This window comes from Akebia trifoliata, chromosome 11 (genome assembly GCF_017979445.1).
Source record: "Akebia trifoliata isolate Shusen 1 chromosome 11, ASM1797944v1, whole genome shotgun sequence".
Lineage (NCBI taxonomy): Eukaryota > Viridiplantae > Streptophyta > Magnoliopsida > Ranunculales > Lardizabalaceae > Akebia > Akebia trifoliata.
The window spans coordinates 2,458,383-2,589,369 of NC_141385.1; the positions used below are offsets into that span (position 1 = coordinate 2,458,383).

At 33.5% G+C, this 130,987-nt stretch overlaps 7 protein-coding genes, 1 long non-coding RNA gene and 4 pseudogenes across 21 annotated transcripts; 3 read left to right on the forward strand and 9 right to left on the reverse strand.

Annotated features, from left to right (window-relative positions):
- Nucleotides 1-1,246: 1,246 nt before the first annotated feature.
- Nucleotides 1,247-5,593, reverse strand: LOC147390292 (cysteine-rich receptor-like protein kinase 25). Of its 2 annotated transcripts, none has more exons than XM_086458499.1 (6): nucleotides 4,751-5,593; nucleotides 3,406-3,527; nucleotides 3,048-3,303; nucleotides 2,705-2,942; nucleotides 2,306-2,456; nucleotides 1,247-1,687 (listed from the first exon to the last, which is right to left on the reverse strand). In XM_086458499.1, exons 1-6 carry the CDS (start codon nucleotides 5,556-5,558, stop codon nucleotides 1,376-1,378), a joined length of 1,887 nt encoding a protein of 628 aa, XP_086314625.1. In that variant the 5' UTR covers nucleotides 5,559-5,593; the 3' UTR covers nucleotides 1,247-1,375. The 2 variants fall into 2 exon arrangements, with proteins under 2 accessions (XP_086314625.1, XP_086314626.1); XM_086458500.1 differs by having other exon boundaries at nucleotides 3,093-3,303; nucleotides 4,751-5,592.
- Nucleotides 5,594-6,917: 1,324 nt separating this feature from the next.
- LOC147390293 (antimicrobial ginkbilobin-2-like protein) lies at nucleotides 6,918-12,030 on the reverse strand (annotated as a pseudogene).
- Nucleotides 12,031-21,109: 9,079 nt separating this feature from the next.
- Nucleotides 21,110-26,650, reverse strand: LOC147390294 (anaphase-promoting complex subunit 1-like). 6 transcript variants are annotated; one of them, XM_086458502.1, is made up of 9 exons: nucleotides 26,510-26,627; nucleotides 26,243-26,342; nucleotides 25,757-25,867; nucleotides 25,378-25,673; nucleotides 24,864-25,150; nucleotides 22,662-22,712; nucleotides 22,336-22,453; nucleotides 21,510-21,627; nucleotides 21,110-21,390 (listed from the first exon to the last, which is right to left on the reverse strand). In XM_086458502.1, the coding sequence occupies exons 4-7, from the start codon at nucleotides 25,436-25,438 to the stop codon at nucleotides 22,388-22,390; spliced, it is 465 nt and encodes a 154-aa protein (XP_086314628.1). In that variant the 5' UTR covers nucleotides 25,439-25,673; nucleotides 25,757-25,867; nucleotides 26,243-26,342; nucleotides 26,510-26,627; the 3' UTR covers nucleotides 21,110-21,390; nucleotides 21,510-21,627; nucleotides 22,336-22,387. The 6 variants fall into 6 exon arrangements, 4 of the variants coding, with proteins under 4 accessions (XP_086314628.1, XP_086314631.1, XP_086314629.1 ...); XR_015182819.1 differs by having other exon boundaries at nucleotides 22,662-22,779; nucleotides 25,757-26,342; nucleotides 26,510-26,650; XR_015182818.1 differs by having other exon boundaries at nucleotides 22,662-22,834; nucleotides 25,757-26,342; nucleotides 26,510-26,650.
- On the forward strand, nucleotides 26,568-27,994 carry LOC147390295 (uncharacterized). Of its 3 annotated transcripts, XR_015182823.1 has the most exons (4): nucleotides 26,586-26,898; nucleotides 27,174-27,306; nucleotides 27,410-27,463; nucleotides 27,595-27,988. It is a non-coding gene; the product is annotated as an uncharacterized LOC147390295 (long non-coding RNA). The 3 variants fall into 3 exon arrangements; XR_015182825.1 differs by having other exon boundaries at nucleotides 26,568-26,898; nucleotides 27,174-27,731; nucleotides 27,956-27,994; XR_015182822.1 differs by having other exon boundaries at nucleotides 26,591-26,898; nucleotides 27,410-27,988.
- Nucleotides 27,995-33,524: 5,530 nt separating this feature from the next.
- Nucleotides 33,525-34,690, reverse strand: LOC147390296 (cysteine-rich receptor-like protein kinase 10). Its single transcript, XM_086458501.1, has 3 exons — nucleotides 34,458-34,690; nucleotides 34,165-34,315; nucleotides 33,525-34,026 (listed from the first exon to the last, which is right to left on the reverse strand). The coding sequence occupies exons 1-3, from the start codon at nucleotides 34,661-34,663 to the stop codon at nucleotides 33,748-33,750; spliced, it is 636 nt and encodes a 211-aa protein (XP_086314627.1). The 5' UTR covers nucleotides 34,664-34,690; the 3' UTR covers nucleotides 33,525-33,747.
- A 2,407-nt stretch (nucleotides 34,691-37,097) lies between these two features.
- LOC147390297 (uncharacterized) lies at nucleotides 37,098-38,865 on the forward strand. The gene is made up of 2 exons (XM_086457802.1): nucleotides 37,098-38,680; nucleotides 38,835-38,865. The coding sequence occupies exons 1-2, from the start codon at nucleotides 37,098-37,100 to the stop codon at nucleotides 38,863-38,865; spliced, it is 1,614 nt and encodes a 537-aa protein (XP_086313928.1).
- Nucleotides 38,866-41,478: 2,613 nt separating this feature from the next.
- LOC147390298 (ruBisCO large subunit-binding protein subunit beta, chloroplastic-like) lies at nucleotides 41,479-42,956 on the forward strand (annotated as a pseudogene). The gene is made up of 4 exons (XR_015182617.1): nucleotides 41,479-41,542; nucleotides 42,054-42,190; nucleotides 42,282-42,377; nucleotides 42,456-42,956. The product of XR_015182617.1 is annotated as a ruBisCO large subunit-binding protein subunit beta, chloroplastic-like (transcript).
- Nucleotides 42,957-43,637: 681 nt separating this feature from the next.
- Nucleotides 43,638-47,324, reverse strand: LOC147390299 (antimicrobial ginkbilobin-2-like protein pseudogene; annotated as a pseudogene).
- Nucleotides 47,325-56,281: 8,957 nt separating this feature from the next.
- Nucleotides 56,282-65,063, reverse strand: LOC147390300 (cysteine-rich receptor-like protein kinase 25). Of its 2 annotated transcripts, XM_086458497.1 has the most exons (7): nucleotides 64,159-65,063; nucleotides 59,694-59,828; nucleotides 58,153-58,274; nucleotides 57,764-57,974; nucleotides 57,170-57,407; nucleotides 56,902-57,052; nucleotides 56,282-56,792 (listed from the first exon to the last, which is right to left on the reverse strand). In XM_086458497.1, exons 1-7 carry the CDS (start codon nucleotides 64,961-64,963, stop codon nucleotides 56,448-56,450), a joined length of 2,007 nt encoding a protein of 668 aa, XP_086314623.1. In that variant the 5' UTR covers nucleotides 64,964-65,063; the 3' UTR covers nucleotides 56,282-56,447. The 2 variants fall into 2 exon arrangements, with proteins under 2 accessions (XP_086314623.1, XP_086314624.1); XM_086458498.1 differs by lacking the exon at nucleotides 59,694-59,828.
- A 6,100-nt stretch (nucleotides 65,064-71,163) lies between these two features.
- LOC147390301 (cysteine-rich receptor-like protein kinase 10) lies at nucleotides 71,164-82,335 on the reverse strand (annotated as a pseudogene). The gene is made up of 10 exons (XR_015182821.1): nucleotides 81,307-82,335; nucleotides 79,416-79,541; nucleotides 78,458-78,579; nucleotides 77,141-77,967; nucleotides 76,199-76,324; nucleotides 75,204-75,334; nucleotides 74,206-74,416; nucleotides 71,888-72,125; nucleotides 71,600-71,750; nucleotides 71,164-71,466 (listed from the first exon to the last, which is right to left on the reverse strand). The product of XR_015182821.1 is annotated as a cysteine-rich receptor-like protein kinase 10 (transcript).
- An 8,231-nt stretch (nucleotides 82,336-90,566) lies between these two features.
- LOC147390302 (cysteine-rich receptor-like protein kinase 25) lies at nucleotides 90,567-96,197 on the reverse strand. 3 transcript variants are annotated; one of them, XM_086457505.1, is made up of 7 exons: nucleotides 95,354-96,197; nucleotides 93,504-93,629; nucleotides 92,786-92,907; nucleotides 92,428-92,683; nucleotides 92,085-92,322; nucleotides 91,686-91,836; nucleotides 90,567-91,025 (listed from the first exon to the last, which is right to left on the reverse strand). In XM_086457505.1, exons 1-7 carry the CDS (start codon nucleotides 96,159-96,161, stop codon nucleotides 90,714-90,716), a joined length of 2,013 nt encoding a protein of 670 aa, XP_086313631.1. In that variant the 5' UTR covers nucleotides 96,162-96,197; the 3' UTR covers nucleotides 90,567-90,713. The 3 variants fall into 3 exon arrangements, with proteins under 3 accessions (XP_086313631.1, XP_086313632.1, XP_086313633.1); XM_086457506.1 differs by having other exon boundaries at nucleotides 92,473-92,683; nucleotides 95,354-96,196; XM_086457507.1 differs by lacking the exon at nucleotides 93,504-93,629.
- A 16,190-nt stretch (nucleotides 96,198-112,387) lies between these two features.
- Nucleotides 112,388-118,452, reverse strand: LOC147390303 (cysteine-rich receptor-like protein kinase 25). Its single transcript, XM_086457508.1, has 7 exons — nucleotides 117,555-118,452; nucleotides 116,878-117,006; nucleotides 114,320-114,441; nucleotides 113,699-113,909; nucleotides 113,329-113,566; nucleotides 113,036-113,186; nucleotides 112,388-112,897 (listed from the first exon to the last, which is right to left on the reverse strand). Exons 1-7 carry the CDS (start codon nucleotides 118,345-118,347, stop codon nucleotides 112,619-112,621), a joined length of 1,923 nt encoding a protein of 640 aa, XP_086313634.1. The 5' UTR covers nucleotides 118,348-118,452; the 3' UTR covers nucleotides 112,388-112,618.
- Nucleotides 118,453-130,987: the final 12,535 nt, after the last annotated feature.

The following is a 130,987-nucleotide window of genomic DNA, read 5'->3' on the forward strand; positions in this document are numbered from 1 at the left end:
TGAGCTAATGATAGATTTTAATTTTTTAAGAAATCAGATTTCATCCTTCACTTTTTTTTTCTTGATTGATTTTATGTTGGTTACATCATGAGCTTGTACAACCTTGTCATAATTATTTCTCTAAAGTACCCTGTTCCTTCTAAATAAGTTTTAGTTGGCACTCCAGCAACCCATTAGTAAGAAGTTTTGAAATAATGATGCGGCTTCTATTACTTTAGAGTTTACCTATTTGGTGATCCTTCAGAGGAAAAAATAATGATGCGGCTTCAATGACGCACCCATATGATTTTGGAGCTGCTTCATTTTTCATAGCCTCAATTGTGGAAAATACTTCTAACAACAAATTTATGGTATTTTCGATTCCCTCTAACAACAAATTACGATCTGAGAAGTGTGCCAATATTTTTTTTTTTAAAGTTTCAATTCCCTCCTCAATTCTCTCTCATTTTTCTAGTTGAGTTCTGATCAATCTCCTAAAATCACCTCAAAAACCCCAGAGCTAATTCCCCTTTTCTGAGAAGTTGAGAGCGGATGTTCTAAAAAAAAAATTGAAACAATATATATATATATATATATAGGGTCCCGATCAATGGCTAACTTTTTGGCAAAACATTTTTCAAAATATGAGTTAGAAGTTTTGGAATGGGCTGATTTTTGGTGAGGATGATCTCTACGGTGAGGAGATCATCATCACCAAAAATCAGCCCATTCCAAAACTTCTAACCTCATCAAAAATGTTTACAAAAAATGGTCGGTCCACGATTTTTCAACTTGTAAACATGGGTTAGAAGTTTTGGAATGGGCTGATTTTTGGTGAGGATGATCTCCACGGTGGAGATCATCCTTACCAAAAATCAGCCCATTCCAAAACTTCTAACCTATGTTTTGAAAAATGTTTTGCCAAAAAGTTAGCCATTGAACGCTACCCATATAGGGTCCCGTTCAATGGCTAACTTTTAGGCAAACTTTTTGGCAAAACATTTTTCAAAACATGGGTTAAAAGTTTTGGAATGGGCTGATTTTTGGTGAGGACGATCTCCTCTTCCAAAACTTCTAACCCCATGTTTTTACAAGTTGAAAAATCGTGGACCGTCCATTTTTTGTAAATCATTTTTGATGGGGTTAGAAGTTTTGTAGATCATCCTCACCAAAAATCAGCCTATTCCAAAACTTCTAACCCATGTTTTGAAAAATGTTTTGCCAAAATGTTTGGTGTATATATATATATATATATATATATATATAATGAGAATAAAAGGCCACAATTACCTAGCATTGCACATGTTTTCATATAACCTGATTACATTTGGCCATTGCACCTGTTTGATGTCAGTGAAAAGCCATTGTTAATAATTCCGATATAATCCAATATGATTTATCGAGGGTATATCTCGGTATCTGACATCTCATTCACAGACGATGGTGGTGTTAAGTCACTTGTAAGTGTGTTTGAATTCATTCTACCATGCAGGCAAAATGCTGGTCGTGAAGGTACAGCAAGAGTGCCAGAATAATAGCTACCAAGCATAAGAACAATAGTTGCCATGGTTGGTCTGTCAGACACATCTTCTTGGACACATAACAGCCCAATGTGGATGCATCTCATCACTTCACTTGTAGAGAAACTAGACCTCAATGTTGGATCTATCAACTCTAAAGCTGTTCCCTCCTTCCAATGTCTCCATGCCTGTAACAATAATTCAACGTGTATTCATAATTTCAAATCTAAAGTGTTTGCCAATGTACAAACCAAAAGTCAGTTAAGCTGGATCAATTTCAGTGGATGTGGTAGTCTCAACTTGGGACATTTAAACATACCACTCCAAGTTTTGGTAAATATTTAAGATACCCCCGCTGTGTTTTCAAACTAATTGATGGCATATCCCTTTTGTTTTTGGTGGTTAAACCTCAAAGTTGTTTTGCAATGTGTCAAACCAACTGAGCTATGGGTCTAAGCCCAATTAATGGCATGTCCTTTGATCTCAGTCTTCTCTGAGATACTAATAAAAATGACCTAAATGTCCTCGCATCTTCATCTTCTAGTAAAAAAAACTCAGATTTTTCTAGCTGAAATGGTAAATTATTTTTAAGCTACGATGTCTTCAACCTCTTGTACAAAACCCTCAATTTTTAAGCTACAACCTCTTCAATCACTTTTTTAGTTAGGCTCTCAGAGAAGACCAAGGCTAATGGATATGCAATCAATCTGAAAACATAGCATGGCAACTCAAATATTCAACAAAAGTGTATGTTTATATCACACAATTGATTATAAAATAAAAATATATATGACCAAATCACTCACATAGCTTAGAAGGTTTTCAAAATGCTCTAATTCACAGAAACTGTTGTTTTTCTGACCACTTAAAGTCTCCAGAAGCAAAACACCGAAACTATAGACATCGGACTTCACTGAGAATCGCCCATGCATTGCGTACTCTGGGGACATATATCCACTGCATGACATTACCAATAACAAATTTACTTGATATGAAACATGATATCTTGCTTTAATTTTTTTATTTTAATAAACATATTTCTGCTTGCTTGTATTTTTTTTATTTTTTTTCTAAATATCCTGAAAACCTTAACATGGATATGCCTTCCTAAAAACATTTTCGTCCTCCATAGATTTAAAGCAAAGGATAATATACTGAAATTTTATGGAATATTGAACTACATATTGTTGAGGTGTAATACTTACTATGTTCCAACAATTCTGTCAGTAATCCCTTGAGTTTGGTCCACTACAAAAAGCCTTGCCATGCCGAAATCTGAAATTTTGGGGTTCATCTCTGCATCTAACAAAATATTGCTGACTTTGAGGTCTCGATGAATAATCCTATGCCGAGAATCTTCATGAAGATAGAGAAGCCCTCGGGCAATCCCTACTATGATTTTGTAACGCATTACCCAATTCAAAGCAGCACGCTTTTTTGGATCTACATTTTGTCCACATAAAATTTCAAGTTAGGCCAAAAATAATATAGCAAGTATTTATCAAACCATTCATACTTTGCGCTAGTGTGAAGACCATAAAGCAATACTGTTAAATAAGGAATCTCTCAATTGATGGAGCATTGGATCCAAACCAAATATAAATTGATCGAGGCTTTTGTTGGGCACAAACTCATAGATCAGGAGCTTTTCTTCTCCTTCAATGCAGAAACCTAGGAGCTTAACAAGATTCCTATGTTGAAGCTTAGCCACTAATAGAACCTCATTCTTAAATTGTTCTTCCCCTTGTCCCGAATTTCTAGAGAGCCTCTTAACTGCTATCTCTTGTCCATCGGATAGCCTACCCTGAGAAACATATAACAAGAATGTGAATGAATAAAATAAAAAAACAACTTAGATCATATAAAATTCTTCGTTTTTCTAGCATGTTAATCTTTTAATAATTACCTTGTAAACAACACCAAATCCACCTTTACCAAGCTTATTAGCATCACTGAAATTGTCAGTTGCAGCTTCTAAAGTATCAAAGTGGAATCGCAATGATTCCAAACTTGTAATCTGCTCCCCATCTTTTCCAACGTAAGGATAATGGAAAATATGAGACAAACGAGTAAAGAGTAAAGATTATTGATGTTTGAGGTGTAACATTCAACAATTTGGATTACCAAGTACCAGTTTCCTCACCACATTGCGGCAGAAATGTTTAACAAAGCTTATGTATACTCACAGTGTTGAGATCAAAGTTGGTAAATAAGATGGTTACTAATTATTTCTGAAAACGGTAATTTACTATTTTCAGAAATATTTTACTTTACCAAAACTGTAAAAACAGTAATTTTCATATTTTTGATACTGAAAATACCTTTTTTGTTGGAAAGATCTTTTTGACGTTATATAAAATACATTCTGATCTCATGTCAAAATGATCTTTGACACTGTATAAAATACATTATAATTTTATGTCAGAAGGATCTTTCCGACAAAAAAAGATATTTTCGATAGCAAAAATATTGAAGTTATTATTTTTACTATTTTGGTAAAATAAAATATTTTCGAAAACTAAAAATTACCGTTTTCAAAAATAAGATATACAGTTTACTATTTTGGTAAATAATCGATATGACGTGCATGTTTTGGTAAATTTGCCTTAATAAAAACTACTTACTATCTACTTTTTTCCTTTTCCTCCTTCGTGATGAAAAGCGTATGATGATTATATAGAGAAGTACGAATCAGTCCGGTTTTTAAAACAATGCTTTAGCCTTTATGCCTAAAGGGAAACATAGTCGCAAAATTCATGTATTTTTTTCCGAAAATTCATAAAATTCTCAAAATAAGGGATCAGCCTAATAAAGGAAATTTATTGATTAATGGCTGAATATGATAACATTTAAATTTTCATCTTCAAAATTTCATTTTCTAAAACATTCAAATCTCTGTTTTAGTGAGGGTGAAGATGAATCATTCTGTGAAGAAATCCAAAATCATATATCATTGCTACAATTCCCGAAACTTCCCCAATTTTTCTTTTACAAAATTTTCACCAACTTATCCAAATTAATTGAATTGAACCCCACCCGTTCAAATAGTTGCTGAATCCGAACTTGGCCGTGATGAAGGTTCACAATAGCCTTAATAGTATTGATCTCTAGGAAATTTATGTTTTTCAACCAAAATTATTGAAGTGAGGATTTGAAGAATAGAAGACCCTCTACTTTTGGTATCCTTTTTTGAATTTAAAATCCAAATTAAAAACTGTACTAATAAATCTCAGGATAATCCATGTACTTACGAGCTGTATTAGTTATATTTGTGACCGAAATCCCTGGCCGTGTTAGAGGAGGAGGTGGTGCAGGCGCAGCAGCTACTACGGACCCATAAAACGGATATATATCATACCTCAAACAACAACTTGGTTGAATTAGTCGTCCACCTTGTTTCCCACTGCAGCAAACTGGAATCCCATGCACAGCATGTAATAAGCATTTCTTGCAATCACTTTGAGTTAAATCTGGAGTGCACTGTACTAGCCCATATCTCTTGTCCAAGTTCATAAACGAAGCCTCTCCAGTCGCGAATTTAGCTTCCGAAGTTCCATTGGCAGCTTTATTTATAAGGTCATCCATCAATTCCTCCAATATCGCACCAAATCGATCTGGGTTCGAGACATTGTTCACTTTTGATAAGAAGAGACTCGGTTTTTCTTGCAAAGTGGAGAAGATGGATCGATTTGAATACCTCACCATACAAAATTCATGCCATATAATTGATTCTTTCTGGGTTGGACAAAGTTTGATGATATCCTTGATTGCACTCTCCACGCAATTCTTGCAGATCTCGGTGGTAACGTCGCCTCTGCAATGGAAAATTCCATATGCTTTATCTGGAGGATCTCGACCAATGGTGGTGTTGTAAAATTTTTTATTGTTTTTGGTATTAGAAGATAAAGAAGAGAGTAGAAGGTTGAGATTATGATGAAATGGGCTATTAGTAGTGTAATTAGCTCCTTCACAGAAGTGGTGCTCATAGGTGAGTTGTGCAGTTGTGAGACAAGCGTGGATGACACAGAGGAAGAAGCAGAGCAATTGGAAGAAACCCATGGTTTGCTTTTGGCCAACCAATTTTGGATTGAAAGGAAGTAATTTTTTTAATGTTCTAGTTTTATCAATGAAGATGAATTATTGTGGTTGGAATATTGGAATAGTCTTTAGAAGACTTGTTGGAATAGTCAACATTTTTGTCAAGTGATAGTTCAGGGCCGGCTCCATATAATTAAGTTGAGGCCTAAGGCGAAAGCTCCTTTTTAATATTTTGATATATTAATATAACTAATATTAACTAATTATAAATATAATAAAATTTTACTTGAAATCCATTTTTCTCATTTTTTTTAATATGTAAATTATTATAAATAAATAATAAGGCTAATCCGCTTAAAATCATGAAAAGGTTCAAATTAAATCCAAAATAGGATTAAAAAAACATTCCTTTGATGATTAAAAAATAAACTAACAAAAAATAATAATTAAATTAGTTAATTTTGTGAGATTTAATTTAGAACAAATAGATCCATTAAAAAATGATGATGATGAAGAAAGCAAGATTAATTTTATTTTTTGACTAATCCAAATTTTAAATTTATCTTAATATATAAGTATGATGTCCTTTTCCCTTCATGCTTCAAACTAAATTGAATCTCTAACTATATTCTTTAAGGTGTGTAATTAAAGAGAGGTTATGTGTGTGAGAAAGAAGATGGAGGTCATAGGAAGAGAGAAGTGTGTTGAAAATTTTAGTATAAAAAAAAAAGAAATTACATGAAAATAATTATTATTTTTAAACCTCTAAATTGGTGAACTTTTAAAGTTTTATTTTATTTATTTTTTTATGTACAAATTACAACGGTAAAGAGGAGATCTAGGGTGTAAAATTTCCACCCTAAGAATTTTCAACAAAAATTATTTATTTGTGAGAGCTTTTCTCATCTTTTGGGACAAGGGTTTATTGAAAATTAAAAGTTATTTTACTATGATTTCTACCGTGAAAATCGATCCCAAAATGGTGTCTACATATCACCTTTTAGGGAGGAGTTTGAAACACAGCGTATCTTACTATATATTATAAGAACGGGGCACGGTTTTAGATCCCTACCAATCTTAAAATAAATTATTTTATTTTATTAATGTGGGGGTCTTAGGCCATTGCCTAAATAACCTTAAGGTTGAGGTCGCCTAGAGAGGGTTGTGATTGTGAAGCCCAACTTTGAAAGGCCCATTAATTAGTGCTTCTGATGGATACTGAAGGCAAGTTGAGAACTCCTCTCAACCATACATTTGATAGGGGCAGCGATGAGGTGACTAGAGAGAGGATAAGATTACGATTTACGAGTTACAATTACAAGTACTAATGAAAATTTTGGGTGACCTCTGCAGCGTAAACCAAGAGTCGTGATAATCATACTACCCACTTAGCATACTCAATCGACTACCTGACATGGCAAGTTTGGAATTCGTAGATCTGTGCTCTTTGGGAAACATGTTTCCTTCGAGATATACTTTTTTACTGGGAAATTCAGTCATGTATCCCCAAGAGCGTAGATCTACAGTTTCTAAACTTTTCACATCAGGATAGTCGATTGAGTTTGCCATATGAGGTAGTTGATTATCACGATTCTTAACATAAAGCATGGCTGAAATGGGAATATTCCAAGATTTATGAATCCTTAGGAATATACTTCCCACTGTCATTTCAAATTAGTATCCAATAAATTACTTTAGCATTTTTCATTCTATTGAAACATTCACCGGGCACAAAAACTCCTTTATTTTATCAAGTTTGTGTGTGAACAAATCTTGTTTTATGAATCAGATCAGCATGATTTACTAAGTAAAATTTCAAATCTTAGTAAGTGTTGTTGGGCCTACATGAATTATCAAATCGGCAATCCAATGTTATAGTCTTTTAGATTTCTTGAAAAAATTCATATTAAAAAAAAAAAATAAAATCATTTTTAAGTTTGATTAAAATTATTAAAATGAATGACTATCAACTCACAATTTTAACACTAAAATTCAAGATGACTATTAACTATTTTCTATTCTTTTTAAACTTTTAGGAATGTTATCCTTTATAACCTTGTGGCATTAGATCATGTTTTTAGATGTCACAAGTGATGTGGTTAGATCCACTCCACGATATATTAAGTAACAAATTAACTTCATCAAATTGAATTTTATGACGCAGATCCCCAATCCAAGGTTTGTTGGGAGACAAACTTGATAAAGTAAGGTTGGGTTGTAACAAACTCATAACGTATGGTTCACATGGAGTTGTCAAAGCTCCAAGTTTCAAATTTCATAAAGTATGCTCCGAGTTTCAAATTTCACAAAGTATGGTTCACATGGAGTTGTCAAAGCTCCGAGTTTCAAATTTCATAAAGTATGCTCCGAGTTTCAAATTTCACAAAGTAAGGTTCACATGGAGTTGTCAAAGCTCCGAGTTTCACATGGAGTTGTCAAAGCTCCGAGTTTCAAATTTCATAAAGTATGCTCCAGAGTTTCAAATTTCACAAAGTATGGTTCACATGGAGTTGTCAAAGCTCCGAGTTTCAAATTTCATATAGTATGGTTCACATGGAGTTGTCAGAGCTCCGAGTTTTTGTCACAAAAATGCAACAGTTAGTTCTACGGACAAATCTCCAAAGATCTCTTCGCGCGCGCGCACACACTCTCTCTCTCTCTCACCCACCCACCCACCTTAGCCCTCTCATACTAGTGTTTTAACAATCGGATTGGGTTGGACCAGATCCGTTGGTTTCTTCAGGTCTAGTCACTTGAAAAAAACCCAGTTTTATAAAAACACATTGATCCACCCAATTCAACTGGTTGGACCGGTGACCCAGTCAGGTTTGTGAAAGGACTAACTCAATTTTTGAGTAATTTTTAACTTACACTTCCACAATTTGGTTACTATTTGTGATGCCCTTTGTGTTTTGAAATTGGTTACATGCCCCTTTACCTAAGGTCTACTCTTGTAAACTTATGAAAATTAGTATAATTTACTAATATTTTAGTTGTTTGACCAACATGGATTGCTGTATTGGAAAAATAGCATTACAACAATCTAAAATTCATGCCCAATCCAAATTGGAACACATAAAATAAAACTTATAAATATATTTATTTTTCACTTAATTCATGCAAATATCAAATTTCAATTCAAATTTAATAGTGAAAAAGTATCTCTTAAATTTCAAATTCAATACCAATGACAAAATTATCTTTTAAATTCTTAAAATCTACATTCATTTTAAAATAAATAAATAAATAAATAAACCTCTTATAATGTATCCCTACGGCATTGGATCATGTTTTTGAAATAGAGTAACTAAATATTGGAAAAAAACCCAAAAACTAAATTAATATCTCATTTTGAGTCCATCCGGTTTGATCCATCTGTCTGACCAATTTGGACTGACCCAATCAGTCGTACGGGTCGGTTCAGTTTTTAAAACATTGCCTCATACAAAACGTAAGGAATGTATTTTTTTAGTCAGTCTAGCCTGACTAAATTAGTAAGATTTCAAATCTTACTAAGGGTTTTGAGCTCACATGCATCTTGGCATCCAAACACGTAATCAGATTGTAGAGGAAGAAATACTATGAATTTCGAAAAAATATTTCAAAAAGTCATTATTTTTCACCATTGAATTTTAATTTTAAGTTTTGGCAATTCGGTAGTCATTCATTTTCAGCACCTTGGATCAGAGCTTAAAACATAATATTTTCTTTGAATTTTTTGTTTTTTGAATCTAAATATTTTCATGAAACCAAGAAGGTTGTTGTGTTAGATTGTCAATGCAGTATATCAATCCATGTGGGCTCAAAGACCCTTAAAAAGATTTGAAATCTTACTTAGTAAGGAAAGTATTTTTTATTTCAAACATTTGCACAAGGAAGTAACTTGGTTGGTAATTCATAACCATAGATTTTGGAATGACTTGAGTGACAAATTCTGACCAACTTGACAATTCTCAAATCTATGGTAAAGATTTTGGCTGATATTTGGTGTATGTCTGTGAAGGGCTGCACAAGAATTACCAATTGATATTTGATATATATATATATATATCCCCATTTAAACCTAACTAAACTTTTACATAACACCAGTCAAATTATGAAAATGACATTGGGAAAATTTTATTTTGGGGACTCCGCTCTAAGCCCCCACCTTCCGAGGTAAGGCCCCCCTCCCCCCTCCAAGCCCCCAATGAGTTCAGCGCCGAACTAGGTCGGCCTCTCCACTGTGTTAAATGTTGAACAATACTGCTCCCTAATCAGTACCATCGGCTCCACAAACCATAACATACAGGACTGACTTAGTCGTGCTCCCACCCTTACTAAGACTTACTGGGCCCACATGGATTGCCACGCTTGCTAAATAACACCTCATATATCCCTCTAGAGTTTAGTCAAAAATCCACAAAATTGTAACCCACCGTCTTAAATCATGTTGCTTACAAAAATGTCAGTTTTTATACTATCTAATTACGAAAACCCTTTAATTTCTAGATGAATCTTTTGGAGAAAATGAAGAGTATTTTGAGCTTTTTAAATCTTTTTTTCCATGGGACTTTAAGTTGTAAAACTTCACTGTCACGATTATTGAGTTACCACCGAAAATAAAAAATAAAAAAATAGAGGGCATAGCAAGAAAACCTTATACCAGGGTGCATTACGTAATTGTATAAATAAAAAACACAGGTATCTCAAATATGTATTCAACAAAATGTGGAGAACTAGAGGAATATATAAGTTTTAAGAGTCTGGATCTTATGCATAGGGTCGAGGATTGAAACTCTCCTCCTACACCTCAACATGTGCCACATAAGTTATAATCTAAGGAATCAATGTCCAAAATATCGGGATCCACCAATCACATGTACTCACATGCATTGAATGGCATTCCTAATTTACAAAAGTACCTTTGTTAGTTACAAAACTACCCATGTATGCTTGATGTGGCAATCAATGATTAGTCTATGAGTAAAAAACGACTGTTATTCCTGAAGTTCTCTGTAGTGCGGTTAAATGGTTGAGAGAGCTCCACGTGGTCAATACAACAAAATCCCTCTGTTGAAACATCAGAGTTCACAGACCGTTCAATTTCAAGGCCACAAATCAGGCTTTAAAAAGGGGTTTTTTTTTTTTTTTTTTTTTTCAAATCTAATCTAAATCTTGATCATGACATGGTTAATGTGTTCGATTTTAGTTTTCAAGATGGCCTCTCCACTGTTGGAAGAGTACTTTGGGGAACTTAAGGAAAAAAGTCTGTTGTCCAAAATATCTACTTTTTAAAATTTCCTTGAATTGTTTCTTACGTGGCATGTATTGAGGTTTGGGAGGAGGATTTAAATCCTCCACCCTGGGTGCAGACTATCTGGGGCTCATATGTCTAAAGAAAGATACTAGCCTCAAAGGGAGAGGCTATCGATCTCTAGGAAGCTGCATCCTTGGAAAATTCAACTAAGTCCTAGAAAAATAATATTGACCCCGCCTAGGAAAATTATGTGTACAGAACCATAGATCATTTTTCTCAGGATGCACAAGGGAAAAGATTTATGGTTTTGTGCACATGTCAAGTCAAGCGAGTGAATTTCGAGCCAGTTTATCATTAGGCTTTTTTTTTTTTAAGTTAGAATCGAAAAAATTACAATCGTAAATCTCACGATGAGCCAGATAGTGATACTTACGTTTTGTGTTGCCTGGCTGTGTTAGTGGTGGAGAAGCCTTGGGATCATCATAGAAAAGATCTGTCTCGAACCTCAAAAAACAACTTGGTTTAATTATTCTCCCACCTCGTCTTGCACTACAACAATCCGGAATCTAAGCCACAGTAGCTCTTAAGCATGTGTTGCAATCAAATTGAGATAAATCTGATGTGCACTGCACCATCCCATATAATTCCTCAAGGTTTGCTTGTCCAATTGCAAATTTAAGTGTAGAAGATCCATTATCAGCAACTCTTCTTACAAGCTCATCCATCAACTTGTTCAAACTCATATTAAATTGAATTGGGTTTGAGAAAATACTGTTCTCGTTCGCTCCATAGACAGTCAGCCTAAGCTTCATAGTGGAGAAGATAGATCTATTGGAGTACCTTAACATGCACTCATCATACCATATAATTGATTCTTTTTGTGTTGGACAACGTTGGGTGATATTTTTGCTTGCTGTCTCCACACAATTCTTGCAGACTACGGCAGAAACGTCGCCTCTACAAAGGAAAAGGCCATATGCTTTATCATCATCAAGAGGATTTTGGCCTATGGTGGTGTTGAAAAATCCGATACCAGGTGTGGCATTAGATGATAAAGAAGAGAGTAGGAGATTGACATTAACAGGAAATTGGCTATTATTGGTGTAATTCGCTCCTTCACAGAAGTGGTATGCATAGATAGGTTGGGATTGGGCATTGGTGAGACCACAATGAATGAGGATGGAAGAAACAAAACAGAGGAATTGGAAGAAAACCATTGTTTGTTTTTTAGCCAATTTGGATTGAAAAGAAGTAATTAATTATGAAGTTATGGTAGTTATGGGTTAGATGAAGATGAATTATTGATAAGAGTTGGACTAATCAACATTTTGAAAAATCTAAGTCTTCAGATGTTTTAATTATCATTGTGGAAAGAGTCTCGATTTTCTAATTCCCCCCCCCCCCCCCCCAAACTCCCCTGACGTGACTGTGCATAGAACCATAGTTTTTTTCTCGGGATACACAACACACATCAAGGGGAGTTTGTAGAGGGGGGATTCTAGACTCAACCCCATTGACATGACCATTGGGATGTTAGGATTCCGGAGAAAAATGTATTCCTTGAAAAAAGAGTATTAATCCCTAGAAATATCAGAACTGATCTCTAGGAAATCTTCGCTTAATTTCTTCAAATCCTTATCTCATGGTGATGAGGTGGTTAAAAAAGTCCATAATAGAAAAGAGTCTACAGAAATGAAGACAAGCAGTGGTGCACAAACTTCCTACAACACCGTGTTCACTGAGATCCAATGATGTTTTTCCTCGAGTGTACAACACTTGTATCTCGATGAAAAACATCTGTGGTTCTATGCACACTACCACATCAGCGCAGTGTTGTAGGAAGTCACTTTAGAATTAAGATACTTAAACAGGATGGGAGTGAAACTGTGAAGGTTCATTAATACATTGGAAAATGCTAAGCTCACAATGTGTTGACGCTCTCCATTAACATGACAGTTGGGATGGTAGGGATTCGCAAGAAAAATGTATCCCTAAGAAAAAGTGGATTAATCCCTAGAAAAATTGTAAATGATCTTGAGGAAATCTTTGTTTTTCTACAAATCCCAATGGTCATCTGGTGGACTCTCAAGGATAACTTGGACGTGTCACGTAGATATTGGTGATGAAAAAGTCAAGAGGATGGAAAACTATGAACAAAGATTTGGTGTTATAAATTTTCTATGCTAAGTTGATGATTCCATGGCATGACATCACTGTAGTGTAAATAGAAGTGATCGGTTAATACAGAGAAAATTGAGGAGAAAAATTAATTAATTAATAACAGGAAATCTCTGTTCAAAAAGAGAATAGTTCAGAGAAAAAGAAAAAGAAAAAGGAAAAAAGAGGCAGAGCCTCGAGTCTTACTCTTAAACAGTATGTGAATGAAGTTGCCCGGGTTTTAGTGAAGAATCGTGATAATCTGACTACCCCACGTGGCAAACTCAATCGATTACATGACAAGTTTAAGAACCAAAGATCTGCACTCCTTGGGATACACAGCTGCACTTCCCCATAAAAAATTATATCTCGAAGGAACCGTGTATCCCAAGGAGCGCAGATCTACAGTTCTCAAAGTTCTCACGTCAGGTAGTCAACTGCATATGCCGCGTGGGGTAGTCAGATTATCACGACTCTTTAGTGAATATTTGAGATGGACTTCCGTCCTTTTTTATAGATTATCCCCTCCAAACTGCAATATTAGGTTTACCCCCATCGATCGAAAGGTAACATCAACTTTTGTTGATGAATTAAGGAAGAAATTTGTGATAGTGGCTGTTGTTCTAATTCCATGCTCTCTTAGTACAGACCACGGTTGAGAGATGAAAGAACTCAGAGCATACTCAGTTTTTCTTTACTTCCTCCTTAAGATGAGGGATCAAGTTTGTGGTGTCTAACATTTGGAATCCCACCAACAAGGAATTAGGATCCAAACGTGTGTCTGACTATGATAATAGTTCTTTTCATTCCCTCATACATTGTAAAAAACCTTGGTGGCAAAATAGAAAATCAATGGAGGTAATGAATCATTCTGACTCTGATATGGTCAGAAGTTAAGAGTTTGTCCAAAGATGCATTCCAAACCAATATAAATACTATTGAAGGAATTTTAGGAGCCCAAAGCACAGAAGCAAGGAAAGTATGGTCACTACCCCTCGAGAGCGGAATAAAGAGATTTGTTAGAAAACTTCCCACCTTGAAACAAATGTGCTTGCTAAACTTTGAAGACACCTCCAAATACCCTTCCAAACATTGCACCCATAATCATTGTTTATATACATTTTTTTTTTTCTTTTGAGCCCTCTTTTTCTAAGACTTGACAAGTGAATTCTTATTGACCATTTTTCTTCATTCAATAAACAACACAATCTTTGATTCTAGGTCCTCTAAACCGTAGATAACTAACTAAACTCCTTTTATTCAAGCAATATAAAGAACACTTCACACACACGTGCACACACAAATCCAACAAAAACAAAGAAGAACTGAACAACCACAAAATTACTTATACAACACACTAACCAAAAAAAGGAAGTAAATCTCCTTTCTCATGTATTTCCTTTCTCACTAACTATTGCACTCAGTGTTACACCTCTCTCCCTTTAATGGTTGCCCCCGTAGAGAACCAACAACAATAATAGCAAGAATACAAAAATATTTAAAGAGATCCAAACACGAAACCCTCTTGTCTTCTAATTCAATCCCACAAATCTCTCAGTTCTTTCGGTCCACTTTTGTAAATCCACAATTTTTCACTATTTATCTCCACTTTCACAACCACAACAAGAGGTTTTTTTTTTTTTTTTTTGAATATAATTTCATTAATAAAAAAAGAGGTTAAAATGACATACCTCAACAACTAGCTCCTCTTTTGCCACAGGTGAATGTAAATCATTAACAGACAAACTTGACTGGATAAGCCTCCTCAGAACCTATAAGAAATTCAACTTTCTTAAGTTATCAAATCGAGCAACATATAATAGATGTAGACTCAGATGGCTTGCACAAACTACAAGCATTATCACGAAAGAATACCATGGATTGTTAATTAATAAACACAAGTTTGGTTCAAGCTCATAAATGTCACAATCCCTCAAAAGAACATGTTTTCAAATTTTTATGCTTTTCTCAATTGTAGCCATTTTTTTTTTCATATTCTTGAGGTCTGTTGTCTATATTTACGTACGCAAGTATACGTATCGAAACAAGTAATAAAGTGATAAGAAAGTATCGTTCCCATGGAGACTAAATACCAATCTATTGCTAATTACCAATTTATCTCACTCTAATTTTATCCAAACAAAAGTAAAAATAGGAATTAAAACTAAACAAGAAAACTAACGGAGAAAATAAATTTGCAGATTTAAAATCAATGAGTGATAAAATCTAGGTTTATAATTTTCCCCAAACAATCCACTTGATTAGATTATCTTTTCTTCTATGATAAATTAATCCACTATAATTGCCACCCAAGAATACTAAATTCTCTACAAGCTTCTGTCGATGATCATGTAAAAATATCTTTCTAAACTAACTCCCTATATGTAGGGGTGTCAATAGATAGTCGAAATCCGAATTCGAATTCGAAAAATCGGATATTATCCGAAATTTTCGGATATCTGATTCGGATTCCGATGTCATTTAAACATTCGAATGAGTTTCGGATACGAATTCGGATATTGCGATATTCGAATTCGATAATATCCGCTCCGATAACAATACACATATTATGTATTTATGTTTTACAACAAAACTGTATATATGTAAATATATGGTGTTAGGTATTGCTGTTATACAACAAAACTTAATTTCATCACTTTATCTTCTCAAACCCGGCAGCACTAAAACACCAGACGGGAATGGAGGTTTCCGTTTCGATCGAAAATGAGGGCATTACTCCGGTCGGAAACTCTCTCTTTCTCTCTCTCTTTCTCTCCCTCCGATCTGAACCAATCAGAGTAATTTTTTCAAAGAAATACGTGGGTTTCCACTTTCAACTGTGCGAACTCCGACACATCTATTCCGGCCGGCAAGCATCCAGGTATATATTCTCTCTCTCTCTCTCTCTCTCTCTCTCTCTCTCTCTATGACCTGAACTCGCCGGAGTAATTTTTCAGATGTAATCTGTGGGTTTTGACTGTGCGAACTCCGATCGAATCGGATATTATCGGATATCCGATATATTTTTCGGATTCGAATTCGAATGTTTATTAGGGATATCCGATTAGATTCGAATTCGAATTCGGATAGTAGTATTTTTTTTCGGATTCGAATTCGAATATAGCAGTATCTGATCGGATACCTATCCGTTGACAGCCCTACCTATATGTCTATGAGAATTAAATCAAGAAGAATTCATTAAGAATAAGCTCTCATAAGGGATGCACACGCAACTTGAGTATATGTCTATCTCAAATTAGCGTATGTTATTCTATCTAGGTCATGAACACAAAACAACTCTGTCGATATTATTAAGGTTCACCGATTCAATTCAATCAATGATCAATTAATTAAATCGCATTAAACATAGGATAGAATAAACAATCACAGAGAAGAAAGAAATAAAACTAATAAAATATCATGAATAGGTTCCATTATAACCCTAGAATAGAAATTAGTTCATCATTGAAAATAAAACAAAATCACAAAAGTATTCAGCCATTCTTAGATATTACAAATATCAAGAGAAGAGATAAAGTTCAAAAAGATAAAACTCAAAAATTGAATCTCCAGCTCTTGTTCTCCTTTTCGATCTTGTGCCTCTAAGAAAACCCTAAAACTTCTGTCCCCAAATAAGGGTTAAACTTTCCTATTTATAAATATGGAGTCATTAGGATTTAAGAATCCCAAAATCCGTCTCTAATTCGGTCACCACAAATTAACGTGTAAAGCTGGAAACGTAAGCAGGCCATGGCCTCCCAATATATCATGCCGCGGCTTGTATTTTTATATTTCTGTTATTCCATTCTTGAATTCCCGTCGCGGCCTCGTTTTCTTTCAAGTTGCGGCTTGAAGACTTCCTAGCTTGTATACTTAGCTTCCTTCATTCGAGAGTGAATAAATTTGAGTCCAGAATTTCTCCTACACGTATGCAAACATCCCAATGTTCCATATTATTCCTAAATTGTAAAATAAACATAAAAATCAAATAAAAATATAGAATCACATAAAAAGTATAAAACAAACTAAACTTAACTAAAAACAACTAAAAGACTCTAAAATTAATAAAATATTATATCTAAAAATAGTTAATTTATAGGTATAAAACCTACTCATCAAGGTCAATAGAAAAAGCGTAGATGAGATAAAGATGTCGAGATGAGTGAAAGGTAGATTGATATCGATTGGACATGTACAACATAGACCAATGACAGAAACATAAAAAAGCTTTGGTGCATATTCAAGGCTCTAAACTGTGAGAGTAATCCAGGGAATGATGTGGATCATATTTATGTTTAAGATTTGAAGTGTTGATATGTGGGACAAGCACCTTCCAAAATCATTTGTTTTTGTGATGCAAAGAACTGAAAATTCAAAAACCAACTTACATGAAAAAGTTGAGATGGATGAATGGTTAAACCAGGGGAAAATTAGAATAAAACATAATAAAGTTAGTTAAGATAGGTCTGATCATATGCAAAGAAGACTAATAATATCAATGAGAAGCCTTTTAGTGCAAGAAATTCTCTAAAGGAAGGTTGAGAATGATGTGGATGGCGATAATAAGAAAAGTTATGAACACACATGCCTTACAATCAGGAACTTATTCGAAAGATGTGAAAAATAAATTTTCAACTCTTAAATTACTTCAAGAACTTGAAAAATTCTAACACTAAACAGCAAAACAGACATAAATAAGTTTAAGTAGAATTGAAATCAAAAGCATCGGAAATAACATATATTAGAATTATAATGCTTTACATTGGTTTACAAGCTAGAAAGGTGAATCTACTATTTCGATAAATGACAATGAACTATCAAATTTAAGTAAATAGATTTACTATAAACAAAAAATAATAAAAAGCAACTGCACATTGCTTATTGGGAAAGTAAAAAATAAAAATAAAAAATTTAACCATAAACTCACCTGAAATCTGATTTCGTCCAAAAAGTGATTGAAATCAGATGTGAAGTACAATCAATAAAATCTTTAAAAACCTGTCTTTCGGTGCTGAAGCTCAACTGAGTTGATCCCCTCTCGATGTTAAAAACCTAGAAAATGAAATCAAGAGTTTAGGGTTCGATTGCTACATCGTAATCAAAAGTACCACTTTCTATGATTAAAATCTTAGCTATAAAAATGAGAAATTAGGGTTTTGGTTTGAAACTGAATTAAAAATTAAATTAAAATTATAGAAATTGGGATTTTGGTTTGCAATCGAACCAAAATTTGAATCAACACTATAGAAATTATGATTGTATAAACAGAGAGAGAGAGAGACAAAGACAGAGAGAGAGAGCTCAACATATAGAGATCAGCAAGGAGTTTGAGATGAGAGAGAGATCGAGAGATCAGCATCATAGAGAGATCAGCATCGATGTCGAGTTTGAGATGAGAGAGAGATCGAGAGATCAGCGTCACAGAGAGATCAGCATGGATGTCGAGTTTGAGGATGAGAGAGAGATCGAGAGATCAGAGTCACAATGAGATCAGCGTCAATGTTGAGTTTGAGGATGAGAGTTGGAGAGATCAGCGTCGACTTTGAGGGTGAGAGTGAGAGACGGAGACATCAGCGTTGATGTCAAGGGTGAGAGACAGAGTGTTTTCGTCTGACACGAGGGTGAGTGGGTGGGTTGGGTTTTAGATGTCTCTACAACGACGGTCAAAATATGGCCGTCACTAAGAGTCGTCCCTATAGCTAATTTGTCCTGTAGTGATATTAATTGATTGGAAAGGTTTGGCTAAAATTATAATCTCAACATTACAAAACGTTATATCACTAATTAAAACAATTTTAGAAGTTGACTACAATTATGATTAGCCATATATACGATCACTAAAGAAAAAACTAGCCAGAAAAGGGAGAGAGAGAGAGAGAGAATTCATATTGGCAGCCCAACTTTTAATTATTCTCAATCAGTTATTTATTATTATCTTTTTTAATTGGAGTGTATTAAGTAAAGTTGAGGTGCCAATAGCAGCTCTCTTTTTTAGGATGCAAGAAACCATGACTGTTTTTTAGTAGTACTTTTTTTGTTTTTTATTTTATTTGTTTGAAAAAATGAAATCAAATTTAATAATAATAGTAACTGATTTAACAAGTTTAGTGTCATTGATTTTAGGGCTGTCAACGGATAGGTATCTGATCGGATACTGCTATATCTGAATTTGTATCCGAAAAAAAATATACTATCCGAATTCAAATCCGATCGGATATCCCTAACAAACATTCGAATTCGAATTCGAAAATTATATCGGATATCCGATAATATCCGATCCGATCGAAGTTCGCACAGTCGAAACCCACAAATTTCATATGAAAACTCCGGCGGGTTCATATCGTAGAGAGAGAGAATATATACCTGGATGCTCGCTGGCCGGAGTAGACATGTCGGAGTTTGCATAGTTGAAACCCACATATTTCTTTCAAAAAATCACTCCGATTGATTAGATCGGAGAGAGAGAGAATATACCTGATGCTCGCCGACCGAAGAAAATCGTGGTCACGGAGTTTGATCGAAATGGAAACCCATCATTAAGGTTGTCTGTTGTTTTAGCGTTAAAGGTGGGTTTAAGAAAATAAAGATTTGAAAATAAATTTTGCTGTATGACACGAATATATAACACTATATATTTGCATATATAAAGTTTTGTTGTAAAACATAAATACATAATATATGTATTATTATCAGAGCAGGTATTATCGAATCGGATATCGCAGTATCCGAATTCGTATCCGAAACTCATTCGAATGTTAAAATGACATCCGAATCCGACATCTGACATCCGAAAATTTCGGATAATATCTAATTTTTCAAATTCGAATTCGAATTTGAATTTAGATTTCGACTATCCATTGACACCCCTAATAGATTTTGTAATCTATTTTGTTGCGTTAAATTGGTATTAATGATTGAGGTTATTTTTGAAATAACAAAATAACTGTGTCACCCCAGCATTAGTCATGAGAAAACAGTGGTTAAATGCTCCATGCCACATGAACCAATGGGTATGCGGGGTCTCTAAAGTGAGGGTCAACAAAGTCGCACTCTAAACTTAGGACTTTTCTAACCTCAAACATGGTTTAACGCACGGTATCTAACACATGACTGAGATGAGATGAAAAAAAATATACAAATTTCCCAGAGTAATTTTGTCTTTCTAAGGTTAAGAGGACTGAAAAGTAATTTCCAAGGTGAGTTTGGTGTGTGAATCATGTCAGTGTCGAGGCCGAGTTTGATGTGAAATTCACGCATTATTGAAGTTTAACTTTGCTTTTTTTTTTTTTTTCTTTCAAAGTCATGATTTTCGGATTCAGTTATTTCACTCGATTTGTACTCGGTTGACGTGGCAAGGGCAGATAATCATAGATCGCTTCTTCGAGATACACAAGGAAAGGATCTATGGCTCTGCAACCTTGCCACGTCACCTGAGTACAAAAATCGAGTGAAATCATTAGCCTTTTCTTTCTTGGGTAAAAAGTTGAGTTGTGATAATCTGTCTGCTCCATACTCGATCGACTCCCCTAACATGACATGTGCGAGAACTATAGAACTGTACTCCTTAGGATACACAACTGCACTTTCCCAACGAAAGTGCAATTGTGTATGCCAAGAAGTACATATCTACAATTCTAGCACATGTCACGTCATGGGGAGTCGATTGAGTATGCCGTGTGGGGTAGTTAGATTATCATGATTCTAAAAAGTTTTTGGGAACCTATTCAAAATGTCAACTTTACTGGTGCCTAATAGTAATAAACTTGGTTATTTTTTAACATTTCATCTACCACTACAGTAAAATTGGGTTATAGCGACGGTCTCGACCGTCGCTATAGGTACATAATACCGTCGCAATAACATCTAGCGACAGCCAGGGAGGCCGTCGATAGTCGTCGCTAATTGTCCCATCGCTAAATGTTGTGTCGACGGCCAACAATTGATGGAAACGTCGTTAAGTACAAGACTTGTAGCGACAGCCGCTATTGGCCGTCGCTATAGGGTAGTTTTTTAAAAAAAAAAAAAAAAATTATTCTTCAGCTTGAGCTACGGTTTTGGCTGTCGCTATAAAAGCTTTTGAAAAAAAAAATTTAATTTTAAACCAGCCCCCTCATGTATTGTTGAATATTGGAGATACCCCTATATTTTGAAATTGATGACCTATCCCAACTATCAATATGAAAAGACCTAAATGCCCTCTCTATTATATCTCATTGTGCTACTATTACACAGACTGATACAAATTCTCACATAATCCAACTCACACACATAATAAAATGGTCACCGGAATCCAACTCACGCACAGGCACGTACACACACATACACTCCAACTCACACACATACACACAAGTGTGTACACATACACACACACGCGCGCAAAGATACACACACGAGCACACACACACACACACATAAAGGTTCAAGAAAGGAGAAGCAGTCATCCACATCTTCATCACCCTGGAAAGCTTAAAACAAACATTGATCAGCATAAAACTCTAGAGGATACAGTATAAATTGCTCTAAGAAACATAAGAAGAATGTAAAATATCATTTATCAATGAATTAAGCACACTCACATTACTCAAGTTCGCTTCCATCTCAAGATATTGAAGTCCCTTTTGTACAAATGTAATAAGAGCACCAAGGGGGACTAAATTACCATCAATTGGACATTTAGTGATCCCTGCCTCATATCTGAAAGCAAATGCTAAATGCGTGAAACCTGAGAAAGAGCATATTCGAAACCCACCTAAACAATTTATGACACATGGAATAAAAGAAGAATAATCATGCTAATAATCTGAAGAAAAAAAAAAGGATCTAGAATAATGCAAGAGTTTTCAGATCATCCAATCTTCCCTTGTTCTTAAATCATATAAGAAAAATAAATTTGAATTCAAGGATAATATGCCAAGCTAATGTCAAATGAAAGAAGGACAAGGAACCAAACAAGGACTGGCCAAGAGTGCCTAATAAGCAGGTAATCAAAATCAGTTAGGAAATGCAATATGCAACTTAGACTATAAGTTAAATGGGACAGTTTTAATGAGTAGCGTTTCATGAGGTCACTTTACTCAAAGCAGAAAAATAAAATAAAATAAATGGAAAAAATACACATTATTTAAAGATTAAAAAAATTCTAGACCACTAACTGCAGCATTTTCTTGAAGATAGTGATATAACAAAATAACAATATTGCTTGAAGCAATAGCTGGACTAGTGTTTCTAATGTTTTGTTTTACTTTAGCAGGTCTTTTCGACCTCCTTGGATTTTACTAGTTCTTCCTTGCTCTTTATAATTTATGATTACCAATATATGTATATATATTATATCGCATGTTTAAACAGTTCTGACCATTACTAGAAAACGAGATATTTTCCTTAACAAGAATTCAAACTAACCTTCCGCAACTTATCCAGTGCACCACTGGTATCAAAAGTTTCATTGCCCTGTTCATCCATCGTAACAGCAGCAAGCTTTGCTAATGTAACTCCAGAAGAAAATGAATGTCCCGGATTGCTGTGAAACATATAACTTCCATCAAGAATTTTCATCGAGTCATATCAAAAGTTGGTCACATACCAAAAAAGAATCCCATACATCAAAAGAAGCAGAAAGCATGTGTCAAACAAGAGTTTGTATGATACAAATATGAGTGACTATTTTATAAGATAGACAATTGTATTTCCAACAAAAGGGAAGATAGATAGGGGAAAAAAAGGCTTACATTTCCCATCTTAGATCTAGCCTTTGCTTCAAGGGTTGCTGATTTTGCCTCCTGTGTGCCCAAAGAAATCAAGAAATTTGAAAGAGGAATGAACTAAATAGCATTAGAAATTTCCTTCCTGCTTCCATTTTCGAGATGTTTACAAGTATGGAACCAACATATTCAAAGGGATCCTCCGCCACACATGCAACAAAAGAAAGAAGTAAGGCTAAAGTAACAAAACTTGGATTTTTTTTTTCTCGTATAAAAAAAAAAAGGTGAAATTGCCAAAGCCACTAACTTTTAATGCAACAAAAATTGTGGATAAAATTTACACCCCTTTAATCTAATATGCATGTGAAGAGTATCATAAAGACTAAATTTATTAGGTCAGTGGTATAGGAGCACAAACAAGGAATAAGGAAGTAAAATATACCACTTTTTTCACTTGATGATCTACAAAATGATCTCACAAGCTTCATAACATACAATGCCAACAAGTCAGAATGATGCCACTGAGCAAGTTTCCCAATGTGAATCGGTTTCCTCATTCAACAAGATTTTGACATGGAATAAGGTCAAATGACTTGGATGCCACTGAGCAAGCAAAAATTGACTTAATTCATCAATTTTTTTTGAAAATTCAGTCACAATGTTGATAGTTAAGAACTGTGTTTGGTGAATGGTCCAATCATAATTTGAGGATTTGGGGGCATACACTTTACTTTAAAAGACTCAATGGTGAAAATATTTCATTGCTAATTTCTCTCCCCAACCTCAACTAATGCTGGCTGAGCACAGAATGGGAGGAGATCGGATTCATATAGGATGAAGGAAATTAGAAAGAAGAGGCAAGATGATGTGCAAGCGCAACATAATTTGCTTCCCTAAATGAGATATTGGATCAGTTTCCTCCAGTGATTCCTTGAAAATGACTCATGTAGAAACAAATGATCCCAGCTGTGAAAAACATCCCAATTCAATTGGAATTTTTTCTCTAGACTATAGATACATGAATATCCAATATGTATTACCGTGAAACACATTAATAATTCTAGGAGCCTTTGTACTGCGGGTTCATAGGGTAGTTAGTGATCATGCTAGCGCCACGCTCCTATTCACCGCTCCTACTTACGAGAGAGAGTGAGAGTGAGTCAATGAAAGAGTGAGCCTGAGTGAGGATAAATATGACTCTATACATTTGACCGTCCCTTAAATTTGTTGCTATAGCCCTCTTTTCCTGTAGTGAAAATTCATATTATTGTCCAAGGAGTCATTGTACAAATAATATTATTTTCCCTACCCTTGGTGATGGGATCCTTTTTCCCATCTCTCTTCCTTCCTTTGTAAATTTATAAACTTCTTCGTTAATTTTCCTCAAGCATTCATCAATATATCAATTTAACAGAGTTAGTGAACATGCACCTTACTAGCAGAAGACTGGGCACCTAAACTCCTCAGTATACATAAAATAAAATGGTAAAACGTATGATTTTCTATTGATGATGATTGTTATAAAGAATTAAGTTTATATTAATTAATGGAGTATTCTCCTCTCAAAAATTATATATGGTGTTTAACTTGAAAAAAGAGGTAAATTTGATGTTTTGGATGATTGCCATTTGGTATGTAACTTGATCTTCAAAAAGATTTTGCCTATAGTTTTGACGGAGAACTTGTTACTTAATTTTTGAAAGTTTGTTATGTTTTTTTGACGGTCAAAGACAACGATCATTCAATGTGTCCATGACTGATTTGTTTTCTTCAAGCTTTATATTTTATCAAGGAGATTTATTTCTATAGAAGGGTATAATTTAACAAATTTGTTTAATGTTGATTTGTGTTGACATACCCTTCCCTAATCATAATAATATTAGTGGGTGGCATCAGCAATTCCATATGAATTACAAAAATGAGTATTTATGGCTAGTTAGAATTATCATTATAACTAATTTAAGAGATTATTTTAAAATAGATAATCTAGCTTCACAATGTGTTGTATTCATTTTTAGTGTAACACAAAGGAGTTGAAATTTTAAAAATTAATGATGTGGATTTGAGTAAATAATACTCCCTATTCTCTCATTATAGCAACAAAGATAGATTATATTACAGAATAATACCAACATAAGCATACAAAGCTACAAATTTAAGTTGATGGCTTAAGGATAAATGTTACAGGAAAAGAACAATCACATATGGAAATCAAACAATGAAGCATACCTGGGGTTCTTCCAATGGATCTCTCAAAATCAAATGTGAGGACATCTTAGCTATGTCCCCCTTGACAATATGATCAAATGAATTGAGTGCATTGAGATTGTGTTGTGGATTGTACCCAAGTTCTCTTTTTGGCCAGGATAAATCACGTATATTTAATAATGGGCTTGAAGTTGAAAAGGGCACATAGGTTGGATGATTTCCCTCGGCTGCCTTTTGGAGGAGTAAACCAAATGGAAGAGGCCAGATTGATGTGACACAATGAGGGAGCGGAATACATACTACTTCACCTAGAAAAAATTAAATGTATTAATAAATAATTTTGAAAAAAAAAAAACTGATTCAAGCTTCGAAGTACATGATCGACAACAATGGTTACAAGACTTAGTTGATACACTGAAAGTTGTTCTTTTAATGTTAATAAACATTAAAATGGGATTCAAATATGATCTTCAGACTTAATGTACCAACTAATAAACTAAAAGAGAGATGAGAGATTAATTACAAGTCTACTCACCAGACATGTTGTATATGGTCAAAGTGTCAACTTGTAAAACACAAAGAAGCGGTTCTGACATGGTACCCAGACGACACCAGCACGCCTAAAATTTAAATTTCAGTATTCATCAGAACAATCCACAAATTTCATAATTAGATCCATATATTTCTCAAAACGCATAATCTGGAAATTTCGCTACAGAATTCAAATGCAGTGAAAAATTGTTCTGTATTATATGAAATAAAGATATCATAGTGACTGAAGACAGTGACGTGTATCGCTTAAGAACTCGTGTGCCAGCACTCCATGTTATCCTGTTACAAAGAATTGAGAGTATTAAATTAGAAGATGATCCGTAACCAATACCAAAAACAAATTTTGGCTATTATGAAAATACCATTATAGCTCAACTGGAATGGAAATTTAATTATGGAGACAATCCAAGCAATTAGCCATGGACCCATTATTTCATTAATTTTATCTCAATCCGAGTGGAGATCACCTGAAACTGTTTTACACAATAATGAAGATTAATCCTTGTTAGCTTACATGATTAAGGACCCAAGGCCACAAAGATTAACGATTATTACCACAAAAAATTGTCCAAAAGGGGTTTTTGCAGAAACACCTCCAAATCTTCTAATGAAATCAGAAAGGTTCATTTGTTTGAATTCGATTGGAAGAGATCCAAGTTCAAAAAATTCAATGGAAATTTGTCCAAAAATCACCAGATGAAGTTTGTAAATGGCAGGAGATCAGAGTTTACAAATATTTAATACTTTAATTGGTGTTTTCTGCATCTACATTTGTTTCTTGATCTGCGAGGAGAAAGAAATATAGTTTTCAAGAACTCACACAGATCCTTGCAAATAAGAACTCTTACCTTTCGATCACGAACAGTCTGCAGTGAACTTTCCATATTTTGCTCAAGATCGCGCAGTTCATGTATGGTCAAATCGTTCAGATCTTCCCCAATCCCCTGCCTATCAAATAATACCTAATTAACTCATCAATACTACAAAAACCCTGCTTAGTTAACCTCATCAAGACTACAGAAACCCTAATTAAAACCATCAAAACTATATATATATAAAAAAATCCCCAATTTTATCTTTTTTTATACGATTTGTGAAAAAAGCCTTCGGATTACCTAATTTCTCTCCGGAGTTTATTATTAATCTCCTTTTGAATTATATCATCTGAGCAAATATACATCTGTTTTTGTATTTGATAGGAAGCGTCTTTACTCAACATAACAGATCAAACTTGTGGAATTTTTACCTCTGCTGAGGTAATTCTGGTTTGAAAAATTAATTAATTAATGTTGGAGCTTATATTTCAAAAGCAAAAAAGAATCTGTTGGAATTAATTAATTAATGTTGGAGCTTATATTTCAGACGGCATACACATATTCTCGTCGTTAATCATATTGCTGATCTCTTGACTGTTTGGCTTTAAAATGGTTGTTTTTTGTTTTTGTGAATTTGCATGCCGAAGTAAACACATGTCAACAAGGACTTCAGGACCACTTAAGTAAAGGTGATAACCATTGTCATTTTTCGTTGCATCTCTTTGTTTTTTTCCTTGATAAGTAAGAAATTGAATTTTGAATATAAATACCACACACACCCCCATGGCAAGTTTGATGGAGTGGGTTACAACTCCCTTTACTATGCGCTTGGGTATTAGGAAGGAAAGAAGTGATCAGATTTTCTATGTGAATTTATGGTTTACGATTCGTTGGTTTTTAGAAAAATGATGTTGTTTTGTTTATCTTCTTTGTATGTTCATTTATGGATTTACTTCAATGATAGGGAAGAAGAGAGGGTGGTGGGTGTGGTTGACCCAAATCACATACAGATAGGCAGTAGAAACTACTATAGATACATTGGCTTTCTCAGAACTCCTCCTCGCAATGAAAGTGTTGTTTGGACCATTGTTCAAAAGGTCTACTCTCTCTAACTAACCTAAGGAAAACACTACTATCACCTGCACATTATCCATCTTTTAAGGTCTTCTAATCCAAATTATTTTGACTTTAATTTAATAGGTGGGGACGGTTTAAAAAGAGCAAATCAGATTACTAAGGGCTGCTGTTGACTATGTGAGTTGCTACGCTTAATTTCAGTTACATACGTTCATATTGTGATAGATACGTGGTGATTGATTCATGTGGAACAAGTTCTTCACATGAATTGAGTTTCCTTCTAAATGATTTACATTATATGTTTACAGAGAACAGTGATAGCCAAAGTGAAACCCATAGTAGAAGAGACCATACTAAATCTATCCTGCTCCACAGGTCATGTAGTAGCAATTATGACTGAGGTCATACCAATACTAATGTAATTTAGTTGGCAAAGTTTATGGAGGTAAAGTTGCAGTGGGGCAGACATTTGTTTTAATTTGCTTAATCTAATGATGAATAATCATATTAATTATAAGAAGAAAACCCAAATTCTTATGTACCTCATTAATCACAGATCACCTATTTATTATAAAAGGTAGCTAATTTGCAACACCCTCTTCAAATTCCAGTCTTTCTGAAGCTTAAGCTTTAATAATTTTTTTGTTTCTTTGCCCCTACAACTTGCAGATGAACTCATTGGCAACGCTGCCTACATTGGCAACGCTGCCTACATTGGCAACCCTGGAAAGGGTATCCTTGTTGCTGATGAATCAACAAGCACAATTGCCAAACACTTAGCCAGCGTTGACGTAGAAAACATCGAGTCTAATAGACGTGCCCTTCGTGAACTTCTCTTCTGCGGAGAGCGTTGGAGGAGCCCATAGGTCATATAGCAGCAATTATGATTGAGGTCTTGGTGACTGCTGAATGTAATGGTGTCATTAATGCAGTTCAAAAGAATTTACTTCTCCATTGTTTTGTGCCCTATTTTTTTGACCAATAACAGCTATTTTGGTCTCGGCAAAATGAAAATTATTTCATTGTCGGTAATAGGTGTGTAGAAAAAAAAATTAAAAGTTAAAATTAATTTTTTTTTAAACTTTAGATATCGGTTTATGACCACTGTAGATATTGGTTTGTAACCGATGTATAAAGTCACAGACTTAGGATAGACATCAGATTTAAATAGATGTCTCAAGGTTTTTTTTTTTTGTTTAAATGAATGCAGATTTGGAACGGTTTTGAACCGTTCTACAATCTGAGTTTTGGAACGGTTGTTATTCGCTCCAGATCTTGAGATCTAGAACGGCTTTTAGCCGTTTAAATTCATTAACGACGCCTCGATTAAAGACGGTCCATCAACCGTTTCATACTTTCTTAGGAACGGTTATAAACCGTTCCTAATTTCCATATTTTTTGTAGTGTGCATTCTCTGCAAATCCACAGAGAAACTCATTCTTAGATCAAAGACGATCAAATTGAGGGAAAATAGAGAGAGAGAGAGAGAGAGAGAGACCCCGTAATGAGTTTGCCACATATTGATCCCATCGAAAATAAACACTCCATAGCGACGGTCAAACTTTGACCGTCACTAGAAGTTGTTGCTGTAGCCAATTTTTCCTGTAGTGTACATTGAATTTGATTATTTTTAGGTAGCATCTAACTAAACTATTTTAGGGAACGGATCTTCTGTAGCGCCATTTCCCTGTAGCATCTTGTAGCTCTTCTTCTACAGCCCACAAAACATCATTTTTTTTTTTTTTTAATAACAACTCAGATCAATTTCTTGTACTTATGGTTTGGATCAGATTTGGAACAAAAATGAAAAAAAATTAAAAAATCATTTTAACATGATCCATGACAATGAAAATGAACAGTCACGGGAACCTCCAATTTTCAAACACTTTTTACTGTGGTAGATTAAGTATGTAGGTTGACGTGGTACTCACTTAACCGTCTAATGCAATACAAGTAAAGAGCGCTACAGAGGATCTGCTCCCACTATTTTTTGTGTTTTTTGTTCTCTCGATGGGAATGGAAAGAGAGAATATGGTGGGGGTTCTTACCCACTTAGACATCTAGACATTATTTGGTAACCTCTGTCACATAGAGGGTTAGCTGGTCATGGGGGAACAACTAATAGCTATTAGTTGGCCCAATACAGCGGATTGAAATAGGCCTCTTACAACCTATGCTTGGATTTTAATTTGTAGAAAAAATTCATATAAAAATAATTCCTAGTGGTCTATTTTAGGTATTAAACCACACCCAATAAGATAATGTAGTAGCCCATAATTCAGTCAACAAATTAACCTATCCAAAATGGGTTGGTTCCATTATAGAATAGCTTGGTAATTGGCATTACTCCAAAAAAAAACAAAAATGGGTGAGGCCAACCAAAAATTCATAAAATAACCAAAATTGGAATTATGACTAATTTATCCTTGACCAATTATAAATAAAGTCTATTACACTAGGGACATAGTTGAAAAAGTTAATTTACCTTGACGTATATGACTACCAAAGTCTAAGCCATTTAAAAAGATCTTGAATTATTTTACCTAGGATGACAAGCGCTTTCTTCAGATAACGATGACCAGGGCCTAGAAAATCATTTCTAAGGCCCAATTTTTAGAGATTTTAAGACAGCTTATGCAATAATTCCCCTAATTTGATGCAATGCATTCATTGTCCTTATTTAATTATTCTTTTCGTATTTATTGTGATTTGGGCTTAATTTCGGTTATTTATTTGTTATATGTCAATGACACGAGCAGCAACGGAGCAAATCTAGAGGTTTGGATGCGTCCACTACACTCTAGAATCCACAACAGACCCAGCCCAAAGTGTATGTCCATCTGGCCCACAATCACCGCAGCACGGTGAAGGGACCCTGCAGTGCTGCAAAGGTGGTGTCATACATGCAAAGGCAGTGTTGATTTTTTTTGTTACGCAAAAGATCACACAATCGACTAGGTTTCGTTTCCAGGGATATTACGAAGATCTTAAAATTAGAGATAACCCCCATTGATCTCTATAGATGAAGGCCAGATTAAGCCAGAATGGATATCTCTTATCAATTTTAGCTTAGTTTTATTTCCTTTATTTCTTTGTAAATTTCTTTTCCAAGCATTATAATTAGAAGGAGCAACAACTACTCAAATCAAAATCAATAAAAGAAGACACTTTCTCCCCTCTTTTATCTTATTCTCTTTTCTTTATTATTCTTGCCATGATCGATGGCTAGACCCTCCATTAGAGAGGTCGAGGAAGCCAAAACAAGATGATCATGTGTATATGATATGTGTTTTTTGTCAATTGTGCTTAACGTTTTACATGTGATCTACTTTTAGCCGATAGTCAACAAAGATTATTTTTGCTTACCTTAGGTTTGACAATTTAAACTTAGATTAGGTCAAGTTAAATCATGCTCGGTAATTGGTAGTTTGAGATAATTTTTATTATTTTATCTTTCTAAAAATTAATCACATCTTTCAAATTTATTTGGTGTTTTTATAGACTAATCTTCCAATCTAACAACATTAGATTGTTGGTTAGATCGAGATAAAATGGACAAACATAGACAATCTTTCCAAATTGATTGTTTTTGGTAGATTTGACCGATTTAAGCTTTTTTACATTATGATTTCAACTTTTGTTGTTTTTATTGTTTTTGATTAGTTTAATCTTCATAAATCAGTTTTTAATTGATTACTCTATAACTAGTTGTTTTAAGTTAGAATCTGGATCAATGTTGTCTCTATGGATCGACCCCCTTGCTTGCCAAGGTTTATTTTATTTGTTCTATGCTATTTTCTATTCAATAATCTACTTAGTTAAGGGGGTTTGGACTTACGACGTGGGAACAACACTCCATGCATCTTACCACTTAGCTAAGTTGGAATTTCAAGTGCGTTAAGCATTTTTGTTAATGAGAATAACAAAAGAACCTTAGAAACATACTTATCATTGACCAAAAATACTTTTAGATAGATCATTAATGCATTTGAAATAATTAAACTATAATCATAAAAAATAAAATTGCTTAAAAAAAATTGACCACCAATAAAATGTGCTACATTTTGTGGACGATTTACATTAGTATGGCGTTACCAATTTAAATTAAAGAATTTGTAGTAGGTGTTCCATGGCAGTCCCATCTCTAGAGAATTTTCATGTCAAGGTCCAGCTAATCTTATCCCGACCAGTCGAGTTTAGAAGCTCAAGTTAGGGTTGAGAAGGGTTGATGAGCTCAACGTCAGCTTGGGTTGAGGGCTCCTCCACTTGAATTGAGCCTAGGTCTATCCTCCAATCCATACTATCCACCTAGGTTGTAGCTCTATTTAGTGGTCAATAATTAGCAACTGAAGTCTGTATCAAACATGCACACACTCTTTGACCAAGCACCTTTTACGTAGTTGTAAACACCCAAATTTGATCGGGCCCTCGATGCAAAATGCCTTAAAAATTGGAATGGGCCCTAAGGCCCAAACCTTCAAGAATCGTCTTTTTCTTTCAATAAATGACTTAAGGCCCTTCTCACATAGCCCATGGATCAAAATCCCAACCTACCACCTAAGTCCATTGACTTCTCAATCCAACACGATACCCATTCAACTCACCACCTAACTATCTTACCCAAATCCAACCATTCCACCCAAGCCTTAAAATCACAACCAATCACTCATGATCATCAAAGTGGGACACATATCACCACCTCAACTCACCTCCCTCATTCAACTACCTACCCCCATCACTTTTCTCTAAAAAATCATCTACACATACCTTTTTCTAACTTACCATCATCATTTCTTACAAATTTATTCTCACAAGTTAAACCCACACCCTTCCTCTCCAATCAAACACTCATTCTCTTTAAGTCAACTTATTTAAACATTTCACTCTCACACTTTTGAACACATGTCACCACCTTCTTCACCCTCCCAAAACCTAATCAACTAATCCTTACACAACCCATTCTTCTAACTTAAACCCATTCCATTCAACTTACCTAACACTCAACTAACAAATCAATCTCTTATACTCTCATTCTCTCAACTAAACATTACTCATTTCACTCCCACCAAACACTCAATCCAAACATATGAGATTTATATCATTATAAATCTTTGTCCACATAATTATAAATCTATAATTAACCAAGATCAAAAATCATTCATGCATCTCAAGAAACTTAGTTTTGTTCCTAAAGAGCAAAAGTTTAGGGTACTTATCTTGTGCCATAAGTTAAATCAATGCTCCAAGATATAGTTGGAGATGTGCCTTTCATAATCCACGTGCCAATGATTCGATGTGAGCAAATCCCTAATTCATGAATCTTCTTCCTTGTGTTCTTTAACTTTTCAAACTCACCTTCTTTTTCCTCTCTATGTTGGATTGGCTAGGGCTCTAGTGATTGATGGAGATCACCAAGATTCAAAACCCTATATCTTCTTATGTTTTATCGCGTCTATCATGAGGAGCCGGTCCACTTAAATAGATGAAAATAAAGGCCTTTAAGATCCTCTTTTAATAGGATTCCTATCCTTCAAAGTTTCCTTCAAAAACTTAAAAGAGTACTTTCTATTTCCAATTTAAATGGGATTTCCGTTAATTATTGATGTCTTTACTTTGTATAGAATGTTGTGCAAGTCAAAAAGTAAAAACCGTGTAGGTCAATTGGGCCACACGATTATTGGGTTCTAACAGTTCATTGAATATATTATAATGTAGATTTCAATTTGTAAGTTCTTCAAAAATTAATTCCTTTTAGGAAGTGAAAAGGGCTACAATAACATTGGAAATAGGGTAAATGACCATTTCTTGCACTAAACATGGAGAAATTCATCCTATTCCAGTACACTATACATTTTAATTCCCATAACATGTTTTTTTTAGTGCTATTGTTACCTGTATAACATTAGTGAGATCGTCACTTTTAGAATAAATAGCAGCGATCTCGCTACCATTTAATGAGATCATAACTTTTATAAACCAGTGAGATTTTCACTTTAATTCTGAATAAATATCAGCGATCTAACTACCTTTTATCAACAAGATTGTCACTGGAAAAGCCTTGCGATCTTGATCGCTAGGCATGAGCTTTCAAAATTAAAATGAACAATGTACTGGAACAAGTATTTTGAAAAAAGTTGCCCATGTATTCCGAATTTTCTCTTACACATAATCATCTAAAAGGTATGTAGAACTACACATAGATAATAAAAATTTAAAGTAAATTATTTCAAGGGTCGAATATACAAGTTTCTGAAAAAAACTTGGTTGCACTGGCTGCTTCAGTTCAAACATTCTGCCAAAAATAAATAAGAACTCGAGGTTACTTAATTACCAACATAAAAGGATGTGAAAAATCCATTCTATCAGAGTCTAAATGCACAATTGAAGTTGTTTGTTAATTGTGAATATGTACTTGTGTATCATACCAATATTCCACTACGGACGGGGATATAGCTTGGTAACTAACACTTCATAGATGGTGTGGAGTTACTAATCATAGGCATGTCGGACACCATCCTACTATGAGCAAAAAATGCAGGTCGTGAAGGTAATGCAAGAGTGACAGAATAGCTACTAAGCATAAGAACCACAGATGCCAACGTTGGTCGATCTGCAGCATTTTCTTGAACACACAATAGCCCAATGTGGATGCATCTAATCACTTGGCTTGTCGAAAAGGAATCCTTCAATGTTGGATCTATCAATTCTAAAGCTGATCCTTCTTTCCAAAGTCTCCATACCTGGAATAACTCAACATGTATTTAAGTTTAATTAAAGTTAAATCCAAGTTCATGAAGCCGAGAATTACTAAATTAGTATGGATCCTGAATTAATCAACAATATGAAAATGAAAACTGCAACCAAATAATCATACTCACATAGCTTGGAAGGTTTTCGGCTTGCTCAGATTGATAAAAACTATTGATTTTCTGCCCACTCACCATCTCTAGAAGCAATACACCAAAACTATAAACATCTGATTTTACTGAGAACTGCCCATCTATGACATACTCTGGTGGCATATACCCACTGCATCCAATAACCAAAAAATTAATTGAGATTAGAGACAATTTAATTTTAAGCTTTTTAAGAGTTTATAAAAGTAACGTCGATTGTTATCTCGATATCATGAAAATTTTGATTGATATTAGAGATGAAGTTTAGTACTTACCATGTTCCGAAGACTCTGCTGGAATTTCCTTGAGTCTGGTCCACCACAAAAAGCCTTGCCATACCGAAATCTGAAATCTTGGGGTTCATCGCCCCATCTAGCAAAATATTGCTGGCTTTAAGATCTCGATGAATAATCCTTTGTCGAGAATCTTCGTGAAGATATAGAAGCCCTCGAGCAATCCCTTCTATGATTTGATAACGCATTTCCCATTTCAAATATGCACGTTTTGTTGGATCTACAATTCAAATAAAGAATATTTTTAGGAAAAATAGATCCCTTATGCAGATCAATAGTAATCAGGATTCCCTTCTTTCCCAATACCCCCCAAATTGGTTTTCTAGGTACTTCGTCTTATGCTTGCTCTAAGTTAATAAAAACTGTATGAATGCTCTTTCTCTTTTTCTATACTTCTCTACCATTTCTCTAAGTAGAAAGATTGCCTCGATGGTTGATCTACCCAACAAAAAATCAAAGTTATTTTATGATATATTTGTTTTTGTCTAAATAGTTGTTACTATTTCCTCCATTCATCTGACAATTTTTAGTCTTTAAAATATTATTGAATAGCTTAGTTAGCCAGGATATTCTAAAACTTCTATGCATTTTCATGCTTCTATAGGAATACCATCCGGTCCTAAGACTATTTGTTTTCGTCATTGCTATATATATTAAAGGGGAACCATAATAAGCCATTGTATTATCTTTAAATTATTTATTTCTTATTTATAGAGCCTTGTTTTTTAGTGAAATGTATAAAATGGCCACTGTATTAGGCATGAAATGGGTTACTTTATGAAATTATTTATTTCTTATGAAATGTATAAAATGGCATGAAATGTATAATGCCTTTTAGATTCAAATCATATAGGAAAAATAAGTAAAATTTCTCTCTTATGAATTTAGTCTCATTCATTTTTAGGAAATTTTATTTAAATAAGTCTGTTTAGATCATGCTAAAAATAACCCTCTGATCTTGGGGTTTACATTGATTCTCTTCAATTAATGAAACAATTGGATTGATTCGATTGATGAAGCCCCATTCAACTGATGGTTGGGGAATAAATGCCTGTGGTCAATAGTTGCTGATGTTGCTAGTATAGTATGGCAAAGTAACAGTGTTGGTCAGTAAGAATCTACCAAGAAAGTGAAGATAACTTCTTATCATTTATGCAACGTAGGATTAATATTTTGCAAAATTATTGAGAGGGATTACTAAAAATAAAGTTAAATTATACATATGATATTTAATAATATGAGTGGCAAATCTTAACCTACAACTAGACCAGCCCAAGCTGGATTTGGGTTAAGTATTTTAAAGCTTGGTTTGGATTTGGTTTAGTTCCAACTTCCAACCATACCCACCCACCAAAATTTGCACCCCTCATCCTGCATATACTACTCACCTCTGTCTAATAATGAGACTTGAACCCATAGATGGTGCAAGTAGATGTGATTAGGTATCAAATTAGGTACATTATTATCCTAATTTACATGTGGGGTTTGTTTATGTGAATTTAAAGGCACCAAGGGGGAGAGATACAGCCCCACAAAAGGGCTAATAGGTTGATGGATACAACAGTTTTGTGAGATTTTATTAAGTCACATTAGACACACACTGCATGTAAGCCACTATCATATGGAAACCATGCAACCAAATAATCCAGCAAAATGCCATAGATGAAATCAAGGTTTGAAGGGGACCATTATAACAGTGTAAGATTCCTTGCATTACCGTTGCAACCGTTAAAACAGTAATGTTATGTCTTTATGATATAAGAGTTGGACCCATAGATGATACTAAATAACACCCCATATAGTTGTATTCTTTGCTTGCATCAAACTCGGATTCATTTAGTTCATTACTTCCTATATTATAGCTTCTTATTTCATTATAATTTTTATTGTCATCTATTTCTTAACCATTCTCTTAATTGATTGCTTATTCTCTTAATTGAATATTGAAGAAGATGATACTAATGATTTATTCATTGATCCACCAATGTACCGAATAGTCCCTTATTTGTGAGTTTTCCACACACACAAACACAAAGTTTCCAGAGGTCAGAAAAAAGACTCTTCAAAGGAAATGTTTCATATAGTCCGAAAGTCCAAACAATTGCATAAATCACTCAGAACTTGGACAATGCAAAACAGTAAGAGAAAATTCACAAACAACACTACAAGGACTACAACAATAACCCTTAATCCATTGGGATACGTAGTACCACATGATAGATAGTTAATGATGTTCTAATGTTCACTTTTCTGTCTCTAAAAACTTGGGATATATTGTACCACACTATTTTAATTATGATAATGATGGAAGTTGAAGGCTCACACACTCGAATAGTGATGAGGAGGTTAAACATCATTTTGTTCATTCTTTTTGGGACTGCTTTATCATGAAAAAGGCAACAAGCTTTTTAGATATGCATGCCTAAACCTAAAGAATGATGATGATAATACACTGGTGTGGTGCAGTGTGGCGTGGGATTGTCCTCTCTTTTCCACTCCCCTCGTCCAACTTTTTTCCCATCTTAATAAATCCATATTTCATTCACATTTTACCTTTATTTTCGCTTTTTATTCACTTTTTTTCATCAATAATAATTTCATTTGTATTTTCATTCGTAGAAAATGTCTTCCTCGTCTACGCCCCCAAGCAAAGAATGGATGACAGCACCAAGACTATCTGTTGAATACTTAGAAGGAGTTAATTCGTTTTTTAGATTTATAAAAGAGAATACACATAAACTGGGGAGTGATGATTGGTATTGTTGTCCTTGTGTTAAATGTCATAATCTTGTAGGAGGAAAGAAAACACTTAAAGATATTCATACACATTTAATATGTGATGGTATAGATACTTCCTACACGACATGGATCTATCACGGAGAAATCCCCATAAGTGATGTCAATATCGGTATTGGTTCTTCTACTAGTAATCGTAATGAAGATGCTCAAGATCATATAGGGGCTGGTACTCCTGCATATGTGGATGAAGTTAATGACGAAGAAGATGTTCAAGTTCATGATGATTCACAAGAGGATATTCAATATAAGAAATTGATAGAGGATTCGATGCAACCTTTATATCCATCTTGTCGAATTGAGAATACCAAATTATCCGTGACAATTGATTTGTTGAGCATGAAGGCTAGACATCAATGGTCTAATAAGAGTTTCTCAGAGTTGCTACAATTAATTAAAAAGATTTTACCCGATGAGAACACTTTGCCAGATAATACTTTCACTGCTAAGAAGATGGTCAAATCTTTGCGTATGAAGTGCGAGATTATCCATGCATGTCGTAACGATTGCATATTATACTGGAGAGAACATGAAAATAAGGATAGTTGTCCTACGTGTGGTGAAAGTAGATGGAAACCGATAAACGATTTGAAACCGAGAAGTTCACGTTTACCGTGGAAAAAATTAAGATATTTTCCATTAACACCAAGACTACAAAGAATGTACAATATACCGTGGATTGCCAAGAATATGACATGGCATGAAGATGTGGGTTCAGTACCGAATGAATTAAGTATGCGTCATCCAAGGGATTCTTCCTGTTGGCAACAAGTAAATCGTAAGTGGGAGACATTTGCTGCTGAAGCACGTAATGTTCGATTAGGACTTGCAACAGATGGATTCAATCCTTTTGGGAACAATAATAATTCTTATAGTTGTTGGCCTGTTATGATTGTTCCGTACAATCTTCCTCCATCCTTATGTATGCGAAAGGAGTTTACAATGTTAACATTATTGATTCCTGGAAAAAAAGGTCCTGGGTACGATATTGACGTTTACTTACAGCCATTGATTGCAGAGTTAAATGAATTGTGGTCTAGTGGAACAATAATATATGACTCTCATAAAAAGAGTAATTTTACAATGAAAGCCATTTTATTATGGGCAATACATGATTTTCCTGCATATGGTCATTTGTCGGGTTGTCGGACTGCAAGAAAGTATGGTTGTCCTGTTTGTAGCGAAGGGACAGAGGCATTGTGGCTAAAATATGGAAAAAAATTTGCTTATATGGGACATAGAAGATTTCTAACAAATTCAAGACATATTTTCAGGAGTCAAAAATCACAATTTAATGGAAATGAAGAACATAGAAAACATCCTCGGCGTTTGAGTGGTTTTGAGGTATTAAGAAATATGGAAAATATCCAAACAAAATTTGGAAAAGTACCAGGCAATAAGCGAAAAAGGTTTGTAGATGAAAATGAATCATCTGCATGGTCTAAGAGATCGATATTTTTTTATTTACCATATTGGAAGGTACGTTATAATTTTTTTAAAATATTAATGATTTATACTATATAATGATTGTTGCAACTAACATATATTATTTCATTCTCATAGGATCTACCTATTCGTCATAATTTGGATGTAATGCACGTAGAGAAAAATGTGACAGAAAATCTCTTTGCAACAATTATGAACACGAAAGATAAGACTAAGGATGGTCTTCAAGCTCGTCAAGATCTTAAGGATATGAGAATAAGAAAAAAATTATGTTGGAGGATTCTCTTGCGAGTAAGCTCAAATGCAAGAATCATCAAGTAAAGACATCCCTCTGAAGGTATTTGTTTTGTTCCTATTCAATAAATTCTGAATTTGTTTATTTATATATATTTTTTGTAATATTTCTCTTGTTTGTTTATTTATAATTGATTGATTTTGTTGATCATAAACACTATGTTCTTTATAGGGACACTGTTGTTGTGCTGGTTCTCGCATGTTTCTGGGTGTCACCCCTATTTTTTAAATACAAAGCTGGAGAATTACCAAGGGGAGGTTCCGCTTTCTAATGTGAGTAGACTTCGTTTTTTTCGACGGTATAAGACCGTTGTTTTTTCCGACTTTTATCTCCAGTCACAATTTAAACGCGACTCCTTTTTAGATCTTTTAATTTGGATGTTCTTTTCTCAATTTAATATTTCGGCTTGGATTGTTTATCCCAATAGAGGACAGACTGCCCAAGACACTTCAATTTCTCCACATTGATTATTGTCCGTCTAGCAAACAGTGCAAAGAAGAGTGTGGCGAAGATTGGCCCGAGATATCGCACATTCCCAACATATGAGTTTGTGATTAATATTCAACAACAGGTATCTTTCTTTACCTTTTGTTCTGATTTTATACATTTACTTATTATTTATTGGAATTTGGGAATGATGTCGAAACCCATTTAATTATATTTGTAGTGGTGATAGTCCAGTGTTGTGTTGTGTGTGTCTACATGTATTTGAAGGTGTGAGGAGGTGAGTGAGTTGCTTTGTAAGCATTTCTTCCACAAGGGTTGCTAGGAGAAGTGGTTGGATCATAGACACACGACTTACCCTCTTTGTAGATCCTCTCTTTAATAGAGCTAAAATTGTTGTATTTTTTTAGTGTTGAAGATGATGGAATTTGCATGAACAAGATAAGTTCAAACATACCCATCCACATTTTGGTGAATATTTCATATAGCAGGTCCTCTATTATTCACCCTCACCTCCTTTAGTAGGTCTTATGAACCATGGAGTGACGAGAATTATCTTCTTTGGCACACAAGATTATAGATACACCATTAGTGCAGATTTTATTTATTTTAAAGTAGGAAATATTGAATATCCATTAATGTATATCAGACAGATTTCGGATTCGAATTCAGATATCGAACACAATTATTGGATTTGAATTCGGATATACCCATATCCAATGTTATTACACTATGTTTGGATTGAGAGAAGAGAAGAGAAATTTTGTGAGTTTCTCTCCATTTCTTTCGCTTGGATTGTTAAGTTGGGAGAGAAGAGAAAATAAAGAAATGGAGAGAATTTTGGCTGAGTTTTATTTCTCTCCAAAAGTTGGAGAGATTTGGAGAGAAAAGAGTTTAATGTATTTTACCATTCCAAAATTTTCCTTGACCATATTCGAAAATTTGAAAGAGAACTATTATTGGCAGTCCAACTTTTATTACTTACATCCCAATTTTTGAACTTGGCAGACTGTAATTCTTTTTCTTTAAATAGGGTCATAGGGCTACATAAGGCACCTTGATTCTGCTAGTTTAGAAACTAAGTATATAGGGTTCACTGGTTTGGTACTCAAGCTGCTGGAACACTAACTGGTGTTGGTTGGATGTGCTGCCACAACTGGATCTCTGTGGTGCTGTCCAAGGTTTTACATCGCGTCCAATCAAAATCAGACGCTGTCGACAGCTTGAATTTGAAGAATCTGAACCAAAAAACAATAATTGAATCTGAACAGTTCATTTAAACCATAGTTTTAGATCATTTGGTTGAGAATGACTCCATGTATGGCTGGATCTTCCAAAATTTATCCATGAGTCCCACTAGTGGGGTTATAAATAGGTAGTAAGTATAGATTGACACATCTTTCAAAGCTTAAAAAAGATACTATCACCATGGTCTTTATTCAAACATTACAAAACATACTACATTCTGAAATGATTCTAGTCAAACCTTTAGCCTAATTATTTTTGTTATGTCATGTACGATGACAACATTCACTCTTGGTTTATGATCAAACTTATTAAAATTTAACTCCTTGTGCAAAACTGGGTCAAAATTTCTACATTTTCTCTTTCCTAAACAGGTCCAAATCAGATATAATTTTAATTAGAAGTTCCTAATATTGGCAGAGTTATCTTAGTGATGCCATGTTGATCTTTTTATGACTAATACCATGTATAAACTAGTTACCTGTGCTTACTATGTCAATGCTTGCTTTGAGTGACATTTTTCCTTCTATTATGAACTGCAGCTCCTTGAAATTGCTCAGGTTCCTGATGAACATGTAAGCTACGATTCAGAAAAACTTAATCGTTTTGATTCTTAATCTTTGGTTGATGGATGCAACAGTTTTTTTACAGTGTTCTGATTTTACATATGATTTGAGGTGGCGTTAACAAAAGTTTGTATTTTAGTTGTGTGTGTGTGGGTTGACAAGAAGATCTGATGAAATACTTGTTGTTGGGGTGGTGGGTGGGGAAACCTTAATGCAGATGATCAACAGAGACCGGAAGGCAATCTATTCTGAGGTTGCAGCAACTGAGTTCTCTAGTAGTTTATTTAGCATATTGCATGCATGTTCATGGGGGCAGACTATATTAGTATCATTTTCATAGATAGATAGATAGATAGTTGTTGCTTGTTTGTTAGAACATTGTAAAATTAAGATAAATTGACTTTGCATTTTTATAATTTAATTCATCCCTTTGTTTAATTAGTTTATACATTGGTCAAAAATCCTCTCGATGAACAACATAACGGACATGGCTAAGCACATAGCGACAACATGAGGTGAGTATACCTTTGTAATAGACTTGATTGTTTTGTTTTTTCCCTTTTATTTATACTCTAATCTCTTAATAAAAAGGCAGATAGTTACTTAATTCATTGTCTCCAGGTTCAGCCCAGCAAATGATGGAACTCAACCTTGGTGGATGGCAAGTGTGTATTTATTTTTATTATCTGCTTTCATTCATTGGATCATCTTTATCATGTTTATTATAAAATTCAAGATCATATTTATTATAAAATTGTAAAGAAATCGAGCAAGCTGGCTAATGAGACAAGTTAGAGGACCCTGTTAAGAATATTTGTGCTAAGTTGGTGAGACAAGCTGCTGCAAAGACAAATGACTTGGCTGGGGATGGTACAACAACCTCTGTTGTTCTTGCACAAGGTCTGATTGCTGAAGGTGTTAAGGTTTGCATTCCTCACCTGATTTGCTATAAGAATTATAAAAAGTATCTTTCCTTGACAAAATGTATCACTAATGGGGAGGTAATTCATCCAGGTGGTAGCAGCTGGTGCGAACCCTGTTCAAATTACTTGAGGTATCGAGAAGACAACCAAAGCTTTAGTTGCTGAGCTTAAGCTAATGTCGAAAGAGGTAACTTTTAATGGTCTCCAATGAGTTTCATTGCTCTGACCCTGCAATAGTTACCTCAAATAATATTTGGTGTTACAGGTTGAAGACAGTGAACTAGCAGATGTAGGAAATATGATAGCTGAAGCCATGAGAAAAGTGGGCAGAAAGGGTGTGGTGACACTTTAAGAAGGAAAAAGCTCTGAGAACAGTCTTTATGTTGTGGAAGGGATGCAATTTGATCGTGGTTATATCTCCCCGTACTTTGTCACGGACAGCGAGAAAATGACAGTTGAGTACGAGAACTACAGAAATGAACACTGAAAGCTAATCAATTGTTTCAAATCTTCAAATGGGTACAAATTCTTTTGAAGATTAAGAACCATCTACTTCAGTTGGACCAATTGATCTTGATTGTATTTGGAATTATTGAAAAATTCTATAAAAGTAGAAGAAGAAGAAAACAAGAGCTTCAGTTACTATTAATTTCTAAAATAGATGGTGTATATAATTTTTATGGATTGAAATATGATCAAATTAAGTACTTAATCTTACATCTCGAGGAAAAAATCTATGGCCCACTGCCACGTCAGCATAGAGTTGAGAGCAGTGTGGAACGAAGTCAGTTTAGAACAATTTTATTCTCAAATTATGAAATCAGAAAATTCATTTTTTTTTAATTGTAAATTCGTAAAAACGACTGCCTAGAACCGTCGTTTGTTTTCGACGGCTGTTTTAACGGACGAAAGCCATCGTTTTTGTCGACGGCTTTTTAACGGTCTAAAGCCGTCGTTGTTTTCGACGGCTGTTTTAACGGTCAACAGCCGTCGGTTGTTTCGACGGCTGTGTCAACGGTCGAAAGCCGTCGTTTTTACCGACTTTCTTCAACAGTCGCATTCTAATCGCGACTCCTTTTTAAACGACTGCAAGGGCAGTCGTTTTGTCAAAAACGACTGTTCAAAACAGTCGTTTATCCCGCAATATGACGTAGTGTAAGAGAACGACGATAAGTTAAAATAATAATGAAGAATTATAAAAAAAAAAAAATTATAATTGTAAAGGGAATTATTATTCATACAAATTTTATATATAAAGATAATATTGGCAAGAATTGAAGTTATAATCCTATTAATTAAAAAAGGAAAGTTGAACAATCTTTTCATTTGTAGTCTTTTTAGGTTCGACAATTAACAAATCTTTCTTGGATGATTTGGTAAAGAGTACACCCACGAAAATTTAGTGGAAATAAAATTGAAAGTAATCCAGCTTTAGTAATAAATAAATTATATCCCTAATTAATCAAATAGCAAGATCAAGTGTACACTTGTTACCTTTTGTGCTGGTTGTATTTGTTAATGGCGTAAGTGGTGGTAGCGATGGCGAAGGTGAGGCATCAGGTCCATAGAAAGGATAAATCTCGTATCTAGAATAACAACTTGGTTGAAGAGCTCTTGCACCTTGTTTCCCATCACAACAACTCGGAAACTGATTCACAGTATCTATTAAGCATGTGTTGCAATCAGATTGAGATAAATCTGGTGTGCACTGCACCATCCCATATAATTTCTGAGAGTTATTAACGTTTTCTTCTCCAGTTGCAAATTTAAGAGTAGAAGACCCATTTGCAGCTATTCTTACAAGTTCATCCATCAACTTGTTCAATCCCGTATTAAATTGATTTGGGTTTGAGACAGTCTGCGGATTCGACATATAGAGAGCTGGCCTTCTGTTTGATTTGAGTACCGTAACATGCACTCATCATATAATACAATTGACTCCTTCTGTTTTGGACAAAGTCGGATGATATCTTTGGTTGCTGTCTCCACACAATTCTTGCACACATCATCTGTAACGTCGCCTCTACAAAGGAAAAGGCCATATGCTTTATCAGGAGGATTTTGGCCTATGGTGGTGTTGTAAAATTTGTTTGTGGGTGTGGCATTAGAAGATAAAGAAGAGAGTAGTGGATTGAGATTAATACGAAATTGGCTACTATTAGTGTAATTAGCTCCTTGACAGAAGTTGTGTAGAAAGTTAGGTGGGAAGGTTTTAGTAGTATGGATTGATGAAGATGAATCAATGGGTGTGAAATTATCTTGAGAAGACCAGGAAGATTCAACATTTAGAAGAATCAAAGATAAGCTCTCTCTCTCTCTCTCTCTAGAAATGATGAAAAAGAGATTGGGACACAAGTGAAATATTGAAATAAAATGCTCAAGGTGTCAAGGGTTGGTTGGACTTTGAATATATCTGGTGGACTTCGAAGGATTGGTTGGATGTACGTGTCAGTTTTGTTCAGGTGATTAAAGTTATGAGTATGGAAACAACTCAAGAGCACTGGTAAACATATGAAGGACGTTGGATCCATGATGATGGCTTCTTCACCGTCACCATAACTTAAAAGTGATCAATTTTTGATGAATTTACTGTTCTGACTCACTGTTCATTTTAATTGTCACTTTAAACCTGTGAAATGGGCATTTTAAAACAGTCGAATTGCTTATGTGCTGAATTTTTTTCAAACAAAAAGGTCATCAGTCACGTTTTTGATAATTAAAATGATCAATTAGTCCCGTTTTGTACGAGAGTACAATGATAATGATAGAAATAAACCCCCTTCCCCCTTTCTCTTTCAAATCTTCAATGATGACGTGATGACCTTACTTTTAGTCATATTCATTGATTGATGTGACAATAACAAATCTTTAAAATATCTGGTGGACTCTGAATACGTGTCAGCTTGATACTGGAGTTAAAGTTATGTGGCTGGAAACAATTGCTGGACGGAACCTCCGCTCTCGAGTCGTAAACGTGTGAAGACGTTGTGCACCTAAGTGGGCCCGTGCATGGCTTCTTCACCAAACCAAATCCTCAGATTAGTAGAAAATGACTGAAATACCCTCATCTTCAATTTCCCATCTCATAGTCACAGCTCATAATGACATATTCTCACAACTAACCCTTTCCCCAAAGTTAAAACAATTTTTTTTTTTGTATTAAGTCCACAAATTTTACTTATTACACCTTAATTATTTAAATTATTTATCAAGTCTCAGTTAAAAATTACACATAACATTTAAAAAAGGAATTGGCATTTCCACATCAAAATTTTCTTCATAATAACAAAATAAGAAAAACTCAAATAATCACCATCAACAATGACCCATAAAAAACCAACAAGTTGACATCAAAGATGATTGTTTACTACAAAACCTAGATGTTCATATTGTGCTCTTCACTCTTTGATATCTCTCCATAAAACCTTCCAAAATCAAAAAAAATCTCTCCACCAAAGAAAAGACTGTTTCCAGGCCTAACTTTCTTTCCTAAAGTGAGAGGATGATATTCTCACCCTATTATTTATTTTTAACTTAGTTTAGGGGCTAATAGAATTTATTAACTAAAATCAGGTTTTTTTTTTTTTTTTTTTTTTTTTACATTTTTCTACTTCCAATCAAATGGTGAAATTAATTTTTTCAATGAACATATTTATCATGATTATTTCTCAAAAAATTCATATCTATTTTAAAACAATTTTGCTGATTTTTTATTTTTTCAAAAAATACGTCATTTTCAACCTTTGATTTATTTTGAAAAGTCCCATAGGCTAAATATGGGCAATATTGTCACCGAATCTAAAATTGAAGTTAAAGAATTTTTATGAGAAATCAAAATTTTCTAACTAGAGGTTTAAGGTGTGAGTATTTCAATCATGCTTATACTAGTTTCTCATAAAAGGAGAAGGTCAAATGTTTGCCATAAGTTTGAAAACTTAAAGGGGATAAGACTGAGTTCTCATTTTTGTTAGGACGATCTTCTCAAGTTTGATATAATCTTCACCAAAAAAATATAATTAATTCTAAAGTTCTTAATCCTAAAAAAAATGATCAAAAATGTCTTAGACTCGTGAGGGGGTTTTGGATTACAAGGTCAACCTTATTAAACATTAATTTTACTTTCATTGGGGACCAATATGATATTTAAGGGCAACCATGACAATTTCGGACCAATAAGTGGTTGATGCTCATAGGTTGTAAGTTTGATACCCAATATGAACATTAATTCCTTAGGGGCCACCTGCGAGGGTGCACCCTCACTTACCTAGTGCATGTGATATGCAAGTATTGCACGTGCCCCGAGATTAGTCCTTGGACAAGACCATGGTTTATGGATTGGGCAAATTCCATATACAGGCCAAGTCCGCTATTTATAGAGATACCCGATTATAATAATAAAAAAATAAAAATAAATAGATAAATAAATAAAGAGGGTGTTTTAAAAATGGTATCCCTCTATTAGATTACTAAATCAAAATTTCACTGTTAAATCATGAAGAAAAGTTGAGTTATCATCAAGGAAGTAAACCTAATCTTTCATTTTTACAAGAGGGTAAACATATTATCACTATTTTATTTTATTTTATTTTATTTTATATTATGAAGGGGTATCCAAACTTACGTTTGACTAATGGGATCGAAAGAGCCAGAGCTAGAGGTTGGACAAGGCGTGTAGGTCCCTTCCCTGGACACATACAACGCCTGCACATCACATGCATTAGGTAAGTGATGGTGTAACCTTGCAAGTGGCCTTGAGGAATTAATGCTCATACTGGGTATCGAACTCACAACCTACCGAATTTTATTGTCACTAATTTAACAGAGGGGTGTTTCTAAAATACCCTAAAAAGAATACATTTGTAATTATTAAATGTGAACCATCTTTAATTAATTGTTTGTTTTTTATTTTTAAAATAAATCTTTCACAGAGATCTACCAAGATTATCAGTTTTAGAGGTGTGAAAGGAAGCCAGCAGATCCAAAACCTGACCCAGACTAATTGTTCAGTTCCCAAGACTGGCCCAACTCTAGACCTGGCCAGGAATCCAGTCATTTCCTGCCTCGATCCTGGCCCTTCAGGTTTGGCCTGATTTGGACCCCAGTCTACGTAGGCCCAAGCCCAGACCAATAACATGATTATGAAGCTCTGAAAAAAATTAAGAGTTTACAAACAAAACATGATTTTAAGGATTTAAAATGAGTAAAGGAGAATCTTCCCTTGAGTTGTGTCAAATTACATATTAGAGGATGTCTTTATCAAACATCTAGAGCTATGAGGAGTGAAGACCACTTGTGCAAACATCAAAAACTATGGATACTTTTAAGTAGTATCGGACCAAACAAAGGGTGTTTTGATGGAGATTCCTCTAATTGCCCAAAAGAATAAAAATAAAAATAAAAGGTTGGAAGTAAAATTTTCAAGTGGTTGTTTTACGAAATTGCCGAGTATTTTGCAAAAAAAATCATACTAAATGAGCCATGTATATTTTATATTTATGAAAATAGTCATATATTAGATTTTTATAATTTCTTAATTTATCTTGTTATCAAAATTATTATATATTGCATTATCAAATTTTCTATTTACTTATTTACCTTTCCTATAAACCTATATTAACTTGAAGAGCATAGAGGTAAATTCATCAAACTATCCTTATCGTCACTTCGCATTAAATAACCCTTTTTTTTTAAAGAAATAATTATGAAATAGAGACTTTTATCATTTTTTGTAAATATTACAAAAACATGTTGGTTTAGTTATTTTGCTACAATACTTAGCTAATTTGGTAATTTCCTCTTTCAACTTCAATTATTATTATTATTTTGAAAAGGTCTTAACTAACTTGGGAAATAGAGGGATCTGAAATGTATACAAACTAGAGTTTGTAGGCGGCATCCTCTTTGATGTTTAGGTGGGTGAAGAGGAAAAATAATAGATTTGGAAATGTATTATTGAAAACTAAAAAATGAAATATCACTATAAAAAATTGTATAGTAAAAACAATAAAGTTGGGGGTTCTTGGGAAGAGGAAGAAGAGAGAAGATGGAGGGGAGACAACGGTCTTAGAAATACATTATTTGTAGGTAAAAAACTTGGAGCAAAAGAGTGGACCCACTGTAGTATTTTATTATATAGATATCCTTACTATTATAAGAGAGAAGGTGGACTAGAAGTGGTTCGACTCCAAATTTTGACCCCGCAAATGTTCCTTCCTTTATATTTAAACTTAATATAATTAGGATCCTTTTGATCAACAACAAAGAAAATTGCAGTCCATCCCGACCCATTGTAGATATACAAAACTGAAAATATAAACTATTTCAAGTGTTGAACATGCATGTTTCTCAAGAACTTGGTTGCATTGGCTGCTTCAGCTAACCATCTTAATTCAATTCAAACATTCTGTCAAATTAATATAAATAATTCAAGCTCAATTCAAAGTTGATATCTTATCTTGTATTGTTTCTTTAAGATTCGTTTCAAGCTTAAAAGAGTCTATATGAGCTTTTTAACGGTTGTGATAGTGCACGCTTTGATAAAAGTCCCTCTTTGCATGCTCAGATTTCTTCTCTCGTTCTTCTTTGTAGCGTCCGCAACTCTGACCATTGATACTTGATCATGTGTGCCCTCGGCCAGTTGCTCTACCAAACAACCAACTGCACGAAGGCAAATAAATTTAATGTAAAATTTCAATGGTAGCATTACCTTGTAAGGCTTTTGGAGTGCTATAATTCTTGTTGTCGCATGTTACCTTAAATCCGATATTCCTATAACATCCTTCACCGTTGCCAAATGGGTAAGGAATATTTAAGTCTCCACAATTTTGTTGGCAATGAGGCATTAAGGTTTGGGATGCCACCTTTACCGATAACATGACAAAATGAAATAGGAGAAGTTGTGTGAACATTGCTTCCCCTCTTTGTTTCAATTTTTTTCTTAAGTTACAGAGAGCGATGGAGCTGCTCAAGGTGGAGGGGGGATATTAGAGGCCAATAGAACTAATAAAGACATAAAACAAATATTTATTAGATCCAATAAAAAAATAAAAGGTTAATTTGCTTTTTAAGTTTTTTTTGTGTTAAATTGGTTGTAAGTTGAATTTATATTTTGTACTTTAGAGAGATTATGGAATTTAAGATTTTATCACTTAAAATAGAATAGTCCCGCATTGAAAAAAATAGAACACTCTCTTTAAGGTTATATAAGATCTCTCAAATAACTAATTTAGCTATTTGTTTAAGAGGTTACTAAATGGCAGCTTAACACCACGTTTGCACACTTGAAAAAAGGCAATTGTGCGTTTAGGGCGATTTAATTAGAGACACACTTTGCACTTCGCATCCTCATGAAGAGTTTGAGGAGCATTTTCTATTTGCTAGATCTAACAATGAGATTTGATCTCGACCATTGGATGATCATAGTGGATGTAAGACTTTGTTTGATGAACCGGATGGGCTTGACAAACATTATGTAAATTGGTCAATGGATTTGACCACAAAAATGTCTATTGGATTGTTGGTTAAACAACTTAACAGTTAGTTAGTCACTGGGGTTCATGTTTGTTTGACCACGCTCCAATGAGTGTTTCCTTGGTTCATGAAGAGTCACAACTCTTCAAAAAACACCATAAAAGAGTCTTTTTACCCTGTGACAAACAATCATGATTATTGAGACAAACAATCATGATGGCTGTTTGAAAAATCACTTTAATTCTATATAAAGAGATCGATAGACACAGATTAAAACACAATTCTAAAACTTCTCCAAAATACAAAATTCTTTAGTTCCTTTTTCATACTTCTGTTTTATAGGGAAGTTCCTGTTATTGATCAAGCCACCCAAAGAGGGAAAAGATTGAATAGAGCTAAGGTTTGTGTCCTCGATCTTTTGAAGGATAGACCAAAAAGGGTTTGGATTGAAGTGGCGCCTTCGGGCTACTGACAAAGGATTAACTACGATTTGATTCCCCATTTTTGCACTTGCTATCATAAATTGAGCATCGCACTACATACAAAAAGGAGGCAGTAGAGACAGAAAGGCAGCCCAAATTGGCAAAAATAATAATAAGAATCTTGATAAAATGACTCCCCCACGTGGCATACTCAATCGACTCCCCTTATGTGACATGTTATTAGAATATTAGTCATGTTGTTATGTATTAAAATACATTGAGATGCACTAAATCATGTTTAAATATGTGGTTAGGGTAGTAATGTAATTTCTTATACCTATCTTCTCTATTTAATAAGAAACTTGTACCAAAGATTAAAGACCTGATTTTTTCATTTAATTTAGTTTGTTTTCATGGTATTAGAGCCATGGCCAATTTTGATCCTGCAATCTAGCCGACCATGATCTTGCTTTCATTTTTTCTTTAAACCTAATCTCCATCTCCACCTCAACCCATTCTCTTTTGTGTTTTGTTCTCATAATCTACAACCTCAACGACCCATATCTTCATCATTTTCCATTTTATTACCTTTATTCTTGAAGAGAAATCTCATTATCAATAAATCTCTAAATGCAAGTAGTGGTACCATTAGATTTGAACAAGCACGTTAGTGGCTCTTGTCCTCTTACATCTTGATCATATTTCTTTTATTTTCCTTGATTGTATTTGCCTTCGGTTGCATACTTGCATGCCTTGAGACCTTGTACAATGTGAAAAACCCAAATTTGACAGTTTTGGGCCGTAAAATTTCATAAAATTCGACAGCCCAAGAGGTCGAATTAGAGTCGAATTTTTCATTGTCAAAATTTGTTTTTTGACAGGCCAAATCTGTCAAATTAATGAAGGATGAGAGAAATTCAATAGCTCTTAGCCGTCAAATTTGGGAACATCAAGAATTTCGACGGTCCTAGATCGTCAAAATTCAGTTTCTAAAATTCGTGGGCCTTGGCCTGTAAATTTTTTCTGTAGAATTTTCCAGTTTTCACATAGTGTTGTCAATCTCATCATCTTCAAATCAAACTCAAATAATTACACATATCAAGTATTCTTCAACATGTCTTCTTTAATCACGAAGACCCATTCCTTATTTTCTAACATTGCTGTCCATAGAAAGAATCAATTTAAATAGATGGCTGAGTACTTTCGCCTTACAAAATAATCAATTCAATTGGCTTACATGCTTGTCCATTGACCCACCCAAACTCTAGCAAATAGGGATTTATCTCATGCCTCTTCTATGGAACAGACTGAAAACAAGGCAACACATGAGCATGCATATCTCTCTCTCTCTCTCTCTCACACACACACACACCCACCCCCACACATCATTGTTACCTAAGAAACCTTGTTGACAAAACTCCTTACTTATCTTAATCTAAAATTTAATGGATTTTCCTCATCTTTACTTTATTTTATCACTCCTTGCCTCTCTCTTATGAGTTCCTCTCTTCTTCCATGTGATGCCCCTTCTCTTCTATTAGTTTCTTGTCCTTTATGACCTTATTTACATTCTCCTTATCTCTATTCTCCTCTAATACTCTCATATTAACTCACAAATATAATTAGTAATGATTTGTCAACATACAAGTGATGATCTTCAATAAGGACGATCATACATTTTCAATCATCAATCAACAATTTAATCACTTTCTCAAAGGATACTCATATTAAATGTAATTAATCACATGTTCCTTATTCAAAGGAACATGCAATTGTAGGACAATATTAGAATATTAGTTATGTATTAAGATACATTGAGATGCATCAAATCATATTTAAATATGTGGATAGGGTAGTTATTTAACTACTTGTAACTCATTATCTATTTAATAAGCTTTCAATCGGAGATCAAAGAAATCCGAGAATTTCAATTTTATGTAACTTCTTGTACCCATCTTCTCTATTTAATAAGAAATTTGCACCAAAGATCAAAGATCTACGTTTTTCATTTAATCTTTTTTGTTGTCACATGTGATGGAATTATAGATCTATACTTCTCGGGATCCACAATAAAAGTGAAATTGTGTATCCTGAGGAGTACATATCTACAGTCTAACTATAGCAAATGTCACATCAGGGGAGCCGATTGAGTATGCCACGCAGGGGAGTCATTTTATCATTACTCAAAAGATAATGATCTTTAGAGGATTGTAAGAAGAGTCATGATAATATGACTCATCACTCGTCAGCTGGCATACTCAATCGACTCCCTAACATAACAAGTTTGGGAGCCGTAGATCTATACACCTCGGGATACATGATTGCATTTCCCCATAAAAAGGTGTATCCCAAGGAGCACTCAATGATTGTTTCCTATGTCGTGCATCCATCATCTAGAATATCAGACAGAGGTCGTGAATTTCTCATCTCAAGTAAGACTTAAGAATCTTAAAAAGTTGTCAAGGAGAAGTTTAAACCTTCAGAAGTTGAGTAAGAAATTCAAAGCAAAGGTTGTTTTTTTCTAGTGATTGTCGGTCGATATAGGGTATGGTGGTTCGTAGATCAAGCCAAGATTAATTTAATTCATGGGGGTTCTTAGGTTTTTGCTTGTCGTAGTGGAGATTCAGAATGTTAAGGTCAAGGTTTGCATAATCAAAGCATCGTGTTTTATCGCGGAGAGGAGGGATCTTTGGGATTACTTGAAATTAATGAGAGGGTATCTCCACTCTCCAGTCGTCCATGTTTTCTTTTTTGATACATGGAATTTCAAACGCTTTCTTCCCAGCTTCTCGGGGTCTAAGACATTTATCTCCGGGTTTATTTATCCTTGCAGAAGAATCTCTCTCCTTGGGTATGAATAATTTGATTCAATCGGGTAAAATGGAAAGGTTTAATATCTCAAGGAGAGGCAAAGCTCCAAAGCCATTTTTTGATTTGCAAAGGCTTCCAAGAAGTCTCTAAGAGCTGTTAAAGATTTCCCTCAAACTTATGAAAAAGGCGTCTGGGCAACAAGTTAGTATAGCAAAGATTAATAAATTCTTTATTTCTAATTCAGTATATAAAAATAGAATTGCGTAGGGTTCTCAAATCTTGGATTTTCCAAGAGGTACTCTTCCTAAAAATTATCTAAGAGTTCTTTTATTTTCAGGAAGAGTAACGAGAGAGACGTGGGGTCTGTTTTTTACAGAAGCTAGCTCCAACTCCAGAAACTGGCTTCTAGAAGAAGTAGAAATCCAGAGCCTGAAAAGTCACATCCAGCAAAAGCTTGTTCGTTACAGAAGCACATAAGCCAGAAATTGATGTTCGTTTGACAGTTTTTTATTGCTGGATTCTTATAAAATGACCAGAATACTCTTAATGTTGATAATGCACCTATAATGCACAAAAAATGAGTAGAATATCTTAATAAATATATAATTACACTATATATATATATATATATATATTAAAAAATTATAAAAATAATTATTTTCAATTTAAGAAATTTATAAATTTTATAATTCTATTAAAAATTCGATAGTACCTCCTCTTAAAAATGAACATATGATAAAGAAAATACCTGCATAATATACAATCTAACATCTACATAAAGATGAATGGTGTTTTGATAATAAAGTAGTAATGATGAATTGCTTTTGATTTTTGTAGTAAAGATAAAGAGTATTTTGGTAAACATGAAGGGTATTTTGATAATTTTGTTTTATTGTTTAAGGTTAAGTTTGATTGAAAATTTGATTAAAGATGAAGGATATTTTGATAAAGATGAAAGGTATTTTGGTAATTCCTTTTTATTTCTTAAGGTTAAGTTTGGTTGGAGATTTAATTAAAGATGAAGGGTATTTTGGAAGATGAAAGGTATTTTGGAAGACGAAGGGTATTTTGATAATTAGTAAAAATGAAGGGTATTTTGATAATTCTTTTTTATTTTTAAGGTTAAGTTTAGTTGAAAATTTGATTAAAAATTAAAGGTATTTTGATAATTGGTAAAAATGAAGGGTATTTTGGTAATATCATTTTATTTTTTAAGGTTAAGTTTAGTTGAAAATTTGATTAAAGATGAAGGGTATTTTGGTAATTCCCTTTTATTTTTTAAGGTTAAGTTTGGTTGAAAATTTAATTAAAGATAAAAGGTATTTTCGTAAAGTCGAAGGGTATTTTGATAATTCATTTTTGTTTTTAAAGGTAAAGTTTGGTTGAAATTTTGATTAAAAATGAAGGGTATTTTGGTAAATATGAAAGGTATTTTAACAATCTCATTTCATTTTTTAAGGTTAAGTTTAGTTGGAAATTTGATTAAAGATGAAGGGTATTTTGATAACTACACTTGAACAGTTTTACGTTTTCAGCTTCCAACAAAAATCATTTGAAAAGGTCCCCCTTGGGCGACTTCCTTTAGAAACTACTTTTGGGCTTCAATTGAAATCTACAGGAGCCAAAAAAGCTCAAACGAACATCATTCATCTGGCTTTTTTTGCTTAAAAGCTAAAAAAACTGACTCCTGAAGTTGAAAAGAACAGGGCCGTGGTCTCCAAAATTTCTATAAAAAAATGGAAGGGCGGAAAAAAAAATGTTTTGTCAGAAGGAGACCATCACCAAAATTTCCATTCTACCCCTCCCAAAGTTCGTTACATCTCAATTTGACTCTTTTTCACAAGGGTTTTTTTGGGTTATGTTGGTGATAGATAGAAAGAAGCACCGTTCGGTTGGATGGAAGAAAATTTGTAAGCCTAAAAAGGAGGGAGGTCTAGACATTAGACCTTTGGAGGAGGTTCATAAGTCCGTATGATGAAGATTTGTTGGTATATCTTAAATGAGAAGGTTTCTGTAATGTGGTATGTTCTCTAGGTCCTGATTTTGAATCTTTATATTCCCTTGCAGAGCAACGTGATTACTTAAATAGTATCACATGTCAGGGTGTTAGATAAGGAGTGATACTCAGGGATTAATTCTGATAGATAAGATTGTCTCATGAGTTGGATAAAGCCCAATGGACCATGATCAGCCTATTGGACTCAGAGATACCCTGTTCCAAAAACAAACAAAAAAAAAATTGCCAATGATGGGGATTGGTTGTCTTCGGTGTCAAAATGAGGAGGTTCGAGAAGCTGGAGAAGTATCAAAAAAGCTATGCTCGTTACTATAAAAATCTCTAAGGTGATAGTGAACAAAGGTGCTGGAATCTCAGTTCTGTTGTCTAATTGGCAGGGTGATGAGCCCTCTTACAGGTGATTTCCAGAATGAAGACATAAGGGTTACAATGGAAGAGATATAGAGAGATGGAGAATGGATTGCTGATGAAGTCAGAAAACGATTTTCTGATCCAAATATGATTGATTTAATTTTACAATCGACTCTCCTTAGTAGTTCGGTTGAAAAATGAACTTAGAAGGATTCTGCTTTGGGTAATTTCTCTTCAAAAATGGCTTGGAGTGAGATCAGATTGAGAGGCTTAGAGGAGATAAAATGGAAAGTTTTATGGAGAGCTCCAATTCCTACTAAATTGAAGAATTTCGGCTGGAAATTGCTCCACGGAGCTTTGCCCTGTCGACTCAGTGAGGAAGTGGTGGGGGCAGTGCTTTGCTTCTATGTGTGTGCTTTGTGAGGAATTGATCCCTCATTTATTTTTCCAATGTGCATTAGCGAAATTAGTTTTGAGGTTTTAGGTGTTTATCTTCTAGACCGTGCTAGCCACTAGAGTTCCAAACTTGTCAATTTTTATCTCAAATTTCCAAGTCTTCTTCCTCTCAGTACTATGGGGCGTTGGTTCTTAGGTTCAGGGTCAAATAACTGGGCGTAAGTTAAGGCACTTTGTGATTCTTCGAAGTCATTCAACTTGGAAAATCTGATGGTAGTCATTGAGTCGGACTTTGGGCTGCTGGTGAGCACTTTAAAAGGGAATCCTATTCCCTGGCAATTGGAGACTTGGCTCCATAGAATTCGGTCAACACTCTCAAGGGTCACATGGGAAATCCAGCACTCTTGGAGAGAAGGGAATGCCACAACAGATACGTTGGCAAATTTTGCGATTCAATCCTCGTCGTCAACTCTTTTCCATGAGGTCTCCGACCTCCCGTTAATTGTAAAAAAAGTGATATTGTAGAGATAGGTTTGATCTTCCGTATTTCAGAATTGTAAATTAGACTTTTGTAATTTTTCCTTATCAATTTTTTGCACTTAGAAAAAAAAATTTTCGGGATAGTAAAGAATAATTACAAACTTGCATTGTCTGCTTAAGTTAAAACATTCTCCCAATACAAATAACTCAAGCTCATTTATCAGCATAAATGACCATGACCTAAGTAATGACTTAAAAAACACAAGATGTTTTTAAAGTTATGACCATCTATATATACTTCTGTTTGCGATTATCGGGGATATACCTCAGTAATTGACACTTCATTCACAGAAGGTGTTGAATTACTTGTATGTTGGTTGGGCTGAGTTGATCGTGATTCAAACTCTTTCAAAGTCACATCGGACACCATTCTACTATGTGCGAAAAATGCAGGTGATGAAGGTAATGCGAGAGTGATTGAACAGCTACTAAGCATAAGAACCACACTTGCCATAGTAGGTCTGTCTGCAACATCATCTTGAACACATAATAGCGCAATGTGGATGCATCTAATCACTTCGCTTCTTGAAAAAGAATCCTTCAAAGTTGGATCCATTAACTCTAAAGCTGTTCCTTCATTCCAATGTCTCCATGCCTACAATAACTCAACATATATACATTAAAGATAAATTCAAGTTCTTTAATTCAAGACTCTTCTTTTACTTAGTATGGAAAATTACAACCAAATAGCTAGTCATACTCACATGGCTTAGAAGGTCCTCAGCGCACTCTGATTGATAAAAACTACTGTTTTTCTGGCCAGTTACAATCTCAAGAAGCAATATACCAAAACTATAAACATCAGACTTCACTGAGAACTGCCCATGCATCGCATACTCTGGTGACATATACCCACTGTATTACCAATAAAATCAATTGAGATAGTAAGCTTTATGTTTTTGTTTAAATAGTTTCATTTGTTCCATATCAGGATTCACTTAATTGAGCTTAGAGAAGAAATTTAGTACTTACTATGTTCCGACAATTCTACTGGTATTGCCTTGAGTTTGGTCCACTACAAAAAGCCTTGCCATGCCAAAATCTGAAATTTTTGGGTTCATCTCCAAATCTAACAAAATATTGCTGGCTTTGAGATCTCGATGAATAATCCTATGTCGAGAATCTTCATGAAGATAGAGAAGCCCTCGAGCAATCCCTTCTATGATTTTGTAACGTGTTTCCCACTTCAAGTATTCACTTTTTATTGGGTCTATGTTTCATCAAAACAAAATACCAAGTTAGGTCTAAAAGTACATAGTAATTATCTGGTTTAAGCAATCTCCAATACCTTGATTTTCAAAAGATATGAAGCAACAATTTTTCTTGTCATTGTATGATGATTTTTAGAAATAGTTTTTTGAGACTATCATCCTTACTAAACTTTCATCATACAATGATAACAAAGTCATTGTTTACCACTAAAAGACAATAGAAGGATTGGTTTTTGGGGATTTTTATGAAAAATCACTGTATGGGAGGTTGTAAAAAAAACGTTGTCACAGGGACTTCGTCCCTCTTTCTCATGCTCGCACAAAGTTCAAAATAGATGGAGCTTTAGAGATGAACCAAAAAGAAAGTGATCGAGGCTTCTGTTGGGCACAAACTCGTAGATCAGTAGCTTCTCTTCTTCTTTGATGCAGAATCCTAAGAGCCTAACAAGATTTCTGTGTTGAAGCTTGGCCACTAACACGATCTCATTCTTAAATTGTTCTTCACCTTGTCCAGAGTTTCTAGAGAGTCTCTTCACAGCCATTTCTTGTCCATTAGATAGCCTTCCCTGAGAACGTATTGCAATAATCGGAATAAAATGGAATAAAAGTTGATAATTTGCTTCAAATGATATTTACAACTTCCTTTAAGATATTCTAAGATTTGAATCCAACGTATTTGAGGTTTATGCAAAACTATTAACATTTTTTTTTGGTGGGTGGGGGTGGGGGGTTCATAATAGTTACCTTGTAAACCACACCGAATCCACCTTCACCAAGCTTATTATCATCAGAGAAGTTGCCTGTAGCTACTTCTATTGTATCAAAGCCATATTGCAAAGATTCTGCATTTGTAATCTCCTCCGCATCTTGCCAAGGTAATTAACAAGGGTAGAAATGTGAATCAAATGAGTAAAGAATTCACAAAAACCAATTAGTAAATCTATGAAAGTAGATGTGTTCTTCCATCATTTGAAACTTGGGGAGTTAGATTGAACTCAAGGTGACTTTGTATACAAACTCGAACGGAGTTAATGTTGCAAAAATCGACAAGAGAATAAGCACACGATTCAAAATAAAGAAGAAAATACATACACACACAGGAACACACAAATTTACGAGGTACACCCTTTTCTAGGTTACGTTAGTGGAGGGGATCAATCTTGTTCACTATATGAAGTAAATGTTACAAAGGAAAACCCCTTCTCTGACTCCTGTCTTTCAGATCTGCTTTCTTTCTCAATTATATAAGAAATTATATATTTATACTTTAGTGTTGCCACGAGGTAAGCTTATTTTTAATTAGATTAGTAACTCGAGTGAAGGTGGGTTTTAAGCCTAGCTAGGTCCATAAGTATCAACATGTGCATACTTTACCAATTAAAAGCAAACTGGCACATTCAAAATTTGTGTTGTCATTGGATAAGCCTGTTTTTAATGACATTAACAAGCCAGGTGAAGATGTTTTTTTAACCCAGGTCTATGATATGATCAAAATCAACAAATATATTTTACTAACTAACCAAGCTGGCACTTTCTGAATGAACATATCTAGACATGATTTGGTAGGTGACTAAAATTTCAATAGTTTATTCCTTCTCACGTCTACATGATTGCTAGTTAGTGCATGATGGACACCTTTTTTTTTCCCTCATACTATTAGAGGTGATGGTAAGAGATGGTAACGTGTTGCTTGTAATTTTTCTTTTAATCCAAGATGGTATCAACATTCCACAAGCCTTGCCAACTTTGTTAAGTAGTTGGCATCTTCATGTTTGCTTGTTCTTATTATAGTTCTTTTATAGTTACTTGGTGCAGGTATGGCACCCAACCCAGGCTTGCCCATCAATTTTATTTTATTTTATTTTTTATTGTAAATAAAAAAGGGGAAAAAAAAAAAAGGCTTGTTGTAGGGTCTGCATGATTTTGCAACTAAAAAGGTGGAAAATGGATTTTTGGGAAAAATGCAGCTCATCGTGCATTTGATTGAAGTTTTCTCAAGAAAGCCATTTTCCCATGAAGGTTGAAAATATTGTGCGTCTGACTGCACATTTTCATATGTACAGTCAAAAAAAGAGACATCCTCTTTGAAAATTCATTTCACTAGAACCAATTCCTTGAGAAAATGAATTTTCAAGACAATGTTTTATTGGCAATCATACATGCCTGGATGGTCTAATTTGATGATCAACTTGTTTATGCCTCGATAATTCCCTGGAGACAAATAGTTGCATCAAGTTTCGAAATCAATGTTCTCCCATTGGATTAGATGAAAAACAGATACTTACAATCAACTTTTTCCTTTGACGGGGGCGTTCTCTTTCGTGAACAAAATAATATGACGATGATGGCGAGAAGTACTAGTGGAACGGATACAGAAACAACTATAATCACAATAGTTCGGGATGAAACCTTTCCCTTACCTGCACAACGAAGATCAGTTTTTGTTAAGTAACCCACAATGTTGAATGTCAAATTTTGTACCTAGAAAAAACTTGCTTTTCGACCAAAATAACCTGATTATATTAAGTTAAAGGCAGGGCATTTGTGAGATTCAAATTTTAGTGTCAAACTACTTCTTTTCGACCTTCTCCTTCTCTCATTATAGTAGTAAATATAAGAGAGCAACTCCTTGCACAAGACATATCACTAAAAAGATTCACCTAACATTTCATTATCTTTTCCAAAGTTCATAGAATGTTGTCCTTTACAACCCTAATGCATTGGATCATGTTTTAGGATGTCATAAGGTGAGTCCAAGGACCCTTAGTAAGGATTAAATCCTTACCAACTTAAGTAAGGCTAGTCAAACTTGATTAATAATTTTAAGGGAAAATTACATAAAAGACCCTAGCCGAGGGATTTTTCTCTAAATAATACCTAAGTTTTGGGCAGTCTCTTAATAATCCATTTAGTAAACTTCTATTTTCTTAATAATTATTGGACTTTTCTTTTCTTAATAACCCTAGGACCTCATCTCGCGTTGTAATATTTTTTTGAAATATTCGAACTACCCTTTATCTCATCTTCACATAATTAGATTTTCTAATGATAATTGTGATCATTTTCCATGATTTTTATTGTGAATGACGAATGGAGAATGATATATTCTTAGTTTTAAACATTTAGATTTTTTTTTTTTTTTTTTTTTTGACATTTTATAAAAAAATGAAGACTGAGAAGTTAAAAATTCTAAAATTTTAGATTCAAGCATTTATTTCGAAAGTATGATCTATGAATTTTAGATATTTTGAGAAAATTTACCAAGTATTGAAGTTGAAAAAACGAAAAAATTAAAATTAAAATTAAAATCTCAATAACATTTATAGTGTCGAGTTCACCATTTTTTTATTGTTGAGTTCAATATTTTTATTGTTGAACTCACCACTTAGTGTCGAGTTCACTACTTTTTATTATTGAGTTTACCACTTTTTAATTAGTATCGAACTCGATGATATTTATTGATGAATTTGGCACTTTCAAACGATGTTTAATGACCATTCATCCCAACAATAAAAAAAGTGATGAACCCAACAATAAAATGTGGTGAGCTCGACACTAAGTTATGAACTCAACACTGGAAATGTGATCCTTTTATTGATTCATTCTTTTCAACAACAATATTATTTAAATCTTCTAGAAATACCATAACATACACATATATCAAAGTGTCGAAATGGACACACAAATCAAAGGTAACAACTTAAAAAAATTTAGAATTTGAATATTTTTTTTTAAATAAATCATTAAAAAAACACCTAAATGTTTAAAATTAGAAGTATATCATTTTTCATTTGTCATTCACAATAAAAATTTGTTGAAAATGATTGCAATCACTAATAGAAAATATAGTTTTGTGAAGAAGATGAAAAGAGGGTACTTCAGGTACTTCAAAATTATTACAACATGAGATTAGGTTCATGGCTATTAAGAAAAGAAGAGTTTACTAAGTTGACAGTTAAGAGGCCACCTACAACTTAGGGACTATTTAGAAATAAACCCTCTATCAGATCTTTTAAATAATTTTCCCTGATTCAAAAGATAATTTTTTTTTTTTACCAATACAGCCGACTGTCACCTTCGTGACATTATTTAAGGACCCTTGCTGGAAAGAGTTCTGTCACTGTCAGCCAACTAATTTATTGTTTTTTCATGTCAAATGAGTCAAATAGTCAGACGAGTGCATTTATATTTCCCTTGAAAGTTGAAATATCACTCGTAATTTAATCAGACTTTTGAGCTATGCACCCAAGATTTTTTTTATAAACACACCCCAAGAATTCAATAAATTTCAATCATATTCATTAACCATCAGCAAAAAAATTTAACTACCCTAATTCTATAAGAAACTTCTTTTTTAAATCTTATATCAATACTCAATTAGGTTCTTATTTTTTAAAAACATAATTTGGATCAACCACATTTTATTATTGGATGAGATAGGATTCGAAACATACTATGTGTGGGGGATAATTTTCGTTGGATACCAAGAGACGGCACATGGTACCTAGAGATTCGTGTTAAGCATGGAAATCTTAAGGTAAACTCGATAATTCGATCGCAAATCAATCATGAACTCAAATCCCGATTTATTATAAGAATATCGGATCAAGACTACGTGACAAAATGACTTAATCAATCCAAATTCTAATTAATTCAAGATTTGACAAATTAAACGTAATTGAAATTTTTCTTAAAGGAAAATCTTAAAAATGAAAGATTGAACAAGGAATGAATATTGATTAGGAACATTCATAATCAATATCCATTTACTAAAATGGAGAAGGATAAAATTAAAAAGATGATCAAAAGAGATTCTAGGATTTCACATCTATAATTACATAAACAAAGACACTAAAAGGTATGCAATTCTCCCCTCTAAACTTTGCACTAATCTTTATATTAAAATTGTATGTTGTAAACACACTGAAAAACACACACAAGAAGTGAAGATTGCAAAACATCGTCATAAATTTCAAGGTATTACAATTTTTTTACATATACACCATGCATGTTTTATTGTAGTAGATTCATAATTAAATGTGGTTGATCAAAGTAGATCTTGATAAGAATTTGATTGAGACCAATTCATTACCAATCCGATCTGAGCCTGATCCATTGACACTCCTAATCCACCCATTTAAATTTTGGTTTTAATATTTGTTGCTAACTTAATCATGTAAAGTAAATGTTGACGTAACAAAAAAAAATGTAAAGTAAATCAATAAATTATCTCGTTGATTTGACCAGGGGAGCAATCAGGCTAATCAAATTCTAATGTTCTACTTTTAGAAAAGTAAGAGAAAGACCTGACGGAAGATAAGTTAAAATAATAAAAGTAGAAGTACCCAATTTTTTAAGAATGAAAGTATGCATAAGGATTATATGATGTTAAAGGGAAGAGTCGTGCTCGGGGGATTTTGTTTTAGTTGGTTTATTAGTTAAACAAATCTTACATATAAAAATAACGTTGGCAAGAAATAAAGTTATAATCTTTCTAATTAAAAAGAGTTACTTGAACCATCTTTTTCAAAAGTAGTTTTTATTTTAAGAATTTTAGAAAAATTATCAAAACCCGTTCTCGCATCTAGAATTAACTTTTTTTTCTCTCCAAATCAACAACTTGAAACTCCTTCATCATAGTCTTCTCTTATAGACTGATGAAAAATGATCTTAAATGCTCTCGTCTTTGGTCGTTGAAAGAGAGAGAATTTTATGGTGGAAGAGGACGGTAAAATTATCTTTTAAAAATGGCATTTTCAATTTATTGTTTTCAACTTTGCCGCATGTTAGAAAAATTATGATCGCCTTAATACCATATTAGAAAAATTAGGGTAGAAATCTTATAAAATTATTAATTTTTTTTAAAAAATAATATAAGAAATCTAGATGGCTTTTGAATAAGACTCCTTGGCTACTTCTGACTCTTGCGGGGAGTTAGAAGTCGTTTGAATAATTTAGATAAACAACTCTTTCGAAGAATTACTCCGCGCAAGAGCAAAAAATTACTCTTTATGAAAAAGTCGCTAAAACCTACTTCTCAATTTCGCATCTTGCGGGGGGTAATATTCTAACTGCTCATTTTACCGAAATACCCTAACTTTATTAATTTTCATCGAAATACCCCTAATTTCACCGAAATACCCCGTTTTATTAATTTTCTATGAAAATACCCCCATTTTAAACACATTATATTAATATTTAATATTTAAAATATTATATTATATTAATATTTATTATAATCTTATATTATATTAATATTTATAGTTAAAATGTCAAAAACAATATAATTTGAAAGCATATTATGATACTAAAAAATAAAAAACAGTAACTAGTATAATATAAGGGTATTCTGGTCTTTTTTTTAGAAGTCATGAGAAGTCAGTATGGTTCCCAAACAGACTTCCAGCACAAAAGTACTTCTGTTAGTACTTCACAGAATTGATTGTCAAACGCCCTCTCTGCACAGAATTATGTTTCCAGCTCCTCTACAGAGTACTCCAGCTCCTGCTCTTTGGAACAGTAATTCTGCTCTTGGTATCCAAACACGTCCTAGTAGTTTTTTTTTTTTTTTTTTTGGGTTCCGTAATTAACTAATGTTCATGCATGATTTAGTGAAATACCCTTACAATTTAGTGAAAATCAAATGAAAATGAATCTAGCATTTATAATAAAAACAAGATGTATACTAAAGAAAAAAAAAAAAAAATTGTATGCCTAATTAAGTAGCAAGATCAAGTACTGCACACTTACCTGTTGTCATAGTCGTATTGATTAATGGCGAAGTTGGTGGTGGTGGCAGTGGCGGAGGTGGTGGAGATTGATAGAAAAGACTAATCTCGTACCTCAAATAACAACTTGGTTGAATAACTCTCCCACCTATTTTTCCATAACAACAACCAGGAATCTTACTCACAGCAACTCTTAAGCATCTGTCGCAATCATATTGAGATAAATCTGGTGTGCACTGTACTAGCCCATATATTTTTTGAAAGTTTGTATAATTTTCTTCTCCAGTTGCAAATTTGAGAGTAGAAGATCCATTTGCAGCTCTTCTTACAAGCCCATCCATCAACTTGTTCAATCCCGTATTAAATGGATTTGGGTTTGAGATATTGTTCACATTCCACATAAAGAGAGTTGGATTTTCCTGAAAAGAGGAGAAGATGGATCGATTGGAGTACCTTAACATGCACTCATCATACCCTACAATTGGCTCTGTCTGTGTTGGACATTGTTTGGTGATTTCTCTGCTTGCTGTGTCCACACAATTCTTACACATATCAGCTGTAACATCTCCTCTACAAAGGAAAAGGCCATATGCTTTATCAGGAGGTTGGCCTATGCTAGTGTTGTAAAATTGGTTAGTTGGTGTGGCATTAGAAGATAAAGAAGAGAGTAGTGGGTTGAGATTAAAACGAAATTGGCTATTATTAGTGTAATTAGCTCCTTCACAGAACTTGTATAGAAAGGTGGGTGGGGTTTGGGCAATGGTTAGACCACCATGAATGAAGATGGAACAAACAAAGAAGAGAAATTTGTAGAAGAAGAAGCCCATTGTTTGTTTCTGATTCTGGGCCAATTTGGGATTGAAAATATATAATTCCGAAGATTTTGATAGTATAGATTGATGAGGATGAATTAATAATTGGTTTGGAATTTTCTTTTAAAAGATTCAACATTTAGAAGAATCAAAGTCAAGGAGTCTCTCTCTTTCGAAATGATGAAAAAGAGATTGGGACGGAAGTGCAACGTCGTCGGCTAATTAATTAATTAATTAATGCATTTGGTGGACTTTAAAGAATAGTTTGGAATTGGTAAGATAGAGTCTTGATAAGCTGATTCTACCAACTAGCATACTAAAATACTCTCTTGACGTGGCATGAGTTAGAATCAAAATTTTATGTCTCGAGATACACAATGCATAATTTCATAAATACGTGCAGTTGTATATCTCGATCTCGACGAGAAAAGTTCTATGGTTATAGCACATGACATTGAAACAAGTGGTAGACTGAGCCCTCTACTTTCTAGTCGTGAACGTGTGAAGGACGTGTCCACAGTGGACCCATGGATAAATTCAACGGATCTACCTCGAGATCCGTGAAAGATAATCGCAAATGATTTTATTGATTTTTGATGAAATGTGGATACAGATCTCAGTATTTCCTCTGATTAACAGTCAAGTACAAAAATAGTGATGATGACGTATGTAACTTTTCTTCTCTCCGAGCTTCGCGCTTTATCGGCTGAGGAGGATGCTTTGACGTTGGCTTTTTCTTTGTGCTTGATCTTCTGTAGATTTTCTTCTCTCCGGGCTTCGTGCTTTATCGGTTGAGAAGGTTTCTTGACTTCCAGAGAAGGGCTTTTGTGCTTGATCTTCTCTTTAGTCGGAGTCCGGATCTCTGAAGAACCTTGCTTTGTCTCTGGAGGAGGGCTTGAGGGCTTCTTCTTCTCTAGAGGGAGAGCTTCTGTCTTCTGAGAGAAAGTGATCCAGATCCCCTCTCAATGAGAGAGGCTCTTGTATTTATAGGCTTAAAAGTAATTTAGCTTTCCAATTATACCCCCAATTTAAAGAAGTCTAATTGATTTATTTAAAAGGCTAAATTTGTCCAAATCCAATTTTAAGGATTTAATGGATCATTATCGGGCCAAACTTATTTATTTAGATGTAAGGCTCAATATTTAATGTGGATCACTTGAATTTGTTGGCTCATGGGTTTTATCTGCGAAAACCCAAACCCAAACTATATGAGGCCCTGTCCCTCAATTTACATTTGTGGGCCAAATTTTGATTTGGTGGGCTTTTTGTTAACTTAGAAAGATTTAGGGGCCCGTTTAAATTTTGATGCCTACAGATGGCATCTTCAGAACCATATCCTCTTCTCCTTGCAAACTGACGACATACCCCATGTCAGCGGTCTGGTACGAGAAATTAATATAAAATGACTGAAATACCCTGATTTTCAATTTCCCAATTTTTTTTTTTTTTTTTTTTTTTTAAGGTTTAATTTCCCATCTCAGAACATTATATTCCCACAGTCAATCCTAGCCCCAAACTCAGTTTTTTTTTTTTTTTTTTGACATTTTTGTATTTGAAATCAAAGAGGGAAAATCTTTTTAATACCTGTTTAAAAGAAATTCCTGACTTTTTTTCTTTAAAAAAAAAAAAAAAAATCATCATTTTCAACCTTTGATTTGTTTGAAAAAATCCTTGTCACCAAACCTAAAGTTCAAGATAAAGGGTTTTGATGAGAAATCAAAATGTTCTGAGAGTGACAATGGTATTTTATTCATAATGCTAGTTTCTTTAAAAAGATCAAAGTCAAGATGTCTGTCCTAAGTTCGGAAACTTAAAAGGATAATAGAAGAGTCTAAGGTGGTGTTTATTTGTATTATTTTTCAGCGCTTATTGTTGAAAAAAAAAAATTAACACTTTTTGTTAAAATAACACGTTTATTTATTTCATATTTTCAACGCTTATTACTGAAAATAAGTGAAAAAAATTCAGTACTATTTTAATGTTGAAAAAAAGTGTTGAAACGGTAAGCACTTCACTTTTTTCAGCATGGACAAGTATATATTTCATTTTTTGGGCATGGACAAGTATGCCCTTATAAATAAAAGGATATTACCTCTTATATCCCATGGATAAGTATAAAAACACCCCACAAATTAATAAACCCACAACATGGCCAAATTGTTTTGTCTTATATGGATTAAAAGAATTGAAATGAGTTGATTTTTCGTGAGGATGATCTCTACAATAAGAAGATCATCCTCACCAAAAATCAACCTATCACAAAACTTCTAATTCCATCAAAACAAGTTCAAGAATCGTAAATTATCCATTTTTTTTATAAATTAATTTTGATGTGGTTAGAAATTTTGGAATGGGCTGATTTTTGGTGAGTATGATCTCTAGACCATATAGATCATCCTCACCAAAACTTAGTTCATTCTAAAAACTTAAATTCAGGGTAAAAAAGACAATTTACCAATTTTAGTAATGTGTAACAAACACGATTCTGCATCTAAATAAACAACTTTTTCAGTACTTAAATTCAGCACTTTTTTTTTTTCAATTTAACAAACAACACCTAAAGCTGATTTTTCTTTTTTGTTGGAACGATCTTCCCAAGTTGGGATGTCATTTTCACAACGAAAAAATAATAATAATAATAATTAATTAATTCTAAAAATTTATAATCCTATAAAATATATAAAAATGTCATGTAAGGCCTGATTTACACATGACATACTCAAAATACAGGGTGTTAGAATCATACATTTTTTGCCTCCTCACATCCCATAAATGTATGATTTTGTAAATCTAAGGTAAAAAGATATATGATTCTAACACATGCCACATCAAGAGAGTATTTTGAATATGACATCGTGGGAGAGTCAAGAAATCAATACCAAAAAAAAAAAAAAAATTCGCGATAATATGACTCGCCAGGTAGCATACCCAATCGACCTTCTGAAGTCACAAGTTCGAGCATCATAGATCTATACGTCTCGAGATACACGATTGCACTTTCCATAAAAAAGTGTATCCCAAGACATACATATCTATGATTCCCAAACTTGCCCACGTCACATAGTCGTTTGAGTATGTCACCTAGAGACTCATATTATCAAGAATATAGTAAAAATTCTTTTTTTTTTTCAAGGAATATGTTTATCATGATTAATTCATATCTCTTTTAAAACAAATGTCAAGGAATTTTTTTTTTCAATTTTTTCCTTAAAAAACACCATAATTTTCTACATTGAATTTACTGGTAAAAACTATTGTGTATTCCAACGAAAAAAAATCTATGGTTATATGCCTTTACCATGTCAGCCACGTACCAAAACAGTGTGCATTCATCACGATTATTTTACCAAAATACTTTTAGATTCTAATTTTCAAAGTGTATTTATGGCACTTTAAAGTGTGCCCTAACAAGACCGCTAAATAAATGCACTTTCAACACTGTGTCAAACATCATTTTCTCTGTAGATCATCAAGACATTATCTCTTATCTCAGCCATTCATTTGATAAAAGAGCTCATACTTCCATTGACGACATGTATTTTCTATTCCTCAACAACAACGTGTCAGATGGGGGTATCTACTATGGTAAGGTTAAAAGTTAATTTATTATGTGTGCTCCATGTCGTCAGTGTGTGAATCTATGTGTCGAGCCAGATTTTGACACCATCTGATTTAAATTTGCTATTTTCTTTTGAGTAGTTATAATCTAACTACCTCATGTGGCATACGAAATCCACCTCCTAACATGACAAGTTCAAAATTCATAGATCTAATCTCTTCGGGATACACGTTTCCATTGAGACACATTTTTATGGGGAAGCGCAGCCGTGTATCCAGAGTAGAGCAAATCTATGATTACTTAATTTGTCATGTTAAGGTAATCAATTGAGTTTGCCACGTAGGGTAGTTAGATTATCACAATTCATTTCTTTTGAGAGATGGAACGGACCTACTTTATCTAGTTTGTCACTGAACAAACTCCCTCCACCAGAGTCCTTTAACTAATTTTATTTTTTTTAAATAAGGGTATTTTTATATCAAAGTAGTAGTAGACTAATAATAATTTTAAGGATATACAGGACTAATGGGGTTGTAAGGATATAAGATTAATGGGATTGTAAATTTGGCAAAAATAATTTTTAATATTATTAAATTTAAATGTAAAGATGGAGAACTTTTAAGATTTAAATTTTTTAAAATTTCACTTACAAAGTGATTTTTAGGGATTCAGGATTGTGATTTTGGTGTGCAATTGTCTGCATTGCCTTTCCAATCAAAATGTTCCACAATATAACACTTTAGTTATCTTAATTCTTCTTATTATATTAGTGATGTGACCTCAACATTAAACAATAAAAAGATAAACGAAACCTATTTATTTTTTGGAAAGTGTTGAATTAACATTGAAATTGAAATTGTTTCAGACATTGTTGATAAAGATGTTTACAGGACCATATATATTTTTCATTGAGATACCTGTGAGAAGCATTATTGCACACCAATGTTTGATGCAATGTCCATTTCAACGTTACATGGAAGCGTAACCACCACCGAAGTTTAGGAAAAAGGGAAATTTGGACATACCCCCTTCAAATTTTTACAAGTATTTGATATAACCGATATGTTTTCCAGATAATGACATGCAGAGTTTGACTTCGGTCTTCACTCAAAGAAAATTCTTTCATGACTTTCCCTCTTCCAAGACATCAATACTAAAATATGAAATTACCCTCCTTCATTTTAAAAATCACTAAAATGTCTCTTTATATCAGTTAACGTGGATTAATATTGTACATTTCACACCAATGGGATTATCAACTTAGATCTTTCTACTAATTTAAGAGAGTTACTATTATCATCCCAACTTTTACTTATTACACCCCAATTAAAAATAAAAGAAATAAGTGAATGGATGAGGATAAGTAAAAGTTGGGGCGTGAATAGAAACTCTCTTATTTAAAGAGTCATGATAAACATACTTTAAAAAAACATACTCAACTAACAAGGCATGTGCACAAAACCATAGATTTTTTCTTTGTGATACACAAGGAAAAATATCTATGGTTCTTTGCATATTCCGCATATATTTGAGTATTTTTTAAATCAATTTATAATTATTCTTATTAAAATCAATTATTAGTTTAAGGAATGTATTTAAATATATTTTCATCATAAGAAATATTTAAATTCGTAAAAACTATTAGACATTAGATTTACAGATAAACAATTAAGATCTATCTATTTTCCTAAAATATTTTGAGAATTCTTAATTCTATTTTAATTAGGCAACAATAAAGATTGAGTTGACTCATTCAAGTCATCTCCGCTTCGATGGTCAAATTATTAAATTAGAATAAATTTTTATAAATATATATTAGTTACACTAGATAACTAAAACTGTAAATATAATTAGGGTTAGGATCCATTGACTCCTAAGAATGATTCCTGAAAAAAAAAATTAACATGATCCCAACCCTTTCAATGCAAAATCCAATGGTTGAGATTTATCTTTAGGATAACTATCTTCCTAAAATATTTTGAGAATTCTTAATTCTATTTTGATTAGGCAACAATAAAGATTGAGTTGACTCATTCAAGTCATCTCTACTTCGATTGGTCATATTATTAAATTAGAATAAATTTTTATAAATATATATTAATTACACTAGATAATTAAAACTGTAAATATAATTAGGGTCAGGATCCATTGACTCCTAAGAATGATTCCTGAAAAAAAAAATAAACATGATCCCAATCCTTTCAATGCAAAATCCAATGGTTGAGATTTATCTTTGGGATAAGTATCTCCGAGATTTGTGTTATCAAGATACTCATAAATATCAACCATCCAATAGTTAAGACTTATCCTTAGACAAGTATCTCCGAGATTTGTGTTATCAAGATACTCATAAATCTCAACCATTAGATTTTGTGTTTAAAGGGTTGGGATCATGTGTTTTTTTCATGAGTCATTCGTAAGAGTCAACGGATCCCAATCCAATTAATTAAACTATTTGAAGGGTAAAACATTCATGTTTATGAAGAACTCTGTTGCATTAATTGGCTACTTCAGTTCAAACATTCTGGCTAATATAAATAACTCAAGTTGATTTATTGACGTAAATGGTTGTCAAAAACCCTAGTTAATGTCTTAAAGTACGAGCTATTTTTAATTGTGAATACATATACTTGAGCGTGATACCAAGAATCCACGATCATCGGGGATATAACTCGGTAATTGACACTTCATTCACAGTTGCTCTGGAGTTATTAGTAGGCAAATCAGAGACCATCGTACTACGAGCCAAAAATGCAGGTCGTGAAGGTAATGCAAGAGTGACAGAATAGCTACTAAGCATAAGAACCACAGATGCCATGGTTGGTCTGTCTGCAGCATTTTCTTGAACACACAATAGCCCAATGTGGATACATCTAATCACTTGGCTTGTCGAAAAGGAATCCTTCAATGCTGGATCTATCAATTCTAAAGGTGTTCCTTCTTCCCATAGTCTCCATGCCTGCAATAAGTCAAAATTTATCTATTAAAGTTAAATCCAAGTTCTGAACTCAAGAAGGTCTCTTTTACTTACTATGGATTCAAACTTAATCAATAATATAAAAAAAAATTTGCAACCAAAAAGTCGTACTCACATAGCTTAGAAGAGTCTCATCATACTCAGATTGATAAAAACTTCTAATTTCTTGACCATTCACCATCTCTAGAAGTAATACACCAAAGCTATAAACATCTGATTTTACTGAGAACCGCCCATCGAATGCATACTCTGGTGGCATATATCCACTTCATCCCATAACCAATAAAATCAATTGAGATGAAAGATATTAAAAAGCTTTAAGAATTTATATAAATGATATAATATCGATATCTCGATATCGTGACTAACTTATTTGAACTTAAAGATGATGTTTAGCACTTACTATGTTCCGCAAACTCGGCTAGCATTGCCGTGAGTCTGGTCCATTCCAAAAAGCCTTGCCATGCCAAAATCTGAAATTTTTGGGTTCATCTCCGCATCTAACAAAACATTGCTAGCTTTGAGATCTCGATGAATAATCCTATGTTGAGAATCTTCATGAAGATAGAGAAGCCCTCGAGCAGTCCCTTCTATTATTTTGTAACGCGTTTCCCATTTGATATTGGCACGATTTATTGGACCTACAATTCATCCAAACAAAAATAAAGTTAGGCCTAAAATAATATAGTAAACATTAGGGACTTTTTTTTTAATATAAGGATATAGAATTTATATATTTGTTATGTTTTATGGAACTTGATGGTACTGGTCAACAAGAAGTTGTTAATCAATCCATAGGCCAAATGGGTAAAACCTTACTTTTATGATAGTAGGTTGCTAACCCTAATTTATTAGGGGTAATTATAGTATTTTCTATGGGACAAACATTGAAAAACTTTTTTTGCCTTTTAAGCATCATGAAATTAGTATTATGGCTCAATAGTTTTTATTGGATTTATGATTTTCCATGTAAATCCATTTCTTGTGATTGATTTCTTGGTTATTGTTTTCTTGTTCGTTCTTTTCAATTTATTTTGTATCCCAAAATTATACATTCAAGATTTTTTCAACAATATTATCAAAAGGAGAAATAATATGTTTAGAAAACCTACCCTAAAGAAAAAAAAAACAATTATACGAAGAAAAGACAAAGCAGTGGGACAATCCAATCAAACACACTACAAAACAAAGTCAATGCACTCATCTACAATCTTTTGATATAAATCCTTTCATAATTGAATATGTAAACCACAAATATAAACCACCATAGATTGCTTGCACTCACTAAAAGTAGATACATGAACTCAAGAATAGTCATAATGGTCTTGTTTAACGAATGCTCCGTCCCTTTAGAAAGCATGATAATTATATTCCTTCCAAAGGGTCTAGAAAATGGCAAAAGGAATCATAAACCAAAGTGTATCCTCTTTCTACTTAAAAAGACTGTACGGTGCCAAGACTGAAAAATATAAATGGCAAACATAGGGAAGACCGAATACATATGTAAGAGGGAAGTGAAATAAGACCAAATGACTGAGTCCGAATCCTCTTCACAACATGACATTTGGCCTTTGTGTTTATTTCACGTCCTACTTTGTTGAGTGTATATTTTCCTCCACTCTCGAGTGTGTCATATCCCAATTATGCCCCATAACCCTAGTATATTAATAGTTCTCCCACTCTCCAACAGATCGATAAGTCTTTTGGCGTAGTTCAGAGCACTAGGTTCATATAGGTCATAGATTCGAATCTTTCCACCCTTATAGTGAGGCGGAGTGTTGAGTGTATATTTTCCTCCACTCTAGGGAGTATCATATCCCAGTCAAGTCCCATCACCCTCTTATATTAATAGTTCTCCCCCTTTCTAACAAATCAGTCTTTTGGAATAGTTGGTTGATTAACGTGATATAAGAGCACTAGGTTTGCATAGGGCATGGGTTCAAATATTTCCACTCTTATAGGTGAGGGGGTGTTGAGTGTATATTTTCCCACACTCTTTTGTGTGTCGTATCCTTGTTAAGCGCCATGACCCGAACTTTTGGAGTAGTTGGTTGGTTAACATACTTCTTGCTTAATATTTGGGATACCTCATTGGAAGCACCATGTGTAATCTAAAGGGTAGGGTTATTAAATTTTTTTAACAGGGATGTGGGCTTCAAAGTTTTTTCCCCAATTGGCCTAAGGGAAAGTGCAATCAATGAGAAAGTGCTTGATCAATTCCCTGATTACTTACACATGAAACAAAAATAAATAATGATGATAGCCCGAGAGATAATTAATATGACCAATAATCAAGATCCTATCTAATGTTTCTACTAAAAAATTGAAAGCCACCTTGGATAGAACCCGACAACCCAAAATTGTAGAAGCTCGACAGGTAGGAATTGGAAAATAGAGTTTGGAAGAAAGATTTGATTGAAAAGATTCCATCCCAATTTCTCATCCACTACTTCAAGTTGAAGAATGGAAGAGAAAAAAATATATTAAGAACACTAGCACTCGACCCAAACTCATATTAATTATTGAAATTCCTTCTAAAACTAAGCCCTGAAGAATGCTTTCCTATTAGGATTAGATGAAGAAAAAGAATGATGTTTACTTTTAAGGATTTGTAAGAAGAATCAAGGGATTTGATTTGGCTAATAATAATATTAATCTCTCTCACTCACTCATGCACACATACACACAAGTAAAAAAAGAGATGGAGTAGAGAGGACAAACCAAATAGAATGTGATCAAGGCTTGTGTTGGGCATAAACTCGTAAATCAATAGCTTCTCTTGTCCTTCGATGCAAAAACCTAAGAGTCTAACAAGATTCCTGTGTTGAAGCTTGGCCATCAAGACAACCTCATTCTTAAATTGTTCTTCATCTTGCCCGGAGTTTCTTGAGAGCCTCTTCACAGCTATTTCTTGTCCGTTGGATAGCTTCCCCTGAGAATACATTAGGATCATATGAATAAAATATTTTTTAAATTTCATAAAAATGATTCACGGCATCCTTCAAGAATTTCTAAGACCTTCTCCAACCAGCCCTTCAAAATAGCATCTTTCCATCATTGTTGTAGTGGATTGATTTAAAATTTTCACTTTTATCAAAGGACATAAAAGAAATTTGAAATAAGTTATAGGATTGTTTTGAAAATTCAAAGGATGCACTGCGCGAAAACTGAAAAATGACAAGAAAGTTTGATGGGCCAAGGACCACAAATCAAATTTTGATGGCCCAAGGCAGTTGATATTTTTATGTTCCTCAAACTCAACAGCTTAGAGCCATCAAATTTCTTCCATTCTCCGTTAATTTTACGATTTGGGTTCATTGAAAGAAAAAATTCGTCACCTTTAAAGAAAGAAAGAATAGAATAGTGATTTTTTTAAATGGTCGTGGGCTGTCAAATATGGACTTTTTTCATGTTGTTATAGAGACGGCATTTATAAATGATGAATGAAAAGAAAATGTCAAAAATGAAAATTAGAGAAAGTGAATAGTGATATAGAGAGGCCTTTATAAATTCCTCGCCCAATTTGATTGAGTGAATAGTGATATGCAGGACCCCCTCCCCCCTTGCAAATTTGAAGACCGGTTGAGGTTGGATTAATCAAAACATTCTCTATGTTTGAAGATGTAGAGAGTGGTTTGAGATGCTCTAAGATATGAATCAAAGACACTTGAAGTTCATATAAAATTACAGATTTTTTGCATGATAAACTTTTGAATTACCTTGTAAACAGCACCAAATCCACCTTGACCAAGTTTATTAGCGTCAGAGAAGTTATCTGTAGCTGCTTCTATTGTATCAAAGCCAAATTGCAAGGATTCCACACTTATAATCTCTCCCACATCTTCTTCAACTGTGAATCAAATATGAGTAAAAACTTCACAAACAAGAGTAAATCTATGAAAATATGTGTACTTCCATCATTTGAGACAATAAAAATAAAGGCCGTTTATGGGGTCTTTGGAGAGTTAGATCCATTATGAGAAACATTAGCAAAGAAGCACATCTCTTATAATACAAGCACTTGTGGAAGGAAGCAAAACAAATCTGTTGATCTCCTTTTTTCACTTCTAAATATGCTTATGACTCAATTTCTTTTATTTTATTTGTTAACTATTGTGTTTGATGGTAATCTCTTTGATGCTATATAGTAATACTCCTTTTTTGTAGTAATGTGGTAGGGTTCCATCTAATTAATCCAGGCTTCTCCATAAGAAAATAATAAAAGAAAATTAAAAACAAAATAAAGATAAAATTAATAAAGCTTATCCTTGGTTTGTATGATTACCCAAGTAAATGAACGAAAATCGGTTTTACTAGAAAAATACAGTTCACATGCATTTGATTGCATATCTTAGTAGAAAAAACATTTATAGGTCAGGGTGGGAAAATATTTGTAGAAAATTTCCTGGGGCAAATGATTTTGTAATCAGTATTCCGGACATGTTTTTTTTTCTCATGATTGCCCCAACCCCAACATCAAAAGCTAAAATTCACCTCCAATGTTTTCCTATGTGTAATCAAGCACATGTAGCTCGGCCTGAGAAATAATTCTTTTTGACAAAAACCAATTTTGTGTGAAATTTATTTTCTCGAGAAAATGATTAGTAGAAAATCATACATTCCTTGAGTGGCTTCCTTGATGATATATCAACTTGTTTAGGTCAAAATATAAATAGTGGCATAACAGATTCTACAATTAAAAATAGCTACTTACTAGCAACTTTTTCCTTTGCCCTTCTCTTTCGAGAACAATAGTATGCAGTGATGGTGGAGAGAAGTGCTATTGCAATGATTGAAGGAACAACTATAACCACGACAATTGGGAATGAGTTTTCCTTCGCTGCGAAAGTAAGTTCAATTTTCTTTTGTAAGTCAAAATAGATGAATTGATCTGGTTTCAATGGAATACCAGATAGAAGAATTTCATTAGTATTTACAGTAGTTTACACGATAGAGAGAATTTCAAACTAACAAAATAGAAAGATTACATAAATATCTACATAACAGACTTATCAGATAAGCAGTTCAAAGATCTATTCAAACTATTATTGTTACAACAGACTTGTCCTTCAATATCTGACTATTGAGTATCATGCACGGGGATGGACTCTGTTCTGTTACTTATCTGTTTAACTATTTTTAATATTAAGATTGATTGATTGATCCTTTTACTATAGTTAAAGTTCTTATAATCTAATTAAAGAGAATATATAAAATCTATTTTCATATTTCTTTGATTGTGACTTTATGAAGAACTATGATTTTTAATTTTTAGCTGAAAACAAATCTTTGTGATAAGGCTTTGACAATGATAAATATATAATAAAAATATATATTTTAAACACTATTAAAAACAAGTTTTGTTTTCAATTTTCTAAAAAAATTATATTAGATGTAGGTATCCTTGTCTTGTACATCGACTCACCTTAAAATGCCACCAAGTCGATTTGATTCACCCGAATCTTGATGTGACTCACCAAGTTCTAAAATTATAACTGAACCATCTATAAAGAAGTAATTTCTAACTTTCAAATTATGTTCACGTGTCATAAACAAAGAGCCAAAATCAAAATGTGATTAATTAATGTATCAAAGAAATTGGGATTAAAAAAAAAATGTATCCATAAATATACAGCAAGATCAAGTGTATACTTACAATTTGTGATAGTTGGAGGTGGTGGTGGTGGTGGAGACGGCAGTTGAGGAGAAGCGAGGGGAAGTGAAGGAGGTACAATGAAAGGATCACTCTCATACCTCAAATTACAACTTGGTACAACAACTCTTCCACCTTGTTTTCCACCGGAACATTTTGGAATCTGAGCCACAGCACCTATTAAGCATCTTTCGCAATCAAGTCCTGTTAAATCTGGTGTGCATTGCACAAGCCCATATATTTTCCGAAAGTCTATAAAGTTTGCTTCATCAGTTGCAAATTTATCATTAGAAGGTCCATAAGCAGCACTTTTTACAAGGCGATCCATCAACTCGTTTAATATCTTATTAAACTGTTCTGGATTTGAGATATTGTTATCATTCTTCATACACTCAGTCGGGTAACTCCGCATAGTAGAGAAGATGGATTGATTAGCGTACCTTAACATACACTCATCATACCCTACAAATAGCTCTGTTTGGGTTGGACAACGTTGGATGATAATTTTGCTTGCATTCTCCACACAATTCTTGCATGTTTCGGGCGGAACGTCTCCTCTACAAAGGTAAAGACCATACACTTTATCGGGAGGATTTTGGCCGATGGTGGCGTTGTAGAATTTGTTATTGGGTGTGGCAGATGATAAAGAAGAGAATAGGAGGTTGACATTAACAGGAAATAAGCTATTACTAGAATTAACACCGTCACAAAAGATGTAATTCGGTGCTTTGATCTGGGCTGTGATAAGATCACAATGTATGAGGATGATACAAAGAAAGATAAGCAATTGGCCTCTTCACAGCTATTTCTTGTCCGTTGGATAGTTTACCCTGGGAATATATTACCATCATATGAATAAAATAAAATAAATTATTTTTGAATTTTTATAAAATTATTCACTACGTCCTTCAAGAATTTCTAAGATCTCCTCCAGCCAGACCCTTCAAAAAAGCATCTTTCCATCATTGTTGGTGTGGATTGATTTAAAATTTTCACTTTTATCAAAAGGACCCAAAAGAAATTTGAAATAAGTTATAGGATAGTTTCGAAAACGTGAAAGGATAGAGACCACATTTAAAAAAGATGAATGAAGGAAAAGTACAAAAATGAAAATTAGAGAGAAAGTGAATGGTGATATAAAGGGGTCTTTATAAATCCACCCCCTGCAAATTTGAAGACCGGTTAAATTGAATTACGCAAAACATTCTCTATATATGAAGAATAGAGACTGGTGGTTTGAGATGCTATAAGATTTGAGTCAAAGACACTTAAGGTTCATATAAAATTACAGATTTTTTGCTTGATAAAATTTTGAATTACCTTGTAAACAGCACCAAATCCACCTTGACCAAGTTTATTAGCGTCAGAGAAGTTATCTGTAGCAGCTTCTATTATATCAAAGCCAAATTGCAAGGATTCCACGCTTATAATCTCCTCCACATCTTCTCCAAATGTGAATCAAATATGAGTAAAAACTTCACAAACAAGAGTAAATCTATGAAAATAGGTGTTGTTCCATCATTTGTGACAATTAAAATAAAGGCCATTTATGGGGTCTTTGGAGAGTTAGATCCATTATGAGAAACATTAGCAAAGAAGCACAACTCTTCTCATTCAAGCACTTGTGGAGGGAAGCAAAAAAAATCTGTTGATCTCCTTTTTTTTTACTTCTAAATATGCTTATGTCACAAGTTTTTATTTTTTTTTATTTTTATTTTTGTTAACTATTGTGTTTGATGGTAATCTCTTTGATAATATTGAAAATTAAAGGTTTTGCTGGTGCAGTAATTCTCATTTTGTGTAGTAATGTGGTAGGGTTCAATCTAATTAATCCAGGTTTCTCCATAAGAAAATTATACAGTTCACATGCATTTGATTGCATATTTTAGTAGAGAACACATTTACAGTTCAGGGTGGGAAAATATTTGTAGAAAATTTCCAGGGGAAAATGATTTTGTCATGAGTGTGGAAAAACTCCGACATGTTTTTTCTCATGATTGCCCCAACCCCAACCATAGAGGATAATTTACCTTCAATGTTTTCCTATGTGTAATCAAGCACATGGAGGTTGACTTGAGAAATTCTTTTTCACAATAATCAAAAAAAAAATTTCTTTTTTTTGAAATTTATTTTCCTGAGAAAATATTTGGTAGAAAATCATACACTTCCTTCGTGGCTTCCTTGATGACCAAATTGTTTAGGCCGAACACATAAATAGTGGCATCAACTTAGATTAATGTTGTCAAACTTTATTAGATGATAAAAAATAACTACTTACCATCAACTTTTTCCTCTGCCCTTCTCTTTCGGAAACAGTAGTATGCAGTGATGGTGGAGAGAAGTGCTATTGCAATGATTGAAGGAACAACTATAACCACGACAATTGGGAATGAGTTTTCCTTCGCTGCGAAAGTAAGTTCAATTTTCTTTTGTAAGTAACCCAAATTGTTGGACATCAAAATTTTAAACTAAAGTTGTTAGAAAACTTCCTGCAATGATAATCCAATCAATTGAAGGTGGTTCATATAGGAATGGAAAAAATAAACTCTAACATTCAATAATTAGCCTCATATTTACAATGTTCTCATAACATATGTCTATGAAAAAAAATAAGACTCTAAGTGGAGCCAGGATTTTGTGCATTTGGAGGCAACCAAGAGTAGACTAAGAGTAAAAATAAATAAAAAATTATGCGGGCAATAGTGGTAGATATTTTTTATCCGCAGCTAAAATATGTCACAATAACTCACCAATCGATAGAGTTTGAAAATTTGTGTGGGGGAAAGTATCCCCACTGTAAATCCACCCCTGATTCGAAAGTCTAGCTAAAGTGAGCACCGGCCTAAAGTAATTTAAGATTTTGAAGAAAGTGGTCTGGAGTTCAAATCACACCATTAGTGATTTGCTTGTAAAAAAAAAAAAAAAAAAAAAAAAAAAAAAAAAAAAAAAAAAACATTGATAAGCTAGGGTAAGGGTCCCCACACCAAGGAGGTGAAACTGACTAATTACATGCGAAAGAAATTACATGTGCAGTCATTCAACAAAATATTTGCTAGCTGAGGGTAAAGAATCCAATAATTTTCAAAAATTGTAAACTCATGTGAAGAAGAACCTAGCCTAGAAAAAAAAATTCGCCATTCATTCACTTCTCTCCTAAAGAATTCAAATTGGCAAGAGTGGAACTGAAGAGAAATTTATTTAATACTCTAGACAAACTAAAAATACCTTTACTAGTTCAAAATATTTTTCTTAAAAGATGGAAAACTTTCATAAGCTTCTACTTAACACATTAAGGTCTCGCGTTATTCAAAGATCTTCAGGGTTACCAAGAGTCTTATATCAAGAGAGTTGTTTTTGGCACCCAAACTTTTACTTATTACACAAAATTAAAATAAAGAAAATAAGTGAATGATTGATAATAAGTAAAAGTTGGGTTGCCAATAGAAGTTCTCTAATTTTTTTAATTTTTTTTTCTAGATTTCTATTTCTTGGGGTTTATGATTTTATATGAACCTAATTATAATTGCAAATAATTACTGAAATTGTAGTGTTATAACGTTTTGTAATTTTGATATTATAATATGAGTCAAACCTTTGTAATGTTTGAAGGATGTGTTTTAATCTTTAATTGGGATGTGATAACTAATTTAAGAAGTTAGGGTGTAATAAGTAAAAGTTTGGATGCAAATACCGGCTCTTTATATCAATCTGAACAACGGTTCGAACTTAAAAGGAAGGTTGTACTGAGTAAGAATCATAATGAAGCTTTGGCTCATCCAACGAGTGGACTCAGGGTTACCTCGAGTCTTAATCTATGTTATTGAGTTCTAAAATTACAATTGAATTATTTCCATAAGCGGTATTTAATTTAAGAATAATGCAGTAAATCACGGTTTGTACGTGACTGATATGATGTACCTTTCCGTGTGAAAGAAGTCAGTGTGGTATTTTACAATTTAAAAATTAGAGAGCTTTCTATTAGAACACCAAATTTTACTTATAACACATGTATCCTTATGTAAACAACTGATTAATTTCCAAAGTAAACCAATGCAAATAGCCATCAAATTGAAATTAATGTAGCTATGGTTTTCGAATCAAAAACCCAAAAAGGAAAAAGAAAATGGATAATTTGTGTCCATAAATACTAAGATCAAGCGCATACTTACCTTTTCTGGCAGTCTTATTTGGTAATGGTGGTGGTGGTGGTGAGGGTGATGGCGGCAGTGGTGGCAAAGGAGTAATTGGTGCGGAATCCATTGATTCATCGTAGAAAAGAAATGTCTCGAACCCCAAATTACAACTTGGTTGAAGAACTCTCCCACCTTCTTTCCCATTGCAACAAATTGAAATCCGATTCACAGCACCTACTAAACATGTGTTGCACTCAATTCGAGATAAATCTGGTGTGCATTGAACTATCCCATATATTTTCTGAGAGTTTGTAAATTGTTTCTCTCCAGTTGCAAATTTAAGAGTAGAAGATCCATCAGCAGCTGTTCGTACAAGCACACCCATCAAATCCACCAATATCCGATTAAACTCATTTGGGTTTGAGTTATTGTTTGGATTATATACAAATTTAGTTGGTTTATCCTGCATAGTGGAGAAGAAGGATTGATCGGAATACCTTAACATGCACTTCTCATCCCATATAATTGCTTCTTTCTTGTTTGGACAACGTTGGGTGATATTTTTGCTCGCGATCTCTACACAATTTTTGCAGATTTCGATGGAAACGTCGCCTCTACAAAGGAAAAGGCCATAAGCTTTATCATCAGGAGAATTTTGGCCTATTGTGGTGTTGAAAAATCCGAGTGTGGTATTAGAAGATAAAGAAGAGAGTAGGATGTTGAGATTAGCATGAAATGGGCTATTGTAATTGTAATAAGCACCTCCACATAAATTTGTTTGGGCAGTGATAAGGTCATAGTGATGAATGAGGATGACACAAAGGAAGAAGAGCCATTGGAAGAAATCCATCGGTTGTTTTGGATTGGAAAATCTTTTAGAATTTTGCATTTTGGATTGATGAAGATGAAGATGAATTATTGGACTTCGGATTCTCTTTTAAAGACTTGGAATAGTCAACAGTCAACAGTCAACCCTTTGGAAAATCATGGAAATCATGATATCTCTATCTTGGGAGCGATTCTGGCGACCACCACTTTAGAGAATCCGGGAGTGGATCCTTTGTAGTACTTTTTTTCCTACACTTGTGAAAGACAATTTAATTTTAAGCTTTTTAAGAGTTTATAAAAGTAATATCGATTGTTATCTCGATATCATGAAAATTTTGATTGGCATTAGAGATGAAGTTTAGTACTTACTATGTTCCGAAGACTTTGCTGGAATTTCCTTGAGTCTGGTCCACTACAAAAAGCCTTGCCATACCGAAATCTGAAATCTTGGGCTTAATCTCCCCATCTAGCAAAATTGCTGGCTTTAAGATCTCGATGAATAATCCTATGTCGAGAATCTTTATGAAGATATAGAAACCCTCAAGCAATCCTTTCTATGATTTTATAACGCATTTCCTGTTTCAAATATGCACATTTTGTTGGATCTACAATTCAAATAAAGAATATTTTAGGAAAAATCAAGGTATTTAGCAATAATCTCTCTCTCTCTCTCTCTCTCTCTCTCTCTCTCTCTATCACACACACAATTCAAAAATACATGGAGTAGTGGAGACAAACCAAATAGAATGTGATCCAAGCTTGTGTTGGGCACAAACTCTTAGATCAATAGCTTCTCTTCTCCTTTGATGCAAAAACCTAGGAGCCTAACAAGATTCTGGTGGTGAAGATTGGCCATCAAGAAAACCTCATTCTTAAATTGTTCTTCACCTTGCCCAGAGTTTCTAGAGAGCCTCTTCATAGCTATTTCTTCTCCATTGGATAGCCTACCCTGAAAACATATTACAACAATATGAATGAAATACAATATAAAGAACGTGTGAATTCGCGTAAAACTGTGTATGTCCTTCAAGAACTTCTTAGATCTTAGACGTTTGAGGTGCATGTATAATTATAGTTTGAGTTAATAATATGACTAGCCAGGTGGCATACTCAAATGACTCCATAATGTGACAAGTTAGGGAACTGTAGACCTGTATGCCTCGGGATACATGGTTACCGTGACATACACTTTTTTATGGGGAAGTGCAATCGTGTATCTCAAGGCGTACAGATTTATCGTTCCCGAACTTGTCCACCTCAAGGAGTCATTTGAGTATGCCACCTTGCGATCCATATTATCAGGACTCTTATTGTTTTTTTTGCATGATAAATTTTTAAATAGTCAATTACCTTGTAAACAACGCCAAATCCACCTTGACCAAGCTTATCAGCATAAGAGAAATTGTTTGTAGCAACTTCTATTGTATCAAAGCCAAATTGAAAACAGTCCACACTTGTAATTACCTCCACATATTTTTGAAAAGTGATACAAATATTAGTAAAGACTTCACAAACAACAACAAATCTATGATTTTTTGGGAGTTCATTACTAAAAAGGGGATTATGTAATATTTTCTTTTAGATATTTTATACTTTGAATATTTCTATTTTTGGGGGGATAGACACGTTTTAGAAACTCTGATTTTATAAATAAAGATCTCTACAATTGTAAAAATTGTTGTGTATGTGAACAGTCTTGTGAAACTCACTTAGTAATTGGTTAAACACCTGTTGGGTACTTAACAAAACACCTTATATGCTACACCTTCCAAGACCTTATTTGATAATGACAATAAAGGGTAATTCAACTAATAGTAGCAAATACAAAGAAGATTAACAATCACACAAAAAAAGAGTAAGAACATAATACTTACAACATGAGATTTTATGTTCACTTAAAACTTATGTCCACAAAGGTATGAGCTTGGAGCTCGATTTCACTATAAAGAAAACGGGGCAAATTGATGCAAGAACTCCCTTTATCACTTAGATTCACCTTCTTCTAGATCTCAATCTTCCCAAACCTTTTAGCCTCTCCTCTCCTAGGTTTTTTTTCTTTCTCTACTCTTCTTTAAAAAAGACTTAGATTTAGAGTTAGAATTCTTACAACAAAAGAACAAAACCATTTTTATAAGTATCACATAAGTAGGCCACTTACATAAGTTACAAGTCTAACCCAAATTACCTTAGACCGACCGAACAATGCACACACTTAGATCGAGCATAATTGATTTTTGAGCTATATTTCAACAAAAATCACATAAAAAAGATTTTCTTATTCTAGGGTTTGACAAGGAAAAGAAGAGGGTTGCAACTTGGCCAGGCTAACCTGAACTTAACCTGGGCTCAACCCGATTGATGGGCGAGCCTGGGTTGAGTTCTATGAAAAATGAGTTGAGCCTGTATAAGGGTTTTAGGGCTTGGGTTGGGATAAAAACCTTGAGTGTTTTTCTAGTACTATTCTCCTTTGATTTTTAAGTGAAGAAGATTGGTTCTGATTCATTAACGTAGACACATTTTAAATCTTTGTGCATTTTATGCATTTTTTGTTCTCTTTATTACATCATATTTTTGAATGTTCTAGATTTTTTGTCTATAAAGTATTTTATTGAGGTTGAAATAATATTTTATTGAGGAAAGCAAATTAAAGAATGTGGATGAGTAAATACAATGAAAAATGGAATTTTTTATTGAATTATAAAAGTTAGAGGACAAAAGAAATTTAACGAGTTCAATAAAATAATTGGCTAACGTTTTTAGGTTGAAAAAATCAAAATAATGAACAGGAAGAGGGTTGAGTAGAATTTTAAGAAGTTGAAAGTGTTAGTAGAAATTTGAGCAAGGATAAGCTCACAATGCATTAAGATTACACAAATAAAGAAGAGAAATTGAAAGAAAGCAATTGCTTGTTTTTGATCGGTTTGGACTTGCCAGGGATCAATGTCTTAGTAATATTTGGATTGATGAAGATGAATAATGGGCTTGCGATTCTACTTATAAGACTTGGAAGTAGTCAACATTTTTAATAATCAAAGTCATTATTATATCTGTGTCTATGTGGAATAATCAAAATCATAATTTCTCAGTCGGTTGGTCATATATATTTTTATTTTTAAATTAATTGTGTGACTTAAATATACCCTTTTGTTCAATATTTGAGTTGACTTAAACATCCCTTAGCCTTGGTCTTCTGGTGCTTTTAAAAGGTGTTTTGTTTTCTTTTGTTTTAAATTTAACTCTAACTCTAAGTCTAAGTCTTTTCTAAATAATAGAATAGAGAAAAAAGAAACTTGAAAGAGGAGAGATTGAGATGTTTGGGAAGATTGAGATCTAGAAGAAGGTGAAGGTAAGTGATAAAGGTGACTCTTTATATTGATTTGTTCAATTTTCTTTATAGTGAAATCGAGCTCTAACACTCATACCTCCATAGATCAAGCTAAAAAAAAAATATTATCTTTATATATTTTACTTTCGAATCTGAATTTTCCATGATATCTAAAAGACTATTGTGTTGGATTGCCAATGTGGCAATCCATGTGGCCCAATAACTCTTGTGTAATTTGAAATATTATTAAGTTAATAGGGAAAATGTTTTTTTTTTTTTTTTCAAATCAGCCTCTTTTTCTAGGTTTTATATATATAGAAATCTTAAGGGTGGAATCCCTAAATCATTAATTTCTTAAAAGAATAAAAAATCTTCTTAAATTAGAAGTCAAAAATCATTTTCGTTAGCGTAAAGTAAAGTACATTAATTTATTTTAAGAGTTTTACCTAAAGTAATGTTTTCAACATTTTTCATGGACAGCAAACATAAACTTAAACATTAACTTTTCTAATATTTATTGGATTTTTGTATGTTAGTTTATAATCAAATTATCAATTTTTTTATTAATTTATTATATTTTAATTTTCAGATTATATATATGAAAATTATTTAATAAATAGAAAACGTCTGACCAAATTAGACCCCAATTCAACCAAGTAAGAAAAATTTAGGTTGGATCATCGGTTCAATTTTTTAAACATTGTGGTGGAGAGTCTTCTAAAATTATTTAAAAGGAACAGGGTATCTTAGAGAAATAATTATGACAATGTTGTATTAGCTCATGATGTAACCAACATAAAATCAAGAAAAATGTGAAGGATGAAATCTAACTTCTAAAACCTTAAAATCTATCATTAGCTCATTGTCAATCAACAATATTAACTTTTGTCGAGGAACAAAACCAACCTTCAACCATTAATTACTGACCACTAACCTCACTTTCATAACAAAATAAAAATGTCTAGTTTGATACGAGTTATTTGCATGAAAGAAATTCAAGATTAGTTGCACAAAAATTTCCTTAAATTAAAGGAAAATAAACTCTATGTCCCATGCTGATGATGTATACTTGGACCATCTCTCTTTTGACCTATAAACAAAATAAGTAATATAACAATAATAATAATTTAACTAGTGACATGTAGATGGTATATTATAAGAGTATTACATGGGATGAATCATTCCAAATTTAGAATGTAATCTATTTTAATCATCATCATGGTTTAAATCAATCATTTAGTTATTCAAATCTAATTCTAAATAATACGGTATATCACAATACACCTTATTATATTATATCTTATGCAATACTCTAATATATATAAAGTCTACGCATGAAGATGACACAAACAAAGAAGAGAAATTGAAGAAAACCATCGCTCAATTTTGGTCAGTTTGGATTGGCATGAGATTAATGTTTTAGTAATACTTGGATTGATGAAGATGAATAATGGGCTTGTGATTCTACTAATAAGACTTGGAAGTAGTCAACATTTTTGATAAACAAAGTCATAATATCTGTGTCCATGTGGAATATTAAAGATTCATTAGAAAGGTAAGAGAGATTGGGGTGAGTGACAAGTTATTTGGTCCTTAGCGTTGAGGCAACGCTGCATGTGACCAACACGCCAACAATGGATTAAATATGCTAAAAGTTTGACGTCCTAGACTTGAAATGTCTTCTGGTACACTTAATGGGACCCGCTCACCCTAGAAGGTATCTTTCGGTCGACCTTAACATTAGCGGTCAACTTTATTTGTAACTTTTACTATTAAATTAGATATTTATTATAGGGGAAATTATCAAAAAAAAAAATCAAAAATAATAAATATTTATTAAAAAAATCTTAAATTTAACGAAATTCGTTTTGAGAACCTTATTCGACCCTTAAAGGGCCGAAATTTTCTCTCTCCTATTAATTTCAAATTAAATTCGAATATTTTAAAACTTATTATTAATTTTAAATATTAAATATAAAATAAAAAATTTGAATTTAATATTTTAAAAATCATTATTAATTTTTTATTTTATATTTAATATTTAAAATTAATAATGATTTTTTTAATATTCGAATTTAATTTGAAATTATTAATATTTTAATAAAATTAATAATGATTTTTATTAAAATATTATTTAATATTTAAAATTAATAACGATTTTTAAAATATTTGAATTTAATATTTTAAAAATCATTATTAATTTTTTATTTTATATTTAATATTTAAAATTAATAACGATTTTTAAAATATTAGAATTTAATTTGAAATTAATAGGAGAGAGAAAATTTCGACCATTAAAGGGCTGAAATTTTCTCTCTCCTATTTTTAATAATTTTAAAAATTATTTTTTAAATGATCTAGAGGAGAGAAAAATTATTTAGCCCTTTAAGGGTCGAACTAGGTTCCAAAAACGAATTTCATTAAATTTAATTTAGGATTTTTTTAATAAATATTTTTTATTTTTTATTTTTTTTTAATAATTTTCCCTTTATTATAAATCATTGAATAGATTATGTTTGGATGTTGTAGGCATCAAAATATCAAAGGACCCTATAGCTTTTCAAATTATAAAGAAGACCATAAAAATTAAAATTGTGCTTACATAAATTTGGGTCATTGATTGGGGTAGGTCTATTATAGTATGGGCTTCGACGAATAGAGTCCATGATCAAAATAAAGTTAAGTGATCCGCATTAAGTATTGAGCCCATACACCCAAATACAAATGGGTTAGTCCATGGTTAAATCCAAAACCCACTAAAATGGGTTGGATCAATAACCAAATACCAATTAAATTAATTATGTAAAATCTGATTAAGTTGGAGTCATATTTGAAAATATCTTTTTACCTTATATCTATAAATACCAAAGCCTCTCTAATTTGAAAGGGGAAGGGGATCATTTTCTCTTAAAAGACAGAAGTTTTCCAGCCCTCCTCACGAGATGAAGTAAAATTCTTCAAGAAAGATTTTGATTTTGATTAAAGAGAAGATCAAGCTTAAAAGTCATTCTTCAGAAATCAAAAAATCATTTTCAGACAATAAAGTGTGAAGTTCAAGAAAGAAAATCTACATAAACTTCTACATAAGATAAAACTCAAAATCTCTTATTCAGAAGTTAAGAAATTCTTCTCAGCAGATAAAACATAAAGTCCGAAGAGAAGAAAATCTACAAAAGTTTTTACAGAAAATTAAACACAAACAAAACTACTGTCAAAATAATCTTCTTAGCTAATCACACGTAAAGTCAAAAGAGAATAAAGCTACACACATCATTTTTATTTTTGTATTTAACTATTAATCAGAGAAAAACATTGAGATTTGTATTCTTATTTTTATCAAAATCAATAAATTCTTTTGCGATTTTATTTCACAAATCTCGAGGTAGGTCTGTGAAATTTATTGTCAACAGATGTTAATTTTCCTTTCTTCTAGTCTTTATATATGTTAGAGTATTGCATAGGATGCAATGTAATAAGGTGTATCGTGCTACACCATATCATTTAGGATTAGATTTGAATAACTAAAAGATTGATTTAGATCATGATGATGATTAGGATAGATTATATTTTAGATTTGGAATGATTCATCTTATGTAATACTCTAACAATATATCTTTTATGTAGTATGTATCAGTAATTAAATTATTATTACTTATTTTTTTTATAGGTGGTACAAGTATCACTAGCATAGGGCATTGAGTTTATTTTCCTTTAATTTAATGAAATTTTTGTGCATCTAATCTTGAGTTACTTTCAAGCAAATAACTCTTATCAAGCTGGACTTTTTTATTTTGCTATGATAGCAAGGTTAGTGGTCAGTAATCAATGGTTGAAGGCTAGTTTTGTTCCTCGACGAAAGTTAACATTGTTGATTGACAATGAGCTAATGATAGATTTTAATTTTTTAAGAAATCAGATTTCATCCTTCACTTTTTTTTTCTTGATTGATTTTATGTTGGTTACATCATGAGCTTGTACAACCTTGTCATAATTATTTCTCTAAAGTACCCTGTTCCTTCTAAATAAGTTTTAGTTGGCACTCCAGCAACCCATTAGTAAGAAGTTTTGAAATAATGATGCGGCTTCTATTACTTTAGAGTTTACCTATTTGGTGATCCTTCAGAGGAAAAAATAATGATGCGGCTTCAATGACGCACCCATATGATTTTGGAGCTGCTTCATTTTTCATAGCCTCAATTGTGGAAAATACTTCTAACAACAAATTTATGGTATTTTCGATTCCCTCTAACAACAAATTACGATCTGAGAAGTGTGCCGATATTTTTTTTTAAAAAGTTTCAATTCCCTCCTCAATTCTCTCTCATTTTTCTAGTCGAGTTCTGATCAATCTCCTAAAATCACCTCAAAAACCCCAGAGCTAATTCCCCTTTTCTGAGAAGTTGAGAGCGGATGTTCTAAAAAAAAAATTGAAACAATATATATATATATAGGGTCCCGATCAATGGCTAACTTTTTGGCAAAACATTTTTCAAAATATGAGTTAGAAGTTTTGGAATGGGCTGATTTTTGGTGAGGATGATCTCTACGGTGAGGAGATCATCATCACCAAAAATCAGCCCATTCCAAAACTTCTAACCTCATCAAAAATGTTTACAAAAAATGGACGGTCCACGATTTTTCAACTTGTAAACATGGGTTAGAAGTTTTGGAATGGGCTGATTTTTGGTGAGGATGATCTCCACGGTCTGGAGATCATCCTCACCAAAAATCAGCCCATTCCAACCGTGGAGATCATCGTCACCAAAAATCAGCCCATTCCAAAACTTATAACCTATGTTTTGAAAAATGTTTTGCCAAAAAGTTAGCCATTGAACGTTACCCATATAGGGTCCCGTTCAATGGCTAACTTTTAGGCAAAACATTTTTCAAAACATGGGTTAAAAGTTTTGGAATGGGCTGATTTTTGGTGAGGACGATCTCCTCTTCCAAAACTTCTAACCCCATGTTTTTACAAGTTGAAAAATCGTGGACCGTCCATTTTTTGTAAATCATTTTTGATAGGGTTAGAAGTTTTGTAGATCATCCTCACCAAAAATCAGCCTATTCCAAAACTTCTAACCCATGTTTTGAAAAATGTTTTACTAAAATGTTTGGTGTATATATATATATATGTATATATATATAATGAGAATAAAAGGCCACAATTACCTAGCATTGCACATGTTTTCATATAACCTGATTACATTTGGCTAGTTAACTCAAACTTACTTGGTGCCATAGATGTCCGTGAAAAGCCATTGTTAATAATTCCGATATAATCCAATATGATTTATCGAGGGTATATCTCGGTATCTGACATCTCATTCACAGACGATGGTGGTGTTAAGTCACTTGTAAGCGTGTTCGAATTCATTCTACCATGCAGGCAAAATGCTGGTCGTGAAGGTACAGCAAGAGTGCCAGAATAATAGCTACCAAGCATAAGAACAACAGTTGCCATGGTTGGTCTGTCAGACACATCTTCTTGAACACATAACAGCCCAATGTGGATGCATCTCATCACTTCACTTGTAGAGAAACTAGACCTCAATGTTGGATCTATCAACTCTAAAGCTGTTCCCTCCTTCCAATGTCTCCATGCCTGTAACAATAATTCAACGTTTATTCAGAATTTCAAATCTAAAGTGTTTGCCAATATACAAACCAAAGTCAGTTAAGCTGGATCAATTTCAGTGGATGTGGTAGTCTCAACTTGGGACTTTTAAACATACCACTCCAAGTTTTGGTAAATATTTAAGATACCCCCGCTGTGTTTTCAAACTAATTGATGGCATATCCCTTTTGTTTTTGGTGGTTAAAAATATATTTTTTTTAATGGGTAAGCTGGACTTGAACCCACGACCTCAAAGTTGTTTTGCAATGTGTCAAACCAACTGAGCTATGGGTCTAAGCCCAATTAATGGCATGTCCTTTGATCTCAGTCTTCTCTGAGATACTAATAAAAATGACCTAAATGTCCTCGCATCTTCATCTTCTAGTAAAAAAAAACTCAGATTTTTCTAGCTGAAATGGTAAATTATTTTTAAGCTACGATGTCTTCAACCTCTTGTACAAAACCCTCAATTTTTAAGCTACAACCTCTTCAATCACTTTTTTAGTTAGGCTCTCAGAGAAGACCAAGGCTAATGGATATGCAATCAATCTGGAAACATAGCATGGCAACTCAAATATTCAACAAAAGCGTATGTTTATATCACACAATTGATTATAAAATAAAAATATATATGACCAAATCACTCACATAGCTTAGAAGGTTTTCAAAATGCTCTAATTCACAGAAACTGTTGTTTTTCTGACCACTTAAAGTCTCCAGAAGCAAAACACCGAAGCTATAGACATCGGACTTCACTGAGAATCGCCCATGCATTGCGTACTCTGGGGACATATATCCACTGCATGACATTACCAATAACAAATTTACTTGATATGAAACATGATATCTTGCTTTAATTTTTTTATTTTAATAAACATATTTCTGCTTGCTTGTATTTTTTTTATTTTTTTTCTAAATATCCTGAAAACCTTAACATGGATATGCCTTCCTAAAAACATTTTCGTCCTCCATAGATTGAAAGCAACGGATAATATACTGAAATTTTATGGAATATTGAACTACATATTGTTGAGGTGTAATACTTACTATGTTCCAACAATTCTGTCAGTAATCCCTTGAGTTTGGTCCACTACAAAAAGCCTTGCCATGCCGAAATCTGAAATTTTGGGGTTCATCTCTGCATCTAACAAAATATTGCTGACTTTGAGGTCTCGATGAATAATCCTATGCCGAGAATCTTCATGAAGATAGAGAAGCCCTCGGGCAATCCCTACTATGATTTTGTAACGCATTACCCAATTCAAAGAAGCACGCTTTTTTGGATCTACATTTTGTCCACATAAAATTTCAAGTTAGGCCTAAAATAATATAGCAAGTATTTATCAAACCATTCATACTTTGCGCTAGTGTGAAGACCATAAAGCAATACTGTTAAATAAGGAATCTCTCAATTGATGGAGCATTGGATCCAAACCAAATATAAATTGATCGAGGCTTTTGTTGGACACAAACTCATAGATCAGGAGCTTTTCTTCTCCTTCAATGCAGAAACCTAGGAGCTTAACAAGATTCCTATGTTGAAGCTTAGCCACTAATAGAACCTCATTCTTAAATTGTTCTTCCCCTTGTCCCGAATTTCTAGAGAGCCTCTTAACTGCTATCTCTTGTCCATCGGATAGCCTACCCTGAGAAACATATAACAAGAATGTGAATGAATAAAATAAATAAACAACTTAGATCATATAAAATTCTTCGTTTTTCTAGCATGTTAATCTTTTAATAATTACCTTGTAAACAACACCAAATCCACCTTTACCAAGCTTATTAGCATCACTGAAATTGTCAGTTGCAGCTTCTAAAGTATCAAAGTGGAATCGCAATGATTCCAAACTTGTAATCTGCTCCCCATCTTTTCCAACGTAAGGATAATGGAAAATATGAGACAAACGAGTAAAGAGTAAAGATTATTGATGTTTGAGGTGTAACATTCAACAATTTGGATTACCAAGTACCAGTTTCCTCACCACATTGCGGCAGAAATGTTTAACAAAGCTTATGTATACTCACAGTGTTGAGATCAAAGTTGGTAAATAAGATGGTTACTAATTATTTCTGAAAATGGTAATTTACTATTTTCAGAAATATTTTACTTTACCAAAACTGTAAAAACAGTAATTTTCATATTTTTGATACTGAAAATATCTTTTTTGTTGGAAAGATCTTTTTGACGTTATATAAAATACATTCTGATCTCATGTCAAAATGATCTTTGACACTGTATAAAATACATTATAATCTTATGTCAGAAGGATCTTTCCGACAAAAAAAGATATTTTCGATAGCAAAAATATTGAAGTTATTATTTTTACTATTTTGGTAAAATAAAATATTTTCGAAAACTAAAAATTACCGTTTTCAAAAATAAGATATACAGTTTACTATTTTGGTAAATAATCGATATGACGTGCATGTTTTGGTAAATTTGCCTTAATAAAAACTACTTACTATCTACTTTTTTCCTTTTCCTCCTTCGTGATGAAAAGCGTATGATGATTATATAGAGAAGTACGAATCCAATGAAGGAAGGAACAACTATGATAACAATAATAGAAGATGATTTCTTTGCATTTCCTGCACAAACAAGATCAATTTTTCATAAGCAACCCACACTCTTGAACAATGAAAGAAATATGTTATTGAATTAACATAACGTTGTGATGTAAGCAGTGAGATAAATTCTTGTACAAGATAGAACTTTGATTACAATGTCAAGATATTCAGAAGAAAAATCTTGAAAAAATTTCACGTTAAGTGCTGTTGTGTATCATGGGTTGGATAAAGCCCATGACTAAGGTTATATTATTTGGCCCGTAAAGAATGAAAAGTGTTTTGTGAGGAGATTCGTTTGTTATTAAAGCTAAAAAGAGGTAACCCTTATTTTTCTTTAATTTATTGTAATACCCTAAGCTTTGGATAAGAGCTTGGGAAGATAACCTTTGTACCATTATCTTTTGAATGGTGAAGATTGTTTGGCGTTGTTCCGTGATTTTTCTCTCACACATTGAGATGGTTTTATAAGTAAAACATTGGTGGTGTGTGATTTGTCTTCTATGCACTTGATTAATTGCCTCTTTCATTTCTTTCCTTGATTATTTCGTTAGTTGGCTTGGTAATTGAGTTTTCCCTATTTAGTTGATTATCTCTTTGCTACACATAATCGGGAAGGTTCTCATCGTTCACCAACAAGTGCTAATCCTATCAACCCAACGAACTCACGTCTAAAGAGATGAAATTAAAAATAAATAAATAAATAAATAAAACACCTAAAGATAATGTCATACACCGATCAAAATTCTTATTGATGTAAAATTTACTCTTAAGAAAATAAGACTCTAGTACTGATCCGAAAAAAAAACTCAAGACAAAAGTCGAATATCTATTTAGAAATCAAATTTTCTACAACCTAGCAAGATTTTTTAAATCTGCACCTCTGGTTTTGGCACGTCCATTGTGGTTTGAAATGACTCTTAATCTTTGATTATCATCAAAATGATTTAAAATGCCTACCACTTTAGATTTCATGAATTTAACACCAGGAGAATATAATATTATATTTGAGATGTGAACTTGAAAATGTACTTGAGAGGTTGAGGTTTGCAGAGGTTATGGTCTTCCTTAGTCTACGGTGAAGCTGTGGCTCTATAAGTATAAACTGCAATGAGAGTAAGAGTAATAGTAAGGCTAGTTGGGGCCATATGGATTGCTGCCACCTATCGAACCAGTTGGATGACCGGTTCAGTCCGGTTTTTAAAACAATGCTTTAGCCTTTATGCCTAAAGGGAAACATAGTCGCAAAATTCATGTATTTTTTTCCGAAAATTCATAAAATTCTCAAAATAAGGGATCAGCCTAATAAAGGAAATTTATTGATTAATGGCTGAATATGATAACATTTAAATTTTCATCTTCAAAATTTCATTTTCTAAAACATTCAAATCTCTGTTTTAGTGAGGGTGAAGATGAATCATTCTGTGAAGAAATCCAAAATCATATATCATTGCTACAATTCCCGAAACTTCCCCAATTTTTCTTTTACAAAATTTTCACCAACTTATCCAAATTAATTGAATTGAACCCCACCCGTTCAAATAGTTGCTGAATCCGAACTTGGCCGTGATGAAGGTTCACAATAGCCTTAATAGTATTGATCTCTAGGAAATTTATGTTTTTCAACCAAAATTATTGAAGTGAGGATTTGAAGAATAGAAGACCCTCTACTTTTGGTATCCTTTTTTGAATTTAAAATCCAAATTAAAAACTGTACTAATAAATCTCAGGATAATCCATGTACTTACGAGCTGTATTAGTTATATTTGTGACCGAAATCCCTGGCCGTGTTAGAGGAGGAGGTGGTGCAGGCGCAGCAGCTACTACGGACCCATAAAACGGATATATATCATACCTCAAACAACAACTTGGTTGAATTAGTCGTCCACCTTGTTTCCCACTGCAGCAAACTGGAATCCCATGCACAGCATGTAATAAGCATTTCTTGCAATCACTTTGAGTTAAATCTGGAGTGCACTGTACTAGCCCATATCTCTTGTCCAAGTTCATAAACGAAGCCTCTCCAGTCGCGAATTTAGCTTCCGAAGTTCCATTGGCAGCTTTATTTATAAGGTCATCCATCAATTCCTCCAATATCGCACCAAATCGATCTGGGTTCGAGACATTGTTCACTTTTGATAAGAAGAGACTCGGTTTTTCTTGCAAAGTGGAGAAGATGGATCGATTTGAATACCTCACCATACAAAATTCATGCCATATAATTGATTCTTTCTGGGTTGGACAAAGTTTGATGATATCCTTGATTGCACTCTCCACGCAATTCTTGCAGATCTCGGTGGTAACGTCGCCTCTGCAATGGAAAATTCCATATGCTTTATCTGGAGGATCTCGACCAATGGTGGTGTTGTAAAATTTTTTATTGTTTTTGGTATTAGAAGATAAAGAAGAGAGTAGAAGGTTGAGATTATGATGAAATGGGCTATTAGTAGTGTAATTCGCTCCTTCACAGAAGTGGTGCTCATAGGTGAGTTGTGCAGTTGTGAGACAAGCGTGGATGACACAGAGGAAGAAGCAAAGCAATTGGAAGAAACCCATGGTTTGCTTTTGGCCAACCAATTTTGGATTGAAAGGAAGTAATTTTTTTAATGTTCTAGTTTTATCAATGAAGATGAATTATTGTGGTTGGAATATTGGAATAGTCTTTAGAAGACTTGTTGGAATAGTCAACATTTTTGTCAAGTGATAGTTCAGGGCCGGCTCCATATAATTAAGTTGAGGCCTAAGGCGAAAGCTCCTTTTTAATATTTTGATATATTAATATAACTAATATTAACTAATTATAAATATAATAAAATTTTACTTGAAATCCATTTTTCTCATTTTTTTAATATGTAAATTATTATAAATAAATAATAAGGCTAATCCGCTTAAAATCATGAAAAGGTTCAAATTAAATCCAAAATAGGATTAAAAAAACATTCCTTTGATGATTAAAAAATAAACTAACAAAAAATAATAATTAAATTAGTTAATTTTGTGAGATTTAATTTAGAACAAATAGATCCATTAAAAAATGATGATTATGAAGAAAGCAAGATTAATTTTATTTTTTGACTAATCCAAATTTCAAATTTATCTTAATATATAAGTATGATGTCCTTTTCCCTTCATGCTTCAAACTAAATTGAATCTCTAACTATATTCTTTAAGGTGTATGTAATTAAAGAGAGGTTATGTGTGTGAGAAAGAAGATGGAGGTCATAGGAAGAGAGAAGTGTGTTGAAAATTTTAGTATAAAAAAAAAAGAAATTACATGAAAATAATTATTATTTTTAAACCTCTAAATTGGTGAACTTTTAAAGTTTTATTTTATTTATTTTTTTATGTACAAATTACAACGGTAAAGAGGAGATCTAGGGTGTAAAATTTCCACCCTAAGAATTTTCAACAAAAATTATTTATTTGTGAGAGCTTTTCTCATCTTTTGGGACAAGGGTTTATTGAAAATTAAAAGTTATTTTACTATGATTTCTACCGTGACAGTCGATCCCAAAATGGTGTCTACATATCACCTTTTAGGGAGGAGTTTGAAACACAGCGTATCTTACTATATATTATAAGAACGGGGCACGGTTTTAGATCCCTACCAATCTTAAAATAAATTATTTTATTTTATTAATGTGGGGGTCTTAGGCCATTGCCTAAATAACCTTGAGGTTGAGGTCGCCTAGAGAGGGTTGTGATTGTGAAGCCCAACTTTGAAAGGCCCATTAATTAGTGCTTCTGATGGATACTGAAGGCAAGTTGAGAACTCCTCTCAACCATACATTTGATGGGGGCAGCGATGAGGTGACTAGAGAGAGGATAAGATTACGATTTACGAGTTACAATTACAAGTAGTAATGAAAATTTTGGGTGACCTCTGCAGCGGAAACCAAGAGTCGTGATAATCATACTACCCACTTAGCATACTCAATCGACTACCTGACATGGCAAGTTTGGAATTCGTAGATCTGTGCTCTTTGGGAAACATGTTTCCTTCGAGATATACTTTTTTACTGGGAAATTCAGTCATGTATCCCCAAGAGCGTAGATCTACAGTTTCTAAACTTTTCACATCAGGATAGTCGATTGAATTTGCCATATGAGGTAGTTGATTAGCACGAATCTTAACATAAAGCATGGCTGAAATGGGAATATTCCAAGATTTATGAATCCTTAAGAATATACTTCCCACTGTCATTTCAAATTAGTATCCAATAAATTACTTTAGCATTTTTCATTCTATTGAAACATTCACCGGGCACAAAAACTCCTTTATTTTATCAAGTTTGTGTGTGAACAAATCTTGTTTTATGAATCAGATCAGCATGATTTACTTAGTAAAATTTCAAATCTTAGTAAGAGTTGTTGGGCCTACATGAATTATCAAATCGGCAATCCAATGTTATAGTCTTTTAGATTTCTTGAAAAAATTCATATTAAAAAAAAAAAAAAAAATCATTTTTAAGTTTGATCAAAATTATTAAAATGAATGGCTATCAACTCACAATTTTAACACTAAAATTCAAGATGACTATTAACTATTTTCTATTCTTTTTAAACTTTTAGGAATGTTATCCTTTATAACCTTGTGGCATTAGATCATGTTTTTAGATGTCACAAGTGATGTGGTTAGATCCACTCCACGATATATTAAGTAACAAATTAACTTCATCAAATTGAATTTTATGACGCAGATCCCCAATCCAAGGTTTGTTGGGAGACAAACTTGATAAAGTAAGGTTGAGTTGTAACAAACTCATAACGTATGGTTCACATGGAGTTGTCAAAGCTCCAAGTTTCAAATTTCATAAAGTATGCTCCGAGTTTCAAATTTCACAAAGTATGGTTCACATGGAGTTGTCAAAGCTCCGAGTTTCAAATTTCATAAAGTATGCTCCGAGTTTCAAATTTCACAAAGTAAGGTTCACATGGAGTTGTCAAAGCTCCGAGTTTCACATGGAGTTGTCAAAGCTCCGAGTTTCAAATTTCATAAAGTATGCTCCAGAGTTTCAAATTTCACAAAGTATGGTTCACATGGAGTTGTCAAAGCTCCGAGTTTCAAATTTCATAAAGTATGGTTCACATGGAGTTGTCAGAGCTCCGAGTTTTTGTCACAAAAATGCAACAGTTAGTTCTACGGACAAATCTCCAAAGATCTCTTCGCGCGCGCGCACACACTCTCTCTCTCTCTCACCCACCCACCCACCTTAGCCCTCTCATACTAGTGTTTTAACAATCGGATTGGGTTGGACCAGATCCGTTGGTTTCTTCAGGTCAAGTCACTTGAAAAAAACCCAGTTTTATAAAAACACATTGATCCACCCAATTCAACTGGTTGGACCGGTGACCCAGTCAGGTTTGTGAAAGGACTAACTCAATTTTTGAGTAATTTTTAACTTACACTTCCACAATTTGGTTACTATTTGTGATGCCCTTTGTGTTTTGAAATTGGTTACATGCCCCTTTACCTAAGGTCTACTCTTGTAAACTTATGAAAATTAGTATAATTTACTAATATTTTAGTTGTTTGACCAACATGGATTGCTGTATTGGAAAAATAGCATTACAACAATCTAAAATTCAAGCCCAATCCAAATTGGAACACATAAAATAAAACTTATAAATATATTTATTTTTCACTTAATTCATGCAAATATCAAATTTCAATTCAAATTTAATAGTGAAAAAGTATCTCTTAAATTTCAAATTCAATACCAATGACAAAATTATCTTTTAAATTCTTAAAATCTACATTCATTTTAAAATAAATAAATAAATAAATAAACCTCTTATAATGTATCCCTACGGCATTGGATCATGTTTTTGAAATAGAGTAACTAAATATTGGAAAAAAACCCAAAAACTAAATTAATATCTCATTTTGGGTCCATCCGGTTTGATCCATCTGTCTGACCAATTTGGACTGACCCAATCAGTTGTACGGGTCGGTTCGGTTTTTAAAACATTGCCTCATACAAAACGTAAGGAATGTATTTTTTTAGTCAGTCTAGCCTGACTAAATTAGTAAGATTTCAAATCTTACTAAGGGTTTTGAGCTCACATGCATCTTGGCATCCAAACACGTAATCAGATTGTAGAGGAAGAAATACTATGAATTTCGAAAAAATATTTCAAAAAGTCATTATTTTTCACCATTGAATTTTAATTTTAAGTTTTGGCAATTCGGTAGTCATTCATTTTCAGCACCTTGGATCAGAGCTTAAAACATAATATTTTCTTTGAATTTTTTGTTTTTTGAATCTAAATATTTTCATGAAACCAAGAAGGTTGTTGAGTTAGATTGTCAATGCAGTATATCAATCCATGTGGGCTCAAAGACCCTTAAAAAGATTTGAAATCTTACTTAGTAAGGAAAGTATTTTTTATTTCAAACATTTGCACAAGGAAGTAACTTGGTTGGTAATTCATAACCATAGATTTTGGAATGACTTGAGTGACAAATTCTGACCAACTTGACAATTCTCAAATCTATGGTAAAGAATTACCAATTGAAGCACAAGAATTACCAATTGATGAAGAATCGTGATAATCTGACTACCCCACGTGAATGAAGTTGCCCGGGTTTTAGTGAAGAATCGTGATAATCTGACTACCCCACGTGGCAAACTCAATCGATTACATGACAAGTTTAAGAACCAAAGATCTGCACTCCTTGGGATACACAGCTGCACTTCCCCATAAAAAATTATATCTCGAAGGAACCGTGTATCCCAAGGAGCGCAGATCTACAGTTCTCAAAGTTCTCACGTCAGGTAGTCAACTGCATATGCCGCGTGGGGTAGTCAGATTATCACGACTCTTTAGTGAATATTTGAGATGGACTTCCGTCCTTTTTTATAAATTATCCCCTCCAAACTGCAAGATTAGGTTTACCCCCATCGATCGAAAGGTAACATCAACTTTTGTTGATGAATTAAGGAAGAAATTTGTGATAGTGGCTGTTGTTCTAATTCCATGCTCTCTTAGTACAGACCACGGTTGAGAGATGAAAGAACTCAGAGCATACTCAGTTTTTCTTTACTTCCTCCTTAAGATGAGGGATCAAGTTTGTGGTGTCTAACATTTGGAATCCCACCAACAAGGAATTAGGATCCAAACGTGTGTCTGACTATGATAATAGTTCTTTTCATTCCCTCATACATTGTAAAAAACCTTGGTGGCAAAATAGAAAATCAATGGAGGTAATGAATCATTCTGACTCTGATATGGTCAGAAGTTAAGAGTTTGTCCAAAGATGCATTCCAAACCAATATAAATACTATTGAAGGAATTTTAGGAGCCCAAAGCACAGAAGCAAGGAAAGTATGGTCACTACCCCTCGAGAGCGGAATAAAGAGATTTGTTAGAAAACTTCCCACCTTGAAACAAATGTGCTTGCTAAACTTTGAAGACACCTCCAAATACCCTTCCAAACATTGCACCCATAATCATTATTTATATACATTTTTTTTTTCTTTTGAGCCCTCTTTTTCTAAGACTTGACAAGTGAATTCTTATTGACCATTTTTCTTCATTCAATAAACAACACAATCTTTGATTCTAGGTCCTCTAAACCGTAGATAACTAACTAAACTCCTTTTATTCAAGCAATATAAAGAACACTTCACACACACGTGCACACACAAATCCAACAAAAACAAAGAAGAACTGAACAACCACAAAATTACTTATACAACACACTAACCAAAAAAAGGAAGTAAATCTCCTTTCTCATGTATTTCCTTTCTCACTAACTATTGCACTCAGTGTTACACCTCTCTCCCTTTAATGGTTGCCCCCGTAGAGAACCAACAACAATAATAGCAAGAATACAAAAAAATTTAAAGAGATCCAAACACGAAACCCTCTTGTCTTCTAATTCAATCCCACAAATCTCTCAGTTCTTTCGGTCTACTTTTGTAAATCCACAATTTTTCACTATTTATCTCCACTTTCACAACCACAACAAGAGGTTTTTTTTTTTTTTTTGAATATAATTTCATTAATAAAAAAAGAGGTTAAAATGACATACCTCAACAACTAGCTCCTCTTTTGCCACAGGTGAATGTAAATCATTAACAGACAAACTTGACTGGATAAGCCTCCTCAGAACCTATAAGAAATTCAACTTTCTTAAGTTATCAAATCGAGCAACATATAATAGATGTAGACTCAGATGGCTTGCACAAACTACAAGCATTATCACGAAAGAATACCATGGATTGTTAATTAATAAACACAAGTTTGGTTCAAGCTCATAAATGTCACAATCCCTCAAAAGAACATGTTTTCAAATTTTTATGCTTTTCTCAATTGTAGCCATTTTTTTTTTCATATTCTTGAGGTCTGTTGTTTATATTTACGCACGCAAGTATACGTATCGAAACAAGTAATAAAGTGATAAGAAAGTATCGTTCCCATGGAGACTAAATACCAATCTATTGCTAATTACCAATTTATCTCACTCTAATTTTATCCAAACAAAAGTAAAAATAGGAATTAAAACTAAACAAGAAAACTAACGGAGAAAATAAATTTGCAGATTTAAAATCAATGAGTGATAAAATCTAGGTTTATAATTTCCCCCAAACAATCCACTTGATTAGATTATCTTTTCTTCTATGATAAATTAATCCACTATAATTGCCACCCAAGAACACTAAATTCTCTACAAGCTTCTGTCGATGATCATGTAAAAATATCCTTCTAAACTAACTCCCTATATGTAGGGGTGTCAATAGATAGTCGAAATCCGAATTCGAATTCGAATTCGAATTCGAAAAATCGGATACTATCCGAAATTTTCGGATATTATCCGAAATTTTCGGATATCTGATTCGGATTCCGATGTCATTTAAACATTCAAATGAGTTTCGGATACGAATTCGGATATTGCGATATTCGAATTCGATAATATCCGCTCCGATAACAATACACATATTATGTATTTATGTTTTACAACAAAACTGTATATATGTAAATATATGGTGTTAGGTATTGCTGTTATACAACAAAACTTAATTTCATCACTTTATCTTCTCAAACCCGCTAGCACTAAAACACCAGACGGGAATGGAGGTTTCCATTTCGATCGAAAATGAGGGCATTACTCCGGCCGGAAACTCTCTCTCTCTCTCTTTCTCTCCCTCCGATCTGAACCAATCAGAGTAATTTTTTCAAGGAAATACGTGGGTTTCAACTTTCAACTGTGCGAACTCCGACACATCTACTCCGCCCGGCAAGCATCCAGGTATATATTCTCTCTCTCTCTCTCTCTCTATGACCTGAACTCGCCGGAGTAATTTTTCAGATGTAATCTGTGGGTTTTGACTGTGCGAACTCCGATCGAATCGGATATTATCGGATATCCGATATATTTTTCGGATTCGAATTCGAATGTTTATTAGGGATATCCGATTAGATTCGAATTCGAATTCGGATAGTAGTATTTTTTTTCGGATTCGAATTCGAATATAGCAGTATCCGATCGGATACCTATCCGTTGACAGCCCTACCTATATGTCTATGAGAATTAAATCAAGAAGAATTCATTAAGAATAAGCTCTCATAAGGGATGCACACGCAACTTGAGTATATGTCTATCTCAAATTAGCGTATGTTATTCTATCTAGATCATGAACACAAAACAACTCTGTCGATATTATTAAGGTTCACCGATTCAATTCAATCAATGGTCAATTAATTAAATCGCATTAAACATAGGATAGAATAAACAATCACATGTGGAATCAGAAAAGAAAGAAATAAAACTAATAAAATATCATGAATGGGTTCCATCATAACTCTAGAATAGAAATTAGTTCATCATTGAAAATAAAACAAAATCACAAAAGTATTCAGCCATTCTTAGATATTACAAATATCAAGAGAAGAGATAAAGTTCAAAAAGATAAAACTCAAAAGTTGAATCTCCAGCTCTTGTTCTCCTTTTCGATCTTGTGCCTCTAAGAAAACCCCAAAACTTCTGTCCCCAAATAAGGGTTAAACTTTCCTATTTATAAATATGGAGTCATTAGGATTTAAGAATCCCAAAATCCGTCTCTAATTCGGTCACCACAAATTAACGTGTAAAGCTGGAAACGTAAGCAGGCCATGGCCTCCCAATATATCATGCCGCGGCTTGTATTTTTATATTTCTGTTATGCCATTCTTGAATTCCCGTCGCGGCCTTTTTTTCTATTAAGCTGCTGCTTGAAGACTTCCTAGCTTGTATACTTAGCTTCCTTCATTCGAGAGTGAATAAATTTGAGTCCAGAATTTCTCCTACACGTATGCAAACATCCCAATGTTCCATATTATTCCTAAATTGTAAAATAAACATAAAAATCAAATAAAAATATAGAATCACATAAAAAGTATAAAACAAACTAAACTTAACTAAAAACAACTAAAAGACTCTAGAATTAACAAAATATTATATCTAAAAGTAGTTAATTTATAGGTATAAAACCTACTCATCAAGGTCAATAGAAAAAGCGTAGATGAGATAAAGATGTCGAGATGAGTGAAAGGTAGATTGATATCGATTGGACATGTACAACACAGACCAATGACAGAAACATAAAAAAGCTTTGGTGCATATTCAAGGCTCTAAACTGTGAGAGTAATCCAGGGAATGATGTGGATCATATTTATGTTTAAGATTTGAAGTGTTGATATGTGGGACAAGCACCTTCCAAAATCATTTGTTTTTGTGATGCAAAGAACTGAAAATTCAAAAACCAACTTACATGAAAAAGTTGAGATGGATGAATGGTTAAACCAGGGGAAAATTAGAATAAAACATAATAAAGTTAGTTAAGATAGGTCTGATCATATGCAAAGAAGACTAATAATATCAATGAGAAGCCTTTTAGTGCAAGAAATTCTCTAAAGGAAGGTTGAGAATGATGTGGATGGCGATAATAAGAAAAGTTATGAACACACATGCCTTACAATCAGGAACTTATTCGAAAGATGTGAAAAATAAATTTTCAACTCTTAAATTACTTCAAGAACTTGAAAAATTCTAACACTAAACAGCAAAACAGACATAAATAAGTTTAAGTAGAATTGAAATCAAAAGCATCGAAAATAACAGATATTAGAATTATAATGCTTTACATTGGTTTACAAGCTAGAAAGGTGAATCTACTATTTCGATAAATGACAATGAACTATCAAATTTAAGTAAATAGATTTACTATAAACAAAAAATAATAAAAAGCAACTGCACATTGCTTATTAGGAAAGTAAAAAATAAAAATAAAAAATTTAACCATAAACTCACCTGAAATCTGATTTCGTCCAAAAAGTGATTGAAATCAGATGTGAAGTACAATCAATAAAATCTTTAAAAACCTGTCTTTCGGTGCTGAAGCTCAACTGAGTTGATCCCCTCTCGATGTTAAAAACCTAGAAAATGAAATCAAGAGTTTAGGGTTCGATTGCTACATCGTAATCAAAAGTACCACTTTCTATGATTAAAATCTTAGCTATAAAAATGAGAAATTGGGGTTTTGGTTTGAAACTGAATTAAAAATTAAATTAAAATTATAGAAATTGGGATTTTGGTTTGCAATCGAACCAAAATTTGAATCAACACTATAGAAATTATGATTGTATAAACAGAGAGAGAGAGAGACAGAGAGAGAGAGCTCAACATATAGAGATCAGCAAGGAGTTTGAGATGAGAGAGAGATCGAGAGATCAGCATCATAGAGAGATCAGCATCGATGTCGAGTTTGAGATGAGAGAGAGATCGAGAGATCAGCGTCACAGAGAGATCAACATGGATGTCGAGTTTGAGGATGAGAGAGAGATCGAGATATCAGAGTCACAATGAGATCAGCGTCAATGTTGAGTTTGAGGATGAGAGTTGGAGAGATCAGCGTCGACTTTGAGGGTGAGAGTGAGAGACGGAGACATCAGCGTTGATGTCAAGGGTGAGAGACAGAGTGTTTTCGTCTGACACGAGGGTGAGTGGGTGGATTGGGTTTTAGATGTCTCTACAACGACGGTCAAAATATGGCCGTCACTAAGAGTCGTCCCTATAGCTAATTTGTCCTATAGTGATATTAATTGATTGCAAAGGTTTGGCTAAAATTATAATCTCAACATTACAAAACGTTATATCACTAATTAAAACAATTTTAGAAGTTGACTACAATTATGATTAGCCATATATACGATCACTAAAGAAAAAACTAGCCAGAAAAGGGAGAGAGAGAGAGAGAGAATTCATATTGGCAGCCCAACTTTTAATTATTCTCAATCAGTTATTTATTATTATCTTTTTAATTGGAGTGTATTAAGTAAAGTTGAGGTGCCAATAGCAGCTCTCTTTTTTAGGATGCAAGAAACCATGACTGTTTTTTAGTAGTACTTTTTTTGTTTTTTATTTTATTTGTTTGAAAAAATGAAATCAAATTTAATAATAATAGTAACTGATTTAACAAGTTTAGTGTCATAGATTTTAGGGCTGTCAACGGATAGGTATCTGATCGGATACTGCTATATCTGAATTTGTATCAAAAAAAAAAATATACTATCCGAATTCAAATCCGATCGGATATCCCTAACAAACATTCGAATTCGAATTCGAAAATTATATCGGATATCCGATAATATCCGATTCGATCGAAGTTCGCACAGTCGAAACCCACAAATTTCATATGAAAACTCCGGCGGGTTCAGATCGTAGAGAGAGAGAATATATACCTGGATGCTCGCTGGCCGGAGTAGACATGTCGGAGTTTGCATAGTTGAAACCCACATATTTCTTTCAAAAAATCACTCCGATTGATTAGATCGGAGAGAGAGAGAATATACCTGATGCTCGCCGACCGAAGAAAATCGTGGTCACGGAGTTTGATCGAAATGGAAACCCATCATTAAGGTTGTCTGTTGTTTTAGCGTTAAAGGTGGGTTTAAGAAAATAAAGATTTGAAAATAAATTTTGCTGTATGACACGAATATATAACACTATATATTTGCATATATAAAGTTTTGTTGTAAAACATAAATACATAATATATGTATTATTATCAGAGCAGGTATTATCGAATCGGATATCGCAGTATCCGAATTCGTATCCGAAACTCATTCGAATGTTAAAATGACATCCGAATCCGACATCTGACATCCGAAAATTTCGGATAATATCTAATTTTTCAAATTCGAATTCGAATTTGAATTTAGATTTCGACTATCCATTGACACCCCTAATAGATTTTGTAATCTATTTTGTTGCGTTAAATTGGTATTAATGATTGAGGTTATTTTTTAAATAACAAAATAACTGTGTCACCCCAGCATTACTCATGAGAAAACAGTGGTTAAATGCTCCATGCCACATGAACCAATGGGTATGCGGGGTCTCTAAAGTGAGGGTCAACAAAGTCGCACTCTAAACTTAGGACTTTTCTAACCTCAAACATGGTTTAACGCACGGTATCTAACACATGACTGAGATGAGATGAAAAAAAATATACAAATTTCCCAGAGTAATTTTGTCTTTCTAAGGTTAAGAGGACTGAAAAGTAATTTCCAGGGTGAGTTTGGTGTGTGAATCATGTCAGTGTCGAGGCCGAGTTTGATGTGAAATTCACGCGTTATTGAAGTTTAACTTTGCTTTTTTTTTTTTTTTCTTTCAAAGTCATGATTTTCGGATTCAGTTATTTCACTCGATTTGTACTCGGTTGACGTGGCAAGGGCAGATAATCATAGATCGCTTCTTCGAGATACACAAGGAAAGGATCTATGGCTCTGCAACCTTGCCACGTCACCTAAGTACAAAAATCGAGTGAAATCATTAGCCTTTTCTTTCTTGGGTAAAAAGTTGAGTTGTGATAATCTGTCTGCTCCATGTCGCATACTCGATCGACTCCCCTGACATGACATGTGCGAGAACTATAGAACTGTACTCCTTAGGATACACAACTGCACTTTCCCAACAAAAGTGCAATTGTGTATGCCAAGAAGTACATATCTACAATTCTAGCACATGTCACGTCATGGGAAGTCGATTGAGTATGCCGTGTGGGGTAGTTAGATTATCATGATTCTAAAAAGTTTTTGGGGACCTATTCAAAATGTCAACTTTACTGGTGCCTAATAGTAATAAACTTGGTTATTTTTTAACATTTCATCTACATTGAATTTGATTATTTTTAGGTAGCATCTAACTAAACTATTTTAGGGAACGGATCTTCTGTAGCGCCATTTCCCTGTACGTAGCATCTTGTAGCTCTTCTTCTACAGCCCACAAAACATCATTTTTTTTTTTTTTTAATAACAACTCAGATCAATTTCTTGTACTTATGGTTTGGATCAGATTTGGAACAAAAATGAAAAAAAAATAAAAAATCATTTTAACATGATCCATGACAATGAAAATGAACAGTCACGGGAACCTCCAATTTTCAAACACTTTTTACTGTGGTAGATTAAGTATGTAGGTTGACGTGGTACTCACTTAACCGTCTAATGCAATACAAGTAAAGAGCGCTACAGAGGATCTGCTCCCACTATTTTTTGTGTTTTTTGTTCTCTCGATGGGAATGGAAAGAGAGAATATGGTGGGGGTTCTTACCCACTTAGACATCTAGACATTATTTGGTAACCTCTGTCACATAGAGGGTTAGCTGGTCATGGGGGAACAACTAATAGCTATTAGTTGGCCCAATACAGCGGATTGAAATAGGCCTCTTACAACCTATGCTTGGATTTTAATTTGTAGAAAAAATTCATATAAAAATAATTCCTAGTGGTCTATTTTAGGTATTAAACCACACCCAATAAGATAATGTAGTAGCCCATAATTCAGTCAACAAATTAACCTATCCAAAATGGGTTGGTTCCATTATAGAATAGCTTGGTAATTGGCATTACTCCAAAAAAAAAACAAAAATGGGTGAGGCCAACCAAAAATTCATAAAATAACCAAAATTGGAATTATGACTAATTTATCCTTGACCAATTATAAATAAAGTCTATTACACTAGGGACATAGTTGAAAAAGTTAATTTACCTTGACGTATATGACTACCAAAGTCTAAGCCATTTAAAAAGATCTTGAATTATTTTACCTAGGATGACAAGCGCTTTCTTCAGATAACGATGACCAGGGCCTAGAAAATCATTTCTAAGGCCCAATTTTTAGAGATTTTAAGACAGCTTATGCAATAATTCCCCTAATTTGATGCAATGCATTCATTGTCCTTATTTAATTATTCTTTTCGTATTTATTGTGATTTGGGCTTAATTTCGGTTATTTATTTGTTATATGTCAATGACACGAGCAGCAACGGAGCAAATCTAGAGGTTTGGATGCGTCCACTACACTCTAGAATCCACAACAGACCCAGCCCAAAGTGTATGTCCATCTGGCCCACAATCACCGCAGCACGGTGAAGGGACCCTGCAGTGCTGCAAAGGTGGTGTCATACATGCAAAGGCAGTGTTGATTTTTTTTGTTACGCAAAAGATCACACAATCGACTAGGTTTCGTTTCCAGGGATATTACGAAGATCTTAAAATTAGAGATAACCCCCATTGATCTCTATAGATGAAGGCCAGATTAAGCCAGAATGGATATCTCTTATCAATTTTAGCTTAGTTTTATTTCCTTTATTTCTTTGTAAATTTCTTTTCCAAGCATTATAATCAGAAGGAGCAACAACTACTCAAATCAAAATCAATAAAAGAAGACTCTTTCTCCCCTCTTTTATCTTATTCTCTTTTCTTTATTATTCTTGCCATGATCGATGGCTAGACCCTCCATTAGAGAGGTCGAGGAAGCCAGAACAAGATGATCATGTGTATATGATATGTGTTTTTTGTCAATTGTGCTTAACGTTTTACATGTGATCTACTTTTAGCCGATAGTCAACAAAGATTATTTTTGCTTACCTTAGGTTTGACAATTTAAACTTAGATTAGGTCAAGTTAAATCATGCTCGGTAATTGGTAGTTTGAGATAATTTTTATTATTTTATCTTTCTAAAAATTAATCACATCTTTCAAATTTATTTGGTGTTTTTATAGACTAATCTTCCAATCTAACAACATTAGATTGTTGGTTAGATCGAGATAAAATGGACAAACATAGACAATCTTTCCAAATTGATTGTTTTTGGTAGATTTGACCGATTTAAGCTTTTTTACATTATGATTTCAACTTTTGTTGTTTTTATTGTTTTTGATTAGTTTAATCTTCATAAATCAGTTTTTAATTGATTACTCTATAACTAGTTGTTTTAAGTTAGAATCTGGATCAATGTTGTCTCTATGGATCGACCCCCTTGCTTGCCAAGGTTTATTTTATTTGTTCTATGCTATTTTCTATTCAATAATCTACTTAGTTAAGGGGGTTTGGACTTACGACGTGGGAACAACACTCCATTCATCTTACCACTTAGCTAAGTTGGAATTTCAAGTGTGTTAAGCATTTTTGTTAATGAGAATAACAAAAGAACCTTAGAAACATACTTATCATTGACCAAAAATACTTTTAGATAGATCATTAATGCATTTGAAATAATTAAACTATAATCATAAAAAATAAAATTGCTTAAAAAAAATTGACCACCAATAAAATGTGCTACATTTTGTGGACGATTTACATTAGTATGGCATTACCAATTTAAATTAAAGAATTTGTAGTAGGTGTTCCATGGCAGTCCCATCTCTAGAGAATTTTCATGTCAAGGTCCAGCTAATCTTGTCCCGACCAATCGAGTTTAGAAGCTCAAGTTAGGGTTGAGAAGGGTTGATGAGCTCAACGTCAGCTTGGGTTGAGGGCTCCTCCACTTGAATTGAGCCTAGGTCTATCCTCCAATCCATACTATCCACCTAGGTTGTAGCTCTATTTAGTGGTCAATAATTAGCAACTGAAGTCTGTATCAAACATGCACACACTCTTTGACCAAGCACCTTTTACGTAGTTGTAAACACCCAAATTTGATCGGGCCCTCGATGCAAAATGCCTTAAAAATTGGAATGGGCCTTAAGGCCCAAACCTTCAAGAATCGTCTTTTTCTTTCAATAAATGACCTAAGGCCCTTCCCACATAGCCCATGGATCAAAATCCCAACCTACCACCTAAGTCCATTGACTTCTCAATCCAACACGATACCCATTCAACTCACCACCTAACTATCTTACCCAAATCCAACCATTCCACCCAAGCCTTAAAATCACAACCAATCACTCATGATTATCAAAGTGGGACACATATCACCACCTCAACTCACCTCCCTCATTCAACTACCTACCCCCATCACTTTTCTCTAAAAAAACATCTACACATACCTTTTTCTAACTTACCATCATCATTTCTTACAAATTTATTCTCACAAGTTAAACCCACACCCTTCCTCTCCAATCAAACACTCATTCTCTTTAAGTCAACTTATTTAAACATTTCACTCCCACACTTTTGAACACATGTCACCACCTTCTTCACCCTCCCAAAACCTAATCAACTAATCCTTACACAACCCATTCTTCTAACTTAAACCCATTCCATTCAACTTACCTAACACTCAACTAACAAATCAATCTCTTATACTCCCATTCTCTCAACTAAACATTACTCATTTCACTCCCACCAAACACTCAATCCAAACATATGAGATTTATATCATTATAAATCTTTGTCCACATAATTATAAATCTATAATTAACCAAGATCAAAAATCATTCATGCATCTCAAGAAACTTAGTTATGTTCCTAAAGAGCAAAAGTTTAGGGTACTTATCTTGTGCCATAAGTTAAATCAATGCTCCAAGATATAGTTGGAGATGTGCCTTTCATAATCCACATGCCAATGATTCGATGTGAGCAAATCCCTAATTCATGAATCTTCTTCCTTGTGTTCTTTAACTTTTCAAACTCACCTTCTTTTTCCTCTCTATGTTGGATTGGCTAGGGCTCTAGTGATTGATGGAGATCACCAAGATTCAAAACCCTATATCTTCTTATGTTTTATCGCGTCTATTATGAGGAGCCGGTCCACTTAAATAGATGAAAATAGAGGCCTTTAAGATCCTCTTTTAATAGGATTCCTATCCTTCAAAGTTTCCTTCAAAAACTTAAAAGAGTACTTTCTATTTCCAATTTAAATGGGATTTCCGTTAATTATTGATGTCTTTACTTTGTATAGAATGTTGTGCAAGTCAAAAACTAAAAACCGTGTAGGTCAATTGGGCCACACGATTATTGGGTTCTAACAGTTCATTGAATATATTATAATGTAGATTTCAATTTGTAAGTTCTTCAAAAATTAATTCCTTTTAGGAAGTGAAAAGGGCTACAATAACATTGGAAATAGGGTAAATGACCATTTCTTGCACTGAACATGGAGAAATTCATCCTATTCCAGTACACTATACATTTTAATTCCCGAAACATGTTTTTTTTAGTGCTATTGTTACCTGTATAACATTAGTGAGATCGTCACTTTTAGAATAAATAGCAGCGATCTCGCTACCATTTAATGAGATCATAACTTTTATAAACCAGTGAGATTTTCACTTTAATTCTGAATAAATATCAGCGATCTAACTACCTTTTATCAACAAGATTGTCACTGGAAAAGCCTTGCGATCTTGATCGCTAGGCATGAGCTTTCAAAATTAAAATGAACAATGTACTGGAACAAGTATTTTGAAAAAAGTTGCCCATGTATTCTGAATTTTCTCTTACACATAATCATCTAAAAGGTATGTAGAACTACACATAGATAATAAAAATTTAAAGTAAATTATTTCAAGGGTCGAATATACAAGTTTCTGAAAAAAACTTGGTTGCACTGGCTGCTTCAGTTCAAACATTCTGCCAAAAATAAATAAGAACTCGAGGTTACTTAATTACCAACATAAAAGGATGTGAAAAATCCATTCTATCAGAGTCTAAATGCACAATTGAAGTTGTTTGTTAATTGTGAATATGTACTTGTGTATCATACCAATATTCCACTACGGACGGGGATATAGCTTGGTAACTAACACTTCATAGATGGTGTGGAGTTACTAATCATAGGCATGTCGGACACCATCCTACTATGAGCAAAAAATGCAGGTCGTGAAGGTAATGCAAGAGTGACAGAATAGCTACTAAGCATAAGAACCACAGATGCCAACGTTGGTCGGTCTGCAGCATTTTCTTGAACACACAATAGCCCAATGTGGATGCATCTAATCACTTGGCTTGTCGAAAAGGAATCCTTCAATGTTGGATCTATCAATTCTAAAGCTGATCCTTCTTTCCAAAGTCTCCATACCTGGAATAACTCAACATGTATTTAAGTTTAATTAAAGTTAAATCCAAGTTCATGAAGCCGAGAATTACTAAATTAGTATGGATCCTGAATTAATCAACAATATGAAAATGAAAACTGCAACCAAATAATCATACTCACATAGCTTGGAAGGTTTTCGGCTTGCTCAGATTGATAAAAACTATTGATTTTCTGCCCACTCACCATCTCTAGAAGCAATACACCAAAACTATAAACATCTGATTTTACTGAGAACTGCCCATCTATGACATACTCTGGTGGCATATACCCACTGCATCCAATAACCAAAAAATCAATTGAGATTAGAGACAATTTAATTTTAAGCTTTTTAAGAGTTTATAAAAGTAACGTCGATTGTTATCTCGATATCATGAAAATTTTGATTGATATTAGAGATGAAGTTTAGTACTTACCATGTTCCGAAGACTCTGCTGGAATTTCCTTGAGTCTGGTCCACCACAAAAAGCCTTGCCATACCGAAATCTGAAATCTTGGGGTTCATCGCCCCATCTAGCAAAATATTGCTGGCTTTAAGATCTCGATGAATAATCCTTTGTCGAGAATCTTCGTGAAGATATAGAAGCCCTCGAGCAATCCCTTCTATGATTTGATAACGCATTTCCCATTTCAAATATGCACGTTTTGTTGGATCTACAATTCAAATAAAGAATATTTTTAGGAAAAATAGAGGTATTTAGCAATAATGTTTCTCTCTCTCTCTCTCTCTCTCTCTCTCTCTATCACACACACAGTTCAAAAATATATGGGGAAGTGGAGGCAAACCAAATAGAATGTGATCCAGGCTTGTGTTGGGCATAAACTCGTAGATCAATAGCTTCTCTTCTTCTTTGATGCAAAAACCTAAGAGCCTAACAAGATTCCGGTGGTGAAGATTGGCCATCAAGAAAACCTCATTCTTAAATTGTTCTTCACCTTGCACAGAGTTTCTAGAGAGCCTCTTCACAGCTATTTCTTCTCCATTGGATAGCCTACCCTGAAAATATATTACAACAATATGAATGAAATACAACATAAAGAACTTGTGAATTCGCATAAAAATGCGTATGTCCTTCAAGAACTTCTAATATCTTAGACATTTGAGGTGCATGTATAATTATAGTTTGAGTTAATAATATGACTAGCCAGGTGGCATACTCAAATGACTCCATAACATGACAAATTAGGGTACCGTAGATCTGCTTGCCGCAGGATTCATGGTTACCTTGGCATACATTTTTTTATGGGAAGTGCAATCGTGTATCCCGAGGCATATAGATCTTCTGTGCCCGAACTTATCCACTTCAAGGAGTCATTTTAGTATGCCACCTTGTGAGTCATATTATCATAACTTTTATTGTTTTTTTTTTTTTTTTTTGCATGATAAATTTTTAAATAGTTAATTACCTTGTAAACAGTGCCAAATCCACCTTGACCAAGCTTATTAGCATCAGAGAAATTGTTTGTGGCAACTTCTATCATATCAAAGCCAAATTGCAAAGAGTCCACACTTGTAATTACCTCCACATCTTTTTGAAATGGGAATCAAATATTAGTAAAGACCTCACAAACAACAACAAATCTATGATTTTTTTTTTTTTTTTTTTTTTTTTTGGGGGGGGGGGGGGGGGGGGTCATTACTAAAAAAGGGATTAGGTAATCTTTTCTTTTAGATATTTTATACTTCAAGGATTTCTATTTTTTGGGGGATAGACACATTTTAGAAACTCCGATTTTATAAATGAAGATCTCTACAATTTGTAAAAATTGTTATGTATGTAAACACTTTTGTGAAGCTTACTTAATAATTTGATCAAACACCTATTGAGTACTTAACGAAACACCTCATATGCTACATCTTCCAAGACCTTATTTGATAATAGCAATGAAGGGTAATCCAACTAATAGTAACAAATGCAAAAAAGATAAACAACTACAAAACAAAAGAAAAAGTAAGAACACAATACCAACAACATGAGATTTTACATGGTTCACCTAAAGACTACGTCCACAGAGGTATGAGCATTGGAACTCGATTTCACTATAAAGAAAATGAGGCAAATCGATACAAGAACTCTCTTTGTCACTTAGATTCAATTTCTACTAGATCTCAATCTTCCCAAACCTCTCAACCTCTCATCTCTTAGGTTTTTTTCTTTCTCTACTCTCTTCTCTAGAAAAGATTTAGACTTGAAATTAAAATTCTTACAATAAAAGAACAAAATCTTTTTTAGAAACATCACATAAGTGGGTCACTTATATAAATTACAAACCCAACCTAAATTACCTTAGATCGACCCAACAATATACATACATAGACCGGGCCTAATTGATTTTTGAGCCATACTTCAACAAAAATCACATTAAAAAAAAAAGATTTTCTTCTTTTAGGGTTTGACATAGAAAAGGAGAGGGTTGCAACTTGGCCGGGCTAACTCGAACTCAACTTGGGTTCAACCCGATTGATGGGAGAGCCTAGGTTGGATTCTATGGAAAATGAGTTGAGCATGTATAAGGGTTTTAGGGCTTGGGTTGGGATTAAAACCTTAAGTGTTTTTCTATTACTGTTCTCCTTTGATTTCTAAGTGAAGAAGATTGGTTCTGATTCATTAACGTAGACACATTGAAAATCCTTGTGCGTTTCATGCATTTTTTGTTCTCTTTATTACTTCGTATTTTCAAAGGTTCTAGATTTTTTGTCTATAAAGTATTTTATTGAGGAAAGTAAATTATAGAATGTGGATGAGTAAATACAATGAAAAATGGATTTGTTTATTGAATTATAAAAATTAGAGGATAAAAAAAATTTAACGAGTTCAATAAAATTAATTGACTACCATTTTAAGGTTGAAAAAAATCAAAATAAAGAACTGGAAGGGGGTTGAGCAGAATTTTAAGAAGTTGAAGGTGTTAGTAGAAATTTGTGGAGGCCAGACTTGCGGTGTGAGTGCGCGGCTGTAGTTGTGAAGTGGTGGATACCATCACTAAAATTATTAGGTTTAGAAAAAAGGTCGGGATGGGGATATTAAGGTCATTCGTTATAGCATTTCCTAAGAGACTATGGTCAAGGACATATCATCCTTTTAAAAAACGGTTTTCAAAACCCTGTTCTCTAGAGAAAACAAAAGAGGATGAATGACAGAGAGAAGAAATTATATTTTAACTTGATGATTTTAAAGTTTTATCTGTAAAATATTTAATTGTTTGTGAATTGTTTGCATTGGTTAGTAATGGGCAGAAAGTCCTCAATTAAAATTGTATTCAAGCATATATCTGATCATGATTATTTGATTATTATTATTATTTATGTAATCATAATTATATGTGATATTTGTTGTGAAACCCTTTTTTTTTTTTCTTATGTTTTAATTAAAAGAAGGAAAAAAAAAGAACTTAGATTTGTAGTAGCTATCGACAAGCATAAGGCCAGTTTTGTGATTATATGATGTGGGTATAAATTGTATATATGTAATGTGGATGTATGATGTGTAATTGACGGATGTGATGTAATTGTGGATGATAGAATATATGAATTAATATTGTACATTATGTAGACTTATTTTATCAGGCAAATTTTTTCAAAAGTTCGATTTTTAGAGGAAGTGATGTCCAAAAATTTGGTGATGTCAAAAAAAGCTATTTGAGGAATTTTTCGTTATGATAGATTGATTTTAATTTTCTTCATGCCCTGCGTTCTAGATCGCAAGCCAGGATCATGGATACTGGAATTCAGGCGTGCAAACAAGCACATGTGGATGTTTGTTCAAGAAATTGTTTTTCACAATAACCTATTTAATTTATCCCAAGATACTGTTTGGTAGAAAATTATTCATACCCTTAGTGGCTAGTGGCTACCTTGATGATCAACTTATTTAGGTTTCTAGAGATTTTTGACACATAAATAGTCACATTCACTTAGATTAATGTTGTCATACTAGATTAGATCATGGAAAATAGTTACTTACCATCATCAACTTTTTCCTTTGCCCTTCTCTTTCGCGAACAATAGCATACAAGGATGGTGGAGAGAAATACTATCGCAATGATTGAAAGAGGAACTGTAACTGCAATAATTGGTAATGGATTTTCCTTTGCTGCGAAAATAACATTAATTTTCTCTGTAAGTAACTCACATTGGTGAGGATGAAATTTTGAAGCCAAGTTGTTGGCAAACTTCATACAACGGTGCTAGTTAATCCAAGAACTGCTGCAATGACCATATTAATTAAGAGATGAACATGACTTTCCTAATCGTAATAATGATTAACTTTGCGATCCGGGTTTTGTGCTAATCGAAGGGCTCATTTTAAACATTTGAAAATTTATAAAGAAATATATTTATTTTCCATTTGTAGAAAAATAAGTTAAATACAAGTATCCTTGTCTTGTACATTGAGTCACTCAAAATGCTATCAAGTTGAATTGACTCGCCTAGAATCTTAATGTGACTCACCGAGTTCTAAAATTAAAATTAAATCATCTTTCCAGAGGTAATTTTTAATTTCTATTTAGGTTCACATTAAAGTGATGCAAAGTGCAAAAATCAAATTAAAATAAATGAATGCATGGCATATATCCTCCAAACCAAAAAAAAAATAAAAAATGTTGGATCCATGAGTAGAAAGATTAGGCGTATACTTACAATTCGTTTGAGTCCTATTTGATAATGATGGTGGTGGTGGTGGTGGAGAAGCAAGTGGAGACGTGGGAGGTGGCTGTGATGCATAGAAAGGAGATACATCGTACCTCAAATAACAACTTGGTTGAAGAACCATCGCAAATGGTTTTCCACTGCAACAACCAGGAATGAGACCCACAGCAGCTCTTAAGCATCTGTTGCAATCAAATCCAGATAAATCTGGGGTGCATTGCACTAGCCCATATATTTTTTGAAAGTTCATAACGTTTATTTCGTTCGTTGCAAATTTAGCAGTGGAAGATCCATCAACAGCTTTTGTTACAAGCCCATCCATCAACCCGTTCAGTCTCGTATCAAATTGATCTGGGTTTGAGACATTATTCGTATTCCATAAATAGGCAGCCGGGCTACTCTGCATAGTAGAGAAGATGGATCGATTGGAGTACCTTAACAAACAATCATCATACCATAGAGTTGGCTCTGTCTGGGTTGGACAACGTTGGATGACATCTTCGCTTGCCTTCTCCACACAATTCTTGCAGGCTTCATTGGTAACGTCGTCTCTACAAAGGTAAAGGCCATATGCTTTGTTGGGAGGATTTTGGCCGATGGTGGCATTGTAAAATTTGGTAGTGGTGGCATTTGAAGATAAAGAAGAGAGTAGGAGGTTGACATTAACATGAAATAGGCTATTGCTAGTATTAACACCTTCACAGAAGTGGTATAATTGAGCAAGGATAAGCTCACAATTCATGAAGATTACACAAATAAAGAAGAGAAATTGAAAGAAAGCCATTACTTGTTTTTGGTCGGTTTGGACTCGCCAGGGATTAATGTTTTAGTTATATTTGGATTGATGAAGATGAATAATGGGCTTGCGATTCTATTTATAAGACTTGGAAGTAGTCAACATTTTGAATAATCAAAGTCATTATAACATCTGTGTCTATGTGGAATAATCAAAGTCATAGTTTCTTAGTGGTTTGGTCATATATATTTTTATTTTTAAATTAATTGTGTGACTTAAACATACCCTTTTGTTGAATATTTGAGTTGCACTTCTATGTTTCCAGATTGATTGCATATCCCTTAGCCTTGGTCTTCTCTGAGAGCCTAATTAATAAAATTAATCTAAACATCTTTTTTTCAAGAGGTTGAAGACGTCTAGCTTAAAAATAATTTACCATTTCGACAAGAAAAATCTGGGGTTTTTTACCAAAAGATGAAAATGCAATGGCATTTAGGTCATTTTTATTAGTCTCAAAGAAGATCGAGAGGGATATGCTATGTGACGCCCCGCCAAATGCTAACACAAATCCCCATGTCAGATCTCAAGGTATTAGGTGGCACCTCGAAATTTCGTCATGGTCTCCTCTGTTTATGCTAGCATTCCAAAGCGTTCAACCTGCACCTGATAAACGACATACAATCCTGTATATTTATATTCAAAATATAATACTAGCGGAAGCTCATATACGTCTAATATCGCACGATAAATCAGAGTGCGGAAGAAGAAAATTTATATACAGGATTATAAAGAGATTCCTCACTCTAACAAAATTCCTAACGCTCAAAATATGATCCACAAAACTATCTGGAGGAACTGACACTACTAGGGGTAATAACCCCAATACTCACCAGGTAATGGACTCTGGTCGTCTATCTGACCCACCAGATGGTCCTCACTTGCTGGTTCTATGCCCGTCTCGCCAACTGTAGGCTCTGAAGCTAAAAAAAATAGGAAGGAATGGGTGAGTAACAATGGTTACCCAGTAAGGAAACAAATAATTTCTGTCAATAACCTCTCCTAACATGAACGAATAAGCATACTAAATCATTTTAACAATATAAAATTTTACAGAATAAACTACGATTAACTGGTACATATAGTCAGGGATGAGCAACTAAACATTTTAAAACTCACATTATATCGATCATCATTACTCACTATAACATTCTCTTTTTATACAAATCTAATTGATCAAATTGAAACATTAAACATGGATTTCATTTTATATATCAAAATAAGCAACAGATACATAATACACAATGGTGGAGTATTGGAATTAGAGTGTTGGGATTCACGACTGGATCGTTCCCAGTCGGGACATGATGTTACAATTTCTCTCTGGTTTTTAGTTATTGATTTTGTGGCCGGTCGCTGCACTTACCACGTTTGGTTGACCATTTATCCGGCTTAGGCTGGCCGTTTGACGTGACCGTAAGCAATGGGTATCTTTTCGATGTGTCAGAACGTTCGACTACTATAGATTGTTAGTGATCACTGACTAATCATCTTCGTCTATACCTATCAGGCGTGCATGTGATTCCCAAATATACAAACCATTCGTATACGACCACCTTTACATTACAAGTTCACTGGTAAAGATAGAGAGGAATATCCTGGATTCCAGTTGTAACTCCACTCTCATACGCGTCCAATACCACGTATGAGTTTGGTGGTCCCTACCGTACATCCCAGGATAGTACATCACTCCGGATGATATGATGCACTATCCCTTCAGGCATTCACAAACTCTTTAACAGCTCACAAAATAGCTACATATATATATTATTTTCATTTGAAAACAAAAGAGAAATTAACAATACAAGGTTGGGAATGGATATCCAGTTTCCTACCATGCAAGTGTGGCCACCCGGCCTAAAATAAATAACATAACGGAAATGTAAACAGCACCTCGTGCTAACAGAAAGGAAATAAACATGCAACCAATAATATTATCCATGGATATCTGTTCACCAACCTACACACAACACAACAACGTAAAATGCAGACATCACCCCTCGGGTGTTACTCTGACATTTTACCGTTTCATACCCTTTTCCCTCTTTTCGATTTTTACAATTTTCAATCTCTTCAATAAAACATCCATTTTCTGATATTCATCAACTCAATATGAGTTCATTGAATATTAAATCACATTTTCCAACTAAAGAATTTATTTTTATCAATAGTATTGAAAAAGAAAATAAATTTTTATATCAAAGGGTTCGAGCAGTACACAAGACCCAATTGATGGAAATAACCCGTTAAAATATCCTACCCACGTATGATTTGTAAAAAAATACAATTAAACATATCAAACATGCATTTTCTGGCGTGAATTTTGAAATAATGAAAGAATTCTATATTTTGGAAATACATAAAAATTTTCAGATAAAATCCTAAATGTAATTTTCACAATCTATGATTACTAATAGAAATTGAGAATTCCTTACAATCTTTAGGCGAAATGATCGAAGCATGTGTGCGGAAATCGAGGCGATCGACACGGAAATCAAGACGGACCAAACTTCGAAGCGGCTGATTTTCAAAACCGGCCTAGTGGTTTCGAAGATCTCGATGTGCTCGTCTCTTCTCCCTTCTACGGCGAAAGACAGTTTGACCCCGAAATCGATGAAAACTGAGGTCGAAGTTACGAAATCTCTATATAAAAATATGGCTGATTTTTGACTATACGGGGTGAAAAAGACGAGAAAATGGAAGGAATTTGGGTGGGTTATGTAGAGAATGAGACTGCGGACATTTCTCTCTTCTCCGTCGGAAGACGGTTTGACCTAGAAACGGACGAAATCCAAGGTCAAAGTTTCGAAATTTTCATATCCAAATACGGCTGATTTTTGACGATATCGGGTGAAATAGAATGTGAAACGAAGAAAGGTTGGGTGAATTTTGTAGATGTCGAGGCTACGGATCTTTTTCTCTTCTGCGGCGATCGTCGAAAGTGGACCGTTTATGAGAGATCTGAGGTGGAAGATCAAAAGAAAAACGAAATTTTCGTTTATATATGTCGCGCTGTTTGGGTGGGTTGGAGGAGACGACGTTTTAAAAAAAAATTAAAATTTTTTATTTATATAAAATTTGGGACGAATTCGGTATTTTATCAATTGTTTTAATTGATGATAACTTGATCATCCGGACTCCAAAACTGACAAATAAATATTTTATTTCGCCTAATTTTTCGTTCTGGATCTAATGGTGCAGTCAATTTCTACAAATTATGTCTCCATCAAAAAGTTACATTTTGGCCTGAGGTGACCCCTAAACTTGATGTCGTTTTCGTTTTTGACGATAATTTGACTTCCTGATCTCCAAAAATGACAAATAAATAGTCCATGTTGAATAATTTTTCGTTATGAACTCAATGGTATGATCGAATTTTAAAAATTATTCCTCTAACAAAAAGTCATTGTTTTAGCCTGGTCCGACCCGGTAATTGAGGATTTTGCAACTTTTATATTCGGACTCGCATTTGAGCATGCTTATAGGCTAAACTATATTTTTCGATCATTTTGAAACTAATGGTGAGGTCAGATTCCATTAAAAATGATCAGAAACATCTTAAAATTTTACCCATAAATCCCACTTTCAAGATTTTCTTAAAATTCCACTATTTATTTTTTCCTCGAGATACGAATTAAAAATTTGGGGTGTTACATGCTATTAATTGGGCTCAGACCCATAGCTCAGTTGATTTGACACATTGCAAAACAACTTTGACGTCATGGGTTCAAGTCCAACTTATCCATTAAAAAAATATATTTTTACTGATAAAAATAAAAAAGGGATATGTCATCAATGTTGAAGTATGGCTCAAAATCAATTAGACCCCGTTTAAATATGTGTGTTTTTTAGTCGGTCCAAGGTAATTTGGGTTGGAATTGTAACTTATGTAAGTGACCCACTTATGTGGTGCTTTTAAAATGATTTTTTTTTTCTATTTTAAATTTAATTCTAAATCTAAGTCTTTCTAAAAAATAGAGTAGATAAAAAAGAAATCCAAGAGAGAAGAGATTGAGATGTTTGGGAAGATTGAGATCTTGAAGAAGATGAAGGTAAGTGATAGAGGTGACTCTTTGTATCGCTTTGCTCCATTTTTTTTCATAGTGAAATCGAGCTCTAACACTCATACCTACACAGATCAAGCTAAAAAAATATTATTTTTATATATTTTTCTTATATATCTGAATTTTCCATGATATCTAGAAGACTTTTGTGTTGGATTTGCCAATGTGGCAATCCATGTGGCCTAATAACTGTTGTGTAATTTGAAATATTATTAAGTTAATAGGGAAAACGATTTTCTTTTTTAAATCAGCCCCTATTTCTAGGTTTTTTTTTTTTTTTTTTAATATAGAAATCTTAAAAGTATTTACAATGGTGGAATCCCTAAATCATTAATTTCTTAAAAGATTAAAAAAAATCTTCTTAAATTAAAAGTCAAAAATCATTTTCATTAGCATAAAGTAAAGTACATTAATTTATTTTAGGAGTTTTACCTAAAGTAATGTATTCAATATTTTTCAAGGACAGTAAACAGAAAATTAAACATTAACTTTTCTAATGTTCAGTGGATTTTTGTTTATTATTTTATAATCAAATTATCATTTTTTTATTAATTTATTATATTTTAATTTTTTGAATTCTCTTTTATTTATTGTTTTTTCTGATTATATATATGAAAATTATTTAATAAATAGAAAACAGCCTGACCAATTTGGACCCCAGTTCGACCAATTAAGAAAATTTTCGATTGGATCATCGGCTTGATTTTCACAACATTGTGTTGGAGTGCCTTCTAAAATTATTTAGAATGAACAGGGTATTTTAGAGAAATAATTATGACAGTGTTGTATTAGCTCAAGATGTAACCAACATAAAATCAAGAAAAACGTGACGGATGAAATCTAACTTCTAAAAAATTAAAATCTATCAGTAGTACATTGTCAATCAACTTAACTTTTGCCGAGAAACAAAACCAACGTTCAACCATTAATTACTGACCACTAACCTCGCTTTCATAACAAAATAAAAATGTCTACTTTGATACGAGCTATTTGCATGAAAGAAATTCAAGATTAGTTGCACAAAAATTTCATTAAATTAAAGGAAAATAAACTCTATGTCTTATGCTGATGATGATATATACTTGGACCATCTCTCTTTTGACTTATAAACAAAATAAGTAATATAATAATAATAATAATAATTTAACTAGTGACATATATAAGATATATTATTAGAGTATTACATAGGATGAATCATTCCAAATTTAAAATGTAATCTATCTTAATCACTATCATGGTCTAAATTAATTGTTTAGGCATTCAAATCTAATCCTTGATGATACGATATATCACAATACACCTTATTACATTACATCCTATACAATACTATAATATACATAAAGTCTACGTATGAAAATGACACAAAGAAAGAAGAGAAATTGAAGGAAAACCATTGCTTGATTTTGGTCAGTTTGGATTGGCATGAGATTAATGTTTTAGTAATATTTGGATTGATGAAGATGAATTATAGGCTTGTGATTCTATTAATAAGACTTGGAAGTAGTCAACATTTTTAATAAACAAAGTCATAATATCTGTGTCCATGTAGAATATTAAAGATTCATTAGAAAGATAGAAAGATAAGAGAGATTGGCGTGAGTGACAAGTTATTTGGTCCTTAGCGTGTGAGTCATGTTGGTGACCAATCAAGAGTTTGAGGCAACGCTGCACGTGACTAACCCGCCAGCCATGCGACCCGCTAACACTACAAGGTATTTTTTTGGACGACCTTAACATTGGCAGTTAACTTTATTTGTAACTTATACTATAAAATTTGATAATTTTTTACAATTTATTATAAATCATTGAATTGATTATGTTTGGATGTCGAAGCCATCAAAATTTCAAAGGAACCTATAGCTTTTCAAATTATAAAGAAGTTTATAAAAATCAAAATTGTGCTTACATAAATTTGAGTCATTGACTAGGGTAGGCCAATTATGATTTGAGCTTTCACAATTAAAATCCATGATCAATACAAAGTTAAGTGATCCGCATTAAGTATTGGGCCCATATACCCAAATACAAATGGGATAGCTCATGGTTAAGTCCAAAACCCATTAAAATGGGTTTGATCAATAATCAAATACCAGTTAAATTGATTATGTAAAATCTAGTTAATTTCGAGTCATATTTGAAAATATCTTCTTAACTTAAATTTAAAACTACCAAGGTCTCACTCATTTGAAAGGGAAGATGGATCATTTTCTCTTAGAAGACAGAAGTTCTTAAGTCCCTCTCTCGAGACGAAGCAAAACTCTTCGAGATTTTGATTTTGATTCAAGAGAAGATCAAGCTCAAAAGCTCTTCTTCAGAAGTTAAAAAATTATTTTTAATTAATAAAGCGTGAAGTCCAAAGAGAAGAAAATCTACATAAATTTTTACAGAAGATAGAGCTCAAAAACCTTTTTTTAGAAACTAAGGCCCTATTCTTTTGAGTTTCAAAAGTAATTTTTTTTTTTTTTTTGCTTTTAAGCCAAAAAAATCAAATAAATGATGTTCATTTGGACTTTTTTGACTCCCACGAATTTCAATTGAACCTCAAAAGTAGCTCCTAAAAAAAGTCGTCTAAGAAGGACTTCTTCAAATGACTTTTGTGGGAAGCCAAAAACGTAAAACGGCTCAAGTGTAATTACCAATATACCCCTCATCTTTAATTAAATTTCCAACCAATCTTAACTTAAACAATGAAATGAGATTACTATTTAATTAAATTTCCAACCAATATACCCCTCATATTTATGTAGATGTTGGATTGTGTATTATACATGTATTTTCTTTATCATGTGTTCATTTTTAAGAGGAGACGCTACCGAAATTTTGATAGAATTATAAAATTATAAAATTTATTTAAATTGAAAATAATTATTTTTATAAATTTTTAATATATTATATATATATATATATATATATATATATTGTAATTATATATTTATTAAGGTATTCTACTCATTTTTATGCATTCTGGGTGCATTATCAACATTAAAAGTATTTTGATCATTTTACTAGAATTCAGCAATAAAAAGTTGTCAACCGAACATCAATTTCTAGCTTATGTGTTTTTGTAACGAACAAGCTTATGTTGGATGTGACTTTTCAAGCTCTGGGCTTTTGCTTCTTTTAGAAGTTAACTTCTAGAGTTAGAACTTGTTTTTGTAAATAATAAATTTTAAGAAATCCTTCTCAGTTGATAAAGCGTGAAGTCTGGAGAGAAGAAAATCTACAGAAGTCTCTATAAAAAATAAAAGGCAAATAAAGCTACCGTCAAAGCAATCTTCTCAGTTGATCATGCGCGAAGCCCAAAGAGTATAAAGCTATACATATCATCTTTATTTTTGTATTTGATCATTAATCAGAGGAAAACACTGAGATTTGTACTCTTATTTTTATTAAAATCAATAAAATCTTTTTCGATTTTATTTTTCAAATCTCAAAGTAGATCTGTGAAATTTATTGTCAACAGATGTCAATTTTCCTTTTTGTATTCTTTATATATGCTAGAGTATTGCATAGGATGTCATGTAATAACGTGTATCGTGCTACACCATGTTATTTAGGATTAGATTTGAATAACTAAAAGATTGATTTAGATTATGATGATGATTAGGATAGATTACATTTTAGATTTGGAATGATTCATCCTATGTAATACTCTAACAATATATCATTTATGTAGTATGTATCACTAATTAAATTATTATTACCTATTTTGTTTATTGGTGGTACAAGTATCACCAGCACAGGACAATGAGTTTATTTTCCTTTAATTTAATGAAATTTTTGTGCATCTAATCTTGAATTACTTTCATGTAAATAGCTCTCGTCAAACTAGACATTTTTATTTTGCTATGAAAGCGAGGTTTGTGGTCAATAACTAATGGTTGAAGGCTGGTTTTGTTCCTCAACGAAAATTAACATTGTTGATTGACAACGAGCTAATGATAGATTTTAATTTTTTAAGAAATTAGATTTCATCCTTCACTTTTTTTCTTGATTTTATGTTGGTTACATCATGAGCTAGTACAACCTTGTCATAATTATTTCTCTAAAGTACTCTGTTCCTTCTAAATAATTTTTAGAAGGCAGTCCAACAACCCATTAGTAAGAAGTTTTGAAATAATTATGTGGTTTCAATTATTGTAGAGTTTACCTATTTGGTGATCCTTCTGAGGAAAAAAAAATTATGCCATTTCAACGAAGCACCCATATGATCTTGGAGTTGCTTCATTTTTCAAAGCCTCAATTTTGGAAAATACTTCATAAGATAAGTGATCAAATTTGAGGTATTTTCGATTCCCTCTAACCACAAATTAAGATCTGAGAAGTTTGCTGATTTTTTTTTTTTTTTTTTTTAAAGTTTCAATTCCCTCTTCAATTCTCTCTCATTTTTCTAATCGAGCCCTGATCAATCTCCTAAAATCACCTCAAAAACCCCAAAGCTAATTCCCCTTTTTTGAGAAGTTGAGTGCGAATGTTATTTTTATAAAAAAGTCAAACAATTTTTGAAGTTCAAGATATATATATGGGTCCTGTTCAGCACCCTAAGCTTTACCCTACATGGGTTAAAAGTTTTGGAATAGGCTGAGTTTTGGTGAGGATGATCTCTATGGTGAGGAGATTATCCCCACAAAAAATCAGCCCATTCCAAAACTTCTAACCCCATAAAAAATGGTTTACAAAAAATGGACGGTCCACGACTTTTCAACTTGTAAACATAGGGCTAAAAATTTCGGAATGGGCTGATTTTTGGTGAGGATGATCTCTATGATTAGAGATCATCCTCACCAAAAATCAGCCCATTCCAAAACTTCTAACCTATGTAGGACAAAACATGTTTGTTAAAGTGTAGGGTAAAGCTTAGGGTGCTGAACATTTCCCTATCTATATATAATATAATGAGAATAAAAGGCCACAATTACCTAGCAATGCACATGTTTATATATATATAGGGAAATGTTCAGGACCCTAAGTTTTACCACACACTTTAACAAACGTTTTTTGTCCTACATGGGTTAGAAGTTTTGGAATGGGCTGATTTTTGGTGAGGATGATCTCTATGATTATAAGATCATCCTCCCCAAAAATCAGTGCATACCGAAATGTTTAGCCCCATGTTTACACGTTGAAAAATTGTGGACCGTCCATTTTTTGTAAACCATTTTTGATGGGGTTAGAAGTTTTGGAATGAGCTGATTTTTGGTGAGGATGATCTCCTCACCATAGAGATCATCCTCACCAAAAATCAGCCCATTCCAAAACTTCTAACCCATGTAAGACAAAACACATTTGTTAAAGTGTGTGGTAAAGCTTAGGGTGCTGAACGGGACCCATATATATATATATATATATTTAATATAATGAGAATAAAAGGCCACAATTACCTAGCATTGCACATGTTTTCATATAACCTGATTACATTTGGCTAGTTAACTCAAACTTACTTGGTGCCATAGATGTCAGTGAAAAGCCATTGTTAATAATTCCGATATAATCCAATATGATTTATCGTGGGTATATCTCGGTATCTGACATCTCATTCACAGACGATGGTGGTGTTAAGTCACTTGTAAGCGTGTTTGAATTCATTCTACCATGCAGGCAAAATGCTGGTCGTGAAGGTACAGCAAGAGTGCCAGAATAATAGCTACCAAGCATAAGAACAACAGTTGCCATGGTTGGTCTGTCAGACACATCTTCTTGAACACATAACAGCCCAATGTGGATGCATCTCATCACTTCACTTGTAGAGAAACTAGACCTCAATGTTGGATCTATCAACTCTAAAGCTGTTCCCTCCTTCCAATGTCTCCATGCCCGTAACAATAATTCAACGTGTATTCATAATTTCAAATCTAAAGTGTTTGCCAATATACAAACCAAAGTCAGTTAAGCTGGATCAATTTCAGTGGATGTGGTAGTCTCAACTTGGGACATTTAAACATACCACTCCAAGTTTTGGTAAATATTTAAGATACCTCCGCTGTGTTTTCAAACTAATTGATGGCATATCCCTTTTGTTTTTGGTGGTTAAAAATATATTGTTTTTAATGGGTAAACTGGACTTGAACCCATGACTTCAAAGTTGTTTTGCAATGTGTCAAACCAACTGACTTATGGGTCTAAGCGCAATTAATGGCATATCCCTTGATCTCGGTCTTCTCTAAGTTACTAACAAAAATGACCTAAATGTCCTCGCATCTCCATCTTCTAGTAAAAATACCCAGATTTTTCTTGCTAAAATGGTAAATTATTTTTAAGCTAAGATGTTTTCAACCTCTTGTACAAAACCCTCAATTTTTAAGCTACAACCTCTTTTTTAGTCAGGCTCTCAAAGAAGACCAAGGCTAATGGATATGCAATCAATCAGGAAACATGGCATGGCAACTCAAATATTCAATAAAAGGGTATGTTAATATCACACAATTGATTTTAAAATAAAAAAATATATGACCAAATCACTCACATAGCTTAATTAGAAGGTTTTTAAAATGCTCTAATTCACAGAAACTATTGTTTTTCTGACCACTTGAAGTCTTCAGAAGCTAAACACCGAAACTATAGACATCTGACTTCACTGAGAATCACCCATGCATTGTGTACTCTAGGACATGTATCCATTGCATGCCATTACCAATAATAAATTTACTTGATATGAAACATGATATCGTGCTTTATTATTTTATTTTTTTTAATAAACATATTTCTGCCTGTTTGTATTTTTTTTATTATTATTTTTTTTTCTAAATATCCTGAATACCTCAACATGGATATGCCTTTCTAAAAACATTTTCATCCTCCATAGATTGAAAGCAAAGGATAATACTCTGAAATTTTATGAAATGTTGAACTACGTAACATTGAGGTGTACTACTTACTATATTCCGACAATTCTGTCGGTAATCCCTTGAGTTTGGTCCACTACAAAAAGCCTTGCCATGCCGAAATCTGAAATTTTGGGGTTCATCTCTGCATCTAACAAAATATTACTGACTTTGAGATCCCGATGAATAATCCTATGCCGAGAATCTTCATGAAGATAGAGAAGCCCTCGAGTGATCCCTACTATGATTTTGTAACGCATTACCCAATTCAAAGATACACGCTTTTTTGGATCTACATTTTTCCCACATAAAATTTCAAGTTAGGCCAAAAATAATATAGCAAGTATTTATCAAACCATTCATTGCGCAAGAGTCAAGACCATAAAACAATAATGTTACATAAGGAATCTCTCAATTGATGGAGCATTGGATCCAAACCAAATATAAATTGATCGGGGCTTTTGTTGGGCACAAACTCATAGATCAAGAGCTTTTCTTCTCCTTCAATGCAGAAACCTAGTAATGAAAAACTAAGCCAAATGAGTAATTGTTTTTTTTTTTTTTAAATGAAACTCAAATTTTATTCAATGGCAACGTGAACACTTAGGCAGTACAAGTGCAATATTTAAAATAACATTACAATGATTCAGTTGTAAATCAAATAAAAAGAAATCCCATGAAATCTGGTTCTGGTTTGAGTTGTTTGACAATCTGTTGTGCACTCCATTTGTTGAGTTGACAGCTTGATAAAAAGGGAAGTTGATAACAGAGAATCCCTCTTTATTTGGAATTTGCTGAACTACCATGCAGATTTAATTCAAATTTGAACTTTTAGGATTTATAGGCTTGATTAGATTGTCATCTTGATCTGAACATGTTGCCGTTAGAGCTCTAAGATCACACAACTCCTCTCCACTAATTGAGGCTAGATTGTGAGAGTCTTCACCCTTTTTTCTTCAAGAATCTCGTGTATCCTTATTTCTCTATTGACTCGCACAATTGTTGGTAGTGCCAAGTTGTGACAGGTTGCTAATACCTAAGAGCTTAATAAGATTCCTATGCTGAAGCTTAGCCACTAATAGAACCTCATTCTTAAATTGTTCTTCCCCGTGTCTTGAATTTCTAGAGAGCCTCTTAACTGCTATCTCTTGTCCATCGGATAGCCTACCCTGAGATCATATAAAATTATTTGTTTTTCTAGCATGTTAATCTTTTAATAATTACCTTGTAAACAACACCAAATCCTCTTTTACCAAGCTTATTAGCATTATTGAAATTGTCAATTGCAACTTTTAAAGTATCAAAGTGGAATCGCAATGATTCCAAACTTGTAATCTCCTCCCCATTTTTTTAGCCTCAATCTCTAGAGAAATGGTCCCTCTTGCTCCTCTTCTTTTTTTAAATTTCTTTGTAATTTTTTGATTTTTTCTTTGAGATAAATAATTCTCGTAGAAGTGAGATCTCAAGAGTGTTTTTCTTTCATATTTGTTCCTTAAATTTTCTTGTAACTCCATTGAAGGATCATAAAAAAAATAATCAAATTGCAACATAGACTCTTCTCATTCTCTTTTCTATCATATTTCTTTTATTTTACTATTATTGTAATTTGTTTCTCACGATAATTGGTTAGACTCTTATTAAAAATATCAATGACGCCGGAGTGAGTTCATCTTGATATTATTATTTTAATTCCATCATTTTTGTTTTAAATATGTTCTTGTGAAATATCTTAAAATGAGATCATTT

What these genes read in the sequence shown, in the direction of transcription:
- LOC147390292 (XM_086458499.1), bottom strand. Translation starts at nt 5,558, where the DNA reads ATGGGTTTCTTCCAATTGCTCTGCTTCTTCCTCTGTGTCATCCACGCT. An exon ending in GAGAGATTCCTTATTTAACA is followed by an intron (nt 2,943 to 3,047) that starts GTATTGCTTTAT and finishes GACAAAATGTAG; the next exon opens with ATCCAAAAAAGCGTGCTGCT. An exon ending in GACAGAATTGTTGGAACATA is followed by an intron (nt 2,457 to 2,704) that starts GTAAGTATTACA and finishes AATGTCATGCAG; the next exon opens with TGGATATATGTCCCCAGAGT.
- LOC147390294 (XM_086458505.1), bottom strand. Translation starts at nt 25,438, where the DNA reads ATGTCAGAACCGCTTCTTTGTGTTTTACAAGTTGACACTTTGACCATA. An exon ending in ATCCATTGGAAGAACCCCAG is followed by an intron (nt 22,713 to 24,863) that starts GTATGCTTCATT and finishes TTGGGCACACAG; the next exon opens with GAGGCAAAATCAGCAACCCT. An exon ending in CTAGATCTAAGATGGGAAAT is followed by an intron (nt 22,454 to 22,661) that starts GTAAGCCTTTTT and finishes TATGTTTCACAG; the next exon opens with CAATCCGGGACATTCATTTT.
- LOC147390296 (XM_086458501.1), bottom strand. Translation starts at nt 34,663, where the DNA reads ATGCGTTATCAAATCATAGAAGGGATTGCTCGAGGGCTTCTATATCTT. An exon ending in AGCAGAGTCTTCGGAACATG is followed by an intron (nt 34,316 to 34,457) that starts GTAAGTACTAAA and finishes TATTGGATGCAG; the next exon opens with TGGGTATATGCCACCAGAGT. An exon ending in CCGAAAACCTTCCAAGCTAT is followed by an intron (nt 34,027 to 34,164) that starts GTGAGTATGATT and finishes GAGTTATTCCAG; the next exon opens with GTATGGAGACTTTGGAAAGA.
- LOC147390297 (XM_086457802.1), top strand. Translation starts at nt 37,098, where the DNA reads ATGTCTTCCTCGTCTACGCCCCCAAGCAAAGAATGGATGACAGCACCA. An exon ending in CCAGGCAATAAGCGAAAAAG is followed by an intron (nt 38,681 to 38,834) that starts GTTTGTAGATGA and finishes TCATTCTCATAG; the next exon opens with GATCTACCTATTCGTCATAA.
- LOC147390300 (XM_086458497.1), bottom strand. Translation starts at nt 64,963, where the DNA reads ATGGGCTTCTTCTTCTACAAATTTCTCTTCTTTGTTTGTTCCATCTTC. An exon ending in AGTAGAATTGTCGGAACATA is followed by an intron (nt 57,053 to 57,169) that starts GTAAGTACTAAA and finishes TTGGTAATACAG; the next exon opens with TGGGTATATGTCACCAGAGT. An exon ending in CTGAGGACCTTCTAAGCCAT is followed by an intron (nt 56,793 to 56,901) that starts GTGAGTATGACT and finishes GAGTTATTGTAG; the next exon opens with GCATGGAGACATTGGAATGA.
- LOC147390302 (XM_086457505.1), bottom strand. Translation starts at nt 96,161, where the DNA reads ATGGGTTTCTTCCAATTGCTTTGCTTCTTCCTCTGTGTCATCCACGCT. An exon ending in AAATATAACTAATACAGCTC is followed by an intron (nt 93,630 to 95,353) that starts GTAAGTACATGG and finishes TTGTTTGTGCAG; the next exon opens with GAAATGCAAAGAAATCATCT. An exon ending in GAGAGATTCCTTATTTAACA is followed by an intron (nt 92,323 to 92,427) that starts GTATTGCTTTAT and finishes GACAAAATGTAG; the next exon opens with ATCCAAAAAAGCGTGCTTCT.
- LOC147390303 (XM_086457508.1), bottom strand. Translation starts at nt 118,347, where the DNA reads ATGGCTTTCTTTCAATTTCTCTTCTTTATTTGTGTAATCTTCATGAAT. An exon ending in GATTTGGCACTGTTTACAAG is followed by an intron (nt 113,910 to 114,319) that starts GTAATTAACTAT and finishes ATATATTTTCAG; the next exon opens with GGTAGGCTATCCAATGGAGA. An exon ending in AGCAGAGTCTTCGGAACATG is followed by an intron (nt 113,187 to 113,328) that starts GTAAGTACTAAA and finishes TATTGGATGCAG; the next exon opens with TGGGTATATGCCACCAGAGT.